The sequence below is a fragment of the Alnus glutinosa genome, chromosome 1 (assembly GCF_958979055.1).
Source record: "Alnus glutinosa chromosome 1, dhAlnGlut1.1, whole genome shotgun sequence".
In the NCBI taxonomy this organism is placed as follows: Eukaryota; Viridiplantae; Streptophyta; class Magnoliopsida; order Fagales; family Betulaceae; genus Alnus; species Alnus glutinosa.
The window spans coordinates 50,436,639-50,579,658 of record NC_084886.1 but is presented as its reverse complement, the minus strand read 5'-3'; the positions used below and the strand labels follow the sequence as shown (position 1 = coordinate 50,579,658).

At 35.1% G+C, this 143,020-nt stretch overlaps 11 protein-coding genes, 2 long non-coding RNA genes and 2 other non-coding genes across 16 annotated transcripts in view; 3 read left to right on the top strand and 12 right to left on the bottom strand.

Moving 5' to 3' along the window:
- LOC133857074 (protein phosphatase 2C 57) overlaps positions 1-2,997 on the top strand; it is a 4,112-nt gene extending 1,115 nt beyond the window's left edge. The window contains exons 3-11 of the mRNA XM_062292194.1: positions 1-20; positions 334-444; positions 946-1,025; positions 1,161-1,214; positions 1,781-1,897; positions 2,038-2,092; positions 2,212-2,244; positions 2,365-2,411; positions 2,747-2,997. The exon at positions 1-20 is cut by the window's left edge and continues 83 nt beyond it. Of these exons, the coding sequence (XP_062148178.1) occupies positions 1-20; positions 334-444; positions 946-1,025; positions 1,161-1,214; positions 1,781-1,897; positions 2,038-2,092; positions 2,212-2,244; positions 2,365-2,411; positions 2,747-2,870 (641 nt within the window). The 3' untranslated portion in view covers positions 2,871-2,997. The remainder of the gene's footprint in view (positions 21-333; positions 445-945; positions 1,026-1,160; positions 1,215-1,780; positions 1,898-2,037; positions 2,093-2,211; positions 2,245-2,364; positions 2,412-2,746) is intronic.
- A 3,193-nt stretch (positions 2,998-6,190) lies between these two features.
- LOC133862017 (uncharacterized) lies at positions 6,191-7,179 on the bottom strand. The gene is made up of 3 exons (XM_062297854.1): positions 7,026-7,179; positions 6,878-6,930; positions 6,191-6,647 (listed from the first exon to the last, which is right to left on the bottom strand). Exons 1-3 carry the CDS (start codon positions 7,084-7,086, stop codon positions 6,519-6,521), a joined length of 243 nt encoding a protein of 80 aa, XP_062153838.1. The 5' UTR covers positions 7,087-7,179; the 3' UTR covers positions 6,191-6,518.
- Positions 7,180-14,311: 7,132 nt separating this feature from the next.
- LOC133857067 (importin subunit beta-1) lies at positions 14,312-19,472 on the bottom strand. The gene is made up of 3 exons (XM_062292183.1): positions 19,328-19,472; positions 15,765-18,184; positions 14,312-15,651 (listed from the first exon to the last, which is right to left on the bottom strand). Exons 2-3 carry the CDS (start codon positions 18,179-18,181, stop codon positions 15,453-15,455), a joined length of 2,616 nt encoding a protein of 871 aa, XP_062148167.1. The 5' UTR covers positions 18,182-18,184; positions 19,328-19,472; the 3' UTR covers positions 14,312-15,452.
- A 1,665-nt stretch (positions 19,473-21,137) lies between these two features.
- LOC133862378 (uncharacterized) lies at positions 21,138-23,265 on the bottom strand. Its single transcript, XM_062298168.1, has 6 exons — positions 22,767-23,265; positions 22,480-22,582; positions 22,305-22,370; positions 22,064-22,219; positions 21,785-21,881; positions 21,138-21,504 (listed from the first exon to the last, which is right to left on the bottom strand). Exons 1-6 carry the CDS (start codon positions 23,263-23,265, stop codon positions 21,379-21,381), a joined length of 1,047 nt encoding a protein of 348 aa, XP_062154152.1. The 3' UTR covers positions 21,138-21,378.
- A 2,699-nt stretch (positions 23,266-25,964) lies between these two features.
- On the top strand, positions 25,965-29,636 carry LOC133857061 (luminal-binding protein 5). The gene is made up of 8 exons (XM_062292171.1): positions 25,965-26,135; positions 26,807-27,074; positions 27,156-27,370; positions 27,462-27,704; positions 27,845-28,324; positions 28,429-28,583; positions 28,668-28,750; positions 28,849-29,636. The coding sequence occupies exons 1-8, from the start codon at positions 26,078-26,080 to the stop codon at positions 29,348-29,350; spliced, it is 2,004 nt and encodes a 667-aa protein (XP_062148155.1). The 5' UTR covers positions 25,965-26,077; the 3' UTR covers positions 29,351-29,636.
- Positions 29,637-31,069: 1,433 nt separating this feature from the next.
- Positions 31,070-36,487, bottom strand: LOC133857050 (acyl-CoA-binding domain-containing protein 1-like). The gene is made up of 6 exons (XM_062292158.1): positions 35,808-36,487; positions 34,744-34,849; positions 34,517-34,620; positions 33,059-33,150; positions 31,959-32,056; positions 31,070-31,512 (listed from the first exon to the last, which is right to left on the bottom strand). The coding sequence occupies exons 1-6, from the start codon at positions 36,266-36,268 to the stop codon at positions 31,333-31,335; spliced, it is 1,041 nt and encodes a 346-aa protein (XP_062148142.1). The 5' UTR covers positions 36,269-36,487; the 3' UTR covers positions 31,070-31,332.
- A 1,619-nt stretch (positions 36,488-38,106) lies between these two features.
- Positions 38,107-40,993, bottom strand: LOC133857043 (glucan endo-1,3-beta-glucosidase). The gene is made up of 4 exons (XM_062292147.1): positions 40,874-40,993; positions 39,613-40,595; positions 39,155-39,521; positions 38,107-38,958 (listed from the first exon to the last, which is right to left on the bottom strand). Exons 1-4 carry the CDS (start codon positions 40,956-40,958, stop codon positions 38,936-38,938), a joined length of 1,458 nt encoding a protein of 485 aa, XP_062148131.1. The 5' UTR covers positions 40,959-40,993; the 3' UTR covers positions 38,107-38,935.
- An 11,911-nt stretch (positions 40,994-52,904) lies between these two features.
- LOC133862011 (uncharacterized) lies at positions 52,905-55,669 on the bottom strand. The gene is made up of 2 exons (XR_009899109.1): positions 55,154-55,669; positions 52,905-54,183 (listed from the first exon to the last, which is right to left on the bottom strand). It is a non-coding gene; the product is annotated as an uncharacterized LOC133862011 (long non-coding RNA).
- An 18,285-nt stretch (positions 55,670-73,954) lies between these two features.
- LOC133862004 (uncharacterized) lies at positions 73,955-76,787 on the bottom strand. The gene is made up of 2 exons (XR_009899107.1): positions 76,705-76,787; positions 73,955-74,151 (listed from the first exon to the last, which is right to left on the bottom strand). It is a non-coding gene; the product is annotated as an uncharacterized LOC133862004 (long non-coding RNA).
- A 6,168-nt stretch (positions 76,788-82,955) lies between these two features.
- On the bottom strand, positions 82,956-83,026 carry TRNAG-CCC (transfer RNA glycine (anticodon CCC)). Its single transcript has one exon. It is a non-coding gene; the product is annotated as a tRNA-Gly (tRNA).
- Positions 83,027-83,203: 177 nt separating this feature from the next.
- Positions 83,204-92,318, bottom strand: LOC133861994 (thylakoid lumenal 17.4 kDa protein, chloroplastic). The gene is made up of 4 exons (XM_062297832.1): positions 92,137-92,318; positions 91,758-91,879; positions 84,352-84,598; positions 83,204-83,682 (listed from the first exon to the last, which is right to left on the bottom strand). Exons 1-4 carry the CDS (start codon positions 92,252-92,254, stop codon positions 83,459-83,461), a joined length of 711 nt encoding a protein of 236 aa, XP_062153816.1. The 5' UTR covers positions 92,255-92,318; the 3' UTR covers positions 83,204-83,458.
- Positions 92,319-100,544: 8,226 nt separating this feature from the next.
- LOC133857033 (uncharacterized) lies at positions 100,545-106,145 on the bottom strand. Its single transcript, XM_062292136.1, has 8 exons — positions 105,981-106,145; positions 104,367-105,567; positions 104,187-104,277; positions 103,836-103,993; positions 103,694-103,745; positions 102,673-102,752; positions 102,461-102,554; positions 100,545-102,177 (listed from the first exon to the last, which is right to left on the bottom strand). The coding sequence occupies exons 2-8, from the start codon at positions 105,456-105,458 to the stop codon at positions 101,642-101,644; spliced, it is 2,103 nt and encodes a 700-aa protein (XP_062148120.1). The 5' UTR covers positions 105,459-105,567; positions 105,981-106,145; the 3' UTR covers positions 100,545-101,641.
- Positions 106,146-119,735: 13,590 nt separating this feature from the next.
- Positions 119,736-119,807, bottom strand: TRNAW-CCA (transfer RNA tryptophan (anticodon CCA)). The gene has a single exon. It is a non-coding gene; the product is annotated as a tRNA-Trp (tRNA).
- A 797-nt stretch (positions 119,808-120,604) lies between these two features.
- Positions 120,605-124,215, bottom strand: LOC133861986 (histone-lysine N-methyltransferase ATXR6). The gene is made up of 6 exons (XM_062297820.1): positions 123,862-124,215; positions 122,374-122,454; positions 122,029-122,258; positions 121,742-121,842; positions 121,436-121,648; positions 120,605-120,943 (listed from the first exon to the last, which is right to left on the bottom strand). The coding sequence occupies exons 1-6, from the start codon at positions 124,115-124,117 to the stop codon at positions 120,784-120,786; spliced, it is 1,041 nt and encodes a 346-aa protein (XP_062153804.1). The 5' UTR covers positions 124,118-124,215; the 3' UTR covers positions 120,605-120,783.
- A 3,222-nt stretch (positions 124,216-127,437) lies between these two features.
- On the top strand, positions 127,438-133,857 carry LOC133857021 (uncharacterized). 2 transcript variants are annotated; one of them, XM_062292124.1, is made up of 8 exons: positions 127,438-127,832; positions 128,982-129,113; positions 129,922-130,045; positions 131,241-131,653; positions 132,000-132,076; positions 132,210-132,345; positions 133,125-133,328; positions 133,469-133,857. In XM_062292124.1, the coding sequence occupies exons 1-8, from the start codon at positions 127,443-127,445 to the stop codon at positions 133,526-133,528; spliced, it is 1,536 nt and encodes a 511-aa protein (XP_062148108.1). In that variant the 5' UTR covers positions 127,438-127,442; the 3' UTR covers positions 133,529-133,857. The 2 variants fall into 2 exon arrangements, with proteins under 2 accessions (XP_062148108.1, XP_062148099.1); XM_062292115.1 differs by having other exon boundaries at positions 133,449-133,857.
- Positions 133,858-143,020: the final 9,163 nt, after the last annotated feature.

The following is a 143,020-nucleotide window of genomic DNA, read 5'->3' as shown; positions in this document are numbered from 1 at the left end:
ATGTTGGTGACTCATGTGTGGTACGTAGCCAATTCTAGCATTCCTTTTGGACCCCATGTCCCTTATGCTTCTTTTCAAGCTTTTTTCTTAGAGAAATTTCTTATTATTTTTCCAACTACTGCTGTTTTAATTCCCAATAAGATATCAGTAAAGGGGAAGGGAGTACAACCGAAATAAAATCTGAGTATTATGGTTTGAGTATGGTAGAAGCTGCTGACTCCAAGAACTCTTTCCCCTATATAATTTCAGGAATTTTTAGATTGAGTCAATGAAACTAGAGATTAGAGGATTTATATGATTTTTCATATGTTCTTTGCTGACTTGTTGATGCAGGTCCTATCTCGTTCGGGAAAAGTGGAAGTATTAACCAATCCTCATCGACCTTATGGAAGCAACAAGGCCTCACTTCAAGAAATCAAAAGAGTTAGAGATGCAGGTGGATGGGTGTGTTTTTCCATTCATTTTCTTCCATTTATTAAAAAAATGAAACTGCTATGAAATGCAAAAATCCATTTGCTTTAAGAAACCAATTTGGTTGATGTTTCGAATTGGCATATCTCGTCATCTCTGCTCTTGCCTTCTTCCAATAAATTTAGGATAGGAAATAGAGTCCAATAATGTAAGATGAAGATTTATATGGCTTCTATATATCTCAGCTTGCCATATGCTAGGAATTTGGAGTATCTGAATGTTGCTAGACATATTAGTGCTCTCTTTTTTCCATGCATAACTGAAACTTCCCCCTGAAATTCTTGTTTGGAGATCCCTGGTTATGATTCAATTAGCATATTTACTTGGCTTTTACCGTTTTGACATTTTTGCAATTAAAACCTCATAGCTTTTAGCTATTTAGATTATTAATTAAAACTCCAGTTTTTCGTTGGAGCTCACATCTAATCCAGATTACATGTCAAAACTTGACAAGTTTTCTTATGGTGTCTACAGATTAATAATGGAAGGATTTGTGGAGACATTGCCGTAGCTCGTGCTTTTGGTGACATGCGGTTCAAGACAAAGAAGAACGAGTTTGGTCTTTCAATTCTAATCTCTTCTTTTTCATCTTAACTTAGGCACGCAATTCTTTCATGTATTAAATTTTAAATATATGACCAACCACTATATGCATCTCCTGATGGTCTTCTTTGTTTTCACTACCAAAGGATGCTGAAGAAAGGATTAGAAGAAGGGAGATGGTCTGAAAAATTTGTTTCTCGGTAGGTAATCTCCTCATGAAGTTCACACATTTTCAGCCATATCAGATGATTGGATCAAATTATACACAAATTTAATCTGTTGTCTACTCTTAAATGAACTATATGGAAAATTCTCAGCCACAAGCTCTATGTAATTAGGCGATAATTTGAGTGCTGCGAAGGCTTGAATCTGTACTTGAGGACTTCTAATTGAATGGTTGAGATCCAACATATGATCTTTTTTGGGAATGGATGGATGAGGAGCATTCCTCATCCATCTAACAAAGAATAATTATGTTATGCCCCATATACTAACACTATCATCTGAATTTTTCAAGCGATTTGGTATTTACTTGGGTCTGAATATATATGATTCAAATTTCTAAAAAATTGGTTGATGCAATACTGGAGTAACTCTTGTGTGAATTCCCCATTGTTGGAGGATTGCTAAGATACTATCTCATGAATAGTTTTGAATTAGTAACATAAATTAGACACACCTTTTGTGGTATTATAGCTGTTGCATGATTGCATACCACAGACTTTACACGAATACTTTGACAGTTAAAACATTTATTTTGTACCAGTGTACAATTCAATGCAGACTTGGTTGTTGCATCTCCAGATATTTTTCAAGCAGCTCTTGGGTCAGATGCAGAGTTTGTACTTTTAGCATCTGATGGCTTATGGGATTACATGAACAGGTCTGTTAGAGTCTCCTTTTTACTCTTGGCTATACCATTAGGCAATCTGTTAAAAGAGTCTTCAGTTGTTTTAATTAACTTCCTCTGTCTTTTAAAATCAATAGAGGAGAATCATTTTGCATTTTTGCTATCATTTTCAGCTCAGATGCAGTTACTTTTGTTAGAAATCAACTTCGACAGCATGGAGATGTTCAGGTCTGTATCCCACAAAATTGTTATAACCTAAAAACCCAGTTCAAATTTTGCCTTTTTTCTTTCATTGCTACTTTAATCATGGGCATGCAGTGTTAACATTCTTCTTGTTCTGATTTCAGCTAGCTTCTGAAGCACTTGCCCAAGCAGCTCTGGTAATGAATTATATATATGGACAATTTTCCTTTTTTTTTTTTTTTTTTTTTATTCTGAACAGATGGTAATATGTTTTACTTGGGCAGTTCTAGTGACCTAAATCTGCATATGCTTTGCAGGACCAAGGATCACAAGATAACGTCAGCATCGTCATCGCTGATTTAGGGTATGCACCTGTTTGTTCATATATGATTTATAAATTTTACTGGTGAAGCCAAGTTGAGCAGACTGAATAATCTGATTCAGCCTCTGAAAAAAAAAAAAAAAACACTAATACATCTTAGAATGACAATAATCTCAAGACGTACTCAAATTTAAATATATCTTTTTTCCAACTGGAAGTTTAATTGTCCAAAATCTAGAGTTCAAATATGGTTTAAAAATTTCATTGTCACCTGTTATGCTTGTAATCTTTTGTGTCTTCAGAGATGAATTTTTACATATTCTGACTATTTTTGTTAACTTTTCTCACTTTTTTCCGTGGTTCTGACTTTTGCATAGGCGGACAGATTGGCAAAACTTGTCACTAGAGCAACAAAATTTTGTATATGAATTGGGGCAAGCTTTTGCTACCATTGGTATCGTGTCTCTTGGAGTTTGGATATCATCTCAGCTGTCTTTGTAAATTTTAACCTCTGGCAGTGTATATAATTCAACACAGATTTCCACATTTCCACCTTTATAATGTTGGTTTAGGAAACAAAGAATAATAATAATAATAAAAAAGGAATACTAAAACCTTTGTTACTTCATATTTCACTTCCGAAATTCAGTAACTCTAATTGCTGCAACATGAAGCATACAATGCTTAAATCATTCAAATGCAAATTCTTTCTAACAGTGATGGCTACACCTAAGATCAGGATTTATAAAGGAATCATTTCAATGACTGACTGCTCTTTCCTGTTCTCTAAAAGCCTGCCAAGAAATATTCTAGTTTCACCAGGAGTTCATCAGTTCAATAATCTGACTCATCCTGTTATAACTTCTCTCCTGATTGGAAGAACATCTTAGTATTAAGATGCATATATAACTGTTAAGCCTAGTAGGAGAGCTAAAGGAAACCATTATAAGATCCAAAAGTCCATATATGTGATGTTTAAACAGAACATTTACACAAGATGGATATTTAATTATTCTATCTGACCAACATACATATATATGTATGTATCAAAGTTTCTTAGCTAAAGAATAAAAATTAGAGCGTAGTAATTCATAAAATAAAAAGACTTAGTTATAAGCCTGGAAAACAAACAGCTTGTCTTTGAGCTTTTACTCCATGGCCAGGGTCCAATCCAGTCTATGGAAAGCTTGGACAGTGTTCACTCTCTATGAATCCTTCCCTCATTGATAGGACAAGTACTTTAGTCAACAAGTGGAAGGGGAACAATGATTTTTCCAAGAAAAAGAGGACTGATTTCTTTCCCCAATGTGAGATGAGGGTTTTTTTCTTTCTTCTTTTATCCTGTCAAAGAGGAGTACAGGATGTACTGAAAACTAATCCAAATTCTGCAAGAAATCATAATCAAGGAAATTTTTTTTTTGAAAATTCTTTGTTTACACAGGCCACTTAATTTTGAGGGATTTAGATGTCACTATCAAGACTAATTCATAAAAGTTCCATTCATGATTGTGCATAGACCAAGTATGTAACAACCTGCTCCCAATAATACAATATTGTTCTCTTTTAGCTCCTGAACCAGACTTTTAAGGAGATTACTCATCATGGTACTGTTTTCGCAGAAGCACGCTTAACTGCGAAGTTCTGATAAGTTCATGGCTATACCCAGGCGATGTGGTACGTCACAATGTATGCTTATCTAAACCAGTTAAAAGGCTAGAAAGTTGTGTTATAGATGTTATGTGACTTGATAGGAGAAGGGAAAAGGATTTAGATAATTGGTTAATTTAGAGGTTTCTATTAAGTGTGCTATGATCAGCCACAGTGAAATGGAGAAGTGGAATGGTGGCAGATTAATTAATTAGTTCCAATGGAGAAAGGGTAGGGAGAGAAAAAAATTGAAGTCAGCCCTGAAGAGAAGACTGATGCTGAAAACCATTATTAAATTTATATAGCCAATGAATTTCTGCGTTGAAAAAGACTAGAGGTCTATGAATTCTAAAAATAATAGAATGTGGTTTCTATAAGTGTATGCTATTTCCAAGTCTACAGTTGGAAACAGCCATTATAGGTAGCATTTTACCTACTCTTGGTAAACAAAATCTTCAAGTTTTGACCGTCAATTTGGCATAGTAAAATATTAATTGGTTTTGATGAAGTGGGTGGAACTATCTTGCCAGAAGAATGTTCTTATATTGGTTGGATCCCTACCTCCATTATCTTATTGGCACCAATAATACACACTAATTTTCAATGTCGTATAGAAACTACATGGTGCTTAAGCATGTATTTTTGACTTGCTGTTACTAAAATCCAAATTCTAGTCAGAACATGAAATCATTACAAGCAATGAATTTTTGGACGTTGAGAACAAAGATTTCAGAAAATGTCAAGACCATTTTTTTTTTTTCTTTTTTGGGTAAATGAAGAGAAATTACAACTAAAAACAACAAATTAGGGCTTGACAACCCAACAATAAGTACCAAAAAAATCAGAAAATATGAGACAATCCATCAAATGAATGATGCGGGCCTATTAATTCTTGGCACAAATGCCAATAACCCATGCCGCCAATAAATGCGGTTAAAGAAGGCGTGGATAGGGTCTTGAAAAAGAACCCTACCCAAACACCATTCGAGTAACTACTAAAGGGAACACAAAGAATAAACATAAAACAAAATACCCATAAATATATACAAAAAAAGGTAAAACAAAAACAACACAGCATCAACAAGGAGGAGCTGAGGCTAGAAGTCGCCGGCGCCGACGCATGAAGACCACGCCCCAGCACTTGAAGATCGACCTCTCTCCAGCAGAAGACGCCGAGGGCTACCGCAAACAACCGACAGCAGAAGCAAGGGAAGGCTGGGAGGAGGAGCGTAGCAACCACGCGTTGGCGGGTGAGATTCATTTGTTGGCGCGTACAAGCCACGCTCCGGTGCATGGATGTCTGGAGAGGTTGCTGCTGGTGCCGATGAAGGTGAAAGACGACAGGGAAAACAATGGAGAGGCGCATGTCGTGTTGAATTTGGGGGAGGAGCATAGATCTAGCTTCGAAAAATTCGACACGAGATCTTAACCAAATTCGACAGAAGACACGATGGAGGAAGCCAGGAGATGGCCCACGAGAGCCGTGTTGATGTTAAGGGAAGCAGATAAAATGCCTTCAAAGAGGCAGATAAGGATAGAGACAACTCTAACTAGCAGGATTTTAGGCTCAAAGGAGGCGTTAGCATAGGGGGAAAGGAGGAGGGAAGAAGAGAGAGGTGAGGAGGGAGGTTTTTGGGTCTAGAGACTTTTCAGAGGAGAGCTTTGGGAGATATGGAGAGCGTTTTGAAGAAATGAGAAATAGGTATAGTGGGACTGTAGATATCCTGTTCTTGCTGTAATCATATTTTAATCGACCTTGCAATATTATTGCCACAAAATCACTGGCCACACGTTTTCAATTCTGATATATCGTACAATTCATCTGCTTTAGAGCATTTTCTGAAGATTGTAATTCCCAAATATAATACAAGTTTAGGTTGTTCCTTAAACTATTGACATATTTTCCAATTTAACTCGAGCTTAGTTTCATGCTTGCAATATCTCGTGTTACTTTATAAATTTCCTCATGCACTGATCAGCATGGCTTTTTGCTTGTTATTTCGATCAGTAAATTCACTGTTAAGATTGGTCTGCCAGTAAACTTCGTGCATGGTCAGTTTTTTTTTTTACCAATTATATATCTTGAAAGTAAAAGTTTTCTGTTTCTTCCATTCTTTTTGTTTATTTGATTATATCTTGTATGATAAGATACGCTCTTCTTATATCTAATTCAATTTTTGGTATTAAAGCAATAGTAGCAACTTTATTAATTTATACATCATATATATCCAGGATAAGCAATTGCAGCAGAACTGCATACATCGGAAACATCTGATATACATGGAAAGGTCTTTTATATATATATATATAGATATATATTTTAAAGGCCCTTAAACTACACCCACAACTAGGGTTATATCTATATGATATATCATTCATAAAGAAACTCATTTAGAATGCTACATAATACGTTTCAACATACATGATCAAAACCTATATATATCTAGAGATCGAGAGATCGAGTAGTGTCTATTATATATATAGTTTGGGCCCAAAAGGAAGTTAAGGGTTCCTGCCACCGCCGTTACCAGGTTTCTTTCTAGGATCATGCTTAGAGTTGGCTCCTGCATCCTCATAATCCAGCAGCGAATCAAACTCTAGAAGCTTCCTCAACTTGATTCGGTTACCACCCTTAACAAACAAATTAATCACATTTTGTTAGCAAAGAAGTATATATGTAATTAGAAAATAACCTTAGGTTAGACATAAAATCATAAAATATTGTAACTGTACATATTATAATTGGTAAACAAGTGGTCTGCATAATGTGACTTTCCTTGCTCATATTCAATTCATTGGCATTTGCAATGTATCCATATTTTTACATTATAAAATTTACATAACTGGTAGGCTAGCTATACCTTGAAAAGTGAGTGATAGGGGTTGGTGCCATCCTTGAAGCCTTCAACTGTGCCTACATGGGAAAGTGAGAATTTGTTGCTTATTAAGCTACTTGAAAATTTGAAAAAGAGGTCTAGCTAGGATAATTTACATTAAAAACTTTCTCACCTGATAAGGGAATGAGGAGTATGAGGAGAAGTAGAAGAACAGTTTTGATTCTAAGAGCCATGGCTGATCTTCTTCTTCTTCTTGTTAACTGTTTGATGCTTAGAAGGTGGCTATGGCTTTAGCAGGGAAGGTTAGGGGAGGTAGTAGGGAGGGTCTGCTTTTATGGTTACTCGGTGGTAGAAAATGTGTCATGAGAGCTGTTGTCATGGTGCACCCCACCTAGCTAATAGCAACAGAATGATGATGATATGCATATTAAACTTTAGCCACAACTCTAAAGTCAACTACACTATTATATTATGCATCAAAAAAAGGAGAATTTGTATGCATGTGGACACTGCAAACAATCCCTTGCATGGCTCAAACTCTACCCATTTTCAGCTTGGCTTTTGGGGTGTTTATCACCTTTTTATAAGTCAATCTGCTTTCTTTTCTCTGCACACTAACATGTGCCTGTGCCATAGGCTCATCACTCATATCTTATGCATTTGGACAGTACTTTAGGCTCCCCATTGTTCTGAAAGCAAAATTAATGAACTTCAGCCGCCCATTGTTCCAATAAAACTTATGAAATTGACTGACTCAATCAAAAATACTTCAATTCTCAAATTAAAAGAGAATAGAAGTGTTGAAAATTATTTCATGAAAATCCAAGTTTATCTCTAATTTGAAAATATGAAATTTTAAGTTTATCTTAAATTTGAATATTTAAATTCCCCTCTATTTCTTTTTGTTATTCTTTGTCCCACATTGAAAAGTTATGATTATTTTTTGTGCTTTATAAGCATTTATCAAGTTCTTATACTAAATAAGATTTTGAGTATACATGTGCTAGTTGTGCTAGTTGCGTCACCCCAGTACGAAGCACTGGTCGTCGCACGCACGCACGCGTGTCGCTTTGACGCTTAGTCGCACGAGATTATTAATTACGTGTCTATTTTTTCTGATGTGTACAACTGCTTCTCTAACAATAATATTTTTTAAATACGTAACTGTTTTCTAAATTGTCAAAAAACTATATTTTCTAACTGTGTTTTCAACAGTCATAAACTGTGTTTTCAACAGTTATAAACTGTATTAAAACTGTTGTAAACTAATTATGAGTTTTCAGATAAAAACTATATTGTTATAGCAGATTTCATACTTCTTTTCCTTTATCTTCTTTTTTATCTTCTCTACTGTTACAGAATTTCGATATTCAGAGTAGTGTTCAGAATTTGCAATCTGCGCACTACATTCGGGCAGTATTGTATCCTGAGGACAAAAATTGTTGTATTCCCTTTTGCAGAACTTATTGTTTAAGTGTGAGGCAATATTTGTCTAAGAGACAGATTTACATTCGCCTTACTGTCCAGTGTTCTTCGTATACGGTTTTTTATTTTTCTTCTTTCTTCAATTTTCTGTAGTTCCACATCTTTATATTTTCCTACAAGAAGAAATCACACTTCCATACAATATCTTAATTACTGCTTATTGATTCATACACCCATTATAATATTATTCTTCATATCCATTTCACACCCGTTGATTACTTGATATAACGTGATTTAAATGGCTTTTTTTAAGTGGTTGATATGCGAAATCACCTCAAACAAATCACATCAGCCAATATGAAATAGGTGTGGAAAGTAACACTTCAAGCAAGTATGAAAAATAAAATATATTTTTTTCACACTATATATATATATATATATAGTATAGGCAGTGGTGAATCATGGTCTTTCTAAAGAAATCCGTGGTACCAATATATATAGATGGATATATATTGGCAGTGGGGTGAACCATGGAGTACTTCTTTCTGAAGAAATCCGTGGTACCAGCACCACTATGGTGTATGATGCTTTTGGTCCTCATATTTCAGCTTTCATCACTTCCTAAGTCAATAGAGATCGATGGAGACAATTAAACATAAAGAGTGGGCTATTACTATAGACGAAATCAAATAAAAAGCATTAGGGGGGTTGAATGTTGTGGGGGGCCATTGGTGGCTGTGGGAGCACTAGCAAGAGGGAAACAACTCAACATTTTGAAACTCCCAACACACTAATTTTATTTTAATCAACACATTAAAACAAAAAATAATTTAAAAAAAAAGGTTAAACTAATCATCCTCCTTGAGACCCTATGTTGGTAATGATGATGTTTACAGGGTGTGATTGACTCATAAACTTCCTACAACTCCGTTTTTGGCAGTGGTCTAGGATGTCGGGGGTTAGATTTTTTTTTTTTTAATTACTATTGGAGGGGGTTAGATTATTACAAGTCCGTTACATAAATAAACATATTCAAAAAAAAAAAAAAAAAACTACAAAATGATTAAGAAAAGATATAAATGTTAAAAAAAAAAAAAAAAAAAAATGATCTCCCATATTCAGGGGTTTATTTAAATTATTTGCTTCCTCTCGCCACCTGAGTTTGCTGTTGAGCTTAATTCTGATTAAAATCGTAACAATAAATACTGGCATGTTTGTTAATATTTGAAAAAGTATTATGAATATGACATAAAAGTGAAAACGGTTTTGATTGTTTTGTTTATCATGGGTTGTCTTGTTAATATTTTTGTTTTGAAAACAGAAAACAAAAGATTTTTAATTCATTGTACCACGTTTTATGTTATTAGGAAGACATGAGTGAAGCCGAGGTCAGCATTGGCAATGACAGGAGCAGGGCATTTTGAAGTCACTAGAAGCCACTGCTAAAAGTGGCAGGTTCTGTTCATTTAGGATGCTTACTGTAATATTTATATTTCTCCCACTGCCCAACCATTTCTTCTTTTGGGTTCTTCCACTGTATATTGTGAGGAGAGATCATGGAGAAACCTGCAGCACATAGAGTGATGGAGGGCCGCCAGGAAGAGAACAAAAATAGGAGAACTTTATGAGCACTACTGATATTGAAGGTGGGAGTCATGTCACAATGGCTCACAGCACTTTCTCTGTACTACCTTAAAAGTAAAACCTATCTTCTACTTCTCTTCCTTGAAGCTTTTATGAGCGCTATTTGAGTGGTGACCCTCAAGAAAAAGACGAGTAATGTTAAAAGTCTTTTTTAGAGAGACACAAAAATAATATAATAGAAACTTCTAAAATTACTAGGGAAAATTAAACGGATGCTACATATCTACTGATGTTTGCAAATGTGTTTAGGTAGCTTTCAGCTGGAAAATATTATGTGTACCATAAGAATTGATTGCCAATATTAACTAGTGACAATAAGAGGCTTGAGCTTCTTTCAGTTTTGGTTACATCATCAGTGTTTCCCTACAGAAATTTCAAGCTTTCTTAAGCCCTTCCCACCAAAATTAGATGGGCTTCCTCAGCATTGAATCTATATGGGCTCCCCTTTTAACCCAAAGAGAAAAAGTTAAATCCTTACATGGGCCGCCACTTTGACGCAAACCCAAATGAGAAAAGAAACAAACAACTTTGGGCTTCTCATCGCATGCAAGGATGCACCACATGGTCCATCCAAGAGTCGATGTGTTGGGCGACTTGTCAAATTGAAAGGATCGGAATCCCTTACAATTGAGAATTATTCGTTATCCTTACTTCCTTGGCAAGGGTTTCTGAGAGGGAGCTCCGTTGCTTGAACAGGGAGCCTACCCTAGGGGTTCCCTTACTCGAACAAGAATCCTCGCTCACATCTCATTTAGAACACTAGCAACAGTTTTTTTAAAACTCATTATATTCTCTAAATGCAGAGAAAACTCTTAAAAAACCTAATGAAACAAATTCTCTTTATGCTTCCTAAACCAAAAGAACACCAAGAAAACTAAGAGTGTTACCCTCACATTATTTTAATATAAAAAATGCTTTCTCTTTTGTCTCTTTTTCTTCTAACATTTATTTGAAATAATATTGAAATGGTATAGGGAAAGGATAATGGAAGCTATTGTGGAATTTATTTAAATAGGAAAGTAAAAAGTAGTTTGGTTAATTTTTTATTTTTTATTATTTTTTTTTTTAAAAAAAAAAAAAATTTAAAGCCTCATTTGGTTTGTGAAATGAGTATCTAATGAAAAACTGAATAGTTATTACTAGGAATGAAAGGAAATGGAATGGAATAGCTATCCCACAAATTGAAAACTAGTGGGTAGCCACAACTACCCCTAGAGACACCCAAATTCTTATCAGGCCACCCTCGATGATGCTTGGGAATGGCCTGGCCACCACTGATGGGCTTCAGGGGTGGCTGCGGATATTAGGGGTGGCACAGGCCACCCCGAAATGCTCCGAGGGTGGTCGTACCGTCCTTGGCTCCTTCAGATTTTTAAAGAAATAAATATTCATATTCGTAAGGAAATAGTTATTCTAACGAAAATAAATATTTCAAATAATAGACTCCTACCAAACAAAGAAATGAATATTCCATAAGAATATACATTCTATTCCCGAAGTCTATTCTACGAATTAAACGAGGCCTAAAAAAAATTGCTCCTAGTTCACTTACAACTTTCCATTCTCCCTCCTCTTTGAATAGGAGACTGTAAGAGATCTGTATCTAAATTGAAAACCACTTTTGCTTGTCTTTAATGGGAGGTCTGCTGAAGATTAAATTGACCTAAGAGTTTTAGGGTTGGGAATAGCATTCCCCCCTAAAACCTTTCATTCCTTAAGTGTACTTAAAGTCGGCATCAAAGATGAAGACTATGTTTAATAAATAAATTTAGTACACGAGGTTAGAAAAAATTGGCAAATTACTAGAAAGCACATTTTGGGTGATCCAATCAGCACGGAGTTGGTGATCGGAGAATACATCTTGCTCAATCAATTGACAACAAATCCTTAGATTGCCTTCTCTAAGGCACATTTTGTGATAGCTTAATGCTCCGTTTGTAACATAACTAATAGTCAACAGAAATCATTTTTAATTTGACCTTAAAAGTCTTTTTAATTTTTGAAACATGATTTACGATTTTGAAAACTGTAAATCGTTTTTCAAATTTAAAGTCTTGATTTTTTTAACGCACATATGTGGAAATCCACCACTACTGCAGCACTGGAGTTTGTTAATAACTTGATTCTAACGTCGAAAATCTCCGAATTTTAGTAGTCGATTGCCGGAATCCAGCGGCACTAGCCGGATTCAGACGATGGTCGCCGGAATCCAGCCATTTTTCCCAGATTCCAGCCAGTTTGACTAGAATCTTAAAATTTCTACCAAAATCTGACGACTTTGCAGGATTCCAGCAAACCAAATTTTGACCAAACTGGCCGGAATTTGACCAATATAGCCGAAATCCGACCAGTACAGCCGAAGCCCGGCCAGTTTAGCCAAAATCTGAAAATTTTCGGCCGAAATCTGGCTACGGCGGCCAGACGTCAACAGAATCCGACGACAATTGCTGGATTTCGTTTTACACCATTAATAATTTTTTTGTACGAGCCAAACGCCATAAAATATTTTCAAGAAAATTATTTTTTTCCTGAAAAATGATTTCATCGAAAATATTTGACGAAGGAAAATATTTTACATTAAAACAAATGGTGCATAAATTAGTCACCTTTTGCCAAAAGCACCAAATTGGGATATAGTTCTTGATGAAAACATTCAACAACAGGGAGATATCTCTAATAAATTAGAGTCTTGATTATTAGCAATTCGAATAACAAATGTAAGAGTATTCTTAGTAGCTTCACCAAAATAGTTTTTTAGCTATTTTGGTGTGCCAATTTGATAAAAACACTAAAAAACCACTCCCAACAGCTTCACCACTTTAACCAAAAAGTTTTGATGAGTAATATTCACTTACCAACTCCTTCATCAATTTTATTTTTCTTTCTCTCTCAATCGATCACAACAATTTTTTCGTTTCTTCTCCCATCTCTCACAGACAGCATCCCTGAGGATCCGGTGTCATCAAGACTTGGCCAGGACTTGAAATGACTGCGAAAACTCGAGCTAGAGGAAGGCCATGCAGGTGAGGATGGAGTGGTTGAAGAGCTGGAAGAAGGTGAGCCTACGATGTCATAGGACGGCAAAGATTGTCCGCAGCATGTGGAGGAAGCGGGTGAGGTAGAAGAGGTAGGACCAGAAGACGACTCGGCCCAAGGGTCGGGTGCCGAGTGGGAAGCAGAGGAGCCATTGTAAGGGGGTCTTGGAGCGACGCCAGAACCAGTGGGTGTCTAGGATCTCGGTGGCAGCAGAGATGAGGATTTCGGTGGAGATGGTGGCAGAGATGAGGGCCATGGAGAGGCTGTGCAGGGCCAGGATGGGTCCGAGCGGGACGACCTGGCCAGGCTGGAGGAGATCCGTGAGGAAGAGGTGGAGCAGGGTTTTGCTGATCATCAGCGCTGATTGATTCAGTCGCGGACACTGAATCTTGTCATTTTGTTCGATATATCTACAAATCTGCTCCTGGGTTTGATGGATTTTTGTTGCTTATGCATTTTCTGGTAGTTATTTTTTGAGGGTTTGCGTAGATTAGTCACATGGCTTCGTAGGTTTCATTTTTTTATTTATTAATGTTTGATTTTTCTCCTTGCATGATGGGTTTTTGTTTCTCGAGGAATTGCTACTTTCCTGTCTCTCTTTTGTTCTTTTGTTTGGATGGATATTCATTTTTGCTTTAATCTGTTTTTGGGTTGGTTTATTTATGTTAAAATTTGTCTTGATTTCTTGTGCCGTGTTCGTGTATTTGTGATTAATTCGAGCTAGTTCCAAATTATTGTGTAATTGCAACTGTATTTCGTGATTTCGTGTTCTGATGTAGGTATGGTTTTGGCTACTTTGATATGCCATCTATTTGGTTTAGGAACGGTGCTTAATATGGCATCCAGTTATGGGAATTGGGAAGCGAGCTAAAGTTCTAAAACACAATATGTCATTTAGAAAAAAGACAAAAATTCAAAAAAAAAAAAATAAATAAATAGAGAGAGAATAAAAAAAATCTGAAAAAATATTATTTAAATGAAATAGTGAATAGTTAAAACGGTTAAACTGCTATGAGAACTTTTAAAAAATGACTCACCAGAATAGAGAAAAATAATTTTTAGATATTTTAGTAAATAAAACTTGGTGAAGTTACTAAAAATGTTCTAAGAATGATTATAGAGTTCACTTGCCAAACAAGTCTCCAGGATAACCTGCTATCTTGCTCAGACAAATAAGCTCCATAGAGACTCTCGATACTCACTGAATAAATTGTAGATGACAATAAGGCCAACAATTAAGCTGGGAAAGGATCTAACATCCAATATTCATGACTTGCACTTGTTTCTAATTGAATAATCGCAACTCAAAAAAAAAAATCAAGAAAAATAAAGTAAAAAGAGATCTGTCCAACATTACAAAAATTCATCGTTTCTATAATATCACTTGAAAGATAACAACGGAGGCAAGACCACAAATACACTGCCTCGCCAAACAAGTGACACTCCAAATCCTTACTCGGCCCTTTAAATGTCATCACAATTCGTGACATTTCAATAAAAATTATGATTACACATTCCAAAGCACAATAAACAACTATACTTTCAAAAAAAAAAAACAAAAAAACAACCACCAGAGAAACGACGCCGAACCAATGATTTCATGAATGCATGGTATTGGACATTTGACCTGAGAAACGCCCACTAAAGACTGACAAAAATGAAAAATGAATGAATGCAATGCAGGATGAAATGCTCCCCGTGGTACGTGGGTGCTGGATGCCAGCCACACGTACCAAGTATACGAAAAAAATATGAAAGTGATCAAATACAACCCGACCATGATCGACATATGATGAACAGATGCAGACGCAAATTAGCAAAAAGAATGAGAATCTGCTAATGAAGGAGAAATTAGGAATGAAGAAATCAGGAATGAAAACCTGCTGAAGGAGAAAATTCTCGAAAATAGCATCTGGGTGGTGTTGAAAATGTCATGACCCCATAAACAACTCTCTGCATTCGTCCATTTCAACACCTGTAACCATCTGAGAGATTAAACTGCGACCAGGTTTGAATAGGACTACTCTAAAAGGGTCTCATCAAACAAGCCAACGATCAAGCAGCTTGAGAGTTGTCTATTTTCCTCACACTTAACTCCAATTCCGCAACCGCACCCTCCATGAGCCCTAACAACTTTTTTTTCCTGATTTTCCATGAAGGCCTCCACCCATTTCAGTGAAGCCATCCCTAATAATTTTTTTTTCCTGATTTTCTATGGAGGCCTCCACCCATCACTACCCACTTTCTCCTGACAAACCAGAACCCGACCCAATGGCGCTGATGCATTAGTTAGCAACAAGTTTTGGTGATGATGCATTGGTTAGCAACAAGTTTTGGTGATGATGCAAGAGTTAGTGACAACTTGAAGACCAACAACACTGTAGTCTGAAAATGGTGATGACTCAACAAGTATGCGATCCCGGACCCCGACTCAACACACCCAAATGCATGCAGGGACTCCTAAAATTAAAGAGTGTACCAAGTGATGGTAGCATCAAACAGAAATGGCACGACTGATGGCCAATTTGGCCCATTCAGCAGATTCTTTAATCAAATGGTCATCTGAGGACAAGCATTCGTTTAAAAATTCTTTGCTTGACAGAGATTGCTGTATCAAAGAACCTGCATTACTTCCAAGCGTATCTGCTAGATCTCCAAGGACTCCAACAGCAGTTTTCATCACCAAATCATCCCTACAAAAACAATTTTTTTTTTTTTTTAAAAAAAAAAGATCTCAGCAAATAAAACATCAAAAGAAACATTACACACAAGAATAAAGGAAAATTATAATCTTCTATAAACTCACATGTCTTTCTCCATATATATGCTGTCCAAGAACTGGAGGATGTGAGGTGCATAGGGAAACAAGAGCTGGGTTTTAGTAGAGTTCTTGAAGCCTTGGAAAATCCCAGAATATGCCTCCAAGATTCCGTTTCTTAGAGAATTTGTGTAGTCCATCATATCATCATCAGCACCTGATGTGTGAGCAGACAACTCTGCTGCACCCTGGAGCATGGGCATTGCATACATCAAGTATTTTTCAAAGTTCTCTCCAATAGCAAGTGCTATATCACCAAAACAAGAGAATATGGGAGGCTTAACAGAACGGTGCAACTGATTGCTTGACAAGTTCTTAAGGAGCTGTGTCATAATCCCATCACAGTAGGGAAGAATCTTATCCTCCAATGCCCTGCATATATCCCCCACAACACCAACTGTCACAGCACACACTTGGTACTCCTCAAAATTTTGAAGACCCATCTCCAAATACTTGTAAAACTCTGGCATGTATTTTGTAAAATCTGGGCCTGCTGCATAGGCAAGGGCTCCAATGGCAAGCATCGCCTCCTCATGCACAGTGGCACTTCTACAGGCAAAAACCCTCAGGAATAGACCCATTACCTGATCTGCATACTGCATAAAGACATACTTAGTTGCCTCTGATGACCCTAGCTTCTGAATAATTACCTGTAGACACCCACAAAGAAGGCCTTGTACTTCACTCTGCTTCTCTCTCTCATCAGATGAAAGCTTTTGCCCCTCAAGAGTCTTGTGCAGCTCCATCATGATGACAGGAACAAGTTGCAACACCATGGGAGCTGTTTCATCAGTTGAACACCTCACCACTTCATTCAACGTCTCATAGGCAGAGGTCCTTAATCGAGATTCCCCTGCGTCTTCTCTGTGTGTAGCAGTGAGAAGGGCCTGAACAATTTCCTGGAAAAAAGGAGTTAAAGGAGATGATGCGGCCCCCTCCTCATAGCCCTGTGCAAGAAAATAGAGAGCGCCACAGGCCTTCTCAGCAACATTTGGAACATCCTTCATGCTCTGAAGCAGAACAGTAATGATCTGTTGGCAATTTGCTTGAGTAATTATTGGTGTATCTGTGGTTGAACCATGAAGAAATTCAAAGATTCGCCCCAGGGTCCATGCAGTAGTGTCCTTCACATGGTTATTTGGATCCGTTGTTAAAGCACTAAGCATGAATGTCAAAGCAACATTGACAATAGATGTTAACTTGTCAGGGGAAGGACCCTCCAAAATTGAACCAAAAGCATATGTAGCTGCTTCCCGTTGCCTCCAATCAGGTTTTGTTATGTTCTCTTCAATAAATGGAATAACAAGTGGGACAATATCATCTCCCACAGTACGCGCAACCAAGCCAAGGCAAGTGCCCCCAGCCATCGCAATATTCCAAGCCCCTTCATCCTGATCCTGATCCTCCTCTTGCTTAAGGAGTGTCTCCAACAGCATAGGGACAAGGGCAGGGAGGGCCTGCTTGATAAAATAGAAACAAGGAATAGCAGAGTCACCAGTGAAATCATCCCCATAATCTTCCAAGATATCTATCTCCTCATCACAAATTGAACTCCAGAACTCAATGGCTTGAAGAGCAACAGGCTCCTCATCTTCCTTCACGGCCTTTGCTGTAATGTTAAAGATGTCCTGGATATAAGGAGCTAATTTCTCATAGTAAGTTGATGAAATGGAGACCAGACACTCAAAAGCTGCCTGTCGTATCTTCACTTCCGTGGACAGAGTTGCCTCACAGACAACTCTCATGATATAATCACGCTCCATATCATTGCTAAAATTTGCCTGAGCAAAGCCCAAAGCATTGTACAGTGCTCGAGTAGCAGCGAGCCTAACATCAATGTTCCCTTCAGATGCATTCATTCCCTGAACTACGGCCGTAAGTATTTTATTCACTTGATCCTGATCCACACAATTAGAAGAGACTTCCTCACACAAATATCCAAGAGTCTCCAAAGTGGCTTGCTTAACATTAGCCGGTACCTGGTGAATATTTGACAAAAGCGATCCTATCAACTCAGGCCACTGTTTCTGAGGCAACTCAATGCCTGCAACCTTCGCAATGACTTGAGATGCAGTAGATCGAGCATCAGGTACAGGAGCAGAGAGGGTCTGTAACAAGGATGTCTTGATCTGAGCCTTCACGGCAGCATCCAGTGACAACCACCTCTGAACAAGCTCAAACTTTCTAGATTGTTCCTTGGCATCCAAGGCATTCTTAAGTATTAAACCTGCTAATTTACGGCTCTCAACAGGCTTATCATCATTTGCTAGCTCCCCCGACAGAGAGATAAAAAAACTGGGAAGGTTTTGCTCCTGAAACTGTTTTAAACTGTCTTCTGCATGCTTCCGCACTGTTCCATCTATCGATTGTGCATTTAGAAGAATCTGGGTAACTTCCATCGCCATTATCTGAGCGAATCAAATATATACTTATCAGATAAATAAAGTTCAAGAAACTATTATCGCCATTAATCATATGAGTCTCCAACCCATCCCAAACCCAAGTCCATAAAGAAATGAATAATGAGTTAAGAAGGGCCATCACAGTGTCATCAAACCACCCGAAAAATAGTTGTAGGAAGAGAAGGAAACAAAATTTATGATACATTTCAATTCCTTAACATGAAAGTCAAGTAAAACTGCACTTAACTGAACAAACACAGCTAATTTGCTAGTTGACTTGCATATAAAGCTTTGACATATAAATTCCTTTTTCTTTTTCTTTTTTTCTCTCATCTTTTCCGTAGCCAACCAAAGATCAACATTTTCAGGTACAGATTAAATTAAAAAATGATTACATTGAATGAAACTGGAAGAAGTTGAAGCATAAAAAGACCCCAAAAAGGAAAATCCTGCCTCTAACTGTGGACTACGAAAATTATCATCAGAATCAGACAAATACCAAAAACAGAGCAAAAACCACTTGAGAATCGTAACCTTACAAATAAATCAGGCGAACTAACTAATTACGGCAAGAAAGTGAAAAATAAATACACTGTAATAAATCAGAAACCCAAGTTCACCCAGAAAACAGAAAAATCTATATCACAGGCCACAGCAACCCCTCCGAAAATAAACACTCAAAATTTCAAACCCATTAAGAAACGAAATCAATCAACCAGAAACACTACTTTGATCCAAACTAATCAATGAAAAAACCAATTTTTGCTCTTTCCATCTGTAAACCTAGCATACCCACCAGACCCTGAACACTTGGAATTGAAACCCATATAAGTAAAAGGTGAAGAAATCACAGATCTAATCAGATTGAAAACAATTTCACACAAAATTTGACCAAATTCAAAGCACTTCAAGAACACACTAGTTTCATACAGAAAAAATAACACACTAGTTGCAAAAACAACGTAAACCCATTAAAACTACCGGAACAAACAAATCGAAATTCGACCACTTGGACGAAGAAAATTGAAGAACCAATGAATCGAATCAGAGATCAGCAAAAAGTCGAGATCGAATCCCCAAATCACAGTACAGAACCCTAATTGCCGTTAAAAAAATCAGGATTTTGAGAGAGACAGAACACAAAATTACCTCTCAGTTCACGAAATTGACGGACACAGTACGATCACCGATCCGAAAGACCAAAACCGCGCTCTGAAACCCTAAGAAAGACAGAGAGAGAGAGAGAGAGAGAGAGAGAGAGAGAATAGAGGTAAATTGAAAAACAGGGGGTTTGAATTATACTTTTATTTTTTATTTTTTATTTTTATTTTTATTTTATTTGAGGTTTTAATAATTTTATAGTAGTGACTTGTTTTGTGGGACCCTGGTAGTATTATTTGTTATCCTTCAACAGATCAGAACCGTTGTTTTTTAAGGAGTCTAATTCTGATAAATTTTTTTTGAGAAGAGTCTAATTCTGATAATTGCTTTGGCTTCAGGTGTGAGTTGTCCTGTGGGCTCCATAAATAATTCTGTAGGTTAGAGTTGTTACGTGTCAAAATTATAAAAAAAAAAATCATAAAAGAGTTATATATTTAATATTTGTCTTTTTTTAAAAAAATGATAGTTTAAAAAGGTAAAAAATTCACATTTTCAAATTTCAGATAAGATGATGCATTTTAAAAATTATACGATTTTAAATATCAAACCACTTATTTTATCAAATGTTTAACTGCATTTTTAAAATTAAATTTTTATTATTTTTATTTTAAAATTTTCATTTATTCAAATTGCACGTTTTGAAATCGTTAGATGAAATGAAGCATAAGTGAAAACAGTAAATAGTAACTCAAATTTTCCCATATGATCATGGAATTTACGTAATTATGTGCGGGTTTTATCACAGGGAACCAACGGTTCAGATTGAACAGTATGTGGTTATAAACAGTTACTCTAAGGTACTTCATAGTTAAGCAAGTTCAGAAGGACAATATGAATGTGTTCAGATTCTCACCTGACTTTATGAGACAACTTTTCAAGCCTTAAACTTCAGTACCCAATTGTAAATTCATTTTGGAAGTAAAGAATCAGTGTCCCTTTTTTTTCTTTTTTTCTTTTCTTTTTTTTTTTTAAAAAAAAAAGGAAAAGGAAAAGAGAAAATAAACCTGAACCTTAATCTTATCTCATATCAAAAGGAGGTGCTAATCAACATTTTTATTTTGTGAGAAAAAACAAAATTTTAATAAACATAGCCGATATTTTTAACTTCTTTTATTGTTTTTTTATAATCTTAGTGGTTATGATTGGTTGAAGAGCATCAACTGTCAATTTTGTAAGAAAATACCTAAAAAACCATGTCTGCTACATTAATGACCAAATTAAATTGATGGATAATTCATGGACAAAATTGAAACCAAAATCAATTTTCAACCCAAAAAAAAAAATATATACTTTTTTTTTTTTTTTTTATAGATAAATCAGAGCATGGCAGATGCATGGTGGGTGGCAGAGAGGGATTTAAAGAAATAAAGCCTTGCTAATAAAACAAATGAATCTAAAGTGGATGGATCAATGACAATGGTTGTTCACTGAACTAAGCCAATTATCCCCTTATTTAATACTACCGCCCAAGGCTTGCTCGAAAGAGACATATATATACTGCTTTCAATCTCTTCCTAAAAGTTTCAAATTATTTTTTTTAAAATAATAATTATAATAAATCCTTCCAATGATCATAGTAATTACTCTGCATGTTTGGTTTAGGGTTGGTAAAACGGGTTATTGCATTGGGTTTGGGTAGATCCGATTTACCCGTCAACCTCTTTAAGCTAACTCGAGCCCGATACGATTAGAGACACGTTTATAAGCAGGATTACACGATATGACACGATTAACCCGTTTAGTTAATGGGTCATGTCGGGTTGACACGGCCCGATTAATTTTTACATTAATTCTCAACTATAAAATGTACAAAACAAATGTGTCATAAACGGTTTGACTCGTTTATAAACGGGTCATAAGCAGGTCAACCCGTTTAGCAAAAACTCAAACCTTATAACTTTGTGTCATGTTCATGCTAGATTTGCGAGTCGTGTCAAAAATTACCAACCCTATTTGAAGAGCTTAGGGCTAATGCAAAATTGGAAATTATTTTCCTTTCTTTTGTTCATTTTCTTCCGTAGTAGAAGGGTAAAAATTGTTCAGAGTTCGTCATGGTAATCTTCATCATAATCTTCATTGCTTTCATCATAGACAGTGCTGTAGAAGATGTTCTCGTGATTGAGCATCTCATCAAGTGATAAGTTCCCATCTTTGTTGTCATCAGCCTGAATGAAATAAAAAAACAGCACCCGAAGAACTCGTTAACGAGGTTACATCGGTACAACATAACCAACTTAATTTGCTTTTGGTTTTGGAAGAATTATTAGTCTAAGATTGTTGTTTTTACAATCCACTACGCCACGTTGCATCACTCATTTAGCCTGCTGCTCTTCCTATTATTGGTCTAACTAGATTTCTGGGCTTATTAAATCGGGTTCATCAAATATGAAATGAAATTAATCAATTGCATTTTCTTACAATTACAATTATAGAATAGCAACTGACCTGCTGAATTAGATAACTAGTGTAATGTTTTGCATAAAACAGTTCTCCTGGGTGAAGGTAACGTAGTATGGGTTTCAATTCTTCCACTGCCAGGAATCTGCAAAATTTTTGCCAATATGAAATCTGTGAATAACCTGAGCTGCAGCTAGTTTAAACCATCCACCTATAACACTGACCATAAAGATGTAATCTTATCTTTATTTGATCAGAAAATTAATTATAATCATGCGTAATTTGAAAGAAAAACTTGTCTTTCTAAGTTCCAAGGGATACACATACTTGTCCTTGTTCACATCAAGCTCTGCAAACTTCTCTTCTGCTGTTGGTACATCAACCCCAGCTGTTTCAAATTCAACATAATTCTTGTAGATACCATAAGCATGTTCAAGGAATTCTGCAAAATCGAGTTTCCCACCACCATCATGGTCCATCCGCCTGTAAACAAAACTATTATGTCAAGGCACATAGCTCAATGATACAATGTTAAAATGTAAATAAAAATGAAGGAACAACTAATTACTTCATCTTTTCTCTCAAAAGCCATTTCTGAACTTTCTCGTTTTCACTGTCTTCAGGGTGCAAGAAACTGCATAAAAAAACATGGCTTTAGTTCATCAAATTCCACAGCATGCAGAAATCACATTAAACCCATTATTAAGATAGAAAAGGGAGAGCAAAGAGGATAGAAAGTTTACTCTTTGAACTCATCAAAGCTAAGAGATCCATTTTGATCAGCATCAGCATTCTCAAGTTGCTCCTTCCACCATCCAGCTTCACCATGCCCCGGTCCATTTTTCTCTATTAATTTCACATTCTTTAGTGTCAAACTTGTATCCAGTACAATATCTATTTGCTCCATTTGGTTGCCAAGAAAACAAAAAACAAAGAAGGGAAAAAAATTTCTTCGCAATATGGGTCATCTTCTATGCAACCAAATGGAGCATACACTGATCGATTGTATACATAAAAACCATTGAAGTACCTAGATCTTCATTGGAAAATTGAGATAGATACTCCCTGAAAGATATGGCCCCATCTTCATCCTTGTCAAGCAATGCCAACTCTTTCTCTGTCCTATAATTCAATCCTTGTATTGCTTGTTGTGCAATCCAAGCCTCTAGCTCCTTGAAACCAACCCCCCCATCATGTGGTGCCTTGTCCAACAAAGGGAACAAAGCGATCAACCTCAAGGTTATATTCAGCTTTCCTTCACTAAAATATTCGTATGCAGCTGCAACCTCATCAGGGAATAAATGGTTTCCCAAATTGAGTGGATTAATGGGGTCCCCTAGCCCCTTATTTTCAGCTAATTTCCCCAATTCTGCGACTAGTGGGTCAAAAGTTGCGACCGGATGTTTGTAACCAAGATGGCGATTTCGGCGGCCGCCATAGACATGATGACCATGTTGTTTGGAGGGAGAGAACAAAATAAGGACTATGAAGGCGGTGGCTATTAGGGTGTAAACCACCACCTTCGCCATTAGAGATAGAACGACACCTAAGAGAGAGGGGTGGGCATAGGAGAAGATGGTGGCTATGTTTCTTTTTCTTTGGTCTCAATGATCCCCAACTAGGTGGTGGGAAAAACAGTTGTTGGCAGTTATAAGTGAATGGCTAAAAGGCTAAATGATTTTTGTTTGGAATTTGTATATTTTAATTTATTTAAAATTAGGCGCAATCTCATCCATACAATATAAATTATGTGGCAGTGCTAATTGGCATCCATGAACATTGATTATAATTAAGCCTTCAAATATCTTCAATTTGATCTATTTAGTGGAGAGGTAAAAGAAGAACAAAACAAAGGATATGTGGCATTAGTTAGTTTATTTGAAATACTAACCCAAAAATCAATTAAGGCACTTAATTCTGAACTCCACTTAACAAAAATTTTAAACTGCATTATAGTTTTTGTCCCATAAATATAAGGTAGGTTCCAAATTTGACCAATAAACTAGTTTTTAAATATTAATTTTGGATAATAATATAGTAATTTGTCAATCAAGCTAATAACAATGATGCCACCACCAAAGGTATTATACTTGTTGGCGGAAGGTAGGTCTCAAGGTCGAATCATGGAATGAGAAATATTTGAAATTATTGCAACACTGTCTGCCAAGTGTTCATTAGTGCCTCAATAAGGTCGGGTCAAACTATAGTTTAATCGTCTTGAATGATCGTTTGCGAACCCATTTTTGTATAAACCCGTTTAAGTATCTCTTGTTATTGATTTCTAATGAGTAGGTATTACCTAGGCCACGTCCATGTAGGGAAGCCACTCCAAACACCCCATCATACCCTCTCGTTTTTTTTTTTTTTTTTTTTTAAGCTAATAACAATGCCGTCAAATTTCAATAACATGTCTCATCTTATAATTTATCATGATATTTATAACGAATAATTTGTCATGTTCTATCAAATCCATTCTTACATTTTTAAGAATGCCCATTCGAAAAAAAAAATACAAGATTACGAATTAAACATGTGTTTTTAGACTTAAAAAAGCAACAAAAAAAAAAAAAAAAAGAGAGAGAGAAAAGAAAAGAAAAGAGAGGAACTTCTTAATTTCTTTTGGCCTCAGGTTCGTTTGAAATAAAAAACAACTATCCAACAATCCTTACACCCATGTATTCTTTTTTTTTTTTTTTTTTTTTGTAAGTAGATTCTTTACATATTCACTACTTTAACTCATATCCTCTGTTTTTTTTTTGAGAATTCTATATTTTACAATTTTTTAAATTATAACCATTATTTTCAAGTTAAATAAATCAATTTTTCACACTTCAGGTAGGATTAAGATCCCGTGCAATACCTAGCGTATTGCATGCGGTTCAAAAACTCTAATTTAAACGAGCGGCCTATAAAACTACCACATTATCTAAAATAAATTTAATTTCATTTTCAGAATGGTTGTTTCACCTCTCCACCCACAACCACCTCTCTCTTTGCTCCTCCGCCACTTCTTAACTACCATCAAGCTTCCAATTCCGCCACTTTCCTCATCACCGTCTCGTCATACATGATGGTTGAACCACGCCCTATAACCTTAAAGGTGGTTCAGCAACCCATATTTAGCTTTTAGAGGTTACTTAACCATTAGGGAACCACCTTGCATATATATTTTCTTTTTAAATAACACCTTGCATTTATTTAGTAGGGATAATTGCACCGTTGGTCCCTGTGGTATGCCATAATTATTTTTCACTCCCTATGGTTTAAAAAGTTCATGGGAGGTCCTCGTGAAATGCAATAATTACAAATCGATCCCTGGCGTCAAATTCTGTTAAAATTTTTAACAGATTCTGTCAAATGCCACGTCAGCGACACGTGTCCATCTTAATAAAAAAATATAAATTTATTAAAAAAAAAATACTTATTTAAAAAAAAAAAAAAAAAAACCTGAAAGGGTGGCCCAGCCACCCTTTGGGGGTAGCCATCCCTGGATCTTCCAAGGGTGGCCTTTCGGGCCACCCCCAGGCCACTGGGGTGGCTGCGCACCACCCCCGGCCACCCCTAGATCTTCCAGGAGTGGCCCGAAGGCCTCCCCATGTGGCCTGGGGGTGGCCGCGCGCCACCCTTTCAGCTTTTTTTTTTTTGTTTTTTTTTTTATATTTTTTTATAAAGATGGACACGTGTTGCCATTTTATTGACGACATGTGTCACTGACGTGGCATTTGACGGAATCTGTTGAAAATTTTAACATAATTTGACGCCAGTGATCGATTTGTAATTATTGCATACCACGAAGACCTCCTATGAACTTTTTAAATCATAAGAAGTAAAAAATAATTATGACATACCACATGGAGTAATGGTGTAATTATCCCTATTTAATATAAAGGTAAGACATTTGTTTAATTTTTTCTTTGACTCCCGTCAATCGTGAAGACCCACTTGGCCACTTCATTCTGACCACGGAGACCGCCAAGATCTGGAAAATGAACGGCCAGGATCGTCCCAACACAAAACACTCATTCTCATTGGCTCACAGGTCGACTCCTAAACTCCATTGGCCCACGCTATTGTCGATGACAGTGCTCTCTGAAACACCCATTCTCATTGGCTCCCATGTCGACTCCTAAACTCCATTGGTCCACGTCATCATCGATGACAGAGCTCTAGAGCAAAACACTAACCCCGACATTCACGGAACCCATCCCTATATATTAAGAAGGAAGGAAAGTGCTTGTTGGCAGCCAAACAACTTCGTACTGAGAAACACGAATCTGAATTCTGAAACCCAAAGATTAAAAGGATTTCTTCGTACTTTGATAAAGGTTGGAGCTCCACGCGATGGCCGGTGCGTTGAAACCATGCGCGCATCTGATCGTTCTGGGCATTATTGTGTTCGGTGAGTGTTGGTTTTGCACTTCTCTATGATTCGATCCTTATCTGTTTGGCGAGTGATTTTTTTTTTTTTTCAAACTTGGGTCTATTTATTTTTAATTTTTGTAGAGAAGAAGAACTATTCTTGTAATATTCATTTATTGTGATTTACTAAATGTACTTGGAAAAATTGACTATGGGTTAATGCGATTTGTGTGGTTTTCGAATAATTAATATAATAGATCAAAACTATTAACTGGTTGAATTGTAAAAATCTTTTTTAGCCATTGGGTCTAGGTTCAGGTAGCAAGGGATGGTGTTGGAGTGGTCTTAAGTTTTGATCTTTCTTAATGAAAGCACGATAACACTAATTTTGTATATAGATTGCTACTCGGGTTGTTTTTGATTGTGTGTTTGTCCAGCAACCATTTTATTGTCAAATGGAAAATTGCTTTCAGAAAGTGATGTTGAAATCCATTATTTGTATCGAAGCTGTACTAATGCAGCAGAGGGATCCTTAGGAGTTATTGGATAGTTTTCTTGATAAATAAGTTATTGGATAGTAGTATTTACTCATTATAGTTTGTATAGCATCTCTCTTGTCTCCATGGCTGAATATGCTTAATTGGTTATGCTTTAATTCAATTAGATGATTGGGTTCCTTACTCTGCACCTTTTGGCTGATTTTGTTAACAGGAAGTTTATTTGCATTTTCTATTGGGAAAGAGGAAGCAACTAAGTTGGGAACGGTAATTGGGATAGACCTTGGTACAACTTATTCTTGTGTTGGTGTTTATAAGAATGGACATGTTGAAATCATCGCCAATGACCAAGGGAACCGGATCACCCCTTCATGGGTTGCATTCACTGATGGCGAGAGATTGATCGGTGAGGCTGCTAAGAATCAGGCAGCTGTCAATCCCGAGAGGACCATCTTTGATGTCAAAAGACTTATTGGAAGAAAGTAATGACTCTCTCTCTCTCTCTCTCGTGTAGATATAATGTGTGTGACGATTGTCAAGGCTCTAAGCTGTGCTTTCTGTAGGTTTGATGACAAGGAGGTGCAGAAGGACATGAAACTTGTTCCATACAAGATTGTGAACAAGGACGGAAAGCCCTACATACAAGTCAAGATCAAGGATGGGGAGACTAAGGTCTTTAGTCCTGAGGAGATCAGTGCTATGATTCTAACAAAGATGAAGGAGACAGCCGAGGCATTCCTTGGGAAGAAAATTAAGGATGCTGTTGTGACAGTTCCTGGTAACTGTAGCATTTTGTTTGAAATTTGAATACCAATATGATTAATATGCTTGATGATGGACTAATTCATACTCTGTATTGAACTCTACAGCTTACTTCAATGATGCCCAGAGGCAGGCTACCAAGGATGCTGGTATTATTGCTGGACTGAACGTTGCAAGAATTATAAATGAACCAACTGCGGCAGCCATTGCCTACGGTTTGGACAAAAAGGGTGGTGAGAAGAACATCCTTGTCTTTGACCTTGGTGGTGGGACATTTGATGTCAGTATCTTGACAATTGACAATGGTGTTTTTGAGGTTCTTGCCACAAATGGAGACACTCATTTGGGAGGTAAGTACCCTGCCTTGTGTTACATTGCTTATGCTGTTTGCTCTCTATTCGGTTAATAAAGTTTCAAGTGAGTACCGGGTAGAGAACAATTTAGTCTGGCAAAGGATTAAAGGTTTAATATTCATTCATTTTTCTCATAGGTGAGGACTTCGATCATAGAATCATGGACTATTTCATCAAATTGATCAAGAAGAAGCATGGAAAGGACATTAGCAAGGACTATAGGGCTCTTGGGAAGCTGAGGAGAGAAAGTGAGCGTGCCAAGAGAGCCTTGAGCAGCCAGCATCAGGTCCGTGTGGAGATTGAATCTCTCTTTGATGGTGTGGATTTCTCTGAACCACTTACCAGAGCTCGATTCGAAGAGTTGAACAATGATCTGTTCAGAAAGACCATGGGACCTGTTAAGAAGGCTATGGAAGATGCCGGATTGGAGAAGCACCAGATCGATGAACTTGTCCTTGTTGGTGGAAGCACTAGAATTCCAAAGGTTCAACAGCTTCTTAAGGACTATTTTGATGGTAAGGAGCCAAACAAGGGTGTGAACCCTGATGAGGCTGTAGCTTACGGTGCTGCTGTACAAGGAGGCATTTTGAGTGGAGAGGGTGGTGATGAAACCAAAGGTACTTTCACTTACAATTACAAGTCATGTGATAATTCTTCATCAATCTTTTAAGAATATGACTACAGGTTTACTGACTACTCTTTTCTGTTGAATTGTATTTAGATATCCTTCTCTTGGATGTGGCCCCACTCACTCTTGGTATCGAAACCGTTGGTGGAGTGATGACAAAGTTGATTCCTAGGAACACTGTTATCCCATCCAAAAAATCTCAGGTCTTCACTACTTACCAGGATCAGCAGACAACTGTCACAATCCAGGTACAGGATGTTTTTGCACGAGTTCTTAGTTAGCATAATGAATAGCCCTGAATCCCCTGATGCCAAATTGTTTCTCTCCAACAGGTTTTTGAAGGGGAAAGGAGTCTCACAAAAGACTGCAGATTGCTTGGGAAATTTGATTTGACTGGAATTCCTCCAGCTCCAAGGTTTTTTTTTTTTTCCATGCCTCTTTTCAATCTGTTTCCGTTCTATCAAAGTTATGTGTGCTTCAACTTTACTAGAATTGGCTTGTTTCTTTGAGCAGAGGAACGCCTCAGATTGAAGTCACATTTGAGGTCGATGCCAATGGTATTCTAAACGTCAAAGCTGAAGATAAGGCCTCGGGGCGTTCGGAGAAGATCACAATCACCAATGACAAGGGTCGGCTGAGCCAGGAGGACATCGACAGGATGGTCCAGGAGGCTGAGGAGTTTGCCGAGGAAGACAGGAAGGTCAAGGAGAAGATTGATGCCCGAAACAGCCTGGAGACTTACATTTACAACATGAAGAACCAGATAAATGACAAGGACAAACTCGCGGACAAGTTGGAGTCTGATGAGAAGGAGAAGATTGAGACAGCAGTTAAAGAGGCACTGGAGTGGTTGGATGACAATCAGAATGCTGAGAAAGAGGATTATGAGGAGAGGCTGAAAGAGGTGGAGGCTGTTTGCAACCCAATTATAACTGCTGTCTATCAGAGGTCTGGTGGAGCCCCTGGCGGCGGATCAGATGGCGGAGAAGATGATGATTCCCATGATGAACTCTAATCTTTAGGTAATAGGTAGTGCTAAGAGAATTGAAGAATAGGATAAACAAGGTCTTTTCTAATCCAATTCTTTTTGGTTTCTGGTTTAGTAGGGCGGAAGGAAACAGTGGGGGGGGGGGAGAAGGTTACTCCCTTGCCCTTCCTTTCCTTCTGTTCGATTTTCAGTTGGTGACATGTATAGAGAGATCCTATAATATTAGAAGATTGGTCTTGTACTTCCCATGTTGTGGGAAATAATACATAAAATTAATTTTCTCGGCAATCAAAGGAGAGGCAGTTGGTTTCAAGATTGCACATTTCTTTTTTAATGCCTGAAAACAAGGACCACCCAAACCCATCGGCGTCATTGGGGAGTAGGACGTTACTCAGCTTCAAAAGAGTAGCATATATATACCCACGGTCTGTTTGGGTTTGTAATTTAAAATAGCGATTTAAAAATATGCGATTTAAAAAAATGATTTTTAAAAATGCAGTTAGGGTACGTTTGGAATTGCAATTTCATAAATAATAAGCGCGATTTAAAACCGAATCGTAGAACATAAATCGTTTTGGAACTGCTTTTTTAAAAATTGCAATTTAATAACGCAAAAAATATGTTTTTTTAAATCGCAGGTAATATAATTTTTTCTGTTAACGTAAAATTTTAAAGGCTAATTACTACGATTTTGTCAGATACTTAACTATGTTTTTAAAAATCAATTTTTTTAAATCGCACATTTTAAAATCGTTATTTTAAATCGTACTTTTTGAAATTGCAAATCAAAACGAACCTTTAAACGTTTGATAAAATCACAGTTTAGTTTTTAAAATCGCAAATTAACCTTTTGAATTCTGCGTTTTCAAAAAAGCATTCTCTTACATGCGATTTGAAAACACAGAAAATTCACAATTTTTAAAAATGTAGTTCTCAAACGATTTATGTTTTGCGATTTGGTTTAAAATCGCAATCCTAAATGCACTCTAAGGAAAATGAGTTTTGCACAACCAAAAGTGCACAACTTTTAGTTATGTAAAAGTTGTGCAACTAACACATCCTATAGGGTTGTTATTCTTACACAACAATATTTATACAACTTTTACACGACACTCACATGAGGTACATGGGTCCCACTCACGTGGATCCCACCTTATATGAGTGTTGTGTAAATTTGTTGTGTAAATATCATTTCTTCATTCCATATATTAAACTACTATTTCGTTATATTGATGTGACATTGTCAATTTATTATTATTATTATTATTTTAAAAAACTTTCTTCAACAAAAATTGATCTAAAAAAAAGTGAATTGGCAATTTATTGCAATACTTGCTTCAAAATCATAATATGGATTTATAAGTAATATTAAAAATCACATTCAACCCTTAAATTAATCTTTGTTTAAAAAAAATTATAAGACTAATCGGCACCGTCACATCAACCAAATAATGAAATGAAAATAAAATTTCTAACATTGCTCTTTAAAAGTGGGGAGACGCTGTAACAAAGTTTTCTTCAAACGGCGTAAAGGATTTTTTTCAACCCAATTAAGAAAGAAAACTCTTTTATAACCAGGATCAATCTGCCCGTCCTATCAAGCGTGGTCATATCCCTTTAAAAACCTGAGAAACCCACGAGAGAGGACATTTCCCCAATTTCGACAGTTCTATATAGTTCCCCCCCCCTCTATTCTTTCAGTTCTATTGGCACGTTAAATGCACAACTGGGCAAACAATGAATGAATTTTACAATTCCATAACAAAAGAAAGCATAGCATGCTGCTTCACCCCTTGAATTCAAACTTTATATTTTCTTTAAGTACAATATCGGGGGAAAAATAAAAAGTAACGGTGAAGGGGGAAGGGCTAAGGTAGAAAGAACTTATATCACTAATTTAGTATATCTTAAAGATTTAAAAGTTGTAAGGGTTATACATAAGCATATACATCCACTGGGAATTTGTCAAAAATAAATTTAACAGGAAGTAGCCTAAGACTAATAAGCTATTAGTCAATCTGCTTCCCTGCAAATTGCATCCAAGACCAGTTTGCCTCACACAGATCAGAAGGGGAGTTGCCATCATTGTCCTTTATATATGTCTCTGCATTTTGCTTCACAAGATATTCGGCAATGGCTTCTCTCTCACACACGACAGCGTAATGCAATGGGGTTTGGCCATCATTATCCTTCCAATAGAGAGAATATTAACGACAAAAAATAGTTGAAAAGGCCAAGAAATACTTTTTTTCTTTTTTTATTGGTAAGTTACACACGCATCTGATGGGACATGAACCCACAACCTCACCCTCCACCTTGCTACAAAGGGAGGAAGTACCATTTGAGTTAAAAGCTCATTGGCGAAGAAAAGAAATGCATGCATAAAAGAATATTAAATGGTGCATAACAAATGCCTGAAGAAAGACCATCACAGGTTCTTTTCCAATCCTTATATTTCAAAAGACAAAATGTATTGGGAGCAAGGCAGTCCAAAATGCAAACAAATTATATAGAAGATATCTTTTCATTGCTTGGTCTTGGCTCAGGTAGAAAAGGTTAGTTGGGTAGCGTGTGTTAGGTCTTAGGTCTGTCTTGCATAGTAAATGAATATTTAGAATTTAGAATTTCAAACTACCTTTGCATTTACATCAGCATTCATGCCAACAAGCAACTCAGTGTTCTTAAGGTGGCCACGATCTACAGCCCAGTGCAATGGGGTCCGGCCCTCACTATCTGCAATCAATTTAGTTAACTGTTTTAGAAAGCAAAATAAGTTTTGATTATCCTTGATGCAAATAGAGGTTGAGCTGGAAAACTCCTTTGAGCTCTAGCTTTTGTTAGAGGAGAGTATAATGCAAATCAAGAACAGAAATGATACAGGCATTAATTGTCTGTAAAGTTTTTTATAAATTTCCAGCACAAAAAAATCGAACTTCTGAAGTTAAGCTACTATGCATCATTCGTGTGTCTTAAACAATTTCACTGATATCCTAACAAGCTTCTGCCAAAGGTTGCAGCAGGATTCCAAAATCTAAGGATATCTCAACAGAAATAGTTAAAATATGAAAAGAAAAAAATGCACATACAAATGATACATGAGCCTATACATCTAACCCCAACAAGGCGGAAGTATGCCATGATTAAAAGAACCGAAGCCAAATAGAACTGGGAAGAGTACTGGGCACTTCAAATCAGCTGAGTGGAAAGCTTGATGTTGACCTCAGATAAAGCCAGTGTTTTCTAGTTTTGGTTAACTAATGTTTAGGTGAACTTGAGTCTGTTCTCGAGCTGTTTGAGCTTGTCAGTCAGTCCAATCTAACATGCAATTTTGTATCAATATCTACCAACAATAATCCAGATAAATCATTACAAGTTACTAGAAAGGTTACTTCATATTTTATTTTATCTTGTTTCTTCTTCTTCTTCTTTTTTGTCAATTAGGTCTACCTTTATTGTTCAAAACCATGACAGAGTCAATCCTAACATTGCCCAGCTTTGGCTTCTTAAGCAATCAGGCTTTCTGAAAGCATGGCTCATTTATATGAACGACCCTCTCAAGAGCTGAGCCTAAGCTGTTCACAAGCACTTGCCCTGTTTAATTACCCAAATAACTCTATTAAAGACATTGTAGAAAAGCCTCTAGAATCTCAACAGCCATGAAAATCCAACAATGATATCGATATCATTGAGATATTGTACAAAGTTAACACTGAAGACAGCTAAAAAGAAACAAACCCCTCAGATTTACTGAAATGCCACTTTCAATACACTTGAGCAAATTATCCACTTCTCCTTCCCTAGCAAAGGCATGAATAGCATCCATTTTCCTGAGAAAGTAAAACAAGAAGCCTTTAGCTCAGTCAAAAGAAAGAAAGAAACAATTACTTTTGACATTGTCATCAATAGTTTATCTCTTCCAACACATCGTATCTCTAGGTGAAAGTATTTAGAAACATAATGCTTTGTGATGATAAGAGAAAGTACTGCATAGCTCAAAGAGGCACACATGGATCTAATAGATACATCATGTTAACTCATTATGCACCAGATAATTAGCGTTCCAAAACCTAACTTATAGAGCATAAAACTACTAAATGTTTCCTTCATTAGCAAGAAAGACACCTCTCAAAACCTTTATCAGTTGTTGAGCAATAGCAAACTGAATCATGTCAGTTGTGCTCAGTCACCAACTCCTACATCAGAGACAACTCAAACCAAAAAAAAAAACTTTGCCTTATTCTATTAAGACAAAGCCTCTTCCATCAGATGCCATAGTCCAAAATAATGCAATGTCCTAACCTGTAATGACCTCCAAAAAGTAATAATTTCAGTCAGTTAGAACCTTGAACCTTAAGCCAAAAAGTAAACTTAGCAATCTTAGAATCATTCCATCTAATTGAAAACAGGAAGTTAGTGTTGTGAATACAGCCTATCTCATTACAAGACTAACAAAAAATTACTAAAGGCCCTCTCTCCACCCTATAAAGTTACAACCAGACAAGTCATCAGCCACCAGCCAATAGTTGGGTCAGATATTAAAAATGAATAATCCAACTCATTCCGAAAAGTACGAAATAATCGAAGGAAAAACCAGCTTTCTTAGGGTGGTGTGTTTATTTTGTTTTGGGGTGGGGGAGAAGCAAAGATCAAGGGCCAAAAAGCAGTGTAGCTGGAACTAGGCCAATTATTCTGGCATCTTCCTGCACCCAACCGTCTACTAAAAATTTCTAATTTTCGTCTCATCTAATCATCAGTCATCTGCGCATAATCTCTTGCAGCAGGCCAGGCAATAACATTCAAGAGTAGCAGAAAATACAACATAACCTTTGACAAGAAGTTTTGTCAAACACTCATAGAGACTTACAAAAGACCACATAGAACAAGCCCTCATGATTACTCTTCCAAGACATCGGTCATCCCATTATACAATGTCATAGAAAGAAAACTGACTCCAGGCCTCAATCATGAAAAGACCTGAGCAACTCCTGTTGAACCTGACCAGCTGCTAAGGGTTGCATGGGCATACACACACCCTCATATAGGATCCTTAAATTCAAAATATAAGCAGCCCCCTGCTGAGCCAGATCAAAGCCAAGCCAAGACATAAATGCACACACTCTTCTTAACGGAACTAATAAAGGGCTTAAAATAATAACACTGAACTTTTAACATAAGAAGTTCCAAGAACCTTACAACTCATTTCCAGATTCTTCCTCATAGACAAAAGTGCTGAAAACTGGTCCCATTGGCCCTTTATTGTCTGTACTCAGTGCATCACCTTCTCCACCTCTGTTCTTCTACTTATACATGAGCCAAAAAAAACCAGGAATGGGTAGGGAAAAAGAGCATCCAATAGAGAGTAAGAATATGAACAGGGAGTACCAAGAAACAGTAAGACAGGAAAACAAAAAGATTCTCACCAGAGTTGAACCCGCCAACCAAGAAGGATATAGCTCTGTAACTATATCGATGTACTTCTGCATAGCTTCTTCAGGAGGCATAGCACCCAATTTCTGCCATGCTTGCCTACCACACAACAATCAATGGAAAAAAACTCACACACTCAGCGAGGAAGCAAACACAATTCAGCTTCCTATTCAGATTCCCTCCACATTAAAACCTTTTATTCGCACCACTCCATATATAGAATTGTAGGTATGACCTAACTTGTTCAAGAGTATCAGTAAGGCAAATTTTGACATTTACATGTACATATATCACCTGAAGACAAATACAGACACAAAAAATGTTCTTACAATCACAATCACCACGTCTCATGCTGTGCTTCTAATTTTGCAACAATTAGGCATATATATCACAATTAAAATGTGCTTCTAATTCATCAATCATCTTTCACCTTACACCTACTTTATTAACTTTGTTGCTTAACATTGACTACAAATACTCACACGCACCCTCAGAATACCCAATTTCCCATTAACCCCGTTGACCTAAAGTCAAATAACTCAAAACCTTCAATTCCACATTCAATCAAACACACCCCAAAGCCACATTGCCCCTTCCCACCAAGCCCATGCAATCACATTCCACATAAAACCCACAAGACCCACAGATCAAATAAATAATCCAAAATTACCCATTTAACATAACGTACAATTCGCGGAGCTTATGTCCTTATTTTTTAATACTCAGTATACCTGGACAACTGTGTTTTTAGCTCCCTTTGTGCTTAGCTTTCATGATTTCCTTGTTCTCTTTTTCTTCTTGTTTCTCTCGTATACTTCCTGTGTACTTGCGTACTTGCGCCTTTGCTTTTAATTATATTTCTATTACTTATAAACAAAACAAAACGCACAAATAAACAGTAGAAAAACCAAAATTACCAATTTCCAAGCTAGTGCAGTCACATTCCAAACAAAACCCACTAGACCCACAACTGAAACAACCAAAACAAGAACATCAATTTAACCGACACAAACAAAAAACCAATAAAACCGCGAAGATAGATAGACAACACAAATACCACTTGGCACGAGCCGTGACCTTCAAAGCCGAGGGCTGCGGCGCGCTACACGGGCCCTCGGTGGCGATCTTGTAGAGCCCGTAGAGCCTCAGCTGCGCATCGCTCGAGACCTTCTCGGAGAGTCGATCAGCCGCCGCCGCAGCAACGAACGCCGTGGCCGCGCTGAAGGCCTCGTCCAGCTCCGTGCACTCCACTCCCTCCCAATCATCGTCGTCGTCGGTTTCCACATCGCTTCCCGGAACGCTGTCGTTTCGGACGCTGCCGTGCTCGGCGACCACCGAGTCGGTCTCGTGTGCCAATCCCGGGTTCGGGTCGTCTGGGATTTCCGGTCTCGGGGCGGAGCGAGTGATGGAGAGGTTGTCTTCTTTGAAGGAGAGGACTATCGAGATCAACTTGGCTACAAGGAACGAGAAAATGATGCCCAGGACTATGGACTGCACGAGCTGTTGCCAGTCACCCATGGTTGTACGGTGAATTCTGTGAAACCAATAATTTAGAAAAACCCTAACAAAGCGCTTAGAAATGGGACATGGGTGAGAGCGATAAACCCTAGATTTTGAGGGATTCGATGTGTGTGAGAGAGAGAGAGAGAGAGAGGGGACAAATCTGAAAGATGATGAATTGTTTTTTGATACGATTCAGAGGGACCGATACTATAGAGAGGGAATTTTGCGCCAACGGAACCGAACGGAACGCACCGTATTTAAATGCATTTAGAGGGAGTGAGGATGGCTGTGTTTTATTTTCGATCAGCCTTCACATCCTATCGGGTTTTTTATTTTTTTATTTTTTTTTAACTTCTACCATTATTATTTAAAGTAATTATGTAACAAATTTCTGAGTCGATGGAATGCGATTTGAAAATGTCCTCTTACTTTATAATTTTCAAACTCTTCAACTTTTTCATGATTTTGAATTAGATCCTTCCATTACTTTTTCATTCAATTTCGCAACTCCCGTTAGTGCTACGTCATCTTAAAATATTATTTTTTTAATAATAATTAGGTGAAATTAAGAAACTTGGTTTCTTGATTTTATACTGAGAAATTGAGGAACTTAATGAACTTTTAGTTCAGTTAATGATAATAAAGGAAATGAGAATTTGAGTGTCTCAAGATTCATCAAATAAATCTTGTTTTTGATGAGGATGGATGTAGACGAACAACAATTGATTCACAAAATGGGAAAAACGAGTTCAGGGGAGATGGGTGGCAATGATAAAAGATTTATTGATCACGATCGGGTTTTGATGTGGCTCTTCTATTATTCGATAAAAATGTCTGAAAGAAAAATCTAGAATTCTGGCTTAGATTTAGCACTTCGGTCTGTCAGATACAAAAAATCAGACTTCAATCCAGGATTTGCATGCAGAGTTGCAGAAACTAAGGGATAAGAAGCAAGAAGAATTGTTTAAGAGGATGCTCAAGTTTGGTGTGGATCCTGATGAGGTTGTCTATATGACGATGATTGATGGCTACTCCAAGAATGGAAGAGCAATTGAAGCCCGCCAGTAGTTTGATAAAATGATAGAGGATTCCATTCGGCCAAGTTCTCATTCCTACACTGCAGAAAATAGTGCTAACAATACATAGAACATCACCCCCTATAGTGAAATCAAATAATTAGTAAATCTTCTGATTTGTCACCCACGAAAGCATGAGGGAAGATTTGATAACTTTTACAAAGCTATACATAATACTGGAGTACTCGAGCATGCCACCGCGTTCGGTGAACAAGAATATCAAGTTCTAAGATGCATCACAATTGACGCCCATCATCATAGTCTTACTGGCAAAACAAATATTGTATCTTTACAGCATATAAAGTAGAGGGGAAAAGGATAAACCAAAATACAAAAGAACGTCAAACACTGAACGAAGCATCAACTGTCCACCCAACGGTTATCGAAATCAGAAATCAAAAGACATTCATATATATTTTTATTATCCTGGAGCCACTTTTTTCCTGGTCCGTTGTAACTCAGGACCCAAGAAGAACCACACAGCTCTTACAGTAGGAGTTTCTGTTGCAGCTATTATTCTTGCACTAGCTGCAATCTCCGTTGCCGTTTACCTTCAGTATTGCGGAGTAAAATCTGGACAAAATTCTTACGTCGTTAAGCAAAGAAAACAGGGAGAGAGCAATGCAATGGTTATCTCCCCAGCTGATCATCGAGTCAAATATGGACACAAAGAAGGGTAAATATCTTGACCCAACATTCCAAGATGCCAATGCAACTCATTCACACTCAAAATTAAAGCTCGCAGGTTCATTTTGCAGAACAGAGAACAGAACAAAATCAAAAACAAATCATGACAGAGAAGTAGGTTGTTCTTTTGTCTCACAGTCGGGAGGAACTACAATATGTGAGATAAAAAAAAAATGGACTTTTCAAGTTCTCATCGGCAATCCCTCGAACATCTCCTGTGCCTCTTCCATCAACGCAAATTTCAAACAAGTATGAACCAATGCACTTCCAACAAACACATCCAACTCCAACCCAAATCAGTAACCTTACGTTTCTCTTCACGAACACACCCATCTCCCCTGAACTCGTTTTCCCATTTTGTGAATCAATTGTTGTTCGTCTACGTCCATCCTCATCAAAAACAGATTTATTTGATGAATATTGAGACACACTCAAATTCTCATTTCCTTTATTATCATTTACTGAACTGAAAAAAATCACTAGGTTCCTCAATTTCTCAGTATAAAACCAAGAAACTAAGTTCCTCAATTTCACCTAGTTCCTCCGGCGGCCCTAGAGGGTGGCTCTCAGGCCACCCACTCCCTAAGGGGTGGCTGCCACCACGGTGGTAGCCACCCCAACCCCTTTTCTTTTTTCTTTTTTTGAAAAAAAAAAAAAATCTTAATTACTTTTTAACAAAGGGAGAGAACCAAATATATTATAGTTATTTGAATACATTACCATTCTTCAACATCAATCACTATCTGTAAGCCAATGAAACTGTTATCCTAACATAATAACATTACATATCCATGCCTAGAAGCATGTACTACTAAAAAAGGGGAAGAAAGAGAGAGAAAATAGCTTTAAAAGCTTGCATAAAAATGTAGCAATGGTGGATCTCTAGCAAGTGGGGTCTTCATTGCAATTCACCCCATTGTCAATACTTGCACCTTCCATAGCCTGTTTAAACATAAATGACAAACAGAAAAAATAAAATTACTTAATGCCTTCAAAATGGATGTTAAAAACATTAATTAAATAATTTAATTTATGATTTTCTATCGATTTAAGTTTTTAGGATAAGTGATAAACTTTTTTCAAAATAAATTTAGAATATGAAAAAAAAAAAAAAAAAAAAAAAAAATCTCATACTTACTTGGATCCACATCAGTGATGGCTCCAGTTTGTTCAAAATCGCAATCATAGCCATACCTTCCCAATGCTTGATAGTACACATTCATTGCATAAGCCGCATGGGCACGAACCGTGTTGGGCTCAAAGCATGCCCCTCCTTCTTGGATCGGCCCACAGTTCAAGCCCAGCCCACAAACATAGTCAATATTCCTTTGCAGAGTATCTGGGTCAACCCCTGCTTTGGGTAGACACCATTGTTTTCCCATAACTGGTGGAATTGGGCCGATTGGTGGAGCCCCTGAGCCTGGGCTTGCTTCTGGGCCTGCGCTTGCATCAGGGCTTGGGCTTGCATTTGGGCTTGGTGTCCTATCTGGAATTGATGACCTAGCCTGCCAGAGCCAAGTCCACAAACCAATCAAGCATAAGCATAATGATGATTAACAAAAATGTTTTAGGGTGATTATCGGCTGCGGCAGCTACCATGGGCCGTAGGATCCCAACATCATAGACAGGTGTCATATCGGGCTGAAACAACCCAAAGTTCCTCTCGCCCGTTGGGCCGGGCTTGAGATTTTCATTGAATAGGGCAAAAATGTACGTCTCAAATGTCCGATTGGGCATGAGCGGCGTACCGCTACCAGAATGAACATGCCGAACAAGATTTCCATTGTAATCGGCGGCACTTTCTGGGCTAACACCAACTTGGGCTGAATCTCCCTCGGAAGGCCAGCCAGTTTCCGCTATAACAATCTCAAGGTCATCAAAGCCCAATAGTTTCATGGCTGAGAAAACCGCATCCAATTGAGCATCCAACATGTTTGTGTATAGAAGCTTAGTGTTCTCATCAAAAACCCCTGGATTGGGCCTAAAGAGTGCATAATCCAGAGAGTTCGGCGAGAAGCCAAAAAATGGATATGGATTTACCATGAAAGGTGCATTGGTGGCCCTAAGGAAGGTAAACAATGGTTTGAGCACGTGGGTGTCATAACCTTGTCTAAATTTGCCGGTGGACGGTGGGCTTGAGGATGACAAAATGCCCAAAGAGTGGGGCGTAGAAACCTTAATTTGCCGGTCCAAAGAGGCTGCGACAAGAGCTGTGTGAAGGGTCTGCATGGCCGGGACAAGGCCTGCAATTAACACCTTATTGGCTGTGGATAATACTTCATTGCCTACCAAAATTCGGACGACGTTGGTGGCGGGTGTATAAGGTTCTACATTGGTTTTCACCCATTGCTCGGCAAAGCTTAGCTTGGTGAGGCTGGGGATTTGGTCATTAGGCACCGTGATCGTGACTTCGATTCCAGTGTGAGCAAAGGCTTGCAATATTCCGGGGTCGGCATCAAAGAGCCTGACGCGGTTTATAATGGTCGATTCTAAAAGGAATTTGGCAACTTCAGATGGTGGAGGAAGATTGTTTGCCACTGTGCCATAGTTGACCCCAATCCCAATCGTTCCTTGCACTCCTAATCAACAAAATGGTGACATGTTTAGATTTCGATTTCCCAAGCAAAAGCATGTTTTTAAATAAAATCGTATAAAATGTTTTGTTTGCGATTGCGTTTGAAAGAAAATAACAATTTGAGCAAGGAATGCATTTTTAAATACATATGATTTTAAAGGTTAGAATTACGATTTTACCAAACACTTAATTATATTTTAAAAAAAAAACATTTTCATCTACCGCTATTTTTTTCACACAGCACATTTTGAATACAGACATTATTTGTCGATTTGGACATACCTTGAAAGATAGTTGATGCGAGGAGAAGCAAAACTTTGCTGATCATTGAAGCAAAAACGAAGCCAGTAGTGCTAGCCTTGTCCATGACTGTACTGGGGAGATGGAGATGATGAATGGCGCAATGGGGGCAGCCATTTCTGAAGAAGTAACCTTGAGATGCTTTGCTTTAGGATTGGAAAAAGTTGTTGGTGCTAATGGTTGGATTTTTATTTTTTATTTTTTGTTTCAGTTCTTTACTTTTTGTGCTGCCTTTTGAATTATAGCTTTGCCTTTTAATCTCTTCTATCACAATCTTTCAGCTGTTTGATAACCAATTCAATAAAGCGTCAGTCTCTTAATTTTACTCTACTATGAATATAAGCAAGGTAGGTGATACTTATGCTAAGTGGCTAAAGCTGAAACATGCTGGTTTAAGGCTGAACCAGATATTCCTTTAGTTTAAGTGTTGGACACCAAGGAGAATAATATTTTCTTAGAATGGTGGAGAAGGAATTGTAATTTAAAGAAATCTAAAGCATCCTTCTTCTTCTTCTTCTTCTTCTTCTTCTTCTTTTTTTTTTTTTTTTTTTTTCTTTTTTAGTTTTTACTTTGGTGGTAAATCGCATGAAAACGCTATGTTCAAATGGAGGAATAACTAAGATCTCTATTTATTAGGCTATCCGAACTTCACAAAAATTTGAACAGTCTAAGAGAGAGATTGCATAGCAATAGAACCTCTACCAATTCCAAAAAATCTAAAATACGAGATCCATTTGCCCAAAAAAGATAGGCCTACAACCCTTCTCTTTTTGTAAAACTTGAGTGCCACGAAAGTGTTGGTGAACAAGCTATGCCTTGCCGTGATCTCACTCTTTGGAAATTTGTTGTGAAAGAAAGATACAAATAATTTATAGAAATTGTGAGAAATTTATAATAATTTTTATATTGATATACAACATAGAATAACGAGCATTATATTCCAAATATTTCTCCTATTCTTTAGTTATTGGTTGAAATGAACTACTACTACAGTTTCTTTAATTTATAAAGATTGTGATCTTTATATATCTGCATCAACGGTCTGATCGATCAGAACCCAACAACTACGACAATTCAGAAAGCCCTTGGTTATAACAAAGGATAATGTTAAAAATACAATTTTATCTTAATTATTGCACAATCTCAAGACACATTGGGCCGTAGGGGTGAAAAGGCAGTTAGCAGAAATCGCTAACCGCCTCCACCAACTGGTAATCGAGAACCTCTTTTTTTTTTCTTTTTTTCTTTTTTGGTTTAGCTACTGGACCTGTTTTGTTTTGAACATTTTTTTGGCATAGTTTTTTAAGGCCTAATTTTATATTCTGCAATTTGTTAAATTAGGCTATTCTATAATTTAAAATTAAGCTACTTGTAGTAACAACATTTTTTATACTTGAAACATGGCACTTGTTGAGAAGTTCTACATATCAAGAGCCAAGTCTAGTAGTCTACAAAATTTCTAACATTTTCCGGCAACATTTATTTCACCTTTGAGCAGGGACCATATTGAGATCAAATTCAAAACACAAGTGAACACACCATATTCAAAACACAAGCCAACTATCAACAAACCCTCACATTCACAACATCAAAAAATCAAACCATATTCAAATAGTCCATAATCCACAAGTCCACACACCCACACTCATAACATGGTTTGATTCACAACATCAAAAAATCAAACCATATTCAAATAGTCCATAGTCCATAGTCCATAGTCCACACACCCACACTCACAACATGGTTTGATTCACAACATCAAAAAATCAAACTATATTCAAATAGTCCACAAGTCCACACACCCACACCCATCAATTATCAAACCATATTCAAAAATTAAACCATATCCATAGTCCACACACCCACACTCAACATAAAAAAAATCTTGTGGAAATAACAACACGACTTCCATTTGGCCTTCTAGCAAAATCCTGTGGAGATAACAACAATAAATATTATAAACTTAAAAAATTGACAAACTAAGCAATTGTATTGTAACATAAATATAATGGCAAGTCAAAAAATGATAACCTTCCTCTAGGAATAAGATGTTTCAGTCGTCTTTGAATTTGAATGTTAATTCTAAGGCCCATCTACATTAGAAAAACTTTAAGTTAAATAAATAAATAATGAAAAGTAAGTAAAATGAATTTATAAATAACTAATTCATAAAAATTTACCAGGTTCATCATAGCTTTCCATAAAGTCCTGAAACACTTCCTCATAGATCATTGGGCGGTTCCTTAACCAGTCTTGTATGCAAATCAAGGCCTCAACGGTAAGTAGAGACAATGAACTCCTAAAGGTATCCAATACACGTCATCCGTTGCTAAAGGCGGACTCAGAGGCAAAGGTAGAAATAGGGATGGCCAATACATCACAAGCTATCGCTGCGAGAGTATGATATTTTGGTGCATTAACCTTCCACCAATTTAAGATGTCAAAATCTATAATATTTGCTTCACACCCATCCAACAAATATTGATCTACCTCCGACCTACATTCCAAGTCATTCTCTGCGACAAGGTGTTGGGAAAACATATTCTTATATTGTGTCTCTTTATCTTCACCACTACAAATAGGATTGACATCTGCTCTTCTTGCATCTTCAACAATGTTAGATGACTCCCCTACTCTTCCCCCACGAAACTTATTGTATTGCCTAATTAAACGATTCAGGAGGTCTCTCACTTTTGACTCTATTTGATCTGCCCACATAGGCCCATTGCATTTTCTCAACCAAAACACCAACGCCTTTATCTTGTTGCGTGGATCAAGAACAAAACCAACATACAACATTAAGTTGATCATATCCATAGTCCCCTAATACTTTTCATATTTTTGTTTCATACTAAAACTCACAGAACTCAGGACTTGATCTTCACTGAGACAACCATCATTCAATTTATTTTGAATAATACAAAGTTGCAAAAAATATGAATTATAGGTGACATGAGTTAAATCAGAGAACTTCAATGTAGTTTCATAAAAAGTTTGCAAAAACGTTGCAAATGCCCTAGCATTTTCCCAATCAATAGGTTGAGGAACAACAAAATGATTATGCTCATCCTCCCCCAATAGGTCAAAAGCTCTTTGGTACTTCTCAGCAATGCTCAACATCGAATATGTAAAGCTCTTTGGTACTTCTTAGTAGTGCTCAACATCAAATATGTAGAGTTCCATCCAGTTGGAACATCTAGACACACCATGTTTTTACATTTGATTTTTTCGTGCTCTATACAATCTTTAAACTTTGACATCCTCTCCGGTGAAGACGTCACATATCTCACTGCATTCCTTATATTAGTAACACAATCACCTAAGTCTTTCAAACCTTCATGCACAACAAGGTTTAAAATATGAGCAGCACAACGCATGTGAATAAATTCTCCTTCCAAAACAATATGACTCTTGTTCTTCATCCTCTTTCTCATATACTCAACCCCCACATCATTGGCTGAGGCATTATCGACTGTAATAGTGAACACACTATCAATCCCCCACTGGGTCAATGCACTCTCTATCATTCTTCCAATAGTTTCACCCCTATGATTGAGAATTTGGTTAAACTTGAGTAATTTTTTTATGAATTGTCCAATCATAGTCTATGAAACTAGCAGTAACACACATGTAGTTTATATTTTGCAGGGATGTCCATGTATCGATAGTGATGCATACCCTTTTACCGCTCAAAAAAGCCCTCAACCTAAGCTTTTCTTCTTCATACAGTTTCAAACAATCTTTTTGTAAAGTGATACGACATGGCACTTTGAACCTAGGTTCAATTCTATTTATCAATTCCCTAAACCCATCACTCTCCACATGCCTAAAAGGCAGCTCACTTTTGATGAAATACCGAACAATCAAATTTCTTATATTGTTTGCATCATACTTCTTGAATCCAAGTTGATTACTACTACCACCTCCTGCCGATTTCTTGAATGACATTTACAACATTGTTTAGTTTTTAGGTAGTTTTGATTTCTTAAGTGGAGAGTCTGGGCAATTAGAGGTAAGGTGGTTCATCATGGCTGAAGTGCCATTTCTCTTATAGTGACACCCTATTAACCTATTACAATAATTGCACATAGCTTTAGGGTTTTCCTTATCGATCAGTTCCATTTTTTTATAGTGACTCCACACAATGGATTGATTCACAGGTGGTTTTTTACATTGTGACTGTTGGGAATGTGCGGGGCTTTCAACATTTGCAGTGGAAGGTGTTTCAAAATTGTCATATACCATAATAGGAGTGGTTGCATCACTCAAAGTGTCTGTCATCTGTTATTAGATAAACAATAAAATTTTATTTAACAACCAAAGGGAAGATGAATCACACCTAAAAAAAAAAAAAAAATCTCATCTCAAATAAAAAGCTAAAAAATATAAATCTTCATTGATCTAATTACAAAATGATTTCTTCATGCATCAAGCATCTCATAGATAAAAGAAGAACCACAAAACAGAGTGAGCAAGAAAGAGAAAGAAGCCCTGTCTTGTGAGTTGGGTTTAAAAAAACTCATCTAAGCCTTAATCTTTACCAAATGAATTTATGAGACATTTACCCTAAACAAAATCCATTTATTAAATGTCTACAAATATAATCTGCTACACATTAAAAAAAAAAAAAAAAAATTACAATGTGTAGAAGCTGAAGATGATTGGAAAGGGACAGAAAGGCCAAAACAGGGTATGGACAACATGGAGATATGAACTCTCATGCTTGAAACAAAGCATTTGACTTAATAAGCTGAAATGACAGAGCAGGCAGGTGAGGGATGACCCAATTGGTTGATTGATCATATGTGATCAATCTATTTGAAAATGTGTAGACATCCAATAACATCTAGGCTTAAAATCTTGCAAGGAGTTTTGTGTTCATCTGCCAAACACCTTTACTACAGCCGTAAATGTGACAAAATAACCAAAAAGAAAAACCCAAAACACAGTTTATTAAGTCTAATGATAGAAGAATAAAGAAAACTTACTGGCAAAGTCGTAAAGAGCGAGATAGAGAGTGGCGGAGAAACAACAATGGTGGCGTTGAAGCTTCTGGGCGGAGTGAGAGAGAGGCCAGTGAGTGGCGGTGTGTTGCGAGAAGGGAGATTCGAAGATGATAAAGTCGAGACTCGAGAGGTTGAGGGCTAAGGAGTGAGGCGACACAGTGAGAGTTGGGAGAATGAGAGGTCCAGAGAGGAGCCAAAGCCCTTAGGGTTTGCTCGTTTACGGTTTTATGTGTGGTTTAGAGTAGTCTAATTAGACTGAATTGAAACGACGCCGTTTTGGTGTTTAACACCAAAACGACGTCGTTTTATATATAAAAATTTAAAATTTAAAATATAATAATAATAAGAATAATATAACCGCTAACCGCCTTTCTAAAAACCACTCGGTTATAACCGTTAACCGCCTTTGTAGGGCAGTTACTGGTTACCGATTTTTAGACGGTTTTAACGGTTTTGCGGTTATACGGTTAGCTGTTAGCGGTTAGCGGGCAGTTATTTTCACCCCTTCATTGGGGTGGGATCCTATGCAATAATTGGAGTAAAGTTTTACCTGAATCAGGGCCCGACAATAAATACATGCGCTAGTTTCAGGAAATTTCAGTCCAACTAAAAGTATGTCATAAAATCATTTTTAAGGCGACATTTTAAAGAGGAAGACACCAAATCTGTAGGCAGAAGATGTTAGGGTATGTCGGAGCAAATGCTTTTTCAGGTTGGACAAAAATAATGGCAAATATGTACGAGAAACATATGTACGTACAAGACTCACATGAGGTTTTTAAATTTAGCTTTTGTCTAAGTTTTTAACAAAAACATACAAAAATTAACAATCAAAGTACTAGCTGTAGACAACCAATTATTATTTTTTAAAATTAATGAAATAAAATATCTCTTTATCTTTTTAACTAAAAAACATTTCACAATAGTTTTCCTTAATCTTTCCTTAAGCCATTAATTTTTATTTTTACTTTTACTTTATTTTTTTCTTTCATTTTATTTATGTTCTCTCTCTCTCTCTCTCTCTCTCTCTCTTGGTCTTTGAAAGCAGACACTAAGTCAACCACTCATTCCCTCCAAAACGACCTTGTTCAGCTTTTGATGCTCAGAGTTTTGAACAGGTCATAGCTAAAGTCTTCTAATTTTGGACTTGCCTCAAAATCTTGGACTTGACAGTGATGGGTTTACTACAAACCACTTGAAAATCTAAACAAACTTGGACTTGAGTGGGAAGTGGTGATGGTTGCTCCACCGTCGCCGTGAATGGGAAGCAGCTGAGGCAGCGGGTTTCGATCTAGCTCCGGCGAGCTCTAGACCGAGATTGCCATCCAATCTCCTCAATATCACACTCTAAACCGGTTGGACCTCCAATCTCTGCAGACGGAAAATGCTCCACCGCCGTCAACTCCTCCTCTAGTGAGCTCTCTGCCTCTCGCCTCGCCTCCTTCCGGCTTAATATCTCTCTCTCTCTCTCTCTCTCTCTCTCTCTCTCTATGTACAAGAACCAAGGGGGAATGCAGAATTGCTTGAACAAGGGACCAAGAATTGGAGCTGCATGTAGAAGGAGAAGAGAGGTGAGATGAGATGAGAGATAATCGAATTTATGATTATAATAAGCATTTGAGAATGCTACAGTGCTTTCCAATGCATTGAAAAGCATTGTAGCATTCCCAATGCTTATGGAATATGTAAGGAATCTACTGCAGGTTATTTTTGTTATTTTTTTTTTTTTTTTACATTTTTCTTATATTTAGAGAAGGAAAAGAATTATGGGGTATCTGCTACTAGTGTTTTAGCAAACTCTCTATCAAAAGTTGAATTTAACATCTGTCATAATATTTCTTTAAATCTAAAGAGCCAAAAAGTGAATGTTAAAGTTTTTTTGATATTATTTTTTGCATTAAAGGCTTCAAAATATTTAGCTTGACTTGAATTTAATGCAATGAATGCTTAACTTTATTAATGAAAAATAGTAATTATTTAAAGTTACAAAAAATCACTCACAGCAAATACCTTATCTTTCCTAAACCTTAATAATGCTACAGTGCAACCCAATATTATTATAATCATAAAAAAGAACATAATCTCTTCTCCATCTGTTCTTCTTCTTCTTCTTCATTCTTTTTTTTCTTCGTTCGTTCTTCTTCTTCGTCTAAACCCAGACCACCATGGCCATCCGTTCTTCTTCTTCATCCAAATCCAGACCACCATGGCCACCTCTTTGCAATGCTCATCAAAAAATCCCCAAACCTCGAAACCCTAATCGGTACAAAGTTTAAAAATTGAATCAAACTACACCATCCTACCCACAAACAAAACCTTGATTTGTATAAACAACCACCTCCAAAATACACATCAAGAGCTCGCAGATCCAACAACAATCGTACCCGAACCCTAAGAAAGAGAGAGAGAGAGAGAGAGAGAGTGTGGGAAGGGGGGGCTTGGGTTTTTGCATCTTGTGTGTGACAGATGAGAGAGAGAGAGATAGAGAGAGAAGAAGAAATGAATAAAAAAAAAGAAAAAATTAAAAATAATATTTTAATGTTATAGGGAAAGATAAAAGGAAACTATTGTGACGTGTAATTGTTTAGAAAAATAAAAAGTGGTTTTGTTCCTTACTTTTAGAAAAAGAAAATTGTTTAGTACTTGCTGGGAATACTCTTACGTAGGTTAGAATGGTTGGAAACCTTCAATTTACCTTTCATCAGTTTTCACAGCAAAGGGCAACAAAAAAAAAAATTAAAAATTAAAAAAAATGATGCACATTTATTTTTGTTGGATCTTACAAATTTAACAATAAATTTAAAACTCAATTGTAGATGTGTTTATGTCATTTATAAAAAATAAAAATAAATAAATAAATAAAATAAAAAAAAAAAGAAAAAGAAAAAGAAAGATACTTTGAATCACAACATAAGCATCTGTAAAGTTGTCTTTGCTTTCCACTTGTCTGGTCAACAGTCTGATCAATCAGAACCCAACAAATATGTCAACTCAGAAGCCATTCTAAACTCTCCATATTTTTTTTTCACTTCTCCCAAAACAATCAAATAAAAAACATTCTAACTTTTTTACACTTTTTATATCACATCAATCATATTTTATTACTATTCAAATAAAAAAATTCACTACAAAACTAAACTTTTTTCACTTTTCTATAAAACATTCTAAAATTTTATATCACATCAACTACTTTTTACTATACAACACACAAATATTCTACAACACTAGGGTTGTATTCGAGCCGAGCCGAGCTTGGGGCTGTCGGACTCGGCTCGAATACATTATTAGGGAGCTCAGATTCAACTCGAGCCCGAGCCGAGTTTAGAATCTATGTTCGAATTCGGCTTGTCAAGAACCTAGTCAAGTTCGAGCTTGGCTCGAACTCGGCTAGGTTCACAAGCCGAGACTCCAATCGAGCTCGATTGGAGTTTTGTAAATTTTTAACTTAAAAAAAAAAAAAAAAAAAAAAGGACTTCTGCTACTGCAACACCCAACCAGCACAAAAACCACCGTACAAATATGTGACCGCGTGGGACGGCCACCTTGACATGCTCCGTGGCCGGAGACCACCCAGCGGTGGCCGTGCCACCAAAGCCAATACCAAAGACCCACCAACAACTTCCCTCTGATTCATGCTCACCCTGTCGATCCACCGCACGCCAACACTCCCCTATATCGAAGAAAGCAGCCCATTACCACCATGCAGCGCGGTGGCCTTAGACGCGCCAGCACTACCACCCACAGTGCAGACTGCCGAGTGCTCTCCCTCTCCCTCTCTCTCTCTCTCTCTCTCTGCATTTCCTTTCTTCTCTTGTTTTTGTTTTTTTTGTCCTTGTCTAGTTGTCTTTTGTTTGACAGATCGAGGGGGGAGAAGAAATAATTCAGCCACACACGTGGCTGTGGCATTATCTTTTTTTTTTTTTTTTTCTTTTATATATATATATATATATATATATATACGTGAAAAGAAATTACATTAATTAGGGTTGGGCAACCCAGAACATAAAGATACAAGAAAAACTAAGAATGAAAGTACGCGGAGACAATGCTTAATTCAAAATATGCGAGCCTATTGAGCATTGACACGGATGCCAAGAACCTGGGCCACCAGTGAAGGTGGTAAAGGGTGGATACAGGATCCATAGGATCCAAACACCACATGGGTAACCATTATAGAGATCACAACAGAATATACGACAAAAAATCCTACAGAAAATACAAATACAACAGAAACATACAAATTTAAATGCCCAGAAATACAAAAGATGGAAAATAATTTATAAAATCTTATTCCAGATTTTTCCAAATAAATTAAAAACTTAGATAAATTATGAATTAAATGAAAAATTTAGAACTTTAAAAAAAAAAAAAAAAAAAAAGTTGTGTAGGTTAGATGGTTTCTTTTATAATATTCTAATTTAATAATTTAGACACTATATTTTTGTAAAAATTTAGCCAAAAAGCAATTGATATTTTTTTTTGTTTGATATAAAATACTAATAAAATAGTTTAGTTTATTGGGCATATATTTCTTCAATTATTGGGTTAAGTCTATTAACTAATAACTAGTAACATATTAAGTAATAAGTTATAACTATAAACTATAGTATATGTCTTACATGACTATGTAAGTGACTAATACTATTATATTATATATAACTATTAACTGTAGTATATGTATAATGTGAATAAGTAGTAAGTCTATTATACTATATATATATATATATATATATATATATATATATATATATATATATATATATATATATATATATATATATATATATATATATATATATATAATATATATATATATATATATATTTTGACATGTCCACACAAGAGGGGGGAAGGGAATTCAAACTAGTGACCTCCGCTTCATGAGGCGTGGTCCCTAACCGATTGAGCTACTCCTTGGGGACATAATTATATATTTATATACTAACTATTTAATATAAGGTGAAGAAGACTTTGATATCACAATGTTTGAACTTCAAACAAATATATTAATATGAAAAATGGAATATTGAAGCATATATGTGCTGTCTTTTATATATATATATATATGTGTGTGTGTGTGTAAAATCAGGCATATATACTAACTGAACTTCTAATGTCAGTTGATGAAATTTGACTATAGGAATCGAATAAATTATTTTTTTGATTTTATTTTGATAACACAATAAACTAATTATAAATCTGGAAATCCATACAGAGCTACATTTTTCCCTAATAATACTGATAGCTCCTCTGTCTTCCTTCCGTCATCTCGCGTCTTGTCTGCATGGTTGTAACTTGGAAGATTCTATTTCTACATATATAGATCTATTTATTATTTACCTATCGTGGATAGCTACATGCCAAACAATTAAGTAATAATAACTCTAACTAAGGGTTCATTTGGTTTGCGGTTCAAAAAATATAATTTGAAAAAGTAATTTTTAAAACGCAATTAAACGTTTAGTAAAATTTTAGTTTGACCTTTAAAATTGCAGATTAGCCTTTAAAATGTTACGTTTTTAAAAAAATACCACATTTCTTGAGATTTGAAAATCAATTTTCTGCTTTTTCAAATCACAATTTTTTTAAAACGCAATTTTCAAACAATTCATTTTTTCCGATTTAGTTTAAAATATAAATTTTACCTACAAAATCGCACCCTAAAAGTTATGCACCTAAATTTGGCTTTATTCAGCTTAATTGGTAAGACATCGGTCTAATCACTTATTAAGCTGTTTAATTAGCTTTTTTGCCAAAACATGTAACAGAAACTTTTGGCAAATCAAAGAAGAAACATCGGGAAGTTTCGCTACCTTTTTCTTCCTGTCCCGGTATTCATTATTCACTCTTGAAATTAACTATAGAGAGAGAGAGAGAGAGAGAGAGAGAGAGAGAGAGAGAGAGAGGATGGGGATTGGTTATCTGAATATTGGTGTGGTAAGCAATTAAAAAAAAATAAAAAATAAAAATATAGCGGGTATTATTTCATGATAAATTTTGTGACTAGAAGTTTATGAAAATAAAATATATTATTTTTATTGGTTTTAATTTCGATCAAAACGCATTAACAGTTATATATGCTAAAAAAGTTAATTTAGTGATTCGATCTCTTGTATATAGAGTCTTCAAATCCACCAATTTATTTATTTATTTATTTAAAGATATATAACAAATGTTCTTTTGTTTATATATATATATAAATCCCAAGTTATTACGAATTAATTAAAAATAAAACAATAAGATTATGAAAGTAAATATTTTCTCATTTATAGCTACTGCACTTTTTATTATAATTCCTATTACTTTTCTGCTTATAATATATGTAAAAATAGTTGGTCAAAATGAATAATTTAAATTAAACTTGGCAGTTTAGTTCTTATCAATGATTGAAAAGAAGAAGAAAAAAAATGAAACTTATTAAAACTTCGTGTCTTATGCTCCGTTTGTTTCGACGTAAAATGGTTTCCGTCGTAAAATATTTTCAACGAAATCATTTTCAGAAAAAAAAAATAATTTTCTCGAAAATATTTTCCAGCATTTAGTGCGCAAAAAAAAATTACGAAAGGCGAAAATGCAACTGTTGCTGGAATCCGATAACGTCAGGTTGCCGGATTCTGGCGAGCATGTTTGGCCGGATCCTCCAGATCCGACCGGATCCCGGCTATTTTGGCCAGATCCTGCCGAATCCCGGCCATTTTGGCCAGATCCGGCCAGCTTCTAACCATGGCCGGATTCCAGCCAGTTTCGGCCCTAATTTGGTATGCCGGCTTCCGGCGACGGTGGCCGGATGTCGCCAAATTCCGGCGCCGCCTGGATTCTGACAATCGACCATTGCTGAATTCCGGCAATCGGATATCAAACATGCGTGCAAGGACCAAGAGTTTAATTTCTAGAACGTTCTTCACAAGACATCTACTCATCTAGTGAATATTATTGGACTTCTAATTAACTGTGTGTGCGAACAATGTGCAACAAAATATTAAATGCGGAATTAAAGGAGACAAATATTTTGTTGACAAAGTGGTAACTCAGTTAAGAGAAAAACCACTCTGGGGCAGCCAAACTCAGGATATCCACTATTTAAAAGACAAAGCTAGTTACAAAACAATAGCACTCACATATCCCTGATGCAGTGGTCGTACCTTGAACTCTGACGTATAACCCAACATGAACGCCTTACAACCAGGTCTCCTACCTGAAGGGGTCTTCAATAGAATCCTTTACCTTAGGGCCAACCCCTAAAATAAACTTCACTGCTGATCAAATCAAACACTAGCAAAAGCTAGAGAGTTAGCAAATCTTCAATATCTCCTTAAACACCCTCTCTAAGCTAAAAGGAATTCACTGCTGAATTCTGTACATAATGAATGCCTAGAGCCTCTTATTTTTAAGCTATAGAAGCCCTAATTCTAGTCAGAATTGGAGTCTCTGGCACGCGCGTCCGGACGGGCAACTGTTTTCGTGTCTGAAAAGCAATTCTAAAACTTCTCAAATTTTGGCGGGCCGTCCAGATGCTACTATCTTTCCGTCTGGACGGTGGGCTGTCCGGACATTTCTATTGGCCACCTAGACCATTAAGTTGCAGAATTTTTCATTAGCTTTCCAATGACACCAATTTCGTCTCAATCTGATATTTGAGTAGAAAGTTATGATCAAAATACCAAAGGGTGTCCGGAAGGTGTTGCCCTAGCATCCGGACGGTTGTACTTCCGTTGCACGCAATTTTCATAATAAGGTCTGAACGTCCGGACCATGGAGTCTGACGTCCGGACGGTTGAACTTCTTCTGTACGACTTGCCTTATCAAGGATAGCGTCCGGACGGGAACACACATCATCACGACGGTTGCATCTGTCTTCCCATATCTGTATCTGAGACAGAAACTCTATTGCTTGTCGAACACTGAATGGCGTCCGGACGATATTGCTACGTCGTCTGGACAGATGCACTTGAACACTGGATTCTTCTCGAACTCTGAATAGCGGCCGGACGATTTGCCATTACGTCCGGACGGATGTAATCATGAACAGTTCAAAGTTTCTAGACACTGATGAGCGTCCGGACGGAAAGTTCTCGTCGTCCGGACGGATGTTGCTAACTGATCGGCATCCGGATGTTATACTGAATCATCCGGACGGAAGCTTGGGATCCGACTTCTCTGAGTTGGAATCTGCACAAAATTCTCCTTGAACATTGAAATAGCATTCTTGAAGCTTGTGACACTTGCAACTTGTCATAATGAGGCTATTTCCATATCAGAGAAATACACACTGAATATCTAAAGACTCTGAAATAAACGGCATCCATGTGAAATTAACAACAGTACATGATAGTAATTTTGTCCAACAAAATGCAGCCAACACAAAAATTAACATCTAGTTCTCTTTCTAGATATATTGGACCTGTCGACTTGAGATATTGGACCGTGACGGTGGAGAGCGTGACAGATTCAAGAAGAAGAAGAAAAAGAAGAAGAAGGCAGGCGGCGTGAAGATTCAAGTAGAAGAAGAAGGCTGTTGAAAAAAAAAAAGTAGAAGAAGGAGGCGGCGCGCAACTTGAAGAATGAAGGGTGAAAGAAGTATTGGGGGTAAAAGGGCAAAAGGCGGAAACTGGAAACTTGGAAAGTCTGGAAAGAGTTTAGAATTTTTGCTTTAGCTACAGTATAACACCTTCTTTAATATTTTCTAAACGTACTGCATGCATACAGACAATAATATATATATATATATATATATATATATATATATATATATATATATATATATATATATATATATATATATATATATATATTTTAATAAATTAATAGATTCGGAGCTGATTATCCGGTTATAATCATGGTTTTTGAAAATCAATACCCGGCTCCTGCCCTGAGTACCCTGGTTATAACCGGGTACCAACTCAGTTTTCTGATTTTTCGGAACTGATTTTCCAACCGGTTATAACCAGCTTGAATTTACACCCCTAATAAGCGGACTAAAATCATCATATTTTATGAGACTCAATAGTATGCATGATAAAAAATTCATATATTTCTTTCTACCATACTTATTATTGTTATTGTAGTATATAAAGTATATTGTACGTATAAAGATATAGGTTTAATATATATCAATCTACAATATGTAAACACATAGATACCAATTACATGATAAAAAGGCTACTATATATCCATATATGTAGCTGAACCATGAAATTTTCCGCAGCCTAGCCTGGATAGCTCTTGGCTGGCTACACGTACTAGTAAAAGAACTTACCTGAAGTAGATGATCGAGAAGAAGCAAGAAGCAAAATCTTCCACTTTTAACATTTCTTGCTCAAATGAGCATCTCAGAAACAGTAGCGCCCAGCATCATGTGCAACTGTGGTTGGAATACTCATTTGAGCAAGAAACGTTACAAAGAGGAGTCCACAATTCTCTCTGATCTCTCTCCCTCAGTCTCTCTCTCTCAAAGCCATATCTAATATATACATATGAGCCCTAGCTAGAATCAAGGCCTTATATATATAGTATGCGAGAGCTAATATATGCAAATTACCAAAAGGGCACAGGAAGAATTAGGTTAAACACCAGTATTCTTGGGCTCTTGTGTAGGGGTGTTATGGGTAAGCCGAACTTGCGGGATTTTTTCTTTTCCAAGGAAAAGTGGAGGGAGGGTATGTATGGTAAATTAATATAAGATATATAGTACTGATCAGTTCAAAGAAGTTCTCAACGGATGAAAGAATTGTAGGTGTTGATGGAATGGCAGCTAAAGATGAAGATGCAGGTCTGATCGATCACCTCAACAACCAAAAGAAACAACTATACAAAAATAGATGTGTTTTACAAGCAAGTTTACACTAGTAAACAAAGTGGCCATTCCTTTTTTTTAAAAAAATAATAATAAAATTATAATCTTTTTCTCCATGATCTCACCTTTACGGGCTCCACCAACTTTAATCATGCCAGCAAAGAAGAGTGCATTCGTACAAAATTGTCTTTTATTCTACTATATTTTACCACGTTAATATCGGGAAAAAATTATTTTGAAAAAGATGTTTAGATAATTTATGGATAGTTTAGAGAATCTGAAATAAAATTTAAAAAATATGTTTGAAAATGTGAATTGAAATGAATATAATTGAGAAAAATATATATATAAATGATTTTTTTATTATTATTATATAACTACAAAACTGATTTTTTTTTTTTTTTTTTTTTAAAAAACAAAGTTTAATAACCACCCCCAGCAATTGTTTGCGCCACCTCTGAAACTGCTTGGGGGCCGGGTGGCCAAGCTACCTCAACTGCTCTTTTGGAGGTGGTTGAGCCACCCCCAAATCAAACAGGGGTGGCCAAGCCACCCTCGAAAATCGGTTAAGGGTGGCTCGACCACCCCCCATTAATTTTGGGGGTGGCCGTTGAGGGTGGCTCGACCACTCTCCATTAATTTCGGGGGTGGCTGATCCACCCCCAGACACTTGGGGATGGTCCGGCCAACCCCTTAGTATTTTTTTTATTTTTTATTTTTTTCATTTTTTTATTATTTTATTACTATTTTTAGTTGGATTAATTTTTTTATTATTATTTGGGTTAAAAACGGGTCGACAAGCAACTCGGGTAAAATGCAAATACAATTTTAATTCTAAATTTTGAATTCAAAAACAATCCAAACATATTTTTTAAATATAATATAATATAATCAGAATTTAGTAGACATTCAAACATACCCTCCCATCGTGATTGATTAGAGTAATGCTAGATTATATTTTTATCATACAACTATTTCAATTTTCATAATACTGATGTGACAGTTACAATTAACTTTTGAATTAGTCTTTGTTAAAAATAATAATGCTATAAATTATATTTTTATTCTAAAACTATAACAAGATAGTAACGTAAGAGTCCCAAACAACCTTTGTAGTTTATAGCCCAAATTAAGAACCAAAAATATAGTTTAACGAAGGATTCAAGATGGAATGTATTTAGAGCTCCACTTGTATTCATGGAATGTCACTTTCCAATATTTGAACTTTCACCATCTTTTTTAGGTGGCCGGAAATGTGTAATTAAGGCTGCATCACGTGGGCCTCAGAAGCAATCAATTGTTATGCACCATTAATTGCACCGTATATTCGAGATATCATACCGTTTCAACTTTCAATGCCTTAGACAAATTAGACAATCGTTTAGGATTTCCAATAAAAATAATGATTTACTACCATTTAAATATACAATTTTTCACCATCTTGTCTATGTGGCAAGGTGGTCCCCTACCTTAATTTATTTTTAAAAAATAAAAAAACTTAAAAAGTAGTGGCGGACCACCTTGCCACATAGGCAAAGTGGTGAAAAGTTGTATATTTGGGTGGCATTGAATCATTATTCTTCCAATAAATAAGGCTCAAAATAAAAATTAAATAAATAAGTTTTAAAAAAAAAAAAATTAAAGCCTCATTTATGACGAAAAAAAAGTTAATTAATGCTCATTAATTGAGGCTCCAATTATGATTAAAAATATATTATAACAAAAACATTAGTCGGTGCTTTTTAATTAAGGCATCAATTAAGGTAAAAAAAATAAATATAAAGAGTTGAATTTCAAGATATTAAGGAGGAAAAGAAAGAAAAATGAAAAATTACATTAATTTCACCCTTAAAACAGTTATTAACTCATAATTTCACATTAACTTAAAACCAACATACTGACTAAGTTTGTTTATAAAAATAATTTTTAAAATAAAATAAATTTCTTTTTGTGCAAATTAAATTCTACATATAATAATTATATGTAGCTCAACACAAAATATGACATCTGTTGAAATTAAATGTCTCATAATAAAGACAAATTTTTGTCTCCAATGGGTAGCATAATTGGCTGGGGACCACCTCTTATGAAGCAGAGGTCACTAGTTTGAATCCCCCCTCCCCATTTTATATGGACATGTCAAAAAAAAATTGAATTTTGCAAGTCATTTAAAAATATATATATATATATGATTTAAAATTAAAATTATTTAATTAAATATTTAAATATATAAAAAGCCACATCTAAAATTGTCGCTTTATGCTCCGAAGCAATCAATTATCATATATTTTATATAGATACCAAGCAATATGTACGCGTCTGCAACTCCTTAGAACTCTTCCACAGTCGCTATCTAGCCAGCTCATTACAAACCATGGGGTCCTCTCTCTTTCTTTCTACCATGGCTACTTTCCTGCATTTATTTCCTGAACTTCATGACCTACTCATGACCTAGTAGAAAATTATCAACGTAATATGAAATAGGAGTACAAACGGAGTGGTTATAACCGTTTTAAAATCGCTAACTGCTTATAATCGTTAACCGTTAACCGCCTAGATGGAGGTGGTTAGCAGTTATAGTGTAACGCCCCCAAACCGCTAAGGGTTAGGTTCGTTAATTTCTTACACCAAACTGCAAAGATTCGTAAGGTCTGCCACAACCTAACTAATATGCTGAATTAAATAAATTAAATAAAGAGAATAATAATAATAATAATTTTAAAACTCAGAGCTTTAATAAATGCGAAAACAGTTATTTCGAAATGAACAATTATGTTTGATTCAATATTTGAAAATCTAAAGAAAAACTAAATTTATTGTGCAAGTGCACTTATTAAGGTAACTGAGATGCAATGTCCTAATGCTAGCCTAGATCCCATCCCGGCCGCCTAGGTCTCTCTGCTCATAACCTGAAAACAAAACAAAATAAGGGGTGAGCGAAAAATGCTCAGTAAGGTAACCCTCAACCATAAAACGGTTGAGTTAACTTCATTTTCTTTAAAACAATTATTAAAATACACTTGAAATCTAAATTTATAGAATACAAATAAAAATTCAGCATTTTACTTAACACATAAAATTACTGGTTAATAAATAAATTTCTCATATGTAGGACCCATGTACACTATTACGTCCTGTGTACTAGGGTTGCGCGGTCTACTGCGACCTCAGGCAGGTAAACTGTGGCCACAGGCCTTGCCCCGTCAGCTAATTAATTGAAGTGCACTTAGCATGACATAGGGATGGATCCGCTTTCTCTAAGTCCTTGAGCGGTTGCGCTTCCATCCAAACAACGGTACCAACCTTAATCTTTGTGAATATCTCTGGGGCCAAAATAATAGTCTCCTCCATACACGTGCCTCATTTATAAAAATCTTATTCTCAAAAATTATTCTTATTCCTTTGATAACTCTTGAGGCAACGTGTGAGAAGGTTTTTACTCTCCTTTTCTCATTAATTTCAAAAAGCTATAACCTCCCGTCTCGGGAACCAACTACACAATTTACGAATAACTAGAAAATCATTTATAACCAAAGCTTCTTTTAAAACAGTGATTTCAAAATTAACATTTATACCGACAATTTTCATCTTAAAACTATTTTTAAAACAGTCCTTCATGCATCAATATAATTTGAAATATAGAACAAGAACATTTAATTGCAAATATGTTTAAAAAAAAAAAAAGTAATATGACATAAACCAATTTGAAAAGGAGTAGAGAATCCCTTACCTTTCTGATTGCAATAAGTCACTGGATTATCTCGACTGCTAACTAGTCACCTGGTACAGGTTTATATAAATCAATATCTCGTGCTAGACACTAAACTACACACTAACACCACTACGATTTGTCTTGCTAACCTACTGAGAATGGATTCCCTAGATATGTTTAAAGACATTAATAAAGGTAATTGTCATCAGAAATATTCTCCTTCAATATAATAAAGTTTAATAAATTCCGATATCACAAACTATACCATTAAGTAAAATAATTTATAAAAATGATCCATGATTTTTAAGGAATTTACAAGAAAATTTGAATGTTTACATTAAACTACTTTGTACCAAAAATAGAATTTTTTTAGGACTATACATCTCTTTGTGAAAGAATTTAGGGCAAACCCAAATCTGTACATAAAAATAAAAAGAAAAGAAACAAAATAGACAACAATTTATCGATTCCCCAAAATAGCCACTAGCTGAATTGAAAAGTGAGAGGATTTCATAATCCAAAAGTTCTAAATTGAGTTCGGCCAAGACAAAGAGAAGAAAAAAAATTATATACATATACATATCTATATACCTCTCGGTGGTATTAGAAAAAGGAAAGAATAGGGAAAAAAAAAAAAAAAAAAAAAGAAAAGAAAAGGAAGACAATACACGTACATATGACGTTGGGATTTGGAGAAGACAAAGGAGAGAGAAAAAAAAAAACAAAAGTCTTGGTTGTATATTAAGTAGAAAGGTAAAACAACAAGACCATGAAAAGAATAGTCAACAATACATGCTGGTATGAAAGTCAGTCACTGTCACCGAAAAAGAAAAGGAAGTAAAACACTGAGGACAAGAGGTGGGACTATTCGGCAACAACAAAAATAGAAAGAAAGAATGGAAAGAATACATGCTCTGCCCATGATCAGTTAAAAAAATAAAGAGACAAAAAGGCAAGGAAGAGTTAAAGCAGATCGTCCATACCTTGAAAGGAGGTGGCTGGGAGGATTTCTGGGGTGGAAGGGGAGAGTGACGGCTAATGGGTATATATAAGGGTTAGGGTTTTATTCTTTGACTGCTAGGGTTTTATATAATAAAACAGGTATTTTAATAAGAATAAAATTGCATAAAAATATAAAATCTGTTCCTCATATATATATATATTTTTTTATAAATATAAAATATAAAAGTAGAACTTAAATTGATATAAATTTATTAAATTTAAAAGTAGGTGTTTTAATAAAATATATGAGTGGCTATTTAATATCAAGAAATATGAATTAATATCAAGAATTAAAAATTCATATGTAAAATCAGGTGTTTATTAATCCCGTCTAGTTATCCATTCTCATAGGTCGTAAAGACTATTCTACCCTCGAAAGGGGGTCGGGGTTATTACATATAGGGTTTAGAAAAAACGGTTGATAACCGCTAACCACTTATATATATATATATATATATATATATATATATATATATATATATATATATATATAAAACCTGGGAGTCGAGACTAAGGAGAGGGGCGCCGTTTTGGGCATTGCTGAATGCCCAAAACGACGCCGTTTTTGATATGATATAAATTCATATTTTAGGTTAGGTTTAGGGTTGGATACTTTTACAGTTCACTTGGATCGCCTCTTCATTTCATTTTCGGTTTTCCTCTCCTCAGTCCAGACACCGTGTCGCAGACAGTCCTCAGCTCACCTTGCGGCTTGCGCCACTCGCCATGCCTTGGCGTCACCCAGTCTCTCGTGAGTCTCGCCTCCTCTCTCGTCTCCCCTCCGGCCTCCACTCTCCAGCACCGTTCAGACCTCTCCGCTCATCTCGTCTCCACCAAGTGCATGACCAGTCAAAAAACGCCGCCGTTAAGCTAGGGTCTTCTTGCAGCTCCATATGTAGCTTCAGAGACGTGGTTCATGGTAACACGAGGGTACTTCACAGAGCTGACAACTCACCTGAGAGTAGTTTGGTGGGTCAGGAAATAGGGGTTTTGAGTCGGAAACCGGTCGCCAGGTCCTCAACTCAGTCTCTCTCAGGGTCAGTAAGATCCGGCCTTTTTTTCTCTGTTTTTTCTCTTTGATTTTTTGTTTCATTCGTGTGCCTTATCTGAATTCGATTTTAGTGGTTTGGTTTTAGTTTTTGATTGGGGGATTGCTTTGAATATCAGGGTTTGATCGAGCTTTTGGAGAAGAAGGGAATTTTCGGAGGGGTATCTAGTTTTGGATTTATAATTTTGTATTTAGATTTGTTAATTTTGTACCAAAGCGCAAAAGACCCAAAATGTATTAAATTTTTTTCTTGAAACAATTAAAATTTGTACAAAAACCGGTGTAAACCTAGCCCAAAACTGGTGTAAACATAGCCCAAAACCAGTCTAAAGACTCTAAACCCGGCCCAAAACCGGTCTAAACCCGGCCCAAAATCGGAATTCAAAAGCGGTTTTAAAACCGCCGATTATTAAGGCAATAACCGCTAACCGACGGTTATAAAAATAACCATCTCCGCCTAGGCGCTTAGCGGTTGCGGTTGGTAAAATGAAATAACCGCTAAGTGGTTAGCGGTTTTAGCCAATAACCACCGGTTATAACCGTTTGTACACCACTTATGAAATATCTATTCTAACATTCATCTTCAAACTCAAAGTCAAAAGCTTCTGAAAACTTGGATTTAGAAAGAGAATGAATTGATTTTTTTTTTTTTAAAAAAAAAAAGAATAAATTAAAAGCAACGGAAATCGTTTGTTGGATCAAGGGCACGAGAAAAGCTGACAGTGGTGGCTAGAGAAATTATGAAAATCGGAGTCAAGCCGCAAAAAAATTCGGAAGGCCAAGTTGCAACTAACAATGATAGCCAGAAAAATACCGGAAACTGAAAAATTAGCCGCTAAAAAACAGTGAAGGGCCAAGCGACGTTGTGTCAAAGTTCGCCGGTGAACTAGGCTGTGGATCACAACAAAGCAAGGCCGAAAACCACAAAATGAGTTGGATGACTAGGCCAATTGAAGTCCAAATTACGTTCAAATGAAAAATAAAAATAAAAAAAAATAAAATACACGTCGGAGAATCGAGGATTAAAAGAAGCACATGAAAATAATAACTTTGATACTATATAAAAAACCAACATAATGTGAAATATACTTTCTAACATCACTGAGCAGACTTTGAAACACCCATTTCGATGGCACTGCCAAATAATTATTTGCCAAAGCCCTCACGAAGTTTCAAAAATCAACCACTTTGAAAGCTGCTGGAATCGACATCCTCTTAAATATATCTCTTAGGTTGAACTTTTCTTTTGGTTGATAAAATTTTAAGGTGCTTCGTAACCAATAATATATATAGAATTTGTTTCAACTACACAATTGTTTGGCTAATTAACAATGAGGCTATCAAATTATCAATGTGGAGAAAAGTTTCCAAACTGTCTGATGTTTTCTTTTTCTCCTTCAATTAAGAACCCCAATTAATATATAGGACTTAATTAAGCAATTCTTAATTTCCTAATGGCTAAGACTTCTTATTATATATATTGGACTCAATTTTAACGCCCAAACGCCATGGGAGAAGGGAACTTGAGCTTCCCTCCCCCTTGTCACTCTTTTCTCCTTCCTTCCTCACCCTTACCTACCATGCTAATGCCTCATTTGAGGCCTCTATCTTGTTAAAGCTTTTTCTAGCTCTATCCACCTCTTTGAATGTGTTTTATCTGGTTTCTTTATCAACACAGATTTCACCGATCATCTCTTTTCTCCACTGTGTCTTCTGCGAAATTTGACTAGGTTCTTGGGTTGAAATTTTCGACGCTAGATCTATACTTCTATGCCAACTTTTGCACGACATGCGCCTCTCCTATGTGCTCGACATCATTTTCTGTCTCCGTTGACACCAGTCGTGTTCTCTCTGGACGTCCACGCATCGGAGCGTGGCATGCATGCACTAGCGAGTGAATCTCACGTGCCGGCACGTGATAGCCATGCTCCTTCTTCCAGTCTGTTGTTGGCTGTTTCTCGGTGGCCCATGGTGTTCTCTGCTGGAGAGAGGTCTTCCCGTGGTGGCGCGTGGTCTTCACGTGCCTCTACCGGCAACTCCCAACCTTTTCTCTCAACTGGATCTGTGTTGTTTTTGCTTCTGTTTTTTTATGTTACTTTGGCTATTGTTTCCCTTCGTGGGAGACTACTGTATTTAAATTTGTGTTGATCCCTCTCTTGACGCAGCAAGAATTCAAAACAAACAGAAAATTAAAATAAATCTACGATATTTCAGAGTCTCACCAAATTATCGAATATGAAAGAACAAATCAGCGTCTCACTGGCCTTGGCAGCGTCTCACCACCAAAAGATAGATGAGTCACACCTCAAAGAAACAAATATAATTTTCATAACACCATCAACTGTCTTTTACAATAGAATAATATGCTTAAATAGGCTCATAAACTAAACCCTAACCCTAACCTTAATGCAACTCACTTTGGGCTAAGGACCAAGCCCATTATTAAATAACAAATAACCTAAGCTAATGTGACCCTCTTTTAGGCTAAGCCCATTATTGAACAACAAATAATTTAAAACTTTGGTCTAAGCCCATAATTAAATTCAAATAAAACTAATAATTTAAATAAACTAAAATGACAAATTTATTCTTGTTTCACTCTGCATCATCTCTTTTTTGCAGTCCTAATTTCAAACTCTAACATAGTCATTTATTTGTAATTATTTCAACGTTGTTTTAGTTTGGTTTGAGTTTACTGTTGAAAAATTTACCGCTTTTTCATTAATAAGATCATTCACTTTTTCTTTCTTTTGGAACGGCAGTAAAAATGATAATTCTTTATAACCCTTTTATTTATTTATTTATTTATTTTTAAATAAAAAAAAAAAAAACAGGATCTATCTACCCAATCAAATAAGAGTCACCTGCCGCCCCAGCACCTACCCGATAACGTGATCGTTGCACCTACCTGCATCCGTTTGCAACGATATTATGAGGAATTGACATGACAGCCCTTCATCCCCGCATCCCAATTTCTGACTTCTTGAATCGCGTACCTTTTTTTTTTTTTTTTTTTTTGTAAGTAAATCGCGTACCTGATCATACAAATGTAGCGTGAAAAATCAAAATTCTGTATTTCTGTGAAACAAATAATTTAGAAAAACCCTAAAGCTAATGGGACATGGGTGACAGCGATAAACCCTAGAATTTGATGCGAGAGAGAGAGAGAGAGAGGGGACAAATCTGAAGATGATGAATTGTTTTTTCGATACGATTAAAGGGACCGATTTTATCTTTTGGTTTGCAGAATATATATTCTATTAAAAAAATATATAGTTATTACTGAAAATAAGAAAGAGTGAAATAAAATAATTATTCAAATTTTTTAGTTCGATGACAACACATATACCGTAATTAAAGTTAACTCAAAATTATTAAAAAATTTACACAATTTTTTTTTTTTTTTTCAAAAAACCTCAAATCTTATAAAAAATAAAAAATGTTGGACCTTAGATCTGTGGGTGGGCAGCCGCTCACAAATCTGATCTTAATTTTTTTTTTTAAAAAAAAAAAAAGTTTAGTTTGAAAAAAAAAATGATTTTTTTGGGGAAAAGGTTGTCTATTTCCTCAGGAATAGCTATTCCTTTAAAAATTGAGATGAATAACTATTCTTCCTCGTAAGAGAATAATTATTTTCATAGAATAGCTATTCCAAAGAAAAAGTCCCTACCAAATAAATGAATAGCAAATCTAATGAAATAGTCATTTCATTCCAATAACTTATTTTGCGAGCCAAACGAAGCCTATAAAAATTGAATTTTGCGCCAATCAGGACGGAATGTATTTAAATGCATTTATAGGTACGTAGTGAGGATGGGTATTGGCTGTGTTATTTTCGATCAGACTCTACATCCTTATCTGTTATTTTTTTTTTTTAATTAAGTCATCAATTTTTATCATAATTATGAGTACTATAAATTATAAAATGAATATTATAAAAGAATAATGATTCAATGCCACATAAATATACAACTTTTTACCACCTTGCCTATGTGGCAAGATGGTCCCCCACTACTTTTTGAGTTTTTTTTATTTTTTAAAAATAAATTAAAGTGGGAGACCACCTTGCCACATAGACAAGGTGGTGAAAAGTTGTATATTTAGGTGGTAGTGAACCACTACTCATTATAAAAATGGCTTTTTTGGGTCCCCTACCGCAACTCTCCTCCCTCCATCTTAGCCCACTCTCTAACGTAAAGCTCTTATATATGCTGAACAATATATTTTGAATTCGAATATATATGGGGTAAAAAAAACAAGTTGATCTTGAAGTTTTTCTTTCTCTCGTCTTAGACGGTGTCTCATCGGCTGCTGTACATCTAATTCTTATTTCTTACTTCCAATATTCGAGGATTCCTACGTGGAATGTGGTCGAACTGCTGTCAAGAATGGTGGTTTTTTTTTTTCTTTTTCTTTTCTTTTTCTCTGATTGTATTTGAATTTTGTAATTTTATGTGTTTTGTTTATGTAATGTTTTTGTGCTACTCATCTATAAAAAATAAAGTTAAAATTGCATGCCGAGTATGTGCAACTAACAAGATTTGGTGATATTCTCGATGAAAAAAAAATAATAATAAAAAGAAGAAAGAAGGAAGATTTGGTGATATTAAAGCATTTACATTCGGCTCAATAAATATTTAACTAAAATTTAGCTAAAGAATATATTTTTTTTCCTAATTTAGCTATCAATTTTTTTTAAAGCGCATACATTCAGTTCAACATTTTTGTAACGATCCGCTTTTTACAAAATGTGTAAGTAATTATATCTGGATCAGAGATAATAAATCTCGCAGCAGAAAAATACGAATATCTTTTCTTTTTCTTTAAAACTAACAGGGACAATTTTCCTTCAACACATGTAAAGCTTTGACTGAAATACCTTAAATTGCATTAAAATAATAAAAAAATCTTACAAATAATTACACACAAAAGTGATAACATAAGAGCCACATACGACACGAATCCTACATAACTATTGGCATATTACAAACCATAAAATACAACATAAGTTATTTAGGAAGTACATAAAGAAAGTACTAACATTAGCATAAAAGATAGACTATTCAGCAAGTCCATCACAAAATGTGAGACACTAGACAGTCTCATCTATGAAATCAAGATCATCACAAGGATCTTGATAATCCTGATACTCATCAGTGTCAGTACCTGCACAACCATCTATGAGATGGTGGCTATAACCACAACCCCATATTTACATAAATGAGTTAACTGTCTTTCAACAATATCGATGGATTATGCATTATTTAAGGACAGAGATAGCATAATGATGAGATGACAGTTTTCTATGCAAAGTGTTAAACAGTTCAATATAGTCATTGCACTCCACTCGTTTAGAGCCATCGCCCGATTAGCGTCTTTCTCGAGCCCGTCTTCTCTACATTACGTTTTGATTAGCTTATTTTCGCACTAGCAGAATACGTTCCACGTAACTCTCCTAGTACTTTGAGAGACATTCCAATCAATATGAATTATTAGGGTTTTCGGTTCAGGCACTATTCTCATCCTGAACCTTTGGGAAACGTGGCTCCCAATTTTAATAGGTTGATTATTCATAATATGCAATAATCATTCACACACATCCAATTAAAATAAAACATAAGCACAACACTATTGAAATCCAGTACTACCCTCAGTAAGTAATTTATACTTACAGTCATTTGCTTCAATGGGGTCCACGGAAATATCAATTGTAGGATTATATTAATGAAATACTAGATTAGCAAATAGTGCTAGAAAAACTATCATTTACCACTATCTATTGATTCTATTCTAGTCCTTTATTAAATTGAATCATTATTTGTTTGGATATTTCAATAGATACATTTTATATTACAACCTTATACTCATTTTTTACACCATTAGATAAGGATATATATATATTTCCAATTAACTATATCCTTTTTTCAAAATATATCCTGGACATATTTTTCTTGTTTTTGGCACACATGTGAATAGGCATATATATAGATTATCGTACTTGTATGTATATATATATATACACACACGGTAACATATATACATATTTATTTACATACAATTTAAAGCCTAAATGTGCCACATGTGAACTCACTCATTTTCACGGTTTGCTACTCATTTTCCGTACGCTAACCCACTGCCACTCACTCTCACACACGTTCACCTCTTATGCCAACACTAAACACACTCACACAATTAATCAAACACAACAACACATTTTCCTGGCGTTGGTCTTCCCCCTAGCTCGTGAGGGCTAGGATGGGTTTTTTGTCCCCCCACTGGTCTCTAGTGGTGGGTGTTTTGTTCTCCCAACCTTAGGGTTGTGGAGCCGTGGTCCCTCTCGGAGTTTGATCCGGTGAGGTTAGTATTTTTTCTTTGTTGTTTTGTTTGTTGTTGGTGCAAACTGTTGGATCCAGGCTCTGGCCTGTGGGAATGGCGGATGTTGGCGGTCTCTGACGGAGTTGTGCTTTATTTCTAGATCTATAAGCCTCGGCTGGCTGTTCGTTGATAGGAGCTTTTCTATTGTGGTCGCCGGCCTTCTCTGGTGTCGGTAGTCACTCGATGGAGCTGTGCGGTGCTTTCCTGAGCGGCGCGTGGCCTGCACGCGCTGGGGAGTGTCCTCCCTGGTTTAGCGCGTGTGGGTCACGGTTTGCATATCCGGCTTCGTTTTGTGTCGATCCGGGCTGTTGGAGGTCGCTCGATGCTGGAAGGGCTCCCGGAGTAGGTGCGTGTTTTTCACGGCCGTTCTCCGGTTGCGGTTCTCATGGTGCTGTTGTTTGGTTTTCCTCTGTTTGTATTTGTTATTATACATTCTTTTCTTTGATCACAGTCTACCCTTTTGGTAGCTGCTTCAAGTCTGGATTTTCCGGACTTTGTGAATGGAGTTTCTTTAGCTTCATTCACTGCATTGGCCTACGGGCTTGTTGTTGCCTTCGGGCAGAGATTTCAGCTTCTATACTCCTGTATTTGCTCTGTGGCTTTAGCCTTGTTGTATTCCCCTTTAGGGTTTCTTTTCCGCAATGAAGGATGCTAGAGCTTGTTCAAAAAAAAAGAAAGAAGCCCACTTGTTCACTGTACATGCACACACGGACACACTTTTCTAATCATTCACACACACGTTTTTATTTTATGAAAGCACGGTTATTTTTGTTTTATCTTAGCACATATATGTTCCTGTTTTAGCATACGACACACGTCCATTAAATATAACACACACCTATCACTCTTTCATACTTTCCAACTCACACACACTTACACGTTTCGGTTTTTAGCACACTGGTTATGTTTTATCACATCACACACACACATGTTTCGGTCCATTACAACACACACACATCATGTCCTTTTCTTTCCAAATCTGCTATATATACACATAGGGCAAAACATACCTATAACTCTTTCACCTAAACGTTTATCTACATATACATATCATGTTATTTTTCTATTTTAGGAAGCTTACTGGTTCCTTCTAGAATGAAATAAGTGCTGCACTTATTCCTTCTGCTGCTATTAACCGGATTTGAGAGTCTCTAGTGACTGAATAACAGAGCGTAAAATGAGAATAAAATTCCATGATGTAAAAGAGAGAATTCCTCTGTTCTACCAAGCAAGGAGGAAACTTACTGCAGATTGTTAAGACAGAAATTCTCCTTTGATGAAGTGTTGATGTTCGAAGGTTAGAGGTTGGTTTGATAGTTCAAACTGAGATATTTTTCTGTCTCAAAGAGCTATTGACTGAATTCGGAAGGAAGGAAGGAAGCTAAAACTGAACTTCATTTTCTGTTTTTCTATGGTAAACCGTAAGACACTGTAGAATGATTAGAGTGGCTTTTTCTGGATCATTTCTAATTCTGCTTGATGGTGAGATAAAGAGAAGAAAGATTGTTTCTCTAATTTTCTGTGTTGACAAAGAGAAATGGAGAGCTGTAGAAATTGTGTCACAAGAGGAAAGAGTTCCGGTTTATGGTTTTTCTGAAAATGGCCAAAGCTTACTTCCATTGTTATAGATGACTTGAATGGTTTAGATTAATACAAACATAATCATCCACGGACAAGGGAAACACGTGTTATGGTGCTTGCTTCGAAGGACAAAAAAAAATAAGTTTTCCTAAATATCTCTTATCCCTTCTAACTACAATTTAAACCACAACTAACTCGACTAACTATCAAATTTATAGTTCTAACATAACTATCTTTGCATACGTAATTTTAGATTCATGAATTAATTCCAAAATATCAAGTTTAACAATGATGAACACTTAACAAAAATCTCCTACACGTCAAGCACACTGTTCACTCAGCAACAAGAAGTTAGCTAACTCTTGTATCTTTCACCAACAAATTCTGGTTCATGCCCCCTGCCGTGTCCATAGCATGGGCTAGGTTTTGATTCTACTTAAGCTTAGTTTTATTGTATCTATGATGATGATTCTCTCATATAAAATACCTTAATAGTTAGTGGTCACACCGAGCCTACTTAACTTGTGATACAAAGTGCACAAAGGCTAACCTCTATATGTATACTCAAATTAGCATCCGGGTGTCACACACACACACTCACACACACACACATATATATAACATACCATATAGTTAGCACTTCATATATGAATTAATTAAACACATCTATATATGTAGATCAATTAAGCCTAATATTCACACTTGTGTATATTCGCGTTTATCAAAAGATATATATATATTCGCGTTTTCTATGGTTTTTGTTGTTGAAATACAATTTGATTGATGTTGTTGTAAAAAGGAAATTGTTTGAATTGAAAATAATTTCTCCAAATCTGGTAGGAGACACCCCATACAAGTTGTTTGTAGAAATGTCTCATTGACTTGATGAGTTGTAGGAATGTTGTTTCTTGGAAACCTTGATATGGGGTTTGGGCACGTAAGGAAATTGTTTTGAAATTTTGACTTGTAATTCGTTAGTCTGATGGTACTGCTTGAGCTATTGTTGCTTGAGCTATGGGACGTCCTTGTAATTTTTTGGCTTTCATGCTGGAAATGGGGCAGGCCACTCCAAAGGGAGCAACACCACCATCGGGTGTGGCAACCCTCCAATTCCCTTACCTTTTTTGTTTCTTTTTCTTTTTTTTTTTAAAAAAATATATTATTATGTTTTTAAATTAATAATTAAATAAAATAATATTATTTTATGATGATGTGGTTAGTGTGCTGATGTGGCACTAACTGTGGATAGAAAAATGGATGAAAAAATGACGGAATGACCTGTTTCAAATTCGCGAAAAAGTTAAGCACTGAATACTTACTTTCAAAAAGTGAGGGAACGAATTCAAATAGCGCTCCGACTCAGGGATTTATTAGACATTTACCCTAAATAATATTTTTTAAAATTTCTATATTCTTTTTCTATTTAATCTTTTTATATAACAAGCTACCATACACCACCATCTTTTTCTTTTTCTTTTTGAATTTTATACACCTTCATCTTGAGATTAGATCATTGCTAATAAATTCATAAAAGTTTTTATTTGCTTCTCAATCAAATTAAAGAAAGAAAGAAATAAAAGATAAATGAAAGAACCACAAAATTTATGTCTGGGACAAAAAAACCTTCATGTCCATGAAATAAGGACATCATCGTATGAGAGAGATGGGAGATGGGAGAAGAAAATGAGAGAAAAAAAAAAGTGTGCTGATCATGTAAGAGATAAAGGAGAAGCAAAATTGGTGAGGGAGTTGGTGAGTGAATATTACTCATCAAAATTTGTGAGTATTTTCACTCACTAAAACTTTTTGGTTAAAGTGGTGAGGTTGTTGAGAGTGGTTTTTTAGTGTTTTCATCAAATTAGCTCATAAAAATAGCTAAAAAAACTATTTTGATGAGGTTACTATGAATACTCCAAGCTTTTTGGAAGTGGGCCTTTCGGTGGGTATAGAGAAAGGAAAGAAAAGACCCAAAAAATAAAATAAAAATGATAAAGTGATTCGGCCCCTTTTTATGAATTTTGGTAAGTTTTAATTAAGCTTGGTCTTATGCTTTATAAATGTTTTGTTTTATGAGTTATTAGACTATTTATAAGTTAAATAGGCATTTAATGTTTTAATGTTGATTTTAAAATAGGGTTTTCAAAGCGGAGTATTATAGTTAATAAATATGCCATTGTGATGCCCGAGTGAAAAGTCATTATTTTATAAAAACGCCGTTGCGCCGTCCAAATATTTTTAAAGTAATATTAGGCATTATTAATATTAATGCCGTTATTCTGTTTAATTTTATAGAATATAAAATTGGAATTATGTATAACTACGACAATTAGTTATAATAACTGTTATATCTATTTTTTTTATACAAATAGGATATTATGCTATTTATGTGATGTATAGAACTGTTACATAAATTCATAGCCGTTATGATTAAGGGTGTTTTCAAAACAATCCTTATGAAAATGACCTTGTTAAATGTAAAAGAGTATTTTGGTTATTATTTATAAATGCTATTATAATACCCACGTGAAATATGTTACATTATAATTAATATATTCTATATGCCATTATAATGAAACTGAATAAGTTTCTTTGGCTTATGGAGTTTGAATTATGGATTTGGTGATTGAGATTTGTCGTGGTTATGATTTTTCTGAATGATCTTGATGGGGTATTTTTGTGAAAGACTTTTTGTTAATAATCGATTGGGTTGAGACCTTGTCTATGGAAATTTTGCTGTTGAATTTTATTATGATGCCATAAACTTTAATGAGCTCGGCTTGATATTGGTTTGTTGGGGTATGGAGTGTTGGACTAATGATTAGAGGATTCAAGTGAGTTACTATTTTTGGGGGGATTTTATGTGGTTTAGGCCGAATGAGTTCATATTGAAATTCCTAGAATGTTGACGATTTGGTCTACTAAGTAGTAATGTTGATTTATAAATATAGATAGGTAGTATAATTTGAAGATCTATGGTTACATGTTATAGGATACCTTAGTTTAAGTTTTAAGCTTCAAATCTCAAAATATTTCTCTAGACTTCTTCTTGCAATTTATTTAGGTAGAAAGTCAACTCTGACGCTAATGGCAAGTCCAGGTAAGGGAACACAACCTAAGAACTCGAGCGAAATTTTAATAAAACTTTTCAAAAAAAAAAGTCGGAGATTTTTCTAAACTCCTTTATTCCTTTATATTAATTGTCACTTTAAATTCTATCATGATATTACTCTTATTATCAAATGTAATTGAGAAATCATGTGATTATATGATGTAGATAAAATTATAGCTCTCAAAGCATGAATTGTGAATGAGTTACACATACACCATATGAATGAAGTTAATGAAACTATGGTTCTTTAAATGTATATGTGTTATATGATGATTTCATGAGGTTCTATATAGTTATATTTGTGCACAATATCGTATATGTTGCATGTGCTTCATATGAGCGAAAAATGATGGCATCATCGTAATTATATGTGCATATATTACACAAAGTTTGACCCCACAGCAGCATCGTGTTATGATCCGAATCCATATGGGTAGTGTGGCAACCACACCAAAAGTGTGGGCTATCGGTCCGGGGGTCTTCACTTAGGGAAGTTTCTAGCCCGTCGGCTCTCCCCTGTAACGACAGGATGAGCGATTAGGTCCTTCGGGATCGGTCATTTTAGACGTGCTAAACGTAACGTGCACCGCTCACGGCTAAATGGCTGAGGTGGGCTGGTGGAGTGTAAAACTTACACTCTGCATAAATGATTGATGCATCATTCTGCATTTGATCCAGTTGTATGCCATTTGACGGTTCCTTTACTTGCTAAATTATTTGAACTCTATTTAGAATTCCAGAAAAATATCATACTCTTGTTTGTTGTACTTTCCTTACTGAGTTGTCAAACTCACTCATTTTCCTCCAAATCTTTTTAGATGACCGAGCAAGACGAAGTCATTTCTTTGTAATGGCGTAGACCTCGCTAAGAGCAATAGATCGTTGTGAACAGACCAAACCTTTATATTGTATAATATGTCTCTTTTTTAATTTATGGTATTCTAAAGAATTATTAATAGGCATGAATAATAAAATAAGAAGTTACAATTTATATGTTATAAATATACGCTTTCATTTAAATGTTTTTAGGATTTAAGTTTGCGTTTTTCCATATATCCCAAAATGGACGATGACACCACATATTTAATTCCAGGCTGCATATATGGGATCACGTTTGTTTGTATATTTATTTTTTTTGGAATTCTTTTTAAGGGGCAAGGGGCCAAACTTTTTTATTGGCCCAAAAATGTATTCTCTAAACCTTTCAAAAGTGGGGATAAGCCTTAATTAGGCTGGTCCCCTTACTTCTGTCTATGAATGTGCAATCTATTAATAAAATATACTCCTAAGCATTATGCAGAAAAATAATAAAATATACCTTTGCTACGTTAGTTTTAAGTATTTGAAGAGATTTTTATTCATAACTCATTTTTAAAGAAGTTTATTCTAATTTATGTCCGACTTGATTAATATAAATATTTGAATCCTTAAGATATATTCAGCATAATATGTCAATATACGTTCATGAAGCATAAATATCATCACAAAAAGCATTAAGTATTAACAAATAATAGTAATTCAGGGAAACCAAACAGAACTACATTTTTCCCTAATAATATTGATAGCTCCTCTTGCTGCCTTCCTTACTTCTGTCATTTCGCGTCTGGTCTGCATGCATGGTGCTATTTTCCTAGCTATCAGTCGGTCAGCATCACTTAAGAGCATTTCTAAAAAAACTAGTCAAAATTTAAGCAAATTAATTTTAGGTAAAAAATTATATTTTGTTATTTTATCTAGCCACTTTTTAAAAACCTCAAACATCAAACTCTTTAAATATTTCTATACTTTAAGAAAATATTATTTTTTATTAGATTTAGAACAACCACTTCAACAGCCATTTATAGGACTTTTTTAAGTTAATATTTTGTATTATGCTATCCTTCAGTGCTACACATTAATGAGAGGAATATATACTTTGATATTTGTAATATGAAAGATTAATTATAATGACACTACATGGAAACAAAAACTCAAAAAGCTTGTCTATTAGTGGCATTGCGTACATGCAAAATTGTCGCAACAAAAGTTGAAGGATTAAGATCAGCCCAGATCAAATCCGCAGCCATTCTTTCAAGAAAAATCACATGGAAGCACAAAAAAGAGATGGAAAATTAAAGCCCATTTACCAAATCGAAACTACTAGATACTCAGCCAAACCACAGACATAGCAAAACTAAAACCCATTAACCAATTTAAAACCAGTTTATCAGACAAAAATCCCAAACTATTGCCTAAACATGTGTTGTGTTTTGCTGCTCTTTTTCTCAGTAAACCTCTAGAATAATAGTATACACTATAGCAAGAGATTCAAAACCCACAAACCAAATCAAATATGAGATTCATAATCAAAACCCATAAACAAAATCAAACGTGGGATTCAAAAGCTTGCAAGATGCAATTAGTGAGGCGCGAATAAGCTTTTCTGCTACAACTTTAGGAGAGAACGCTGAAAAGACTGAATAAACATATGAAAAATATGAAGAGATGAAATAAATTTGGCTCTACAGACCAGATGAGCAAGTATGACAATAAGCAAATTTACTATAGTGCTGACAAGCTTGTTACAGAAGTGATTTTGAAAAAAAATTGGTGAAAGCTTTATTTTAACGAGCTTACTGTGAATACACTTATTAAGCTGTTTCGCCAAAACATGTAACAGAAACTTTGGCCAAATCAAAGAAGAAACATGGGGGAAGTTTGTTTACCTTTTTCTTCCTGTCCCAGTATTCACTAAATAACGTACCCTTAACCCTTAACTCTTTCTTAATAGGTCATTTTATTTTATGAACATAAAATATATTATTTTTATTAGTTTTAATTTCGATCAAAACGCATTAACAGTAATATATGCTAAAATAGTTATTTAGTGGTTCGATCTCTTGTATATAGAGTCTTCAAATCCACCAAATGTTTTTTTTTATTTTTTTTAAACATATTATATATAAATCCCAAGTTATTGCGAATTAATTAAAACTGAAACTATAAAATTATGGAAGTAAATATTTTCTCATTTATTGTTAGGATTTTGAGAATTTTAATAGGATTTAACAGAAAATTTTAACGGAGGATTGAAATTGAAATTTTTTGAAAAATACATACCCTAAATTGAGATATTTTAAAATTTACGTACCTTCTTTCAAAATAGATGAAAGTCCAAAAATTATAAGTGAAGTTCTTCCGAGAACTTATTTGAAGTAATGATCAAGAACAAGCAAGACGCAAAAGCTTCCACTTTTAACATTTCTTGCTCAAATGAGCATCTCAGAAACAGTAGCACCCAGCATCATGCATCCATGTGCAACTGTGGTTGGAATTCTCATTTGAGCAAGAAACGTTACAAAGAGGAGTCCACAATTCTCTCTCTCTCTCTCTCTCGCTCTCTCTCTCTCTCTTAACATTGCTTGCTCAAATTAATGAGCATCTCAGAAACAGTAGCATCCAGCATCATGCATGCATGTGCAACTGTGGTTGGAATGCTCATATGAGCAAGAAACATTACAAAGAGGGAGTCCGCAATTCTCTATGATCTCTCTCTCTCTCTCTCAAAGCCATATCCAATGTATATATGAGCCCTAGCTAGAATCAAGGCCTTATATATATATATATATATATATATATGGCATGCGAGAGCCAATATATGCAAATTACCAAAAGGGCACAGTAAGAGTTAGGTTAAACACGCGCGTACTGGTATTCTTGTGCTCTTGCATATGCAGGGGGTGTTATCACTGTGATGGGTAACCCGAACTTGTTGGATTTTTTTTTCTTAAGGAAAGTCGAGGGATCGGGAGGGTATGTACGTATAGTTAATATAAAATGAGAAATGATTATTGTATAACTCTTGATATAACTAACAAACAACTTCAATAACTTTTTTTTTCTAACTAATCATTAGATTTATTTTTTTACACATATGTTTTACATATATATCTAGTAATTAATTTTAAAAAAAATTGTTAAAATTGCACAAAAATTTAAACATATCATATCTCATATAAGATATATAGTAATCGGTTCAAAGAAGTGCTCAACAGATGAAAGAATTAATTGTAGGTACATGTTGATGGAATGGCAGCTAAAGATGGTCTGATCGATCACCTGATCAACAACCAAAAGAACAGCGATAAATCTATATATATATATATATATATAGACCAAGCAATAATATGTGGTTCCTTTGCACTTACCTCTTTCCATCTTAGCATAAGGGTCTGCAAGTCCCTGACAACTCATCCACTGTTCCACAGACCACAGTCGCTCTCTAGCCGGCTCATTAATTACAGACTATGGATTGCTCTCTCTCTCTCTCTCTCTATATATATATATATATATATATTTACCAAGCAATAATATGTGGTTCCTTTGCACTTGCCTCTTTCCTCGTCGCTATTGGACTTTTGTTTGTTTCCATCTTAGTATAAGGGTCTGCAAGTCCCTGACAACTCATCCACGGACCACAGTCGCTCTCTAGCCGGCTCATTAATTACAGACTATGGATTGCTCTCTCTCTGTACCATGGCTACTTTCCTGAATTTCATGGCTTAGTATAAAATTATCAACGTAATATGAAATTTCATGGCTTAGTATAACATTTATCTTCAAAGTAAAAGTGAAAAGCTTTTAGAAATTTGGATTTGAAAAGATAATGAATTAAAAGCAGCCGCCGTTGGTTGGATCAATGGCACAAAAAAGGCTAACAGTGGCAGCCAGAGAAGTTACGGAGAATGGAGACACGCCTCTAAAAAATTCGGTGAAAGGTCAAGTCGCAATTAATAATGATAGTTAGATAAATATCAGAGAATGGAAATTAGCCGCTAAAAACACGGTGAAGGGCCAAGCCGTATTGCATGTGTCAGGGTTCGCCAGTGAAAACCACAAAATGAGCTGGATGACTGGGCCAAATGAAGTCCAAAAATGTTCAAATGAACAAAAAAAAAAAAAAAAAAAAAAAAATTAACTATACATCGGAGAATTGAGTATTAAAAGAATGCACCAAAAAAATAATGACTTTGATTACCGTATAAAAAACCAACGTAATGTAAAATATATATTCTAACATCAATATTGATCAGACTGAAACATCCATTTCGATGGCAACTGTCAATTAATTATTTGCCAAAGCCCTCACCAAGTTTCAAAAATCAACCACTTTGGTAGCTGCTGGAATTGACATCCTGTTAATCTCTTTGGTTGAACTTTTCTTTTGGTTGATAAAATTTTAAGGTTCTTCGTAACCAAGATTAATATAAATAGAATTTGTTTCAACCACACGATTTTTTGGCTAATTAACAATGAGGCTATCAAATTATCAAAGTGGAGAAAAGTTGCTAAACTGTGATGTTTTCTTTTTCTCTTTCAATTAAGAACCCCAATTAATATATAGGACTTAATTAAGCAATTCTTAATTTCCTAATGGCTAAACTACTTCTATATATATATATATATATATATATATATATATATATATATATATATATATATATATATATATATATATATATATATATATATATAAGTGATTGTTCTATAACTTTTTTTCAAACCAATTATTTAATATGTTTTTCTGCATGCGTGTCATATATATTCGATGCTTTATTTTTTTAAAAAAAATGTTAAAGTTTTACAGAAATTGTACAAGATCGTTGTTTTGAGATTTGTCTATAAATTTAAAATACAATAATAAAAGCGGAATATAAAGAATTACAGGTGATTTTTTGTTAGACACTTACGTCCAAAACCACTTCGAATTAGTCATAAGGGCTATATTGTGCTCATTGGCTTAATTGTTTACAATACATAGGTTCATATTTATAGTTAAATAAGTCGTCTTATACAAGTAAACCTAAATCGACCGAGACTATAAAATATAAATCACTAATATTATATTTAAAATATATTTATATTCTGAATATATTATAACATCCATTCTCAAACTCAAGCTTTCATAAATTAAAACTCAAGGTAAAAATTTATGAAAGCTTGAATTTGAAAATAAAAAATAAAAATTGGGGTAAAATTGAAAAATAAAAAAATTTGGAGAGGTTAAACTAAAAAGAAAATTAAAAATTTAAGGGGTAAAATTTTGTTTTTTAAAAAGTTATAATTAAAAAAAAAAAATATTGAAAAAGTGGGGTCCAAGCCCTTCTGTCATTGGTCACAAGTACGTACCCGAGAACGTGATCAATCAACTTGCACCGACCTGCGGGCTATCTGCATCCGTTTGCAACTATTGGGGACAGAATAATTAAAAGCATGACGTGGAATTGACAAGTCCACCCTTCCTCCCCGCATCCCAATTTCTGACTTCTTGGGAGCTGAAGCACGTGAGTCCTCCCTTAATAATACAAATGTAGCGTAATAATGCTAATAGTACAATTTCACTCCCAATTAATACATAATTTTAACGAGTTGTGCAATAATTAAAGTAGGGTTACACATGAATCAGGCCCAATGTGGTAATGTGATCACAAATTGCCAAGTCTGGCAGCCCTCCCCTACCCCTACCCCTTTCTATTTTCTTATTTTCACTTCTCATGCCTAGAGTGGCAAAGGACGTTGAATCGGAAATAATAGTAAAAAGTGATAAATATGATATAAAGTTAAAAAAAAATTTATATAGAAAAGTAAAAAAAATAAAATTATATTGTAGTAAATTTTTTTTATTTAAATAGTAATAAAAAATTATTGATGTAATATAAAATTAGAATGTTTTGAAATTGATTATTTTTTAAAAAAAAGTAAAGAGAGAAAAAAGTTCCCAAACAAGTCTTTATAAAAGAAAAGAAAAAAAAACATAATTAACAGAAAACGTCAACGTGTCAGCCCATTTGAAAAGAGATATAATTTTTTTGTCAATTTTTTAAACATTTAAAAATATAACTATTTTATGTGATAAAGAATCATAAGCTCTTAAAACTAAATAAACACACGTATGAGTAAGATGAGAAGTGTAAACCCCTCATTGCTCAAAGAAGAAAATCTAGCAACTAATTAGCGTTTGTACGTCACGTGAAGAAGAAAATAAAATTGAATTACATTTTGAATGTTCAATTATGTTCCTGAATTCTGTACGAGACAGGAAAAGAATGAAACAGGGTGTGTCGGGTCATATCGAGAGAGGGTTGTGGGCCAAAAGAAGAAAAAATCTAGCAACCAGTTAACGCCATATCTAATATGACAATGACATTACGGTACAGCTGTTTAGTAATCCAGTCCCCACCCCCTCCTTTTGTCCTGTATAAGAAAGGAGTGAAGCTTCACGCTTCAAAACGGGCAAAAGTCTTCTGTCAAAAGGCTAGCATTCGGACATTGACAGGGATATTTTGTTGGGGAAAGATAGTGGGGAGGGGGAGGGGTGATACAAACCACGTAATGCAAGAGTGAGAGCGTCAAACAGGGAGCTACGCATGATGTGCGTTTGTGAGATTTCTTAGTCTCAATATATATTTTACTATGTAACAATATATACATATAAAATTTAATCCGAATCCAATATTAATTGTGACAGGTGTTACACAAAAAAGTAACAGTGTATTATGGCATATGGAAAAATATTGGAATCTTTAGTACTTTCCAATCCAAATTACTAACGTTTTGGACAGCATCTCATAGAAGAGATTGTATGTGGTTTACATGTTCTAACAAATTTTGTGATGTCTGACCACCTATTTAGGTAGATGAATCCTCATGTGGACTTTCTCTATTAAAGCACATTCATCTTCATCCGCACATCAACTGAAACCAAATGAAGATGATCATCAAACCAATGCATTCTTTGTTTGTTTATTCTCATATTTATTGTCTAAATTACTAGCAATTTGAACTAAAATTACTAGAGATCCTCATCATGATAATATCTAGGCAGCTGCACAACCTTTATGTTCCATTGGGGACCATTACTCTGCAATCTAATGCATGCTCACCAGCCACTTCTTGTTGGGGCAAAACATAAACTTGGCTATCTAAGAGCATTCACAATTAATTATTTAAAATTTATCTAAATTTAACTATAAAAATCTACTTTTGTTGATTTAGCTAGTAATTTTTTAAAGCTATATCCTCTAAAAAAAAAAAAAAACTTTTTAAAGCTATTAAATATCAAACTCTCTAAATGTTTATCTACTTTAAATAAATATTACTTTTTATTGATAAAGTTAATTACTAAAAGCATTCAATGCATTAAATTCAAATCAAGCCACGCATGAAGCGGATGTCACTAGTTTAAATCCTCCCTCCCCCTCTTGTGTGGACATGTCAAAAAAAAAAAATTAGGCCACAGATTTTGAAGCATTCAATGCAAAAAATAATATTGAAAAAAAAATTAACATTTAATTTTTGGCTTTTTAGATTTAAAGAGACATTCAGATAGTGATAGATGTTAAATTTAAATTTTTATAGAGAGTTTGTTAAATGGTATTTTCTTTTTTCTTTTTTAATGTTTTATTAAAAATTTAGAGAGAAATCAAATTTAAGGAGCTCATTGTGAGTGCTATAAGGATTTGATGTGCAAGCTTTCTTTTACTCTCCCTTTTTTTTTTAATTAAAAAAAAAAAAAAAAAAAAAAAGGGAAGAAGAAGAAGAAAGAAGGAAGAAAAAAAGATGAAGTTGAACACAGAGTTCGTACAAATACCCTCATTAAAGAAGTAGAACCTTCAGCACATATGAGTGTAAACGAACTGAGCTACTCTTAAACTTACTCGATATCAGCTCAAATAAACTCGACTCATACTCGAATTGATTATTAAATAAGTTACTCGTAAACACGAAATTAGGCTCAATTATTAAACTATACAAACTCGTATAAATTCGGCTCGACTCGATTAATGCTTGTAAACCCACTCGTATAATGATCAACTCGTATATATATAAGTTATATATTAATTTGTTGATATATAACTTATTTTGATAATATAGTATATTAATAAACAATATACTATATGTAAGCATAAATTAAGTAACAAATAACAATGATCATTGGTCAGTATATATTAATTGGTTATATGTATATAAAATAATAAAAATGAATAATATCAATACTTAATTGTTAGTCATATGATAAAATGACAGTCCAAATACTTAATCATACTATTATTATTCACTTTGTTATTATAAGTATTATCGTTAGGTATTTAGTAATCATTACATCATGTGATCTAATATCTAAGATCATGCGGATTGTTAGATCATGTTAGTATACTATCATATGATAATTCATAGATCGTATGATCATATGATATTAGTATTATTAATTAGTAAATAGTTATGAATTATGATAATTATAAGGAGTAATTACCTTTTCCCCCCATAAACTATCGGCCTATGTCATTTTGCTCCCACGAACTACCACTTCAACTAAAAGAGAGCATCAAATTACCATTTTTACACACTTGCCTCCTTCCGTCAGTCTAATTCATGCAAAGACTTAAATGCCCTAACTCAATTTTAAAAATGACCTAAATATTCTCGTCTTAATTAAAAAAAAAACCCTGAAGGAAAAGGGGTGGCCGCATGGCCTCCCCATAAATGACCTAGGGTGGCCGCGCGGCCACCCCTTAGGCCGGGGTGGGTTGCGAGCCACCCCTTTTCCTTCAGGTTTTTTTTTTTTTTTTTTTTTTTTTTTTTTTTTTTTAATATATTAATTTTAATATTTTTTTTTTATTAATTACTGTAGAGGGCATTTTGGTATTTAAATTAAAATTAACGGAAAAAAAATGGCATATTCCATCCAAGTTAACGGGATTCTTGACGGAAAGGGGCAAAGTGTGTAAAATTAGTAGTTTGATGCTCTCTTTTGGTCGAAGTAGTAGTTCGTGGGGGCAAAATGACATAGGCCGGTAGTTCATGGGGGGGAAAAAGTAATTACCCCTAATTATAATTTATGACTCATAATAATCATATTTATCATAGATAATCTCATTAATCAAGTAATATGATACATGTGAGAGCATCAAACAGAGAATTACACATGACGTGCGTTTGTGAGATTTATCAGTCTCAATATATATTTGACTATGTAACAATACTTTTACTATGTAACAATATATACATATAAAATTTAATTTGAACCCAATATTGATTATGACAGGTGTTACACAAAAAAGTGACAGTGTATTATGGTATATGGAAAAATATTGGAATCTTTAGTACTTTCCAATCCAAATTACTAACGATTTGGACGGCATATAATGAGAGAAATTGTATATGATTTACATATTTAAATAAATTTTGCGATGTCTGGCCACCTATGAGTCTCATGTTGACTTTCTCTATCAAAGCACATATCATTTTCTATAAGGAGAAATTATTTAATATTTCGCAAGTGTACTCTCTCTCTCTCTCTCTCTCATAAAATGGTAGATCTCACCTTAACTGTTGGGACTAGAAGTTTTTTTTTAAAAAAAAAACAAGAAGAAAAAAAGAGGAAACTATGTATTATTTGTGCGCATCCGGGGAATCGAACCCCGGTCGGTACCGTGGGAGGGTACTATGATACCACTACACTAGATGCGCTTGTTTGGAGAAGAGAGTAATAAAGACCAAATTAAAGCCCAATTTTATTTTTCATTTCTTGACAAGATAGCTTGGTAATGGGATTCAGACCATTCATTTTATGAGTCCTACTTGGTTAAAAAAGTGTAAAAATTTGGTCCCAAAGTGGGGCGGTGATGACCGAGTCACAATCACAGATGAAAAATACCTTTCACAATGCTTTCAATGGGAGATGATAAATATATGAAAGGAAATACAATATGAACCATGTATAGCTTTGTCCTCAATTTGTAAGCCAGAATCAATGGAAACTACAAGGTACAAAGAAACAGCAATGATCAAGATTCAAATCTACTATTTCAATGGGTACCCGTTACAAAAATCTTTGAGATCGATGACATAGCAGCTTACATCCTTCTATTGAAGAAGTGGGTAAAATTAGATTGGATGAGGTCATCGACATCCCAGAACAGCTCTTCCTTCAGCATTTATAGTCGTATTCCTACAAATCTTTTGAAGATCAATGTAGCCAATAATGGTGTCCTCAAAAACTGCATCTTCCAATTGAGCTTCATTAAAGGTGGAGCCAGACAATACTGTGTTCCTAAATACAGCTCCTTGGAGATTAGCTTTCTCAAAATTAACACGATCCAAAACTGCATTTGAGAAATCTACACCTACATACAATTGAAATCACCATTAGCCAACATAAATCCTCATATGGTAGATTTCAAGGATTGATACGTGTGTTTTAGTATTCTCTTTAACTCAGGAAAAGGAGAGTTGTTCCTGAAAGTTAGTCCACTTTGGAGACCATCATAGAAGTCACAAAACTCCAAATTTTATCTATGGTTTATCATACAAGTTTATGTTACAAGGGTTTATCATATGAGTTTATGCTAGAAGTGTGAGAGTTTATGATACCGAGTGTGAGTGATTAATATAGCATAATTGGGTCCAAACTCATAAGCTTAAATTTTTGAGTTGAGTGGTGTCTCAACGTGCTATATTATAGTCTCACTGAAAGGCATCTCAAGGTGTCAATCTCCCTAACAAAACTCATCGCATAAAATGAGGAAATCATCCTTGGATAATCATGATCTGCATCAAATCTTGCCCAGAAAAGGGTAGAAGGGATGAGAGAACCTTGCGTCCCGTTGTATAATCCATAGACTCGATGAGTTTCCAGATGACCAACAAAAAAAAAGAGATTGTATTGGTACATAATTTACAGAAACAAAATCTAAATATCCTTAAGCTAAAAGATTGCATTGGAAAACCATATGAACTGTAAATAAGTGAATAATTTCACTAAACACAACTCAAAGGATGAGATAGGAAATTACCCTTAAAGCTAGCTCCAGCAGCATATGCCTTTGACATCACCACTTCTGTCATGTCTGCACCATCAAACTTAGCATCTGACATTAGGGCTGCTGCAAGAGACTTCCCCTTCAGGTTGGATTTCTCATTTGTGTAATCACAGAATCGGAGATCAATTGGCTTGTCATAAACACCGTTTGCCTGACCTATTGTGTTACCAACAAATGCTTTCTCACAGCGATTGGGCTCTGTTGACAATGGAGGCAGCCTCTGCATGGCAAACATAATACATTTGTTCATGTCATTCACAAGTAAAATTTGTATTCTTCCATGAAATTAAAATCAGTAGTTTTTATGGTAATTATTATTTTTTTGTTATAAATTATAATGTACTGCTTAGTTTTATCTTTAAAAAATAGGAGAACATGCATGCGAAATACACAAAGAAATCAACCAAAATAGAAACACAGCCTTAGCCAAGCCAGAGCAAGTCTGCAGAAACTAAATTAAGAAAACAATAAAGTGAAAAGGTTCCAAGCCATCAGGGAATGAAGCAAAAGCTCATCACTGATGAGTGCTTTCTGATGGAATGGTTGAAAAATGGAGGAATGTGAAAATGGAATAGAAAATATGTTGATAATGAACTCCAGTTAATGGTTGGAAACAGACCACAAGTGAAACCAATTAGGGTTTGGAAACAAACCACAAGACAAAAGTCTATTTCTTTTCTTCCCATTCATTTATGACTTCCATTCTTTAAATAGATAACATAGCATTATAGGATTGAACCACAACTCAGAACATTCCTACTACGACTCAACCAAGTGGTGATAAGCACCCACTCAAACTAATCTATTAGAAATAATAGACTCCTACTAATCTAATAACAAACTAACCTGACTTGATGACTCACAGACTTGATAAACATTTGCTAAACAACCAAAGATAAAGATAAGTGTAGTCTATCCAACATAATGATAAAGATAACATAATTATCCAGCTACCTATCTACTAATTGATAAGGATCACGTGGATTGGATGCTTCACCCAAGTGAAGTTGATTAGGATTCTAACTCTAAGGGACCGGTTGCTATCAATTGCCCCTCCTTGAACACAATCCTTGTCCTCAAGGTCGAGTTCTCTCATATCCATCTGCCTCTTCAACATTTTCAAGCTCCAACTCATCGTCTAGATTAGCTTCAATAATGAAAACATGTGGGACTGCACAACGATGCCCCGGCGTGAACCTCTCATTGCAGCTGAAACATAATCCTTGTACCCTTCTTTTCTGCATTTCCTCCCACGAAAGTTTTTTGACAGAAGTTTGAGAACCTCGAGCTTTAGAACTTATCGTCGTAGTGGTATTGCTTTCCCATGATGGGCTCCTTTCCGAGTGGGTTAACTCATCCTCCTGCATTCGTGCGAATTCAATGGTCTCACAGAGTGTGCGAGGCTTGAAATTACGAACATCATTTAAAATTTAGCCTTCAACCCGCCTAAGAACGTCCCAATTAGTGCTTTTTGTGGCCATCCAACCACACGGTTGGCCAATTTTTCAAACTCCTGTTGATACTCTCTCAAGGTTCCCTTCTGTTTGACCCGGGATAGAGCTTTGTCGTAATCCTCGTATTCTGTTGGGTCAAACCTAGCTACCAATTCCCTCTCAAGAATGGGCCAAGTAATCTGCTGGTTTTCAGCCTGGTAAACCCTTTTTAACCATTGCCACCACTGGTTTGCCTCGCCTTCCAAGTAGAACGCCACCAGTGTGACTTTTTGCTCTTCTGCTGTGGACTGATACTCAAAGAATTGAGCAACTCGGTCCAACCAAATAATAGGATCTTCTCCATGGAACTTTGGAAATTTCATCTTCATAGGCCGAAAACAATGCCCGTTTCCCTGGTGGTCACGACTGTCACTAAACCGTGAGTTAGAGCTATCCTCATTATCCTCCTTCTCCTTCTCCTTCTCTGGATGGTATGGTGGCTCTCCTTGCTTTTTTGCAAATGTGGCCAAAGCCTCCTGTACTGATCAGGTAATGCTCATCTGCATTGACCGTTCATAGCTCTCCTTCTCCTTTTTGACCAATCAGAGATTTCCTTCAACGAGCGTTCCAGATTCTGCATAGACGCATTCAACGAGCGCTCCATATTCTGCATAGACCCACGGATCTCATGCACGTCGGTCTCCAACTTCTCAATGCGGTCCTTTTGGGTCGACATTACTCTAATACCAATTGATGAGTGCTTTCTGATGGAATGGTTGAAAAATTGAGGAATGTGAAAATGGAATGGAAAATATGTTGATAATGAACTCCAATTAATGGCTGGAGACAGACCCCAAGTGAATCCAATTAGGGTTTGGAAACAAACCACAAGACAAAAGTCTATTTCTTTTCTTCCCATTCATTTATGACTTCCATTCTTTAAATAGATAATATAGCATTGTAGGATTGAACCACAACTCAGAACATTCCTACTACGACTCAACCAAGTGGTGATAAGCACCCACTCAAACTAATCTATTAGAAATAATAGACTCCTAGTAATCTAATAACAAACTAACCTGACTTGATGACTCATAGACTTGATAAACATTTGCTAAACAACCAAAGATAAAGATAAGTGTAGTCTATCCAACATAATGATAAAGATAACATAATTATCTAGCTACCTATCTACTAATTGATAAGGATCACATGGATTGGATGCTTCATCCAGGTGAAGTTGATTAGGATTCTAACTCTAAGGGACCGGTTCCTATCAATCACTAATCATGCATCTCAGGTGCACATCATTCAATAACCATTTCGTTATCCACTTCCCTTTTATTGAACTGGCTGCTGTAAAGTATATCTCTCTCAGAACCACAAAACAGACAGCCAACAATTTTATGTGTGGTTCAAAAGATTGAAACCTATTAGAGCATTAGCATCCAGTTCTTCAAACCATTTTTTTTTTCTTCAAATTATAGCTAACCACACCCTAAAATGCCTCTACATCCGGTTCTTTACCATTCTTCATTTTGTTTCAAATTATATGAAAAACCCGTCTCTGGGGTTTAATGGTTATTTTAATGAATTAGAAAAGGTGGGATGTAGAGTTTTAAAGAGTGATAATGAATATTTTAATGGAGTACAGAAAAAATAAAGAATGAGATGTAGAGTGTGTTTCAAAAGTGAGTAGTTCAAAAAAAAAAAAGAAGAAGAAGGAAAAAAAATTGAGGTTTTTCTTCAAAATTTGAAGAAAATTTTAAAGAACTGGATGCTAATGCTCTTAGCTAGAATAGTATAGCAAGAGACCAATTGCCTATTAAGATCTTAAAATAAATATATATTGAAAGGGGGAAAAGAAGTTTCCATTTATATTCCTTTTCCACAAAAGAACATATTCTTTGGAGGATATAATGGATTATGGGATTCTTTTTAAAATACTACCATATTCTACATGTGTACTAAGTCAACTTGAGAATCCCAATATATCCTCTAATATATTCCCATTTCCTAAATGCCACTTTCTCTCCTCTATAAGAATAAGGTAGAGGGTAAGATCATGGGTTCAAAACCCAATGGGTGTGTGTAGCTCATCAATTTTATATATTTATTTTTTATTTTTTTTTAAAAAATGTAATCCATTATAGTTACATTATTCCAAGCTAAGATTCCAATGCCAGACATCCCATCTAACATCTCACACAATTGTCCAATCTTTATCAGTTAGAGTAGAAACTATCTGGTAATTATTTCATAATAGCCTCTTAAAAATACTAAATTTCCTCTCCATATCTATGCACTTCTAAGATTGAATAACTTTGCAAGGATAAAAATGAAAAATGTGGTTTCATAGATCTGCTTTGACCGAATAGCCGTGAGTGAGAAGCTGGTGGGTTTATATTATAAGATCTTTTGAGAAGAAGAATGATAACGGGAAGTGTTTCACAGCCACTTATTCTTAAGCTGATACAAAGACAAGTTTCAAACTCATGCCCTTTGCTCTGATACAATGTTTTAATCACTACTTATCACAAAATCTTAAGCAAATAAAAAATTGTTAATTTAATCATTTAATTTATATTCTAACACGAAAAAACAACTCAACCCTCATGAAATCTCAATTGTAGTTTCTCTTTTTCTTTTTTTTCTTTTTTGGATGAATAAAGTCTATTATACTTCAGGGGCATTCCGAGAATCGAAATTTCAGAATCATTGGCCAACCTTTAGGCATAATTCACTTAAACATGTTATAGATATATGTGGTAGATATCAATACAATTAACATTAAGAAGAAAAAAAACAGCAGAAAGCGAAATTGTTTATACTAGCAGCCTGTAACAGGTCCTTAGTAGCCGGAGGGGTTGAATTGTAATAAGTGAAATAGTTGGTTAGTTAGTCACTTGATTAGTTGAACGTAGTGGTTACAAGCTAGTTAGTTAGCTGTTATGTTAGTTGAGTCTTGAGTTGTATAAATAGAGAAGAGAAGGCTGAGAGAAGCATCTTGGATCATTTGTATTGTTCTTGGAACAAGAGGAGATTAGCACTCTCGAATGTTGCTAAGGAGACCGGCAATCTCGAATTTGCCATTATCGTTACTACTTGATTCTCTTTCAATTGTTCATCTTTTCCCTCTCAAATCTACTTCCATTTTCATATTTCTTGTTAAATTCCGTAACAGTTTAGGGAACTGTTACAAGTGGTATCAGAGCCTAGATCCACTGATTTTTGATTTTGTTCATTTGCAAACCCTAAATCCATGGATCTTCACCATTTTGATGGAAAAAACCTTTCAGTTTGGATGTTCCAGCTTCAGCAAAATTTCCTTTACTATAATACTCCCAATGATCTTCACAAATATATGATGGCCTCATATTACATGGAAGGTGATGCTCTAACTTGGTTGGAAACAATGGAGAGAAATGGAGTTTTTACAATGGATGCTGATTGGGAGAAGTTTGTGCGACTCATTCACCTTCGATTCGGACAAGAATCAGTTCCTGAGAAGGAAAAATACCTAGAAAATGTCAAGGAAGGAGAAGAGGAGAAAAGAGATGAAGAAGCAACTGATTCGGTTGAAGCTCCTTACCTTCTGTTCGATGAGATTTCCCAACCAAAATGTTCAGAATCTCTAGTGGAGAAGCAATTAACAGATTTAGTTCCTAAGGAGGTAGAAAACCAAGAGGAATTCACGACCGAAGAAGAGGAGAAGACTGAAAAAATTTCTCCAGAAACAGATTCGGATGAAGGCACAACACACACAGCAATTCCCGAATCAGAAACAGATCCTGTTGCAACTACCTACCACGAGAAAGGAGAAGAGGAGAAGAAAGGTGGAGAAGCCATAAATGCAGTTGGAGATGCCTATCACCTGCTTGATGAAATTCCTCAACCGAAAGAATCAGAATCTTTCTTAGGTAAGCCATTTCCAATTCTGGTGGATGGTGATATCAATGAGCAGCACGAGTTTGATGAAAGGCCGGGAGAGTTGGAATTGGTGGTTCGGAAGCATAGATGGAAGTGGAAGCAAGGGGAAGAAGAAAAAGATGCATGGTGCCGTTTTGAACTGGACAAAGACGTCTTCATGGATGGCTTAACAAGTTACGAGAAAAAAATTTCTTATTCTAAAGCTGGAGAAAACAAACAAAACCTTGGGCAGTTGGTAACTTGTGAAAGATGTGCAGAGAAGCTTCATTATAAAAGGCGGGATGAGATTGGAGAGGATTTTGTGCTGCTGAAGCACAAATGGCGATGGAGAGAGGTGGTATCACATGCTGCCGGTGGTCTCGAGCTGCAAAGGCTTCACTTAGAGATTGCTGAATCAGTTTCTTTTCCAGTTGCCTCTAAAGATGGTCATCAAGATTCCGGGAATGGTCATTATTGGATACAACATGAAGAGGAGTTTAGAATTAAGTTTGAGCTTGACGTGGAGGATAGGAAGCTTGAAGAAACTTCTGAGCCACTAAGGTACGTTGTTGTTGGTGAAGAAGTGAGCAACGGCAGATTCTCTTCTGCCATGCGAGCAAGCCTCTCTACAATGGTTGTGTTTGACTTGTGGCACCGATGGCGTTGGAAGGACAGACGCCGTGATCTTCAAGGAGCCATCGTTCAGATGGTGAGCTCAAAGCTGAGTGTCGGTGTAAATGATATTGATGGGTCTTTTCAACATTCTCAAGGAAAAACGTGGCACAACCTTGATTCACCTTTTCCATGGAGTGCCAGATGTGCTCTTTCATGGAGTGCCAGCTGTGTTCTCTACATTGAAAATGGAAGTGGAGAGTTGAATTCAGAGTCAACTTGTACAGCTATTGTCTTGGCTTTTGGGAAGAGTAGATTTTTCTTGAAGGAGACAATCTCACGTGCCTTGCCAACCTTGGTTAGTGAAATGTTAAGTAAATATGAAACAGTGGAGGACAACTATCAACGCACTAGACTTTCAGAGGAATTTCTGGCTTACTGCATTTGATGTTATTTTTTTTAGACGCACGTTGGTACACCCGAGCTCAATCATACCGTGGAGTGTTCATAAAGATGGAGCCCGTGATAAGGGAAGCCTAGAAAAGGAAGCTGGCATGGGAAATGGGGCTTGGAATGCAATAGAGGAGGAGAGTTACATTTGGCTCCAATCACCCGGTCAAGTGGAGTGCTGTATCCCCAAATTTGTAGGGATGATTAATATTGTATATTTCCTAGGGTGTGACTACGGGGTTTTTGATCCAGGAGGGGAACGAGTACTACCAGAACAAGGAAGAAGAAATAGGGAAGCAACATTCCAATCCAATATGCGGTTACAAGAAAACATTGGTGTCAAAGTCGTGCAATTGAGTCTAGAGGAGGAAGTAGCTGCCAGAGTCTTTTGGTTGCAGATTTAATCTTTGGGTTGCTTTTGCATATGGTGTGCTGCGTCTTATGCTTTCCAGGATACGTTTAAGGGCAATGAGGGCTTACATTTTTTGTTTTGTTCAACCTGCACCTTGAGGGCAAGGTGCTTAAAAGGGGTGGGTAATGTAACAGGTCCTTAGTAGCCGGAGGGGTTGAATTGTAATAAGTGAAATAGTTGGTTAGTTAGTCACTTGATTAGTTGAACGTAGTGGTTACAAGCTAGTTAGTTAGCTGTTATGTTAGTTGAGTCTTGAGTTGTATAAATAGAGAAGAGAAGGCTGAGAGAAGCATCTTGGATCATTTGTATTGTTCTTGGAACAAGAGGAGATTAGCACTCTCGAATGTTGCTAAGGAGACCGGCAATCTCGAATTTTCCATTATCGTTACTACTTGATTCTCTTTCAATTGTTCATCTTTTCCCTCTCAAATCTACTTCCATTTTCATATTTCTTGTTAAATTCCGTAACAGTTTAGGGAACTGTTACATAGTCTGGTTAGTAATCACGTATGAAAAATAAATAAATGCTGATCATGTAATTGAGTGATATGTGCGCTCTTAACCTGGTTGGCAGCAATTACAGGTGAGGCAGAAGTCACAGCCCAAACAGCAAGAACGCCACAAGCTACACCTCTAAGTTCCTTAAATTGAAGTAAGTTTCCCTTGGATTCAGAACCATCTCTAGCTGCCCCAGACACACCAAATAACAACAGATATATCAGCTTGACAATCTTACACTTCACTTAGTGGGTACCGACAGAATCAAAGCTAATATCAAATGGGTATATTATAAATGTTATCAATAAGTATGAAATACAAATGGGTAAATGATTTTATTGGCTATTTTTCATCTTTCATTGGTTCATATTTCAATTTTTCAATCTTTAACAAACCAAAAAAAAAAAAGAGAGAGAGAAATAATTAATGAGACAATTATCATACCAGAGCAACTGATTCTGATAGACGAGTGGAGTTCTGGAATGGGGAAAGCGTGGCGTTTGGGATAGGAGTTTCGGAGGGACAATCCGTTTCGGGAGAGTGGAATTGAAAGAGTCGCCATTTCTATATCTGAGGAAGCTTTTCGCTGGCTTTCTCTGTCTGTGTAACTTATCCGTTGATGTTTCTGGCAGGTACATACGTTTATCTTACGTGGCATGACACGCAAGACAATGGAGCGGAAGTGTTTGGACACAAGGACATGCGATATGGTGATAGCCGACAGGCCCTTCCAAACAGTCACTAGCGTTTGATGTTGCCGCGCGTGGAGTAAAAAACAAATTAGAGATGCTAGAGATAATACTACAAGGATTAAAATTTTCTATAGTTCTAAAGGAATTCGATGGAGGAGAGTTTCTAAAATCTTTTTTTTTTTTTTTTAACAGAAATCCCAACATCTTAGGAAATCCCAACAAAAAGCTAGAGATATACTCGGAAAAAATTAATCCCAAAAAAAGGGATCTAGGGACAATGTTGTTCCCTAGTTACAATATTCAAAATACTCAAAGGACATTCTTCAATCCAATCCCGCTCTACCTTGCTTCTTGTTGCCTTCTTAGCTAGTATATGTGCCGCCTCATTACATTTTTTAGGAATAAAGGAAAATTTCTCCACTTTGAAGTTCACTAAATTGGCATGAATACTTTCAATGAAATGACCTACTTTTGATAAAAACGAGGGAGCCGAATTAATTTCTTTTACCACTGAAGCTACATCCCCCTCAAACAAAACATCAAAGAAACCAGCTTCCTGGCAAAACTGCATAACACATAAAACCCCCATAACCTCAACAATGCTGGACTCAGCCACCAACTCTTTTGTAACATTTTTTACACTCAAAACAAAACCATTTCTATCTCTGGCCACAACACCCAAACCAATCCAACCTTGATTCGCATTAATCGACGCATCCCAATAAACTTTTATAAGCCCATCCGGAGGAGGAAGCCACCGGCTGTGACGATTGCATGGGATGGTCCGGTCATCAGTATCAATTGGGACTGTTTTCATACATCTTCTATAATCATCTTGGGCAAAAATTGAGTCATTCATAACACTGTTCGGATGAGCAAAAATTCCTTCAAAAACCCATGAGTTGCGCCTCAACTATATACGTCTGGATATCACTGCCGTTAAGGCTAACTGCTCCTTATTGAACCTATGCAAAACATATTCAAATAAGGCTTTAAAATTAGATGCAGCACAATAACTTTTATGAAAACATGATACTTTCCCCCCCCCCCCCCCCCCCCCACATCACAGGCTACCGGGCACTCCCATAAAAGCATGTATTATAGTTTCATCCTCAGATTCACAGCATGGGCATTTTATATTATCCACAACCTTTTTATGGAAAATGTTGGCTTTAGTGGGTAGAAAGTTATTTCAAGCCCTCCAACAGAATAGCATGACTGTATTGGGGACCTCCATAGCCCATAAGGCGTTCCAAATCTCCTTTCCTTCCCCCCCAATCGAGCATTGCACCCCTTCTCTTTCTTTCAATTCTTTACTTAAATGATAGACACTCATAATCGTAAAATCACCATTTTTGGTTCCCATCCAGATCAGCCTATCCTTCGATAGCCCCAGACTCAGAGGGATTTGGCATATGGCCTTTGCTTCTTTCTCATCAAAGACCTCCTTTATAAGATTGGAATTCCACCCTTTTAACTCTACATCAATTAGCTCAGTAGCTTTAGCATTGGGAGAAATAACATTTGGGATAGATTGGACTGCATAAGAAGTTGGGCTGGGCAGCCATCTGTCACCCCAAACCTAAATTGAATTCCCATCTCCAACTCTCCATATCATTCCATGCAATAAGAATTCCCTTGAATTAAACCAACTCCTCAAAACATAGGAAGGCTTTGAACCCAAATTGGCATGCAAGAAAGTTGAGTTGGGAAAATATTTTGCTTGTAGAATCTTAGCAACCATAGAAGTTGGATCCTGAAGCAATCTCCACCCTTGTTTAGCTAGTAAGGCCTTGTTAAAAAGAGTCAAATCTCTAAAACCAAGACCTCCAATAGATTTAGATCTCCCCATTTTCTCTCAACTCATCCAATGAATTTGAGATCTATTAGCCATGTGAGTCCAACAAAAATTATGCATCAACTTGGTAAGCTCCTTACATAGGGCAACCGGCAATTGGAAAACACCCATGCTATAGGTGGGTATGACTTGGACCACGACCTTTAAAAGAACCTCATTCCCAGCTTGCGAAAGAATATCTAAAATCTTGATTCATATTAGAATTATGAAAAATATTCAGGGTACTATACATCTTACTACAAGTCCTTATAAATTGACGTGACAGTACATGTATTACTTACTTCGCTAGCCACGTTAGGGTAATATAACTTTTACTACAATCCCTTATAGTACTAGTAGCAAATACCCTATAGGTGGTTCAATTTCCTAAATATATGTTAAAAAAATCATAAAAAATCACGTGCAACAAATTCTCAATAGGTTTTTTAAGCATTGAGAATGCTATAGTATTTTTCAATGCATTAGAAAGCCCTGTAGCATTCCCAATTATTATTATAATCATAAACTTGATTCTCTCTCCTCTCACACCTCACCTCTCTTCTCCTACAATGTTACGTAAGAGAATTTGAATTATCGGGAATGTGTAAATAATTAAGAATTATGGGAATATGAGATTCCATGTTTGGTTTACTCATATGCATCTTATAGGAATTATTTATTCTTTCCAAAATATTATCTCTCTTTTGTTTTCTGTTTTCAAGTGCATAAAGTTGTTGATAGGAAAGTATTTAAAAATTAAACAAAAAAATGACAAGGAAAAAGAAACTGTATATAACCTGTGGTTTTTCTTTCATTTATCAATATATAAATGGATAATTGCATTATTGGTCCCTGTGGTATGCCATAATTATTTTTCACTCCCTATGGTTCAAAAATTTCATGGAAGATTCTTGCGGTTAGCAATAATTACAAATTGATTCCTGGAGTCAAATTCTGTTAAAAATTTTAACAGATTCTGTCAAATGCCACTTCAGCACCACGTGTCGCCAATAAGATGGTGACATGTGCCCATCTTAATAAAAATTTATTAAAAAAATAAATAAATATACATTTTTTTTTTAAAAAAAAAAGAAAACAAAAAAGGGAAGGCAAAGGGGTGGCCTGGCCACCCCCAATGGCATGGGGGTGGCCACGCGCCACCTCCGACCACCTCTGGGGGTGGCCGCGGCCTCCCCAAAGCTTGGGAGTGGCCATTGGGCCACCCCTTTGCCTTCCTTTTTTTCTTTTTCTTTTTTTTTTCTTTTATTTTTGTTTTAAAAAAATAAGTATTTTTTTTTATGAATAATTGTACCGTTAGTCCCTGTGGTATACCATAATTATTTTTCACTCCCTATGGTTTAAAAAGTTCATGGGAGGTCCCTGTGGTATGCAATAATTACGTTTTACTCCCTCGGTCGATTTTTCGTCCACCATTTTGACGGAATCTGTTAGCCCTACACATCAGCGCCACATGTCGCCAATAAGATGGCGACACGTAGCGCTGGCATGGCATTTGACAGAATATGTTAAAATTTTCAACGGAATTTGACTTCAGTAATCGATTTGTAATTATTGCTAACCACAAGGACCTCATATGAACTTTTTGAACCATAGGGAGTGAAAAATAATTATGGTATACCACAGGGACCAATGGTGCAATTATCCTATATATAAATTGTGTATATTGTTTGATTTAATTTCTTTATTTTTCATCCCTAACAAAATAAAAATTGTTCATTTATGTTTTTTCTGGAATAAAATATTTCTTTCACTTTATATACATATTTCACAAATGGTCAAAAGACTCAAAACAAATTCAAAAAGTACCATTAAAAATTAAAAATAAAAATGATCACATGGTCTAACTTTTGTAGTATATATAGCCATAACAATATCCAATTTTAAAAAAGAAAGCCAAATATTAGCATAAAAAAGTGAAAAAGTTAATCAACTAGAGGCCAATGTTTAGCGCGTCTAGTTAATAAAAAATAATGGGCATGGGAATGTGGGCATTTTTGTCTGTTAAAAATAAATAAATTCCCAATGTTAAGGGAATGTGAATTCCCAGCTCTCTATAAATGAATCGACATTCCCAGTAAAAGACAGTTGGTAAGGAATCCAGGTATGTATGTACAACATCTAATGCTCCGTTTGTTTCGACGTAAAATGGTTTCCGTCGTAAAATATTTTCGACGAAATCAATTTCAAAAGAAATTATTTTCTCGAAAATATTTTTCGGCGTTTGGTTCGCACGAAAAAATTACGAAAAGGGAAAATGCAACTATCGCCGGAATCCGGCGACGACCGGTCGCCGTCGCCGGAATCCGGCGAACATGTTTGGCCGGATCCGGCCAAAATTGCCGGATTCCGGCAGGACACCTCCGGGACCGGTCAGATCCGGCCTGATCCGGTCATTTTGGCCGGATCTCGGCAGGATCAGTGGCCGGATCCGGTCAGATCCCGCCGGATTCCGGCCATTTGGGCCAGATTCGGCCGGATCAGTAGCCGGATCCGGTCAGATCCCGCCGGATTCCGTCCATTTGGGCCAGATCCGGCCGGATCAGTAGCCGGATCCGGTCAGATCCCGCCGGATTCCGGCCATTTTGGCCGAATCCGGCGGGGTCAGTGGCCGGATCCGGTCAGATCCGGCCGGATCCCGGCCATTTCGGCCAGATCCGGCCGGATCAGTGGCCGGATCCGGTCAGATCAGGCCGGGTTCCGGCAGGTTTCTGTCCATGGCCGGATTCCGACGGCCGGCGGTGTTCCGGCAACTGGATTCCGGCGGATGGCGGTATTCCGGCGGCCGGATTCCGGCAGCCGGCAGGATTCCGGTGGTCGGATTCCGACGCCGGCATTATTCCAGTGACTTGATGATGCCGGATACCGGTGCTGCCTATTTTCGAACGACCGACTATTGTAGGATTTGGACAGTCAGATATCAAACGTGCGTGTAAGGACGAAGAATATAATTTTGGAAAACGATTTACGGTTTTAAAAACCGTAAATCGTTTTCCAAAACTTAAAGAAGGTTTTACGGTCAAACCGAAAATGATTTTCGTTGACCGTTATTTTCGCCCCTACCAAACACCGTAAAATACCGAAATCATTTTCCGGAAATCATTTTACGCCGAAACAAACGGAGCATAAATTCCATTTCCTTGAGTGCAAACAAATGAAATAATCTTTTAAGATTTCTAGAAATTGCTCACATCCAAATGTCACATTATAGTAAAAATTGTAATAGGATAGTACCTTATCAATACTTTTAAAATTATATAATGAAAAATTAGACTCATGGTTTTGGACATTATAGGACAATTTTCCCATTTCTAAGTTTGGGGATATCAATACTTTTAAAACCACCCCCTAAGTGTTTTTTTTTTTTTTTAAAAAAAAAAATTATTATTAAAAGGACACATGTCTCCATCAAATTGGGTATAATGAGACGCATCGTTAGAAATTAATGGAGGCAAACATATGGGTCTATTTGATAACGATTCTAATTTCTAACATTAAAGAAAAAATTGATAAAATTTAAACTTTATAGAGTGACCGAATAAAAAATGATACCTCAAAACCTCTAAAACATTTTTGCCTATCGCAAAATAGATATTCACCAATGTAATCTCCAACTCCAACTCTATATCCAATCAAACTTGTATAGATTTTAATTGGGAAAAAAAAAAAAATTGTATAGATTATATAATTTTTCTTATGTAATGTATAGGCGAATGGGCCAATCCTGTACAAAAGTTTGGTATATCAGTGTCTTTCTCGGGCCCATATAAGGTTTCAAAGATGGGCTTACCATGATGGGTTTTTTTTCTTCATAATTCTCTGATTTATTTGTTGTATGGGCTTATTAGCCCTTCTTCTACATCTTGATTAAATGGTTCACATCTTTCACTATATCTGGGCTCCAATGCTTTCTAGTTTCTACCAAATGAAACAAAATTTCTGTTGAAAGTACCACAAAATAAGACAAAATTTATCATTTAATGAACGATAAAGTTTTTCTCTAAATTGAGTTAGGTAAATTCGATTCCTTAAAGCATGACGTTCTCTCTATTAATCTTATTAAAAAGGGACGTGTTACACATCATGATGCTGTCCATTTGCAGTCCATCCCTTTTGTAAATCAACTATTGAATTTGTGGAATCTACATGTAAATTCAAAAGTTGATTTGCAAAATAGATGTACGGAAATGTAAAGTAAATAGACAACAGAATGATTTGTAGCATTTTTTTTATTATTATTAAAAATGTGTATAAGAATTATATACTCTAAAAATAAATATCAGTTTAATAAGCTGAGTTTGAAAGATTTTCTCAAACCCAATTTAGAGAATTATGTTCTTTATCGAAGGCTTCTACTAAAGTGTTATTGGAGGCTTGGAGCACTACTTAACAAGTACTATTATCCTTGCGTTTGTTAATGCCTTTTAGAATGTGTTTATTGTGTTTTAGTTAAAAGAATAGTTTGATGTGATATAAATATAAAAGTAGTTTTTAATTTTTTGATGTGATATAAATATAAATGAGTTTTTTAATACATCATTTCCAAAGAAAGTCAAATTTCTACATAATTATTCAAGAAAAAAACCACATCCCATAATTATTGTACGGCAACAAATGAGTCTCCACAACAATCATTTTTTTTTTTCCAAAAAAAAAAATCCTGATCAAAGAGTTAAAAAATGTTTATTTAAATAATGTCATTAGTGTACTTGTACTTGGATCCTACTAACAAGTTAATGACAAAAGTGTAAAGGTAGATAGATGGCAGGCGGGGACAATGGTGATATGCTTCTTTGTCGGGGATTTGCATTTAGATCCCCATAACAAATTACCTTTGCCAAGCTGATAAAAACCTATCCTTCTTGTCCTACCTAATCTATGGACACAATTTTTACAATTATTTGTTTGAGTGTATGTCATGAACTAGGCGGGTTTAGGATTCTTTATAATTATTTGTTTGAATTTGAGAGATTAAATTTGGGCAGGTGATTGTAAGAGACCATTTATGAGATCTACATGACTAAATAAAAATTGAGCTGTCTAACCACTTATTCAGTCTGACGAATCTCATAAGTAGTCTTCACAATCACCTGTCCGAATTCTCTTAAATTCTGACAAATAATTGTAGAGAGTTATGATCTAAAGGTGGTTTGCGCATTCAAAACAAAAAAAAAAAAAAAAAAAAAAAAAAAAAGAAAGAGAAAGAAAGAAATACACTGTCCTATAATTACACTTAATTTATTCTTTTTTGTGTTCAATGAAAGGAGGTTAAGTAGGGTTACAGCTAAGCCTAAGACACTGATTTTTTTGTCCAAGAAACTAATCATACGTTTTGTTCTTTATTGTCTTCTAATTGCACAACCTCCGTGGCTGTAAAATGTTTCATTATTTTGCTCTTTTCATGTGACCTGCCTGTTTATGCTTTTACCCTCCCCTTCTTCTCCGACAAAGTTAATTACTTATGCTTTTCACACAAACTTCCTGTCTCATGACTCTAGATTCATTTCCTCAATACACCATCACTATTTTATGATGGGGTATGTTAACTTTAACTTTTTTAAAATGTATTAAACTCAACAAGTTCAAACCTAAATCCATCACTGGAAAGGGCATATACCAAACTAAATTATCGTGCCATCTTTGCCCTACAATAATTTTCTCAACCACAGACCAAGATTTCATATCAACACCAGCTTTCTATTCTTACGTTTACAAAATTTTTTAAGACCATCTACCCAATATATTTAAGGGTTGAATCTTTTATGCAGACATATGGTTTAACATGAAATCAAATGAACACTTCAGTCTTAAATGGGGGTGACTCGACCACACCCTATGCTGATCAGGGCGTGGCCGAACCATCCCCGTAGCCATTGAGGGTTGTTTGGCCACCTCCATTTGGCCATTTGAGATTGTTCAGCCACTTTCATTTGGCTAAAAAAATAGTTCGATCACCCCCTTAACTTTTTTCTTTTTTTTTTTTGTTTTAAAAAAAAAAATTTATATTAATGATACATGTGAGACACTTGTCAAATTGTGATTAGTCGTGAAGTGGCACGGCGTTAAATTATTGAAACCTTGATAATTCTACTTCTATCCAAAAGTAGGTCTTTCTTGCTCTCATCGGTGCCTAACCAGGTAGCACCGATTTATGCATTTTAGATGCACGTTAGTTTAATGGACAAACCAATTTAGAGAAAAACTTTGTTCCATATTAAATGTTCTTAGTCGAAAGTGGGGAATCCAAAGTGCCATGGAGAATCCAAAGGGAAAGATACCATCATTCACCACGCAAGTAGTACAAGTGCAAAACCCATATTCTACTCTCTTCTTACTTTTATTGCTTTTCGACCATTTTGCTACAGGTATAAACAAGTAAAGCAGGTGCCGAAAAATCTGTATTTACAAAGGAAATTACAGTTACATATATGCTAAACTCGAGAGGAAATTGCATCGAGCTTATAAATATCAATGGTTATACTCTGCTAATCCAAGGTGATGTTAGACTGAAAATTGGGAGTGACAGCTGCAGGTTCTGTTAGCAAAAAACAAAAGAAGCGATCGCTACTCGAGCAGTGAACAAGTTAAAGAGTAGAGATGTCCTTGGTAACCAAATTCAACGTATTGCATTAAAGCACAAGGGTGAGAAAATTAATCCATTTTTGTGGAAAATGGCCGGCCACCACGCCCCCAGTTATAACTGGCCCTACCATGGCACGGATCGGAAATGGCAGACAAACACTTCAATCATTCAAAGCAGCCAAGACATTATCATGGCCAAGTTCCCCACCATTTTTTTTCCCAAATAAACTGCAACCACCAGCTCTCGGATTCCCCTCGCATTTTTAAAGAGCAAAAGGAAATGGGTATACAAGGCCCCACATGCACTAGCATTATCCATAGATAACATCTCAAATTGGCTCTCCTAACACATGACTTCACGCCCTTTTTTTCCGGCCGGCAGACAAAACTTCTTAGAATAACAAATCAGGTTGCAAAATTGAGCAAAGTATCCAGATAAGCTCACCTCAGCCACTTGCCGATCCCAAGTTGGATTATATTACAACCATGGAACTGATGCCACTTGTCATGAACGAGATCCGCGATAATACACTTGATATCTGAGAAGGGGCCCGCCGGGAAAAAAACCCAAAAGTGTCAAGATCATCCACACTGCACATGGCTACTAATGTTCAAAGCAGAACCTATTATGGTGGTTGATGCTGCCAAATGAAAAGTCACTTGTCCACTTTCCCAACATCAGATTTGCAGCATGTGGTAGTCAACCGGGGGTATCACAACAAAGGTTAAGTGACTTGATGTTTGAACTAACATGAAAATTTGCAACCTAAGGTATCACAATTCTGATTCTTTAGAAACCCTCTGCCAAGCCACTGATATTTCAAAGAGGTACTGGTAACCCATAATTGTGGAATGACTTTATCCGTCCATCCCAGCCTGCAGTCACAATAACCAGACCCCACACATGAGAACTGGATGTGTTCTGGCAAGAAGTTTTCAAAAACTTGTATTGAGATTTATGCACTGCAGATGTCTTGCTAATTGGGCTTGAAGTAGGAAGCTTCTCCTCTGGCCAAGTTGCAGATCCCTTGGGAAAAGACTCTAAGAGGAATTCTTGGCTCAGAGAGAAACAAGCAGGTGAAGGAAAAGGCAGATTTTCTGCCAGATTCTCACCCAAGACTGGAAAGTGCCCTCTACTTAATGAGTTCCCACATTTCAGACCGCACCAAGGTATTGCAACAGATGCATTGATGGAGAAGTGTTCACAAGACCTAATATTTTTGGCTTGGGCGAGGGCAGTGTCTTCCTCACTACTGCAGTTCCATAAATATACATTAGAATCCTCGGAAGCTGAAACAATGTGTTTCCCATCTGAGGTGAAAGATGCAGATATAAGGTTTCCCGTGTTACGAAGGCCTAGAGAGAGAAAAGAGGGAAAATTTAGAAACTAATAATTCATTAGAAACAGCAATAGATGTCACAATGCTTCCACACTACCATTTTGTATGGTCATTTGGGTTTCACAACATGAACTCGACATAAAATAGAATTCTGATTTTGCTAATTAAAAAACAAGCAATTGTTGCATAACTTACACAAGGCAGTAAACTTCCTCAAAAGGGGCCTCAATGTTGGACCCCAAAAAAAATCTATTATTTAACATTAATTCATGAAAAACAGATGAAGATCAAGTGCGTACCCTTGTATTTGCCAATCACATTAGTCCCATGAAGGATTCTGACTTGTGAATCAGCACAGGTGACCATTATTTTGCCAGAGTCTTGTGGGAAAAACTGAATTAAAATAAAATATAATGAGGGACAACTGTTTCTCTCAAATGAAAAGGTATAGAATAAAAATAAAGGAAAAAACCAAAAGAAGCAAACCAAGAACAATGCAAATACTAACTACCTGGAAGCCAGTAATCCTTTTGCAGGGTGTTTTTTTTTTACTGTGCACGCATACTTGGGCATCCAATTGCAAATGATTATCTGGTCAAAGCAAAACAGAACCACTTGGTTAATTCAACTGGTACTCCAAATTTTAACCAATGCAAAGGTCATTCTACAACATAATTATAAAGCCAGTGTCAGAGGTAGCATTTTCCATGGAAGTCAACAAGTCCAGAATGGGATATAGTGACCCAAATACTTCCGTCTCAAGAGAATATTTCTAAAATGAGTCACAAGAACTCAAATCCTTCAACTGAAAAAAGAAAGAAAGAAAGTAAAACAAACAAATATGACACTCTTTTCTTAAACTACTTCAAACTTAATATTTGTATTCCAGCCAAGGCAAGCATACAATTCAGGCTAAGACTTACTTTTGATAGACTAATGTAATTAACATCAGATTCATCTTAAGCAGCTTAGTTAAACTAAGCTGCCATCCGACACTCCTAAATTTCTTACTGAAACTGTTATCAGAAAAGAGCATATCCACACTTTAGAGGAAGTATCTGGGCTACTTTGTTCAGAGTACTCCACATGCATGCTTAGCAGATTACTTTCTTCTATTCCATCTACTACAAAAGTTACAAAACCTTATCAACTGGAGGTTCTGAAAACAGATCTAATTTTCTATACATCTTACCATAAATGCACAATTCTCTACTTGCATAAGACAAACTCCTTGAACCGAATAAAAAAAAAAACTATCTAACCACATTGTTTTTACACTATCCATTAAGGGCATAACCATAGTCAACCAATCATAATGATATCCGGGAAAGATGTTATACAGATAAGTCCTATTATAGTATCACTTGACTATCATCACAAATTAGAAAGCCAGCATGCAGATAGATTTATCATACCACTAGTCAATTTCCTATAAACAATTATTTCTAAATACCAGCTGCAACTCATCCACAATTCACAAAGGAAGCAAAGCAAAGGAGCGCAGAGGTGCAAGTGCTTATCAATTAGCATACCTGATACATTGTAAAAGCGGCAAATGCCAGTCATAGAGCCAACAACGCTCCCCTGTAATAGAATGAAAGAGATTCTTAATATAAGATCAGTTACTATTAATCACCTTTTCTACAAGTCACAGGAACAAGAAAATCCCCAAACCTGTCCATCAGGGCGATAGCACACTGCAGTGACAATTTCTCTTATATCAGTCCAATCAACAACTTGACAACCAGGAATAGCCCAAATGCGAACTTTTCCATCTATCGAACCACTGATGAAGTAATCATCATCAACAGGGTTAAATTGAACGCAGGTCACTGCATCACATCACATCATAAAATAACGTTAAGACCATTGCTATAGATACAACATAATACATATGGCCAAAACAAATCCAACATAACATGATAGTATCAGGATATTTTGCCCCAATATTTATTCAGCCCTGCAAAATTCCTTAACTAACCAAATATATTTTAGCATGAAACAAAGAAACATCAAGGAACGCACCATAATTACTATGTGAAAACACTTTGAGGCAATGCTCACATCCCACTTGCCACAGACGAACAGTTTTGTCAATTGATGAAGAGAGCAGATACTGCACCATAACAAACATCACATTCCGTGAAATCAATAATATTTTTGTTTAATTCATAAAATTAAATTGGCTTTCAAATAATCACTTACATTATTCTTTGACCATGAGAGATCCAAGATCTCGCCACTGTGCCCATGGAACTCATGCAATGGTTTTTCCAATATGCGGAAGACTTTAGGGGGAAAAATCACACATGCTGAATCTGAGGTATTATTCCTCAGGCTCTTCAATTTTCCAATTTTCTCTTTATCCACAAAGAGGGGCTTCAATTCAGAGAGATGATCCACTGTGAAATATATGCAGGAAGGGTCTATTTCCGGAATGTCAATTTCGTTAGACCTCTCATCCTCCACAACCTGCCACAATCGAACAATCCCATCCTCACCAGCACTTGCAAGATACTGCCCATCAGGACTAAATTTCATAGTCAAAATTGGACCCTCATGGGCTTGGATATCTTGCCCCATATAAAGAGCTGAAAGTTCTTTCAACTGTTTCCTGCATTGGCGGACCTTAACTCTTTGAACCCTGGAACGTAGAATTGCATCATTGTCACCAGGTCTTAGTTGACCGGCATCCCCTTGACTATCAACAACACACGCCATGGTGCGTAATCTACTCAACCAACCCTTCTTAGTTCTCTTCATTGACCCCACCACATTGTCTGTCTCAACTTCCTTCTCTATCAGTTGTTGAAACGAAATCGATGACACAGAAGTATCCTCCGACTCTTCAGCCCTTACTGACTGACCCAAACCTGCTTCTCTACCGGAATTCCCATCTCTGCATACAAAGTTCTCCCCCGGACTACACTGTTTGGAAGAATACGTATCATCTTTAGAACAAGTCATTGAGGACCGGTTCGAATAAAACTCACCTTCGAAACCTAAGGTTCTCAACACAGCCCCACTATTCTCTCTAATTCTATCAACCACTTCTTCCGGTGCATCACTACATACATCTACTGGATTCTCACGTCCAATGCGATCCAAACTCAACCCCATCCAATTTAAAAACTTACTCCGACGCTCTTTAACACTTCCTGGGCTCCGAATCCATATATCATAACTACAACTAGCCTCAGATACCTCAATGCTATCGGAATTTGCATCTGATATCCATGATATATCCTCTTGAGCATCGAAAAATCGATATTCTTCGTCTTCGCTCAAACTACCCATTATTCTTTGTGTTCAACCCATGAAACCCCACCTCAAGAAAACCAACATTTTAAGGCAAAGGCAATGTGCCAAATCCTAAATTCCCTCCAAACAAGCAACCCTCGAAAAACTAAAAAAAAATGGAAAAACAAAAACACAAAAATCCAGGATTAGTGTAACAGATATATTATATTAAACAACTAACAATGATAACAATAACAATGAAACAAAAACCAAGAGATCCAACATGGATCCCAATCCACCACCATTGAACCTGGTCTCCCACGCATTAAAAATCCATAATTTAATCACACAAGACCCAAAAGAAAATGAAAATAAAAATTCATTGAACCCAGAATTTTGCAGCAAATTAAGGATCCAATACACTTCTCAGCACACAGAGAAAAAAACCCATCAACGGAATTTGAAGATCTTATAACACTTGAAGAAATGAATCACAAAACACGTGCATATAGAACAAAATTGTTTTACAAACAAATAAAAATGTGATCTTTTTCAATGAAAATATAAAATTTTGCTTACATGGGCTTGTTTCTAAGAGATTTCTTTGAAACTGAGGAGGGCGTAGATCAAAGCATCCATGGAAATTTTGAGCTTTTTGGACTCTCTCTCTCTCTCTCTCTCTCCCTCTCTCTGTGTGTCTCTCGAAGGAAGCAGAGAAGCACTGCAGAGAGAAAAATATGAAAATAAATTAATGCTACCATGTAAATAATGTGTTAATTACTAATAAATAAATAAAACAGCTAGGGGTAAAACAGGAAATAAGAATTAGTTCCTCGATGTACGTGAATGGATGGCCCGATAAACGAGATTTCGAGAGTATAGTGTTTTCTTATGCGATCTCTTATTTTCTATTTTGTCCCAAAAATACCTTTTTATTCTTAAGACGGTCCACATTTTAAAATAATTATAAAATAAAATTTTGGATATATAGCATTACACTTATCAAAATGAATTTAAGGGAAATTAGGTCACGATTATTCACAATCTAAAGTGTCCTCTCAATTTGATAAATTTCAGTAATCTACAGTTTTACACATAATAACGTATATTGGAAAAAGTTTTCCTTTTAGTTGGATAGGAGGAAATTTATTCAATTCAATCTATTAAAATGATATTTATTTTTAAAAATACACTAAAAAAACAAATTCATGTTCTATTAATTCTATTAAAAATGCATGTGAAAATAATGTGTTTTAAAGATAAGTGTTAAATTAATAGACTGAATTAGAAGAATTTTCTTTAACCCATTTTGAAGAAAAACTTTATTCTTGCATAATTTATAAAATGAAAATTGTTCTTAAAAGTGCATGCGAAAGTCAAATGCTCTGTTAATCCTATCAAAATATACTTAAGAATCAAGTACTCTAAAAATAAATGCCTGTTTAATAAACTGAATTGAAAAAAAAGAAAAAAAAGAAAAAAAAAAACTCTTCTAAATAATTTGTATTTTAGAAGCTATAAGTAGGTAAACATCCTACTTATACCAACAAAAGTTTTTCAATTATTTCTAACAAATACACATTTTTATTTTTATTTTTTTTGATTGTACACAAATAGAGTCCAACTTTCTTTAAATTAGATGCTAGATAGAAATTATTCGTTAAAAAGAAGCAATGATTTTTTGTCCTTTTATTCCTGGAATTTCAAGTGGTGGGTAGGTCACTTCCCAAAACTTTCCACTTGAAGATAGATGTCCATGCCAAATTTTTGACTAGAAATTCCTCCTTGAAGCAAAGTATATTATATTTTATAACAAAAAAAAATTATTATATTCTATAAAATATATAGATAGTAAATATTGGAAGTCGGTCACTGCATGATGGACTGGTCAACGGTCAGAGATGACCCATACATTGTTTTTATTCTCTACTAAATTTAGTGGCATTCCTCTGCTAACTATAGTGGCATGTAGTCCGTTTCTCTCTCTCTCTATCTTTCTAGTGAAAGAAGTTTTCAGCTTTTTTTCAGCGAAAAATGGTTTTGATCGGGGTAAAGATAAAGGATATGCTCAAATTACTTATAAGATACACGCGACCGAACAAATGGTTGAGCAGCTTAATTTTTATTTGATTATGTGAGTTGCACAAATGATCTCTCACAATTACCAGCGCAAATTCTTTCAAATTCAAGCAAATAATTGAGATGATTTAAATCCCTCGATGAGACCCTCCTCCACCTCCTTTGTGCGCGTCCCGGAGGAGATATGGACTTTGTCTCATTCCTCTTCTCTTTTACTTTCCTTTATATGTACTTTCTTTTTTCTTCATTTTTCATTTTCTTTATTTGGTTTTCAAGTTAGGTCTACAGTTTTACTTCCTCCATCGTACGTCAACTTCTCCACCCTCATCCACCTCCGCTTCACTCCGATGAACTTTTATTCCAAAGAGTGAGATCCACGTGCTTTCTTTGGATGTCGGATCAAGGTTTCTCAAACCTACATCTACCACCCACCTTCATCCTCCATCTCTGACGGCCCCCCTCTCGTCTTCCTCGTCCTCTCCTCCAAGAAACATTGGACCGGACATTTTATGGCACATTTTCAGTTATTTGTTTGTTTTATCTTCTAACCGTGCATTTTTGTTTGGGCCTTATTGTTGGGACACCTACCCCACTTGTATCCTATTTAACCCAAAATAATAATAATAATAATAATAATAATCAATGGCATGTGGATGATGAATGTCAAATTGTCACCTATTTTGATATTTTATTATTATTATTATTATTATTTATTCCCAAATATAGCCATAGACATTTTTATTTATTCCCAACATAACACACTTAAAGCTCAAGAAAAAAAAAAAAACACTTACAAGAGATCTGAACCCTATTGGGCATGGGTTATGGACATATGCCATCTCATGCATCTAGAAACTGAAATATATATATATATATATATATATATATATATATATATATATATATATATATATATATATATATATATATATATATATATATATATATATTTATATTTATATTTTTTGGATTATTTTTTGTTTTCTCTTTTTTTATTTATGGGTAGTATCCTTCCATCATTTACCTTTATTTATATATAGCGAGGAGAAAATTCTGTAAGCCCAATTAAAGCACTTGATATTTTCATATCCAAATACAAGGTCAGTTAGGGAATTCTAATCTCAATAAATAATGTGGAGAACATATGCCCATTTGCCAGTTAAAGCGACCTCACTGAGACCTCACATTTAATAATGTAATATGTTACTAATATTTGATTAATTTTCTAAGATCAAATTACAAGCATCTGATTCTTCCTCCACGTACAAGTATTTGTGATCATTTAGCATCTGTACGATGACAGATGAGTATTGTGAGATAATTATACATTAGTTAGGGGAATATGTGATTATGTTAAAAGGACATAGTTTTCTTTAAATTGGATCGAATCATTTATTTTCAACCAAATTTATAAAGATGTGAAAAGTACATAATTTTTTTGGTAAAAATATAAAAAAGCCTAATGAACTAATAACAATTTTTAAAATAGCCTCATGAAGTGAAAAGTGTGCTAAAGTGAACTATTAAATTATCAAAATGTATCAAAAATGCTATTTTTTATTATATTCTTATAATACCTTTATTCTTTTTAAAGCAAAAATAAACTAAACAATTTTTGTAAACAAAAAAAAAAACAAGAAAAAAAACCCCAAGGGGGTGGATTAATACAAAAACTAAAATTCTTATTTTTTGGATAAATTTTTAAGTTTATATATATATATTTGTTAAGAGTGACATGTGTCATCTTTCTTTTGGTGCTGATGTGTCACACTAACGAACTCCGTCAAGTGTTTTGATGAAATTAGACTCCAGTAACTAAATTATTATTTTAGCCTACCCTGTGGATCTTTGAATTATTTTTTATATCGTAATGAGTGATTTGTAATTTATGCCAACATCAATGATTGATTTTGCATTTTCTCCTATTTTTTATTCCGCAGTGAGCAATTTGTGATTTAGACCAATCATACCGACTAATTTTGCCTTTATCTAGTTTTTTATTTAAAAATAGTTTAGTTTAGTTTTAATTTTTTTTAAAAAAAAAATGTAATTTTTTCATACTATTAAAAAAATAATATATATTTCTCACGTATTTGAAAAATATATGATAATTTTATAAATTAGTTTACTTTGACCCAATTTAGAGGAGAAATGTGTCCATGATGAAATTGCCGACCAATTTATGCTAAAGTTAAACACATGCCGCAAAATGGGAATGATAAGAAGAATAAGTAATGACATTACTACTAAAGTAGTAATAATTAGGTTAGGTTAATGTCTCCTTTAAAGCCATAAAAACCCTGAAAAGTCAAAAAGTAAAAGAGGTTCTGGTTCCCAGTTAACAAGGCAATTTACTTCAACTTTAGGTGGAACAGGATTAACCCTAGATGACAATCATTTTCCCCCCTTGCAATCCAAGCAAAAATTAGCAGTCACTTTAATAGGGGTTTCAGTGTTTGGTCATTGTCTTGATGTACAAGAGAGCAAAGCCTATGAAAAGGATGTCCACTGCATTTTTATCAACAAAGGTGAAAAAAAGCAAAAGATTATACAGGGAGGATTAATAAATTTAATATGATGATCGATCATCAGCCTATAGTTAGAAAAAAACAGAGCCCTACACAGCTTCAGCTACCTCTGCTTGTCCGCCTTTCTTTCATCACTTTTTGTGTGATTGTGAACTGCAAAAGTCATCTTCAACACCCAACCCCCAACAAGCAGACAATGTTGTTTGTGCATTGGAGATGGACACACATACATACTCAGTTTCAAACTTTAAAGCAATGTGCTCCCTACTGTATTTTTATTCTTGATTTGACAATTTCAACTGCTCTTTAAATAAGATATTGTTAAAAAATTAAGAATAAAAAAAATTTGCTGGGACTACTGCATTAGTATTTTGTGATATACCAATAATTTCGACTCTATTCTTAAAGTAATGCTATATATATTGACCGTTAACTCTTTTCTTTTTTTTAAAAAAATATTGACCGATCCAAAGACCGATGAGCACCGTCACATAAGCGTAATGGGATGAAAGTGAGATAAGAGTGTAGCAAATCATCTCTAAATGAAAATGGATTACTAGAAACTACTAAAGTGATTTTATAATATGAGTTATGCTATATACTGCATTTTTATCATATAAATATATTATAATGCTAATGTGGCAGCTCCAATCAACCTCTGGATTAGTTATTGTTAAAATGGGGAGTAAAAAAAAAAACCAAGGTTGTGGTATATAGCATTACTCTTATAATATTAACTAAGGATTAAATTTATCATTTTTCCTTTATTTTTATTAAATCGTTGTTTATCTTAAAAGTTTAAGCTGATACAAAATGATAAAATTAATCATTAACCAATATTCAAACACTCTCCTTCATGTGTGAGCATAAACTCCTCATAATAAGTGAGACCCAACACGTGAAATATTTAATTGAAATCAAAGGTAAATGACAAATACAAGGTTGAACTCAATATCTTAAGCTGATACAAAATGATAAATTTAATCATTTAATCAATATTCTAACACTCTCCATCACGTGTGGGCTCAAACTTTTCCTAATAAAGTGCGACATAACAAGTGAAATATTTAATTGAAATTAAGGTGAATGACATAGGCAATAGTTGAACTCAGTATATTTAGCTATAATACCATGTTAAATTACAATTTTTAGCTGTTGTAACAACTTCTTCAACGTGCTCGAAGAAATGATGAGCCGTTATGACATCGATGAAATGGAGCTTTTGGCAGGTTTGGCTCGTAAGATCTGGTTTCACATAAACTCTGTAGTTCATGGAAGCGAGTTCACTAATCTTAGGTAGGTTCTACGGAAGGCTCAATCCTCCATGGAGGATTTCAAATAGAGCAAAGAGACAGAGGATGAGGATTTCATTCAAATGTCTACCGCTCCGCTAGTTGCATGGCAGGCTCCACCTCCAGGAACCGTGAAAGTAAATTGAGATGCAGCAATACATGTAAAAGCAAGGACGGCTAGGTGTGGAGATTGTTGCATGGGACTGTGTGGGACATGTATGGGCCGCTCGAAGCACAACCCATCTTTTTAGAGCTGATCCTACCATGGCCGAAGCTTGGGCAACACTTCACGCAGTGATTTCCAGCAAGAAAGCGTGTTTGTTTGATATTCTCCTAGACGGTGACGCTCTACAAATTGTCGGGGAGAGCAAAATGGATCCGCAACATATGAGTAGATATGGACATTTTTTGATGGGTATTAGAACTAGTTTGAGCTCTTTTCAGAATGCAGCATGTTGATATTATTCATATTTTATTTCAATTTAAATTTTATATGTCGGGCTTCAATTATTAAGAGGTAGATCAAGTTTACACGCAAGATAAATGTTAATCATTTTCGAACTGCTTAAAAACTTTTAAGACAAATTAATTGTTTAGGCTAAAATACAGTAGGAGAGTTGTTAATCGTAGTAATGATGATGTAAGAATGAGAGAATAAATTACATTACATTACATTTCTTTGTTAGAATCGTCATGCATGAGCAAACTTGCTTCGTGCCGATCGATAAAAGTGGCAAAATAAAAAAAAAGTGTGACTTAAAAAAAAACATTCCGTTATTTATGCAAGCATTCATAGGGAAGCTTTGTAATTTCTAATTTGAGTCGGGGGGATAGGAATTAGGATGATGTTCTACTCTTATCACACGGGTCAAACCACGTGATTGCCACGTAGCAGTTAACGCGCATTGTTATTTCTGGCGCTGGTGCAATTAAATGCGCAAAAGTTAGTCTACCAACAATCAGAATAAGTATTTGAGAGAACCTTATTCTGATTTTATTTATTTTTTTACTTTTTTTTTTTAAAAAAAAAATCAGAATATGGATCTCTAATAATAATAAAAAATAAACAAACAAACAATCATAACAAGGGTTATAGCTAGTTTTGCAAAAAGAAAAGAAAAAACTTCACTTAAAACTCATTTCGTCGCTTTTGAAAAAAATGTACACAAACTTTAAAAAATATCAATTTAAGATATTCATCTTTTAATTGTTTTCAATTTCAACATTTTGTTAGAATTTTCTGTTAAATACTGTCAAAATTTTTAAAATACTCTTGTATTTATTTTCTTTAAAAAAATGATAATTTTTTTTTCAAAGATTCAGACATGGGTATTTTTGTAAATTCTGTTAAATTCTGACTAACAATTTTTTCTCTTTTTTTTTTTTTTTTAAAAAAAAATAGTATTTTAAAAAATTTAACAGGATTTAACGAAAAATTATAACAGAATGTTGAAATTGAAATATAAATATCTTAAATTGACATTTTTTAAAGTTTGGATACATTTTTTAAAAAAATAATAAAAAATCAAAAGTTATAAGAATAGTTTAACAAAAATAAAATAAAATAAAATCCATCAAATGCAGCGATGGAATCAAGGGGAAACGGGTAGGGATCCGGTCCTCGGGATCCTTTTGTATTATTCATGTCTCCAATTACTTGTTCGCATATAGGAGCTCCTGATTGGACAGAGGACTCTCTCACAGCTCCTTCACAATTTTATTTGCCCACTTTTGTTTCCGCGGGATATATATCGGAAGAGTATTCCTAGCAGCTTCCCTTTCTTTCTCCTTCATTTTTCCTAAATGTAGGGAATAAAACTACTTTTTACTTTCCTATTAAAAAACACCCCACAGCAGCTTCCCTTCATTTTTTCCTATATCGTTAAAATATTATTTTGTTACTTTTACTTTAATTAAAAGTAAGAAAAAGAAATAGATAAAGTAAGAAAGATATTATATTTTTAGAATAAACAATTGAATGGGGAGGTGAACAGTGCTTCCCAATGCATTGGGAAGCACTGTTCACTTCCTAGGGAACAGATAATTATAGGGAAACTGCTGTGGGATAATTTTTTTGACTTTCTTAAAATTTTCCCTAAAATTTAGGGAACAGATCCCTTATAGGGAAGCTGCTAGTAATGCTCTAAGAGCACTAGTAGCAGTTACCCTATATTGGTTCCCTTCCCTATATTTAGGGAAAATTTCATGAAAAACATCAAAAAACCTTCCACAGCAGATGCCCTATATTTAGATGAGGGGGTTGGGAATGAATAGTGATTCCCAATATATACATGTCTACTATTCATTCCCTATGTATTATTTTAATATAAATGAAGTATAATTAATTGATATAGGGAAGAGAGAAAAAGTGGGAAAGAGAGAAAAATAATAAAATAAGAGTAAAAAAATGATATTTAATTGATATAGGGAAAAGTAAGGGAATCTATTGTGGGATATTTTTTTATAGGGAAACAAAAAGTAGTTTTGTTCCCTAAATATAGGAAAAATAGTTAGGAATCTGCTGCTAGTACTCTAAGAGATCCAAATCTGTCGGGGTAGTTCCAAAATTTGTTTTTGTTTTTGTTTTTGGGATAATTTTTTATTTTATTAATGACGTTCCCTTAAAAAAAAAAAATGCAAATTAAATTTTTAATTCCGTCCTTACTAATAGAATATATTTTATAGCAATCTCTGAAAATCCCCACGCCCACCCAAAATTCTAGCCGTAATAGCTCCAATGGCCCATGGTTTTTCCAAGGTGGTCTGTACTTGTGAAACAACACCAAATTTTTTTAGGGTGCGTTTGAGTTTGCAATTTTATAGATAAAAAATACTATTCTAAACTAATTTACAAAAATAAATCATTTAGAAATTGTGTTTTTAAAAAAATACGATTTGAAAATACAGAAAATTGTTTTTTTAAATCACAGTTAAGGAGATGCTTTTTAGAAAAAACATAATTTTAAAGGCTAACCAGCAATTTTAAAGGCCAAACTGCAATTTTGCCAAACGATTAACTGCATTTTTAAAAATCACTTTTTCAAATTGCACATTTTAAAATCGCATTTTTTAAAATCGCAAACCCAAACAAACCCTTTATAGCTGACTCATATTTGGATTATTATTATTATTTTTATTATTATTATTATTATATTCCATGATCATAATTCATAGGTTTTAATATAGCAAGTCCACGCGTTCCCTTGTTTTTTAAACCACTTTTACCGTAATCCCAATGAACCCTAGCATTTCTTTTGGTGCTTCACCCACAAAGTTGTACATGCATGTGACAATAGTTTGTATAGATAGGATGCATCTATTAATGGACAGAGGATGCATCTCATCTGCCCAAATCTCTCTCTCTCTCTCTCTCTCTCTCTCTCTCTCATGATTGGTCGGTGCCCTAATTTACTCTATGAATTGGAAGTTGACATAGATTAAATAAGTTCTAAATAATTAGTTGGTAAGCAAATTATGTAGATTTCCAATTATAAGTTCCTTCATTGACACTTAACAAAAAGTTTCTTCATGAATCTCTCGAGGCAATTTATAGAGTAAAAAAGTCAAATAAGTACTTTTGAAGTTTTTTTTTTTTACCTAACATGTCAGCTCTTTAGGTACTAAAGTATTTTTAAAATTTTTTAACGAAATCCAAGCAGGCTCTTAAAGCACTAGCAACAGCTTTCTTAAATCTCATTCCCCTTCATTACATGTAGGGAGAACTCCTGAAAAATCACTTGAATCAAATTCATTTATTGTTCTCTAAACTCAAGAAATACCAAGAAACCAAAAGTTGTACTCTACATTTAGGAAAGCAAAAATGATTCTCTTTACTCTCTCATTCCTCTGACATTTATTTGAAACAATTTTTAAATAATTTTTCTTTCATCTCTCTTTCTCTTAGCATTTAATTTAAATAATATTTAAATGATAAATGAAGTTATTGTGGAGTGCATTTAAATAGAGAAGCAAAAAGTAATTTAATTTCCTAAATTAAAAAAAAAAAAAAAAAAAAAACTAAAAGAAACTGCTGTTAATGCTCTTAGCCGTACTTATACCATATAAAGTTGTATATCATTGAAAAATGATATTTCTACACTAATTCTATTCTCTTCCATATCAACCTCTCTCGGTGGTGTAGAAGAAATCAAAGTTGGTGTGGAAATCAAGAAATAGGATCGATCATCCTAAATTATTTGGCTTTAATTCATTACATGTTGGTTTGCAAGCCATATATAATAATTAATCCTACCAATTTCAACTCTTCTTAATGCAATTAGAAAAAGGAATGTAATCTCATCAGATACGGAGTGCTGGAAGGTTCTATATATGAAGCATTAAAGCTACGAAGAAATGCATCAGGAGATAATTAACCATGCATTATTATTGACTAAACGGAATCAAAAGAATATCAAACTTGATTCCCTCTTTACTTTCTCTTGACTTGCTTGAATTAGTTACTTCTTACTTCCTCTCTAGCTAAGGGTGTGCAAAATTCAGACATTCTACGTCCAACCTGCTCGGGTCAGGAGGTGGAAGAGATCGATTTAAAATTTCCGACCAATTAAGTCGGATCGGAAGGCGGAAGAAGGGAATAAATTATGTTTTCTCAGCCCAACCAGACAACTTAATAAAAATATATTAAAATAATTCATTGAAATGGAATCATTTGTACCATAAAAAATAAAAATAAAAAAGGACACCGTTTTGACACGTGTATAATTCATCTTCCTTAAGTAGCAACAACATTAACTAACACTGTGCATATGTGTTAACTCTATTTGTTAATGTTTTTTTAAAAAATATATATTTATTTAAAAAACTGTTTTAACGTGACATAAAGAAAAAAAGTAGTTTTGGCTTTAGAAAATAAAAGCCAAAATAGAGAATAAAAAAGGGTTAAAAAAACAAGCCAATTTGCAATTTGCCATTAAGAGATGAGTCATGTCAATATCATGGCATGGCCTACTAATGTTTCTCTCAATTTACCCAAGTCGATCTACTGGAGTTCATCTTGGAGATGTTATCACATGGTTGAAAATAGCCTATATTACATTTGTGTAAGAACCAAAGCCTAAAAAGCACCTTTCACATATTTTTTTTTTTGTTGCTCCCTTCATTTTTCTGTCATGCAATTGGAACTCCAGAGGATCTGAATTCTGTAAGGTAGTTGAATGCTTCAAGTTTTGGTTAACAGATCACACTACGTTGACCGGTGAAAGGGTTTTTGTTCCGTTTGGGTTTGCGATTTCAAAAAGTGCGATTTAAAATAACGATTTTAAAATGTGTGATTTGAAAAAAAAAATGATTTTTAAAAACGCAGTTAAGCGTTTGACAAAATCTCAGTTTGGCCTTTAAAATCGCGAATTTACCTTTAAAATTATGCGTTTTTAAAAAAGTACAATCTTATCTGCGATTTGAAAACGCAGATTTTCGCAATTTTTAAAAACGCAGTTCCCAAACGATCTATGTTCTGCAATTTGATTTAAAATCGCACTTATTATCTACGAAATCGCAATTTCAAACTCACCCTAAGAATTTAACCAAACCGGTATCCAATGATTTTAGGACTTTTGAATCAATGATTATGTCTTAATAATTGGTATCGAGTACACATAAACGATGCCTGCAAACATCCAATTGAATGTCCATAATTGTTCATAGAGTTGACTTTTTAAATACAAACAGAAAAAAGTATGGAGTAGGAGATCCATCAATATCCACTTTTAATATTTTCAGAAAATTTCGAGCACCAATATATTGCAAGAACACAAGATTGAATGAACTTTGAAATTAAAAAAAATTTTAAAAATTATTATTATTAATTTTTTTTTTAAAAAAAAAGGTGGGATATCTTTGAGAAGAGATGATGGTGATATTGATATTTGTGCTGATGGCCTCACCATCCAAAGTACTACGGCTTTCGATAAATCTATTTGAAAATTATGTTTTGTAAAAGGTTAAGGAGGTGAAGACAGTTTTCCACCAGGCAAGCTTGTGGGTGTGGGTCTCTGAAGGCTGCATCTCTGCTGCATAGTGTTTATTAGGATGGGCACCCACCCACAGGCAGCCCACTTTGTCTTTAAGCATGGGCTATGCCCTTTATCCCTCTCTTTTTTTTTTCCCTTCTCATTTTCTCCCATTTTGTTTTTATCTAAAAGGGAGCAAAAATGGTTGGGAGGACTCAGACAGGTTTTTATTGCCATCAAATTTAGAGCTGAAGCTACCACAAGTTGGTTTGGCCTTTATTGCCATCAAATTTTGTTTGGTTTTATGATTTTAAAATATGTTATTTTTTAAAATACAGTTAATCGTTTGGTAAAATTTTTGGTTTGAACTATAAATCATACTTTGATATTTAAAACTGTGCATTTTTAAAAATGCACTTTTGACCTATAAAATCTCAGCGTCAAACGAACTCTAACAATTAGATTGAAAATTCAAAGTAATCAAAACATCTTTTGTACAAAAATGTTAACCTCTTTATTTCACACTCCATATTATTGGATATACAGTTTGTACGCGAATGAATGTCATAACAAAATCTTTTTTTTTTTTCCCCTTATAATTTTTGGTTTTGGTAACGCTAAAATGCTAAAAGGCCAAGTTTTAAGTATCAAACTTCATTAAATCACTACTTATTTTAAAAGTTTGAACAGATTCTAACAATATTATTTCTTAACCGGTAAAGCCAACACGTGAAATATTGAAAACAAACTTTCTCCTCAACAATCCTAAGGAAAATGATTCATTGATAGGCGGGAGAAAATGAAAAATTAGAAACGGCTAGATTTGTGAAACAAAGACATTCAACAAGCTTAATCAAAAACAACATTTGGCTAGTGGCTTGTAGAATTCAAACCATTTTAGGCTAGAATTTCTTATAATTGAGAATCTAAAAGATTCCTCTCGTATGTTATAATTGGACAAAAAATGTCAGAGATCTAGCTCAATAAGAGCCTCCTCCCCTAGTCGAACAATTTTAGATTGGAATCTCCTATAATTGAGAATCTAAAAGATTTTTCCCGTACGTTATAATCAGACAAAAAATGTTAGAGATTTAGTTCAATAGGAGCCTCCTCTCTTACTCGGACAAAAAACCCCAACTCAGCACCGGCTACAATTGTTGCCCCTTCCTCCTGGGTTGGGGTTGGGGTTGAGGTTGGGGTTGGGAGTGTGTCCAAACAACATAAAGTCTTACAATGACTATGGAAACAGATCCTTGGGATCTGAGACCCTGCTGAAAGATCTCTGGTAGCGATGAAACACTACCCTAATGGACAGGCCATAAAAAACCCATGGAAGAGAAGTACACAACATATATACGACTTCATGAGTTCTGCTAGGAGGACCACACCGACGTACTGTGGGGGGAAGGGGGAAGGGGTGGGGTGCGTCGTCTGATCCAAATCAAATGGCAGTCACAGACTTTGTTGCATCAAGTGGGTGGACCCATTTCTGATCTAGGTTTGGACCATGCTAATGCTGTTATTTCCTTCTGAAAACAGTAGGGTGGTCCTGATGCTGATATGATGATGAATTTCCTCTTTTCTGATGATCACTAGTAATCATAAGAAGGGTGGGAGGGGGTTACTGTGCTCTGGCCTCTGATGCCTCTGATGGCTGGACTGACAGTCCTACTGATTCTTTCAATTCGTACACCTTACTATTACTCGTGACTAATAAATTCTACGGTTCCACCACCATTACCATTTATGCAATGAGTTTTATACTTTATATATACTAATTTGGATATTATTGTCCTGATGGAAGCTTTTCTTTTTTTCTTTTTAAATTATATTATTCTCTTTTGTCCTCCTAAATAAGAGGCGGATAAATTGGGATGGGAATAGGATGTAAAAGGAAAACACTCGAATTTCATTATGGTTGATACACATTTCATAATTTTTTTTTTTTCTTTTTTGGTAGGACAGGTAATATTATATAGGACTTTTGTCTTTTCTTTTGTCCGCCTAAATAAGAGCGTAGTTAAATTGGAATGGCAATAAGATATAAACGCAGGTTACTCGAATCTTATTATGGTCCACACGTGTTTTGTTATATATATATTTTTATTTTTTTTTGGTCGGACAGGTAATATTATACTAGACTTTTGTCTTTTCTTTTATCAATTATTATTGAATTTAAAATTAATTATTATTAAATTTTGATCAAGTGATAATTTTTTAAGATAAAAGTTATATTTATAGAATCACTCGTTTTCATTACTTTCTGATATGGATAGGTTAAAATGACAAATTTCTGAGATACGCTCTCTTGGTGAAACGAGATTTGCCCTTGAGTAAAGCATATAAGGGATGTTCTTCGAAGTTGAAATGGGCTTGCCCTTTAGTTTTAAGGACACTAAAGATTAAAGAAGAAATTTTTTTTTTTTTTTAAAAAAAAAAATCCGCTTAGTAGCGAAAAAGGGATTCTGAACCCGACGTGAATCGAACACGCAACCTTCTGATCTGGAGTCAGACGCGCTACCATTGCGCCACGGATCCGTTGATGACTTTTATGACAATAAAGTATTAGGACGTTCTATCCTCAGCCTAACGGGCCCAGGTAGTTTGCTGCCAGCCTTAATGGGCCATGGTGTTTCTAGCCGATTGGATTGAATGTGAGTCTGTGAGACTGTGACCCCATATATGATCCGTATAATTCCTAACATTATTCACAAAATCTCACTACTTTTTTGCTCTCCCTTTTTCTTTTTCTTTTTCTTTTTTTTTTTGGAAGAAGCCAAATATTTTTTATCTAGTCAAGTACTAAATTTTAACAATTTTACTTTATAATTTTCTATCAACTTTAACTCTTAGAACAATTAATAATGTATCACCATATCAAAACGATGAGCTCTATAATTTACTTTTGATTTTAATTAAATATTTTATACGTTAAAATGTTAAATCTTACTTGTTTAAGCAAAAGATAACAACGTATATTATTGCAACTTGGTGATACAATAATAAAAAAATTAAAATTTACTCTGCCCGCCGCTGACTTCTTAACTTTTTCTCTTAAAAAAGCCTTAAACCATAACCATATCATTCTCATCAAGGAATATAAAGAAAAGCTATGGATTATGCGCATGTCTCAGGGCACCTGAACACTTGCACACAATCTTAGGGCATGCAATTCATAAAGCAGATAACTGGTTTTAAATACACAGGCATCATGACACATGAATTGTATAGGTATCTTTTGGACGTTTGGAGTTTGTATCCTAAAATTTGGACATGAATTTGTACTGAAAAGAAAGACAACAAATGGGAACCCTACCGGCGCGGCGTCAAACCCATTCCAATTTCTCACCTAAATGAGCTATTATTCTTGAAATTTTGCAGTTAAATAAAGTAAAGAATTGAGGTATAAAGAAAAGCAAATCATGAGAAGTTGGCATTACAATGAGCCTGTTAGTGGCCAAATGCTTTAAATTAACCTAGTGTGGGGGGGATCTATGACAAGGGAAAAAAAAGGTTAGACAAAGTGCTCAGTTGGGTATTCATGCTCATATCCATTGTAATCATAGTACAACCTCTCTCCCTTTGGTATATCTCTGTTTGCAATCAGTAAAACCCGACACTCACCATTGACATCAAATCTCACACATTTGAGGTTCTGCTTCTTTTTCCCATCCCTGCACCAAAGATCAGTTTCCTTCATTAGATTGCACCCAAATGTAGCCTTTTTTTCTGTCAAAAATATCTAAAACTTGTAACAGAAACATGATACCCAAGTGGCTATGTTGATGTCTCATGGTGATTAAACAAGTTTAACATAGCTTACACAACAACTGAGATGAGTTCTAGGGCTGGGGAGGGGGAGGGGGGGGTAGAGGTAGTTCTTGGATTTGAATTTAGCCAAGATGAAAAAAAAGTTAAGCATCTTCTTCTCTTTAGGCATTTAAATGAGCCAATTACTTTCTCTGCACACTTGAAGAAAGGCTACTCTGGAGTTACCCTAATTAACCTTGTTTCTATTTACTGCATTTTGACTAACCATCCAATAAGTGACAATCTCATGAAAAGCAATGCATTCATCTGATCTCTCTATGTCAACATGAAGTTTTTTGAAGGGATAATATCAAAGTAGAGAGAAAACTAGGGTTCGAGATGGAAGATGAGCTTACAGCGTGTGATTGTTAATGCCATTGATGAAGCGGGCAATGTTACTACGCCTGTCAGGACAAATGACAAGGCTTTTTGAATGATCAGCAGCAGAAAGCAATGTCATCATGCTATCCCCATCATCATTTTCGCGCTTCTTTAAGTAATCAACGTCTCCAACATATTCTGTAATTATTGTTAAATCCTTTATAAACCTGTCTGCCTCAACAGTGAACCTGTTAAACCAAACAAAAGATTGCTACACAAATGAGTAACAATCAAGTCAAGGAAGGAAAAGTAGATATATACACTTAGTTATCTATACTTACCCTTCATGAGGATCAAAGACAACCATGAGGGGTGGCCATTCCCCTCTCTCCATCATGCTCTTGCACAAATTTAAGGTTTCAGTATCTTCTTTTGACATGACCTGAAACGCAGCAATGAGAAAATAGCATTAGATATTGACCAATAAATGTCTAAATGTCTAGAGAATCCTTGAACCAGAAATTAAATTTGTGTTATAGCATCAACACGCCTTTTTTTTATTATTATTTTGAATTTGCTTGAACCAAATTGAAAGTATTCATCGAAGAGCACTGTTTCTCCAGTCTACCTGCATTCCTTCGTGCTCAAGGGCTGCACGATTAGCCGACCTTGGCGCCATGCCAGGCATATATGTGAGCTCATTACTAAATTCTGTCCCAGTGGCTGTCAATGCCGTTGCAAGTGACGCCATTTGCTCCAATCTCCTTGTAGGATCCTCACTTGGGATGAACGGTAACATCCTCCTTTTCTTCTTTGACATCACTAAGCTACTAGCCCGCTTCCGTTTCTTTCGATAATCTAAAAAAAATGGGAAAATTAACAAAATAATTCCACTTTAGCTTCAAACTGTCAGATACAAAACAAGTAAATTTTACAAAGAAGAATGTCCTACATAATTCAAAATTCCCTTTACCTTGACTTAGTTTCTGGGTTGAGTCTGAAGATCTTTGAATGCGGAAGAAATCGACAATCTTGGTTTGAACAAGGGGGAAAGCTGCATATTACCATAGAACAAACCAATTGATATGGGAAATTTGAGAAAATTACAGGGAAAATTGGACATAAAAAAAAAAAATAATTTAGGTTGCTGAACATGCAAAGTAATTAGAGATTGTGAGTCCTCAAATTTGTTTACCAACTACGCTCCAATAAACCAAAAAATTGAGATTGACACTATTATAGGGTTTGAATGATTTAAGCTTATTCTATTATCTACCTGTTGAGACCATCATAACCTTTAAGAGTATTTCTTAGTGAGGCTAATATAACATGTTAAGACCCTGTTCCACCCCAAAATTTAAGCTAATGGGTTTATCCTAATTTATATTAACTCACACTTACAATATTTTTACAATGGGTTTATCCTAATTTATATTGGGACACCACTTAACTCAAAAACTTAAACTAATGGGTTTTGCCTAATTGTATTATAATATTTTTTTAATGTGACTTAATTCTTTTTCACTGACAAGGATCTTTTACCAAGTATCTAGCATTATCACCAAGAGCCCAACAATCACAACTATGCTTGTAAACCGGACGCTTCTTTTAGTCCACTCTACCATAGATAAAAACATATTTAAGGAGTCCACCATACATACATTGGGTTCAACACTGGCTCTTGTCGACCCATCCCCTTTGAATTAACTCTTGGAAGAGATTATTTTTGTAAAACCATAATATAACTTATGAAGACACCATTCAATCCAAAAACTTAAGCTAATGAGTTTGGATTAATTGTGTTCTATTAAACACTCACACAGTCACACTTGTGATATCTTATCAATGTAGAGTTAATTATTTTTCAGTTTAACGTATAAACCCAACACTATCGAACAGAAAATAATCGAATCAAAATAAGAAAAATCCAGATAACCTTTTAAAGTGGCATTGTGGCAATCAGTTCCTCAAGACATTGATATCCAAAAAAAAAAAAAAAATCCTAATCAATCAATAATTAATGACTGGGACAAGCAAAATGCACATGAAACGCATGAATCAACCACAACGATTTCATGAATTAATCAAATGGGATCAAACACGCACCCAACAAATGCACTCGACAAAACCCACAAATCAAATCACCCAAACGCGCAATAAACAAAGTGAAAACAACCAAAATCCAAAATTCAACGCAACGACACAGAGCATTTGACAACACGAAGTTAGTATGCAAATAAACCAATCAAAATAAAAACAAAAACAAAAAAAAAATTGAATAATAATAAATCCAGAAATCATCAATTAGACCAGAGTATATTACTACTCAAACAAACATCAAACAACCCAAATACAATAACATAAGCATATGATGATCCATCCCATATCAAATAAGTCAGCCAAACTAAAAATCATTGACAATAAAAAGAGAAATCAAATCAGAAGAAGCCCATAAACGTACATTTCAATTTGATCTTGTGCATAGAGCAAGAGGGACAGAACCACGACCCCTTGGGCACCGAAACCAAGATGGGTCTAACGCAAAACAAATGATACCCTTTGTCGCATTTGTCGCAGAGAAGAAGCTTGGCCGCGCAGTCGCCGGACCCGCATTCCTCGCAGCAAACGTCGCTGTATTCCGTGGCATCGTCGTCGCTGTCTTCAATAGGAGGTTTCGAGAGCGGCTTCGGAGCCCGAGTCCTCCGGCTCAGTGCCATTATCACTTGTGTGGAAAGCCCCTGCAGCCTTGCTAGAGACACCGAGCTAGTGAGAGTGAAAAAGATTTGGAATTTATGAATGAAACGGAGTCACCTAGGCGGCTTCCCCGCGCTATTTTTTTCCCAAAATTTTTTTTAATAAATAAACGCGCGCTATTTTGGTTTCGCGGGAAGTGTTAATTTTGGCGCCATTGGTTCGAGGGTTGAGCTGGGCCGGGACTAGGCTGACCCAATTTTGTTGGGCCGCACACATAATAATGTTTAAAATAATAAAAGAAATTTAGGATTAACTATGGACATTCACATCAGGATCACAAATTTTAGATAAATAATTCTTCCCTATTTTAGCTATCCAAATTATTAAAGTATCTATATTTCACTCTTTATTTTAGCTATTTATTTTCGTTATTTCATTTAAAATATTCTTTATTTATCCATTTTCACTATTCTCAAAAAAGAAAGATAATCATATTGGTTTTTTTATTAATATATTTATGCATTTGTTTAATCTTATCAAATTTGCTGAGCACGGTAATAGTTTGCCATTTTTTTAAAGCTAAAATGGCTACTTGGATAAGGCTACTTTTTTGCCTTTTTTTACTACATAGCTAGCCAAAATAACCTTTAAATAGCCCAATAAAAATACTCTAACCATCTCTTTCACCTATTATACTTATAATATTGTATTATTGTATTTCATTTCTATTGTTGTCCTTTTGCATAACATAATATGTCAAGTCAATATAATAAAGATAAAATTCTTGAGTGTCGATGTAGGTCTTCAAGACTTTTATTTTATATTTTTATGTAGTTTATATTATGACCCATAACAAAAAGTTTATTTTATTCCTTAAAAAAAAAAAAAAAAAAAAAAAAGTTGATTTTATGCTTTTGGTTCATTTTAATATTAATAAGATACTAAAATGATTAAATTTCTTATCATTATTATGGTAACAATATGAAAAATGTTAAGAGTATCATGTCATTTATGTTTCTCAGGGTTTAATCACTGATGAGTGGGTGAAAACTAAACTATAAAATCGACTAATATCAAACCTATTTTTGATATGAGATAAAAATTAGCATATTTTATGTAATTAAAACAATCATTATGATCTTCAAAACTCCAACTTTGGGTTCATGGGTAAACCCCAAGTTGAAATTAAGTCTTGTCTTTCATGGTCTTGGATTGCACATAAGTCAAGCAACAAAGAGGATAAAAGGATGAAATCAATAATAGACTTGAGTTGGTCCAATTTTGGTTGAAATAAAGAGATATGGCTTAGGTGTTGTGATGGAGTTTTTTTTTTTTATGGAATAATTTAATTTAAAGTTTTTTATGAGAAAAAGTAAAGAGAATGAAATTAAATTCGTACCGTTGAAAAAATTACAACATATATACTGTAATTTTTTTTTTTTAAACAAAAAACACATAAGCTAAATTCAATAGTCCAACAATGAACTTTACTGTTATGGGACATATGTTCCAATTTCAATAAGTCCAGCTCCAGCTCCAACTGATTATGAGACACGTGTCCCAATTCGAATGGCTTCAATTCTAACTGAAACTGAACCCGAGCTTAATACGATGTCGACGAAACCCATTATAGTTAATTATATATATATATATATATATATATATAGCCATAACATATAAAATTATAGAGAAAATTACATATATCTCCTTCAAACTACCACTCAATTGTCAAGTTATGAATTATATTAAAAAATAAATAAAAATTGGGAATTATATTCCCACGCAACCAAGTATTATTATATACCAACCAAATAAAATATTAATGACCACTCACTTATATTGGGCTTAATTGTAATAATTATAAGATATATGTTCAGTTTTAACAAATCATAATTCATAATCAATGTAAACCTAAATACAAAAAATATTTTAACAGGCTACACAATTAAGAGGTAGTTACCTTCTTTCCCTAAAATTCATCATCTTTGATTACAGACAAGATTTGTTTATAGGTTTTTTTGCTTGATAAGAAGATACCTTACTGGATAGTTAATTTTTTTTTTTTAAGGATAAAGTTTTCCTTCAAGCTAAGTCCGAGAAAATTACTCAAACGGTCAAACCCATTATTATTTTTTTTCTTTTCTAATTAACCCAACCTATTAAATTGATATATGCATTTAGATCATATGTATTTTTCACATGGACTTGCTATTTTATATTATCTCATCATTCTCTCATTCTCGATTTTTTAAAATTAACAATTGAGTTGGTTGGACTCACACTTTCACCCGTGCGAAACCCATGCTTTAAATCAATTTAATAAACCCTTCATCCGTCACACTCATGCTTTGTTAATCATATTAAAAATACATGTAAAAAAATCTTATGCGCTAAAATCAATTTACTAAACCCTTTCTCCAATCTAATTTGAATAAAAACTTTATCCAATTACTAATTAAATCAACCCATTCAACTTCTTTTTGAGTCTACAAAAATTTGCAAATAAATAAAGCTAACAACAAAGGAGTGCCCCTTCTATACAGTCATGGCAAAGAACAAGGGGTTTATGCCCACCAATAATAATATGCCATGTCATTTTAGTACACCAGAACACATCAAAACGATATAGGTTGAAAACACCCGATCACACCAAATTCATGAAAAAAATATGAAAAAAAAAAAGAAGCAGAAGCTCCTCAACTCAACCTGTCAATCGACTGCCTTTTCCCCGTTACCGGACGACCGGTCCTCCAGCCACAGAGATTCGGCGACAAAGTCTTGGTGACAACCGGCGAGCCTCCAGATCCTCTTCCCCGCGACCTCCTGACACCGTCGACAGAGATCCAATATGAGCCTCATCCTCTCCTAGGATCTCTCATTCTCGCCGGCCGTTCTCCCTTATAGCCCCTCTGGTGGTTTTCGGTGATTTGGTGCTCTTGGCATTCTGGTTCAATCAGAGATGGTGTACCACAATGTGGTCGGGGTCAAACTCAAGTCAGCCACATGGTGGCACAACTTCCATGGGCTACGCCGGTTTGGTTGTCTAGGTCGGGGTTGGGCTTTCGGCGTAAAGACACCCATCTCTCCCTCGATCTCTTCATTTCACTGTAAAGAAAGCAAAATAAATCGAGTGTTTTGCTTGTATTTGATTTTCCTGCTCCAGGATTACGTGTCAACTTATCATTGATGGGTAAACAAAGCCTTGTTTTTGCCACGACCGAATTGAAGTTATTTCCAACAACATAACCCAATGCGCAGCTCAAGACTTAAAATGACTAAAAAGCCCTTTATTATAATCAGTATAACCAACGCACGCCTACCCTCTTTTTTTCTTTTTGTTTTTTTACCATGGATCCCAAAAACCAAAAACCCCTAAAAATCCACTTAGTGTGCACCACCGACTCGCCCGAGTTCGGTCACCTAACCCAGTCTCTGGCTCGTTCCTCAATCGTCGCACTTGACGCCGAGTGGAAACCCATCCGCGGCCACCAGTCCTACTTACCCACCGTGACCCTCCTCCAACTCGCCTGCCAACTCGTCAACGACCCGGACGAGTCTGACGACTCAGTGACTTTCCTTGTTGACCTGATTTCAATCCCTCTGTCTTCAATCTGGGAATTGCTCAGAGATGTTTTTGCTTCCCCTGATATATTGAAACTGGGTTTCAGATTTAAGCAGGATTTGATTTACTTGTCCTCCACTTTCTGTGCGCAAGGCTGTGATCCTGGGTTTGACAGAGTAATTGCTTAACTTTTTTCTCTGTTTGGTTTCCGAAACAAGTGTAGGAAAGTATAGCAAGGCATCGGATTTTAATTGGGTTTTTCGTTTTCTTTTCTGACCCCATTACACGTTTGAAATAGATTTCTGTTAGTTTCCTTTATTTTCTTTCCTACACATTTTAATGGCAATCTCAACTTTTAGTTTTTGTTGAGACGAGGTTTCTGTGTAATGTGTAACATGGGCTATAAATAATTCAGCTTGATGTGTACAGTGTACTTAATTAAGTTGAATTTATGTTATCACGGTTAAGCATTTAGTTTCTAAAGAGCTTAATGGAGATCGTGTTTACTATAATTGAGAGTTATTGCCATAACATTTCTGTTAGTAAAAGCTGATATATTATTAGTTGCTGCATTTTGTTGTAATGTCCTCTTGATGTTGTTTAGGTTGAGCTTGTTGTGCCTAATGTTTCCTTATCTGTATTATGACACAAAATCCTTAAACCTTGAATTATGTAACACGAGGAGCGTGCAAATATGGTTGATGACTTGTTTTGTTAACCAAAGCCAACAAATTGTGCAATTGGAAAACGAGAGGCAAAATATTTTGGAATGTAGTCAAAGTATCTGGTAAGGTTTCCAAATATTGAAGCTTACATGGCTTAAAATTTCACAAGAGAAAACCCCAAGGGTTTGGCTCGAGTGGTAAGGGTCTTGGTCTTTGTGGTAGTCTCATGAGATTTAAGGTTCAAATTTCTTTGGGTGCAAACAGTTTATTGGGGCTAGCTCGCCAATAAGGCCGGAGTTTTACCCGATCCATGTGGAGGGAGTGTTTTACATGGATTCGAGGTTTACTTGACAGGGGTGGATACAAAAGTGGCTTTGCCTTTGAGGGGTTCCTCATCATAAAAAATAAAATAAAATAAAAATCACAAGAGAAGAAAAGAGGAAAGGAGAAATCATTTTGACTCATTAGGGAAGTCAAGAAGGGGATAGTTTATCATATATTTATTCGCAAGGCATGGGAATATATTGTTCATGTTTGTTTCCTTTGCCTCATCGAAAGTTTGTAACATGTATTCAAATAGGGGTGGTATTTTTTTCTTTGAGTTGAATGAATGTTTTCATACAAAAGTATACTTATGTTTTATCGATCATTGGAATATAGGTTGAGCCCTTTTTGGATATTGTAAGTGTATACAATCATTTACAACATAAGCAGCATGGATGGAAGACATCGAAGCAAATTAAGAGTCTGGCAACCATATGCAAAGAAGTGTTGGGCTTTTCTCTTTCAAAGGTTTGGTTCTTGAATTCCTATATTTTGTTTGTTTGATGCTCAAGATAAGATCCTCTTCTTTCTCGTTGCCTGTTATTTCATGCATCCAGATTGCTTTGTTATTATTGTATATGCAACTGTGTGTCAATTCAAAATAAAAATTAATATGATCTGCTGCTTCATTGAAATCACCAATTCAAATGTTTTGAAAAAGTTAAAAAAAAAAAAAACCAGTAACCATTATCCATAAGATGTTAAACATAAAACCAAAAAACAGTGCTGGAACAATGGCGATTCTTTATTTGGTTGTCACCATAATTTGTTTTTTCGAATGATATTTATAGTCCATATACAAGCCGCCTCGGATATTGTTAAATCCAAAAACTTCAGAATCTCACTCATTGCTGGGGGAATGTTTTTCCACTATCTGCAGACTGCATTAGACTGAAAAAGTTTAGTGGAAATTTACTGCCTTTGAGAATGTTGTTTGCATAACTTTTAAATTTTGAAAGTTTGATGTAATTGGTTCTCCTTACTACACAAGGTACTAGAGGTCTAGGGTGTATTTTAGCTTTCTGGTCACAGTATTCAACTGTGTTTTAATTTGTATACTTGTGATTATTGTTGTGTATGAAAATAAATTCTATATGCAAATAGTGTGCATCCAAATCAGGGTATTCGTTTGACCTTCTATTGTAATCATTGCTCTGGCATCTGTTTGAGCTAAATGAGGAAATGGTTTGTTTCCTAGGGATTTCAGTTCCCAGTTTGGCTTTGGATTGAAGTTTCTTTTACTATAAGTTGTTAATTCAATTTATATCTCCTTTAGGAACTTCAATGTAGTGATTGGTCAAATCGTCCTCTTACAGAAGAGCAGAAAACATATGCAGCATTGGATGCACACTGTTTGCTCGAAATATTCAACGTCTTCCAGGCAAAGGTTGTCAAAGATGGTATGTAGTACATTTAAATTTTGTGATTTGCAAAACCTGTTTTAGAATTGTATGGCGAAAATATTTGGGATGAAATTGACAAGTCTTTCACTGTTTTTATTTTGCTTTTTTGTACTTTTGAAGATATAAATTTCTGTATGAATTGCCATATGGATCATGAGTACTGGTAAGTTGTCTTGCTCATGATCTCTGAAACGTTCAAAGCGTGAAATGTTCCACAAAATTGCATCACTGGAAAGTGTGTTTGCTGTCTTAGAAGTTCCATTGCATGTCCCAGTATTTTAGTTGGTCAAATAGACTTATTTCCAAATAAAGTTCCTTTCAGGAACAAGGGACAGGAATGCATCTGAGATAGTAGATTCATTCATGCACAACGTTATTTGGTCATCTAACTACTAATCTGAATTTTCATGAATCTGTAAGAATTAAATTGGTGCATGCCGAGTGTGTATTCTGTATTAGTTTCAAATTGGATGATTCACAACCAATTTATATTGATGGATATATGTTGAAGGTGTTAAAGTTTGGACAGTGATACCATGATTTGGTTGCTTCCATGGCCATCAAAAGTAGCTACATGGATATCTCCACTTGAAAAACTGTGGAAGCAACCAAAACAGCTGGAATAATTAGTCTCCCAAGCTTCAATATGAAAACATAGTTTGGTTAACATCAGATACCAGGAAAAGTAGACTAACAATGAAAGTCTCTTAGGCTGTTTTCCTGTTCAACTAGATCTCTAACTAAACGTCAATGCCCATATTCGTCGACAAGTATCTAAATGACAAATTACTCATAGAACTTCGTGTATGATCATTTCATTGTATAGCAAGTATTGATAGTTAAATAAAGTTTTGTTTTATACCATTCATATGATGTAATCTTTCCAATATTCCAGCGATATTCCATCTTGAAACCTCCGTTTTCTTTTCACTCATTGCATTTCCATATTATCACTAGCACTACAAATTGATATTTCTTCTTACATCGTAGCTCATGAATTTGTCATGCATAAGCATGGTCAAATCAAATACAATTGTGAACCATAGAACACGAGCATTTCTATTTCATGGAGCTTGCATCACATCAAATTCCAGGCACCTCTTGACATTCTTTTTTTTCTCGCTCTTCTAACTCAATGCAATTGAGGCAATATCCGTTTTGTTATGAAAGTTTCTTGGGCTCTTGATTGCAGGGAGTTATTTTTGCAATATCACCAAACCAGTTACCCCTAATGTAAATCTTGGGTTGAAAGAGGTTCTTGAAAAGCATGATATGAGTAGTAAAATTTTGAGGATCAAATCTTGTGAAGCTTTAGACGTAGTTCGGGCTACAGTAGAGGGAATGGTTTCAAGGTCATCATGCAGAAAGACCATGCCTATGGATGAATCTCTCTTGAAGGTTGTAAAAAAATATGGGGAAAAAATTTTGTTGAAAGAGTCAGATAAAAAGCCAAAGGCCACCAAAAAGAAAGGGAAGAGAAGGTCATCGAAGGCTATGATTTGCAGAGAAAAGCGATTAGAAGATTTTAATGATTGGCAAGGCCCTGCACCGTGGGATTTGCCCCTGGGCGGCGATGGATGCCCAAAATTTCTATGTGATGTAATGGTAAGCACTTCATCTTATCTGTGTATGTGATACTTTTTTCAAAGCTAGAGGGTTTTAGGTTTTTTACTTTCTACAACATGGTTGACTGCCCAATACTCGAAAACAAAAACAAAACAAAACAAGAACACTTATCAATGGCAGGTTCTCATACTTGTAACTGACCAACTAAAAGTGGAATCGTTTCTTATTAACCTATCATCTTTCTCTTCTTCTTTTCCTCTTCTCTATTGGGATCATTCCAATAATAGTGTAATTTAAACCCTTAAATTTGGCAACTCCACAAAATATGGGATTTAAGTGATTGTCTTTATGTTGTAAGCATGAGCCTAATTGAAAATTTACTCAGGTTGAAGGCTTGGCAAAACATTTACGGTGTGTTGGGATAGATGCTGCACTTCCATATTCAAAAAAGCCTGAATCCAGGTATTCCTTACATTAGTGATTTCAACGAATATATATATATATATATATATATATATAAAATTGTTGATTATAGTATTAAGTTTGTGTATTTCTTAAGCAAACTTATTTGTTTTTCTATTTTAATTGTGTTCAGAGAGTTAATAGAACAAGCAATCAAAGAGAAGAGAATGCTCTTGACACGAGATGCTAAGCTGCTCAGATACGAGTATCTGATAAAAAATCAAATATATAGGGTGAAGAGTCTTCTAAAAAATGAACAGCTACTTGAGGTATGCCTTTAGTGATTATTGAAAGGAGGTTGATTTCTTTGACATTTGATGTTTGTTTATTGGAGAACTGCTTTACAATTATAAAATCATAAAAATCTTAAGAAGTCATATAACCATGCAAGTGATAAAGATGGCTAAGAAACAATTTTAGGACAACTCACTAAATCAGATTCTTGTTTCCTTTATCTTGGCTGTAGTTTATATATTGGTTTGCATTCAAATATTTGTTGTTGGTCTAGTAGTTACTACCGAAATTTGTTTATTATTGGATTTATATTAAAAATGTGACGCTCGAATCTTAGCAAAAATATATAACTCTAATAGATAACAAGAAAAGTCTGAATTGAACTCAGGGTTAATGGAGCTAAATCTGATAAAGATGATCATCGATTTAATGTTTTCGATGGGAGCTTTGTTTATTAAGTGTGTACTATCAGAAAGGGATGTGGAAAGAGGGGTACTGTTTCTAAAACTATAGAGAATGAGTGATGATTCCATAGAGAAGAAAGATTGAGAATGGAATCTGAATATAAGGTCTGGTTAGGTAAGATGTTCTAGTATGACGGTGGGTATTGATAGGTATAAGATTATGGATGGTAAATTGATGGAATCTAATGGGAAAATGTAGAAGAGAACAGCTATGAGTTGCAGTGCAAAAGACAGGTGACAGTGAAGTCTGATGAGAATGTGCTGGTGGCTGACTTTGGATGCCTTTATGTTTTGTCAATTGAAGTGAGTAAATAGTGTTGTAGGGACTAGCTAATGAAGAACGCTTGCAGGTCATCGAAACTTTCCAGTTGAAAATTAGTGAGGATCAGCTGATGCCAAGGTGCACCAAATGCAACGGGAGGTTCATCCAAAGGGCTCTAACCACTGAAGAGGCTGTTGAAGCTGCAAAAGGCTTTCAAAGAATTCCCAGTTGCTTGTATGACAAGAATCTAGAGTTTTGGCAGTGCATGGACTGTCGCCAACTTTACTGGGAGGTACTGTTTATCTATTCAATTTTTCTTGTCATGAGTTTTGGCACTTTATCAGAACTGTTGAAAAGATGGGATCACATGGGTAGATGGTGTTGGTAGCCGACTTTGCTAACATGAGTTTAGTGTGCACATCATTGTTACAGGGAACCCAATACCATAATGCAGTCCAGAAGTTCATTGATGTGTGCAAGTTGAACGAGTAATCAGAAGTTCATTATCACATTGCACGAAGATGGCATTGGTGCCACTTTATGACCCTCTTGTTTAAGTAGATGTCCTTCTCAGTTTTATGTGTAATTTTATTAGTTTCATGCGTTTAAATAATGTGTTTTTTCTTTTTTGGGTCATCCGTATGTAGCAGGCGATCACGACATGCCCCCACTTTGTTTTGGTGATGCTGTGTATAAAATCTGGCTGGACCCTTCTTTCCATGGGGAAAAGCTGTCCCCCAAAACTGAATAGATTAGTAAATGTTACAGTATTGGCCTGACATTTATGCATACTATAATTCAAATTCTTTTGTTCCTGATCATCTTTTCTTTAGTTGCTTGCCCCAACTCAGTGTGCTTCCAACAAATCATGCTTGTTATGCATAAACTACTACTCCCCAATTTTTTATTGATAGTAAAGACATTTATGCATGTTGCAGACTCTGGATCCGTGTAAAGAGGCTGCCCATTATACGGTGCAATGAAAGCCTCATGTGAGAGGGCACCCGAGCCTCACTTGTTCGGGAAGCCTAAGCATGTGGGGCTTAGGCTGCCCAGACACCTACTTTAGTAGAGTAGGGTCTAGGTGCCCTCTAGCATGAGGTTATTGCACTTGATCCACATTCAATCCTACTTGTGTGGCAGAATGACTTGTTACCAGTAGTTCCTCCAATTCAATTTATAAAATTGTCATGGGTTCTTTAAGCATGTGAAAAGAATAATTTTTTTTTTTTTTTAAAAAAAATGAAGCTATTAAAAAAGTATGTGCTCTTCTTCTTATATGTTATTGAAAAAGTACGTGCTTCCGAAATGCTTAATGGTAAGGGGCATAGTAATTTGATTGATTGTTTCCAACCCAGTTTGAAAAAAGAGAAAAAGAAAAACTGTCCCTTAACAGTAAATGTCATTTAGATGTAAAGTCAGATTGATTTCCAAAATCTGTAGCCATTAACAATATAGATTTCCTCAGAACTGTGTTGTAGGAAAACTTTGTCCCTAAGCAACAACATATGTTATTTTGCTGTAAAGTCAGATTGATTTCCAGGATCTTTAGCCATTAACAATACCATATTATAGTACAATATTTTAGGGGACAAAAGAGCCTGGTTGAACGGCTTTAGTGTAGGAATGTTCTCATTTTTAACAAGGGAATGTCCTGTGGCGATAGCTAAATTTGACTCAAAAGGATGAGTTGAAAAACCATGTCATGAAATAGGTTAGTCTTTCTCTTTCTAATACAACATTTTGAAATTTTTGGACACATACCTTGACTTGTTGGTTTAATTTATGTCTTTGTTTATGAAAAATAAACACCCATTGCTTTTTGAGTTGGGTCATCAAAGCATTAAGGTTTGATGTGATTGGTCCAAAATTAATATTAATTGAATCAAAAGATCAGTTGTTAGGCAGAGCATGATACTACTTGGGCTAATCCTGACTAGGCACCTCCATCCTCATGCTCAATGGATGGGTCCCACAAGTAATTCTTCTCAGTGGGTGGGTCCACCTAAGCCTACCATGTCTCTTTCCTTTGTAAAAGATTGTAGAGTAAGATCTCTCTGAGAGAGGAAAGCCTCACTCAAGGAATGTTAATTGTTGTCTCCTTTTCACTAGGAAATTGCTGTGTGGGTCTCAACTTTCTCTAGTCTAAATATGGTTTTTTCTTTCTTTCTCATTGAGTCTAAATGTGGTTGGTTGCAATTAAAGCTAACCTAAACTGATAGGGGTAGAAGCTAGAGCCAACGTTCAAAATTCAAATGTGGTACAGTCATTGAAGATTAGAAGACTAGAATAATGTTACACATCATCCCCTTATTTTTTTTTTTGTCCTCCCAAATTTGATGTGGCTCTTAAAATCACCGTTGAATTTATGATAGATAATTATTGAATTTTGATCCAATGATGATTTTAAGAGCTACATCAATTTTGGGAAGATAAAAGGAGGACAAGAGGATGATGTGTAACATTACTCAGAAGACTATGAGCAATGACACCGACCAACCATGGGCGGATTTAGAAAATGGTCTTGGGAGCCAAAGCCAATTTGAGATTTGCGTTTTTGCTATTCAAATAACTGTTTATCTTTTTGGTTACTGCATGCCGTCCTTTTTTTTTTTTTTTTTTTTTTTTTTTTTTTTTTTGGGGCTGTTATTACTTTTAGAGAAAATTGTATCATTAGTCTTCATGATTGTCTTAAATTACAAATTACTCCTTATGGTATCAAAATTAATTCAGAGATTTCTGTAATTAACTTAATTTATAAATCGCTTCCTGTAGTCAAATTCCCTTAAAAAATTTGATAGAATCCGTTAGGCGTCATATCATTACTAATAAGATGGTGACACGTGTCACTCTTAATAAAAAAAAATTAAAAAAATTGAAAAAGAGAAATGGGTGGCTGCTTGGAGGCTGAGGGTGGCGCACGCGGCGTGGCCACCCCCATTGGCAACCGACAGCCACCCATTTCCTTTTTTTAATATTTTTTTTTTAAAGTTTTATATGTTTATATTTTATTTTATTTTTATTAAAAGTGACACATGTCGTCATCTTATTGACACTGACGTGACGCCTAACGGATTTTGTCAAAAATTTGAACAAAATTTGATTTTAGTTAACGATTTGTAATTTAAGCCAACTATTATGACCAATAAATAACATTTGGTAACAAAACCCAAAAAAGTTCTTTGGGTAGTAAAAATGCCAAAAAATAATTTACATAATGGTATGGTGTTGGTGTGTGAATAATTCATCCAAATCAGTTTTGGATTTTTCTTTTTCTTTTTTTCTTGAGGGGAGGTTGTTTGGCAAACCACTATAACTCTCCCTCTATTTCTTTTCGCTTATCAAAAAAAAAAAAAAAAATCTAACTTTTTTATATTTTTTATATCACATCAATTATTTTTTATTACTATTCAAATAAAACAATTCACTACAAAACAATTTTTTTTTTATTTTTCTATAAAATATTCTCAAATATTATATTACATCAATCACTTCTTACTACTATTTAAATAAATATTCCAAAACATTCCTACTTACCGAACAAAAATTTCGTTTAAATTAATTAATTTTTTTTTTAATTGCGTGTATTACAAGTTTATTTTGGTCTGCCTATAAAATGGCTTATTTGGCAGGGATGGAGGTGTGACAGGAATTTCGCATGCCGTATGAAAAGAATAGAAATATTCCTTTGTTTGATTGTTTCTTTTCAAGTATCTTTTAGTAGAAGACGACTAGTAGTCCCGTACACAGGCGGAGGCGGGTCCCATGATGTGAACCCACTGCTCTCCCCAATCAAATCACTCTTCACTCTTCCACCTCTATTATTTAAGCAACACTCTACTCCATCAAATCACACCTCCTGTTTATTCTCATTCTCATTTCTCTTCCTATGTAAATATAATGTGAACAAAAAGCTGTGTATTACATTCAATTATTGATAAACCCATCTCTTTTTTCTTTTCTTTTTTTCTTTTTAATTTGATTTTTTTAAGATTGATGTATATTTAAAATACACGTGTTAAATATAATTATTACGTATGTTTTAAATACTAATCAGTTTAATAAGTTGTAAGAAAAACAAAAATCAACTCAGTTGATAAGAAAATTTTGTTCATTTAAAAAAAGTTTGTGAAACGGATGTTTATGACAATAACATTTTTATAATAGACATATTATAAACATGCTAATATATCCACAATTAATTAAGTAATTCTCATTTATATTGTGTTCATGGTTAGTTTTTTTTTTTTTTTTAAAGAAAAAAAACACAAATACAAAATATCATGTTTTTAAAAAGTATTTTATAATTTAAATTATGAGAATTGTACAAAATATAAACATGTCAAAAACAAATTTAAAATCGATTTGCTTTGTAAAGCAACTGAATTTTGAAACTTAAACATCAACTAATGAATGAATTTATATAAAACAACCTATATCTTTCTTATTAGAAGAAAACAAAAATAAGCTATCACGTGATCTAAAAAACAATATACCCAAGATGACTAGTACTATGGATCCAAATCTTCAACGATTCGAATAAATAATTATGAGAAAGCCTTTTATGAAACTTATATGTTTGGGCACTTGCTCGAGTTGATAAGGGTCCTTACACACTTGCCTACCTGAATATTACTTGCAATCCAAACATGCAAATGCATCGAATCTCAATCCCATACTATGAATCTCTTAATGCAAACCTTGTAATGAATTGAACCCACCGTAAACATTTGATTTCACATACCTTTATAAGTTATAATGTGTTAAAGTATCAAATATCATCGAAAATGTTTGATAGTCATAAAACTTACTCCTCTACGTTTTGGTGGATTGAGGATGTGTTTGAGATTGCGATTTTGTAGACAAAAAGTGCAATTTTAAACCAAATCGCAAAAAATGAATCAATTGAAAATTGCGTTTTTAATTGTGATTTGAAAACGCAAAAATCTGTTTTTCAAATCGCAGACAATATAGTGTTTTTTTGAAAACGAATAATTTTAAAGGCTAACATGATATATTAAAGGCCAAATGCTTAACTGCATTTTGAAAAATCACTTTTTAAATCATTATTTTTAAATCGCACCTTTTGAAATCGCAAACCCAAACGAACCTTGATATTACATCTATATTAAGTGTCCATAAAAAAATAAGGTGGCTTTTAAAATATTCTTTTGATCAAAATCATCATATGATTAATCATACGCTCAATGGTAATTTTAAAAATCATTTTATTTTTTTATGGACACTTAATATACATATAAAATTACTCCTAAAATATAAACTATTATGTAAAAGTTTACGTAATACTTATTATGTTCATAAATTAATGTGACAATCAAAAGGTTCCTTACCAAAATAATAAATTACCACATAATTTATAAGAAATTACAGTAAAAATTATAGTACCACAATTATTTTTGAACGGGTTTTACTCCTCTGCATTATAATGCTTCAGAAATAAAAAAGTTAAAATGTGAAATATAAAAAAAAAATAAAAATAAGGGTTAAATACAAAATTGCCTCATGTGATTTGCAAACTTTATTTTTTGCTCTATGAGTTTTAATTTATATTATATATGGTACTTCTGGTATAGGAAAAGATGAAAATAATACCTTCATCCATTTTTTCATCAAAAACTGACGAAAATATATGTCAAAGCCACGTGGCACCATTCAAAATGCAACACGTGGTCACACGATTTATTTTTTTAAAAACAAAAATAATTAAGGCTTTTTTTTTATTTTTTTTTAAAAAAATCAGCAATTCCTTTTGGACCACATGGAGGTGCCCGGCCACTTGGCCTATAGGGGTAGTTAGGCAAAAATAATTTTTTTTTTTTTTTTTGTCTCTCCCGTTTGGCCTATGGGCCGAACCACCCCTGTGGCCTATCGAGTCACCCCAAAGGCAAAAATATATATATATTTTTTTTGGTCTTTTTCCGTTTGCCCTTGAGGGTGGCCGAACCACGCCTGTGGCCTATGAGAGTGATTCGGCCACCCCCAGGCCAAATGGAGGTGGCATGTAGCCCAAGAAGACACCCCTACTATTTTTTTTTTTAAAAAAAAAGACTTAAATTTTTTAAAAATAGTGTGACCACGTATCGCATTTTGAATAGTATCACGTGAAACTGACGTGGGTTTCTATAAGTTTTGGATGAAAAAATAAATAAAGATACCATTTTCATTTTTTTTTTTTTTTTTTTTTTCATTTTAGAAGTACTACTTATAATAAAAATTAAAATTCAAATAACAACAAATAAAGTTTTCAAGCCACGTTAATTATTTAACCTTAAAAACAAAAAGTCATGGGTTTACCGTTGATGTCACGCTCCAGATGAGTGACGCAAACCGGCAAATATCAAAACACGGACTTCGAGACCCGTAATTAGGGTTTTAGTGACGTGTGATGCACCAGCACCATGGTGTCCACGTATTCCGAACTTGCTTTAACACGTGACGCACTCAAGTAGAACCAATCATCAATCATCGGACGGTTGTGATAGATTCTCGAGCATGGCTGCACATACGCACGCTCAGATTGACGTGATGGGACCCCCTTACTCTAGATATATTCTCACCCTCCATTGACACCACGTTTCGCTGCCTCATTGGGTCTTTTGTGGGGGGACATTCCATGAACCCCCATATCTTATGCCACGTTTAGGTAGCCGGCTCGGAGTTCGAGCCATTTTGGCTGAATCCTCGCACGGTCGCACCCAATTAGAATTTTTAAGCGCTAATTACTTTTTAAAATTATCATCAATTCTGACGACGATTTTGTTTATTAATGCTTTTCAGATGATTATTATTATTATTATTATTATTATTATTATTATTATTATTATTATTATTTTTTTTTTTTTTTTTTTTTTTTTTTATTATTATTTTTTTTTTTATAATGTAATATAAAGATAAAAATTGTTTTGAAGTTTTTGCAAGTGTTTTACGTTTTTTTGTTAGTATATCAAAAAAAAACTACAACCAAAAACAAATAAGAAAAAAAAAAAAAAAGGCTATCGAACAAAGCAGACTAATTTATTATTATTATTATTATTGAGTAATGTTATATATCACATTTTATTTTATAATTATAATATAATACTAAGTCTCAATCAATATATATTTTTTTTTCAACAATTGACTCAAAAGTTTGCTGAAAATGTTACGTCAATATTATGAAATAGTTGTAAAATAAAAATATAATTTCTAATATTAACCTTTAAAATAAATAAATAAATAAAGGATATATAAATGAATGAAATAATAATGAACAGTGATCATACTATAGCATATCCTTTTGAGAAAAAAAAAGGATGATGAAAAGTTCTCTTTTGGTGATCAAATATTTAAACATTGAATTTTGTTTTTGCATTCGAGGGAGATATATTTTGCTTAAATTTGTTCTTTAAATTATAAATTTTTATAACTTAGCGTATTAAATAATTAAATTGATATCCTTTTTAAAGCATGTAATTATTATATGCATATCTTTCTTTCTTTTTTATCACGTTTTAAGGATGTTTATCAATTTCATAGATTGAATTGAATAAAATTCTTAATTATAATCCAATTATAATCTTATTTTGTTAAACCATGTTCACACCAACTGTTGAAGGGAAACTCTCAAAGATGACTCAGTTTCAACTTTGAACTTTAAAAACCACCTTTTCTTCTTAATTTCTACGTGACTTTTCTCTGATTCATTGGAGTACTGCTGTGTACTAAAATGACAAAAAGACTACTTTTTTTTTTAAAAAAAAAAAAGAAAGAAAGAAAGAAAGAAAGACAAAAAGAATATATATGTATTATGATTAAGAAATTATGCTCAATTGATACTTTGATACGTGTAACTTTTCCCCTTAGAGAACACCATGCACTCAGCTTTGGAGGAAGTCCTTATCACGAAAATAGTGAAAATACCATCCACAGACCACATGAAGCACCCTACATGGATCCAACACGTACGCAGTTGTTCTTGTCACTTTCTTTCTTTTCTCATTTTTTTATTATACTTTTTTCTTTAATTTGGGGGAAAAATATGTAAAGGCTTATTAATTTCTTTAGGTTTAAAATGCATTAAATTATTTATTATGGTGTGCACTATTGTTGAATCATGGTGAGAGACTTTCAGAGCAATTTTCTCTTTATGATTTTAAGAACTTGAAGTAGATTGATCAGTTGAACCATAAATAATTGATAGAAGTTACAGAAAAAAGAAAAAGAAAAAAGCAAAAAATCAGAAAAATAACAAAGACAAATTTCAGTACTTTCATTTTCCTTTATTTATTTTTATTTTTTTCTAAATTTCTGTGTAGAAAATGAGATAGTGCAACATCATTAGTTGGAGGGATATTGTTCAAATTGAGAGTTTGGATAAAACATTATAAATTAATTGGTAGTTAAAAAGTGATAAATGTAATTTTCCAAAACAAAAGGGAGCTCTGTGGCCACAACTCACAAGGTTCATTCAACCTCGAAACTGACCTACAATATCACATGCGCGCTCTCACCCTCTCCGGCAAAGAAATTTATTTGAAAAAAAAGAGAAAAATATAAAATCAGTCTTTGTGATTGACTTAATTTTTAAATCAGTTCATGTGGTATCAACGTCAATTCAAAGGTCCTTGAGGTATGTCAAAAAAAAATTTAATTCCTGAAATCAAATTATGTTAAAACATTTAACCAATTTCATTAGGTGCCATGTTAGCGCCAATCAAATAACGACGTGTGTTACTCTAATAAAAAAATTTAAAATATATAAATATATCAAACTAAAAAAAACTTCTTTTTTTTAAAAAAAAAAAGAAGAAAAGAAAAGAGAGAAAGAAAATTAAATAAAATAAGGAAATGGGTGGCCTGAAAACTACCCCCAGCCTGATAGGCCACCCCAACCTTTGGGAGCAGTCTGCAAGTTACCCCCAACCCATGTTGGGCAGCTATCTCTTTCCTCCTTTTTTTTTTTTCTTTTTTTTTTTTTTTTTTTTTTTTCTTTTCTTTTAGGTTTTTATATATATATATATATATTAAGAGTGACATGTATCGTCATTTAATTGACGCTAACGTGACACTTAATGGAATTCAACAAATGTTTTAACAGAAATTTGACTCTATATGTCCCTAAGGAGGTAGCTCAATGAACTGAGGACCATGCTTCATGAAGCGGAGGTCACTAGTTCGAATCTCCCTCCCCCTCTTGTGTGGACATGTAAAAAAAAAAAAAAAATTGCCCCTATATATGAAGTAATTTTTTTTTTTACATACCTCAAAGGCCTCTGAATTTCCTATGATACCACGTGAAACGATTTGTAAATTAAACCAATTTTATGGACTTATTTTACACTTTACCAAAAAATAAAAATAAAATAAAATAAAATATTGAAAAGAAGGACAAGGGCAAGAATCATGTCCCTATTCATTCCTCGTTCCCGGTCAGGAAAAAGTCACTAAAGTCCACAAAGAATAAGATTGACTAACTGAAAATTAAAATAGTCAGGTGACTTTTGCGTTGCATGCGTCTAGACAATTCTTTACCCCCCCTTTATTATACCATTTTATATAGACCGACTTGATGTGTTTTTACCTGGCTTCTAAGGTAAGTTACTTTAAGAAAATAATAATAATAAAAACAAAAAATATTTCATCGGCTAGTGTTAAATGGATGCGATAAATAAGTATGAAGAGTATAACTTATATGCTTTTTATTCGATAAAAATTTTAACAATTTTATTTTTCGAATCGGTAGCAAATGTGAGAAAGTTCTTATAAAATTTATATGTTTGAACAAATTTTAGGCAACTCGTCTATCTGCCGGATCTGGTAGGTCTCATAATAGCTCTTTCACACTTGCCACTCGGATTGTTAACAATTTATGAAATTTGGATTCATTTTCGTTCATGTGACTACGGGTTTTTTTTTTTTTTTTTTAATTGAAAATTTGTTAACATAATAAAGGTGAATGTTGTTTTTATATTTTTAAAAGTATTT

What these genes read in the sequence shown, in the direction of transcription:
- LOC133862017 (XM_062297854.1), bottom strand. Translation starts at nt 7,086, where the DNA reads ATGGCTCTTAGAATCAAAACTGTTCTTCTACTTCTCCTCATACTCCTC. An exon ending in ACTCCTCATTCCCTTATCAG is followed by an intron (nt 6,931 to 7,025) that starts GTGAGAAAGTTT and finishes TTTCCCATGTAG; the next exon opens with GCACAGTTGAAGGCTTCAAG. An exon ending in CCTATCACTCACTTTTCAAG is followed by an intron (nt 6,648 to 6,877) that starts GTATAGCTAGCC and finishes TTGTTTGTTAAG; the next exon opens with GGTGGTAACCGAATCAAGTT.
- LOC133857067 (XM_062292183.1), bottom strand. Translation starts at nt 18,181, where the DNA reads ATGGCGATGGAAGTTACCCAGATTCTTCTAAATGCACAATCGATAGAT. An exon ending in ATATATATGGAGAAAGACAT is followed by an intron (nt 15,652 to 15,764) that starts GTGAGTTTATAG and finishes TTGTTTTTGTAG; the next exon opens with GGATGATTTGGTGATGAAAA.
- LOC133862378 (XM_062298168.1), bottom strand. Translation starts at nt 23,265, where the DNA reads ATGGCGAAGGTGGTGGTTTACACCCTAATAGCCACCGCCTTCATAGTC. An exon ending in CTTTTGAGAGAAAAGATGAA is followed by an intron (nt 22,220 to 22,304) that starts GTAATTAGTTGT and finishes TTTTGTTTACAG; the next exon opens with GCGGATGGACCATGATGGTG. An exon ending in CTTGATGTGAACAAGGACAA is followed by an intron (nt 21,882 to 22,063) that starts GTATGTGTATCC and finishes AAAATTTTGCAG; the next exon opens with ATTCCTGGCAGTGGAAGAAT.
- LOC133857061 (XM_062292171.1), top strand. Translation starts at nt 26,078, where the DNA reads ATGGCCGGTGCGTTGAAACCATGCGCGCATCTGATCGTTCTGGGCATT. An exon ending in TCTGGGCATTATTGTGTTCG is followed by an intron (nt 26,136 to 26,806) that starts GTGAGTGTTGGT and finishes TTTTGTTAACAG; the next exon opens with GAAGTTTATTTGCATTTTCT. An exon ending in AGACAACTGTCACAATCCAG is followed by an intron (nt 28,584 to 28,667) that starts GTACAGGATGTT and finishes TCTCTCCAACAG; the next exon opens with GTTTTTGAAGGGGAAAGGAG.
- LOC133857050 (XM_062292158.1), bottom strand. Translation starts at nt 36,268, where the DNA reads ATGGGTGACTGGCAACAGCTCGTGCAGTCCATAGTCCTGGGCATCATT. An exon ending in GGTTGGCGGGTTCAACTCTG is followed by an intron (nt 34,621 to 34,743) that starts GTGAGAATCTTT and finishes ATGTATAAGTAG; the next exon opens with AAGAACAGAGGTGGAGAAGG. An exon ending in ATGCTGATGTAAATGCAAAG is followed by an intron (nt 31,513 to 31,958) that starts GTAGTTTGAAAT and finishes CTCTATTGGAAG; the next exon opens with GATAATGATGGCCAAACCCC.
- LOC133857043 (XM_062292147.1), bottom strand. Translation starts at nt 40,958, where the DNA reads ATGGACAAGGCTAGCACTACTGGCTTCGTTTTTGCTTCAATGATCAGC. An exon ending in TTGGGATCCTACGGCCCATG is followed by an intron (nt 39,522 to 39,612) that starts GTAGCTGCCGCA and finishes TGGCTCTGGCAG; the next exon opens with GCTAGGTCATCAATTCCAGA. An exon ending in CATCACTGATGTGGATCCAA is followed by an intron (nt 38,959 to 39,154) that starts GTAAGTATGAGA and finishes ATGTTTAAACAG; the next exon opens with GCTATGGAAGGTGCAAGTAT.
- LOC133861994 (XM_062297832.1), bottom strand. Translation starts at nt 92,254, where the DNA reads ATGGCGACTCTTTCAATTCCACTCTCCCGAAACGGATTGTCCCTCCGA. An exon ending in TATCAGAATCAGTTGCTCTG is followed by an intron (nt 91,880 to 92,136) that starts GTATGATAATTG and finishes TGTCTGGGGCAG; the next exon opens with CTAGAGATGGTTCTGAATCC. An exon ending in CTGTAATTGCTGCCAACCAG is followed by an intron (nt 84,599 to 91,757) that starts GTTAAGAGCGCA and finishes TTTGCCATGCAG; the next exon opens with AGGCTGCCTCCATTGTCAAC.
- LOC133857033 (XM_062292136.1), bottom strand. Translation starts at nt 105,458, where the DNA reads ATGGGTAGTTTGAGCGAAGACGAAGAATATCGATTTTTCGATGCTCAA. An exon ending in GCTATCGCCCTGATGGACAG is followed by an intron (nt 103,746 to 103,835) that starts GTTTGGGGATTT and finishes ATTCTATTACAG; the next exon opens with GGGAGCGTTGTTGGCTCTAT. An exon ending in CCGCTTTTACAATGTATCAG is followed by an intron (nt 102,753 to 103,693) that starts GTATGCTAATTG and finishes TGCTTTGACCAG; the next exon opens with ATAATCATTTGCAATTGGAT.
- LOC133861986 (XM_062297820.1), bottom strand. Translation starts at nt 124,117, where the DNA reads ATGGCACTGAGCCGGAGGACTCGGGCTCCGAAGCCGCTCTCGAAACCT. An exon ending in GCACAAGATCAAATTGAAAT is followed by an intron (nt 122,455 to 123,861) that starts GTACGTTTATGG and finishes GGTAATATGCAG; the next exon opens with CTTTCCCCCTTGTTCAAACC. An exon ending in GGCATTAACAATCACACGCT is followed by an intron (nt 120,944 to 121,435) that starts GTAAGCTCATCT and finishes TCTTTGGTGCAG; the next exon opens with GGATGGGAAAAAGAAGCAGA.
- LOC133857021 (XM_062292115.1), top strand. Translation starts at nt 127,443, where the DNA reads ATGGATCCCAAAAACCAAAAACCCCTAAAAATCCACTTAGTGTGCACC. An exon ending in TGGGCTTTTCTCTTTCAAAG is followed by an intron (nt 129,114 to 129,921) that starts GTTTGGTTCTTG and finishes TATCTCCTTTAG; the next exon opens with GAACTTCAATGTAGTGATTG. An exon ending in AAAATGAACAGCTACTTGAG is followed by an intron (nt 132,346 to 133,124) that starts GTATGCCTTTAG and finishes GAACGCTTGCAG; the next exon opens with GTCATCGAAACTTTCCAGTT.